Below are 144,179 nucleotides of genomic sequence, written 5' to 3'. Positions count from 1 at the left end.
TGGATCTGAAAAAGCACAACTGTCCTCGACAGGGATAGTGGTACGCTTTGCTAAAGTAGAAATTGGTCCCTCCACCTTAGGGACCGTCTGCCATAAGTCCCGTGTGGTGGCGTCTATTGGAAACATTTTTCTAAAAATAGGAGGGGGGGAAAACGGCACACCGGGTCTGTCCCACTCCTTAGTAATAATTTCTGTAAACCTTTTCGGTATTGGAAAAACGTCAGTACACACCAGCACCGCGTAGTATTTATCCAGTCTACACAATTTCTCTGGCACTGCAATTGTGTCACGGTCATTCAGAGCAGCTAAAACTTCACCAAGCAACACCTGGAGGTTCTCAAACTTAAATTTTCAAAGTAGACATATCTGAATCAGGTTTCCCCGAGTCAGAGATGTCACCCACAGACTGAAGCTCTTCCTCAGCTTCTGCATATTGTGACGCAGTATCAGACATGGGCCTTAAAACATCTGCGCGCTCTGTATTACGTCTAACCCCAGAGCTATCGCGCTTTCCTCTGAATTCAGGCAGTCTGGCTAATACCGCTGACAGGGTATTATCCATGATTGCCGCCATGTCCTGCAAAGTAATCGCTATGGGCGTCTTTGATGTACTTGGCGCCATTTTAGCGTGAGTCCCTTGAGCGTGAGTCAAAGGGAACGACACGTGGGGAGAGTTAGTCGGCATAACTTCCCCCTCGTCAGAATCCTCTGGTGATAATTCTTTTAAAGATAACAGCTGATCTTTATTGTTTAAAGTGAAATCAATACATTTAGTACAGATTCTCCTATGGGGTTCCACCATGGCTTTTAAACATAATGAACAAGGAGTTTCCTCTATGTCAGACATGTTTATACAGACTAGCAATGAGACTAGCAAGCTTGGAAAACACTTTAAATCAAGTTAACAAGCAATATAAAAAAAACGTTACTGTGCCTTTAAGAGAAACAAATTTTGCCAAAATTTGAAATAACAGTGAAAAAAGGCAGTTAAACTAACAAAATTTTTACAGTGTATGTAACAAGTTAGCAGAGCATTGCACCCACTTGCAAATGGATGATTAACACCTTAATACAAAAAACAGATAATCAAAAGCGAAAAATATGTTTTTTAAACAGTCATAACAACTGCCACAGCTCCTACTTTTGAAGCCTTTTGAGCCCTTCAGAGATGTCCTATAGCATGCAGGGGACTGCTGAGGGAAGCTGAATGTCACAGTTTGTAATTTTAACTGCACCAACTGTAACTTTTATACTATAACAGTGGAAAGCCTCAGGAAACTGTTTCTAGGCAAAAATAAAGCCAGCCATGTGGAAAAAACTAGGCCCCAATAAGTTTTATCACCAAAGCATATATAAAAATGATTAAACATGCCAGCAAACGTTTTATATTGCACATTAATCAGAGTATATACCTCTGATAGCAAGTCTGATACTAGTCGCTATTAAATCACTGTATTTAGGCTTTAACTTACATTAATCCGGTATCAGCAGCATTTTCTAGCAAATTCCATCCCTAGAAAAACTTAACTGCACATACCTTATTGCAGGATACCCTGCACGCCATTCTCCCTCTGAAGTTACCTCACTCCTCAGACATATGTGAGAATAGCAGTGGATCTTAGTTACTTCTGCTAAGATCATAGAAAAACGCAGGCAGATTCATCTTCTAAATGCTGCCTGAGATAAAATAGTACACTCCGGTACCATTTAAAAACAATAAACTTTTGATTGAAGAAAAAAAACTAACTATATTTTACCACTTTCCTCTTACTACCTCCAGCTATGTTGAGAGCTTGCAAGAGAATGACTGGATATGGCAGTTAGGGGAGGAGCTATATAGCAGCTCTGCTGTGGGTGATCCTCTTGCAACTTCCTGTTGGGAAGGAGAATATCCCACAAGTAATGGATGATCCGTGGACTGGATACACCTAACAAGAGAAATATAGTTCTCTTTTTATAGGTGTTTAAACCATCAACAATACTAGCCTAAATAAGTGAAGGAGAGAGATAAAAGGGAAACAAAATGAATAAGTAAACAAAATAAAGCAAGGAACCCTTACCAGTGGCGGCTCGTGGGTTATTCAAATGGGGGTTCATGGACCAGTTTTGTCAAATATATATATATATATATATATATATATATATATACACACATACAGTATATACATATAGATATATATATATATCTATTACACACACACTGTATATTAAAAAATAATATATATATTTTATATATATATATATATATATATATATTTTACACACACACTGTATATTAAAAATATATATATATATCTTACACACACACACTGTATATTACTAACATATTATATATATATATATATTTATTTTATATATATATATATATATATATATACACACAGTATATATATATATATATATATATGTATCACACCAAAAATTTATTAAATACCTATGTGGTAAAATATCAGCCTAGTTGTTTTCACAATTCACACACATATATATATATATATATATATATATATATATATATATATATATATATATATATATATATATTACCCTCACACACAATCATATTATAGTGCTTGCTATATTACTTGCAGCCAGCAGGTGGCAACTGAGAACCAAATAACTTACTACCTTGGAAAGAGATAGTAATCTAGACTTAGATACCATGTCAGCATTCCAATATTTAAGCCACAAAGCTCTTCTAGCTAAAATAGCTAAAGACATAGATTTAACATCAATTTTGATATAAAAAAATGGCATCACAAATAAAACGATTAGCATGTTGAAGCAAGCGAACAATGCTAAACAGATCAGGATCCGTTTCCTGTTGCGCTAAACTTTCCAACCAAAAAGTTGATGAAGCTGCATCATCAGCCACAGAAATGGCAGGCCTGAGGAGATGACAGAATATAAATAAGCTTTCCTTAGATAAGATTCAAGTTTCCTATCTAAAGGGTCTTTAAAAGAAGTACTATCTTCCATAGGAATAGTAGTACATTTAGCAAGAGTAGAAATAGCCCCATCAACTTTGGGGATCTTTTCCCAAAACTCCAATCTAACTGCTGGCAAAGGATATGATTTTTTTAAACCTTGAAGAAGGACTAAAAGAAGTACCAGGCCTATTCCATTTCTTAGAAATCTTTTCAGAAATAGCATCAGGAACCGGAAAAACATCTGGAGTAACCACAGGAGGTTTATAAACAGAATTTAAACATTTACTAGTTTTAATATCAAGAGGATTAGTTTCCTCAATATCCAATGTAATCAACACTTCTTTTAACAAGGAACAAATATACTCCATTTAAAATAAATAACAGAATTTATGCTTACCTGATAAATTACTTTCTCCAACGGTGTGTCCGGTCCACGGCGTCATCCTTACTTGTGGGATATTCTCTTCCCCAACAGGAAATGGCAAAGAGTCCCAGCAAAGCTGGTCACATGATCCCTCCTAGGCTCCGCCCACCCCAGTCATTCGACCGACGGACAGGAGGAAATATATATAGGAGAAATCATATGATACCGTGGTGACTGTAGTTAGAGAAAATAATTCATCAGACCTGATTAAAAAAAACAGGGCGGGCCGTGGACCGGACACACCGTTGGAGAAAGTAATTTATCAGGTAAGCATAAATTCTGTTTTCTCCAACATTGGTGTGTCCGGTCCACGGCGTCATCCTTACTTGTGGGAACCAATACCAAAGCTTTAGGACACGGATGAAGGGAGGGAGCAAATCAGGTCACCTAAACGGAAGGCACCACAGCTTGCAAAACCTTTCTCCCAAAAATAGCCTCCGAAGAAGCAAAAGTATCAAATTTGTAAAATTTGGCAAAAGTGTGCAGTGAAGACCAAGTCGCTGCCTTACATATCTGGTCAACAGAAGCCTCGTTCTTGAAGGCCCATGTGGAAGCCACAGCCCTAGTGGAGTGAGCTGTGATTCTTTCAGGAGGCTGCCATCCGGCAGTCTCATAAGCCAAACGGATAATGCTTTTAAGCCAAAAGGAAAGAGAGGTAGAAGTCGCTTTTTGACCTCTCCTTTTACCAGACAAGGATGATGTTTGTCTGAAATCTTTAGTAGCCTCTAAATAGAATTTTAGAGCATGGACAACGTCCAAATTGTGTAACAAACGCTCCTTCTTTGAAACTGGATTCGGACACAAAGAAGGTACAACTATCTCCTGGTTAATATTTTTGTTAGAAACAACTTTAGGAAGAAAACCAGGCTTAGTACGCAAAACCACCTTATCTGCATGGAACACCAGATAAGGAGGAGAACACTGCAGAGCAGATAACTCTGAAACTCTTCTAGCAGAAGAGATTGCAACCAAAAACAAAACTTTCCAAGATAGTAACTTAATATCTACGGAATGTAAGGGTTCAAACGGAACCCCTTGAAGAACTGAAAGAACTAGATTTAAACTCCAGGGAGGAGTCAAAGGTCTGTAAACAGGCTTGATTCTAACCAGAGCCTGAACAAATGCTTGAACATCTGGCATAGCTGCCAGTCGTTTGTGTAGTAAGACAGATAAAGCAGAAATCTGTCCCTTTAGAGAACTTGCAGATAATCCTTTCTCCAAACCTTCTTGTAGAAAGGATAGAATCTTAGGAATTTTTATCTTGTTCCATGGCAATCCTTTGGATTCACACCAACAGATATATTTATTCCATATTTTATGGTAAATTTTTCTAGTTACAGGCTTTCTAGCCTGAATCAGAGTATCTATTACAGAATCTGAAAACCCACGCTTTGATAAAATCAAGCGTTCAATCTCCAAGCCGTCAGTTGGAGGGAAACCAGATTCGGATGTTCGAATGGACCTTGAACAAGAAGGTCCTGTCTCAAAGGTAGCTTCCATGGTGGAGCCGATGACATATTCACCAGGTCTGCATACCAAGTCCTGCGTGGCCACGCAGGAGCTATCAAGATCACCGAGGCCCTCTCCTGATTGATCCTGGCTACCAGCCTGGGAATGAGAGGAAACGGTGGGAATACATAAGCTAGGTTGAAGGTCCAAGGTGCTACTAGTGCATCTACTAGAGTCGCCTTGGGATCCCTGGATCTGGACCCGTAGCAAGGAACCTTGAAGTTCTGACGAGACGCCATCAGATCCATGTCTGGAATGCCCCATAATTGAGTTATTTGGGCAAAGATTTCCGGATGGAGTTCCCACTCCCCCGGATGGAATGTCTGACGACTCAGAAAATCCGCTTCCCAATTTTCCACTCCTGGGATGTGGATCGCAGACAGGTGGCAGGAGTGATCCTCCGCCCATTGAATTTTCTTGGTCACTTCTTTCATCGCCAGGGAACTCCTTGTTCCCCCCTGATGATTGATATATGCAACAGTCGTCATGTTGTCTGATTGAAACCTTATGAATTTGGCCTTTGCTAGTTGAGGCCAAGCTTTGAGAGCATTGAATATCGCTCTCAGTTCCAGAATGTTTATCGGGAGAAGAGACTCTTCCCGAGACCATAAACCCTGAGCTTTCAGGGATTCCCAGACCGCGCCCCAGCCCACTAGACTGGCGTCGGTCGTGACAATGACCCACTCTGGTCTGCGGAAGCTCATTCCCTGTGACAGATTGTCCAGGGTCAGCCACCAACGGAGTGAATCTCTGGTCTTTTGATCTACTTGAATCATCGGAGACAAGTCTGTATAATCCCCATTCCACTGTTTGAGCATGCACAGTTGTAATGGTCTTAGATGAATTCTTGCAAAAGGAACTATGTCCATTGTTGCAACCATCAAACCTATTACCTCCATGCACTGCGCTATGGACGGACGAGGAACAGAGTGAAGTACTTGACAAGAGCTTAGAAGTTTTGATTTTCTGACCTCTGTCAGAAAAATCCTCATTTCTAAGGAATCTATTATTGTTCCCAAGAAGGGAACTCTTGTTGACGGGGACAGAGAACTTTTTTCTTTGTTCACCTTCCATCCGTGAGATCTGAGAAAGGCTAGGACGATGTCCGTATGAGCCTTTGCTTTTGACAGGGACGACGCTTGAATTAGGATGTCGTCCAAGTAAGGTACTACTGCAATGCCCCTTGGTCTTAGAACCGCTAGAAGGGACCCTAGTACCTTTGTGAAAATTCTCGGAGCAGTGGCTAATCCGAATGGAAGTGCCACAAACTGGTAATGCTTGTCCAGAAAAGAGAACCTTAGGAACTGATGATGTTCCTTGTGGATAGGAATATGTAGGTACGCATCCTTTAAATCCACGGTGGTCATAAATTGACTTTCCTGGATGGTGGGAAGGATCGTTCAAATGGTTTCCATTTTGAACGATGGAACCCTGAGAAATTTGTTTAGGATCTTCAGATCCAAAATTGGTCTGAATGTTCCCTCTTTTTTGGGAACTACGAACAGATTTGAGTAAAATCCCATTCCTTGTTCTTTTATTGGAACTGGATGTATCACTCCCATCTTTAACAGGTCTTCTACGCAATGTAAGAATGCCTGTCTCTTTATTTGGTTTGAGGATAATTGAGACCTGTGGAACCTTCCCCTTGGGGGTAGTTCCTTGAATTCCAGAAGATAACCTTGAGAAACTATTTCTAGCGCCCAAGGATCCTGAACATCTCTTGCCCAAGCCTGAGCAAAGAGAGAGAGTCTGCCCCCTACTAGATCCGGTTCCGGATCGGGGGCTATCCCTTCATGCTGTTTTGGTAGCAGTGGTAGGCTTCTTGGCCTGCTTACCCTTGTTCCAGCCTTGATTGGTTTCCAGGCTGGTTTGGGTTGTGAAGTATTACCCTCTTGCTTAGAGGATGCAGAATTAGAGGCTGGTCCGTTTCTGCGAAAGGGACGAAAATGAGGCTTATTTTTAGCCTTAAAAGACCTATCCTGTGGGAGGGCATGGCCCTTTCCTCCAGTGATGTCTGAAATAATCTCTTTCAAATCTGGTCCAAATAATGTTTTACCTTTGAAAGGAATGTTAAGCAATTTTGTCTTGGATGACACATCCGCTGACCAAGACTTTAGCCAAAGCGCTCTGCGCGCCACTATAGCAAACCCTGAATTTTTCGCCGCTAATCTAGCTAATTGCAAAGCGGCATCTAAAACAAAAGAGTTAGCCAATTTAAGTGCTTGAACTCTGTCCATAACCTCCTCATACGAAGATTCTCTACTGAGCGACTTTTCTAGTTCCTCGAACCAGAAGTATGCTGCCGTAGTGACAGGAACAATGCATGAAATTGGTTGTAGAAGGAACCCTTGCTGTACAAAAATCTTTTTAAGCAAACCCTCTAATTTTTTATCCATAGGATCTTTAAAAGCACAACTGTCTTCGATAGGAATAGTAGTGCGTTTGTTTAGAGTAGAAACCGTCCCCTCGACCTTGGGGACTGTCTGCCATAAGTCCTTTCTGGGGTCGACTATAGGAAATAATTTCTTAAATATAGGGGGGGGAACAAAAGGTATGCCGGGCCTTTCCCACTCTTTATTTACTATGTCCGCCACCCGCTTGGGTATAGGAAAAGCGTCAGGGGGCACCGGAACCTCTAGGAACTTGTCCATCTTACATAATTTCTCTGGAATTACCAAATTGTCACAATCATCCAGAGTAGATAACACCTCCTTAAGCAGTGCGCGGAGATGTTCTAATTTAAATTTAAATGTCACAACATCAGTTTCAGCTTGATGAGAATTTTTTCCTGAATCTGAGATTTCTCCATCAGACAAAACCTCCCTCATGGCCCCTTGAGATTGGTGTGAGGGTATGTCAGAACAAATATCATCAGCGCCCTCCTGCTCTTCAGTGTTTAAAACAGAGCAATCGCGCTTTCTCTGATAAGTAGGCATTTTGGATAAAAGATTTGCTACGGAGTTATCCATTACAGCCGTTAATTGTTGCATGGTAATAAGTATTGGCGCACTAGATGTACTAGGGGCCTCCTGTGTGGGCAAAACTGGTGTAGACACATTAGGGGATGATGTAGTATCATGTTTACTCCCCTCATTTGATGAATCATTTTGGGCAATATCATCATCTGTGGCATTACTGTCCTTACTTTGTTTGGACACTATGGCACACTTATCACATAAATTTAAATGGGGAGACACATTGGCTTTCATACATATAGAACATAGCTTATCTGATGGTACAGACATGTTAAACAGGCTTAAACTTGTCAATCAAGCACAAAAAACGTTTTAAAATAAAACCGTTACTGTTTCTTTAAATTTCAAACTGAAAACACTTTATTACTGAATATGTGAAAAAGTATGAAGGAATTGTTCAAAAATTACCAAAATTTCACCACAGTGTCCTAAAGCATTAAAAGTATTGCACACCAAATTTCAGAGCTTTAACCCTTAAAATAACCCTAACCCAACCAAGCCCAGAGGGGAATACGATACCAAATGACGCCTTCTATAAGCTTTTTCAGTGATTCTTAGCTCCTCACACATGCATCTGCATGCCTTGCTCTCCAAAAACAACTGCGCATTAATGTCGCGAAAATGAGGCTCTGCCTATAACTAGAAAAGGCCCCCATCTGAAAAAGGTGTCCAACACAGTGCCTGCCGTTTTTCTAAACGTTCCCCAAGATTATATATCAATTATTAGTTAGAATCTGCATAATATGCCTAGTAAAGCAATCGTTTTAGCCCAGAAAAATGTCTACCAGTTTTTAAGCCCTTTTTGAAGCCCTTTATTCTTTTATGTTTAACTAAGAAAATGGCTTACCGGTCCCCATGAGGGGAAATGACAGCCTTCCAGCATTACATGGTCTTGTTAGAAATATGGCTAGTCATACCTTAAGCAGAAAGGTCTGCTAACTGTTTCCCCCAACTGAAGTTACTTCATCTCAACAGTCCTGTGTGGAAACAGCAATCGATTTTAGTTACTGTCTGCTAAAATCATCTTCCTCTTACAAACAGAAATCTTCATCCTTTTTCTGTTTCAGAGTAAATAGTACATACCAGCACTATTTTAAAATAACAAACACTTGATAGAAGAATAAAAACTACATTTAAACACCAAAAAACTCTTAACCATCTCCGTGGAGATGTTGCCTGTGCAACGGCAAAGAGAATGACTGGGGTGGGCGGAGCCTAGGAGGGATCATGTGACCAGCTTTGCTGGGACTCTTTGCCATTTCCTGTTGGGGAAGAGAATATCCCACAAGTAAGGATGACGCCGTGGACCGGACACACCAATGTTGGAGAAAAGTAGATTTGTCAGTGTCAATATCTGAGGAAGGATCTTCTGAATCAGATAGATCCTCGTCAGATGACGATAATTCAGTATGTTGTCGGTCATTAGAAACTTCATCAACTTTATGAGAAGTTTTAAAAGACCTTTTACGTTTATTAGAAGGCGGGATGGCAGACAAAGCCGCCTGTATCGCATCAGCAATAAAATATTTTATATTCACAGGTATATCTTGTACATTAGATGTTGACGGAACAACAGGCATAGTACTATAACTGATGGACACATTCTCTGCATGTAAAAAGTAAATTTATGCTTACCTGATAATTAATTTCTTTTAGGATATGACGAGTCCATGGATTTCATCCTTGTGTGATATTAACCTCCTGCTAACAGGAAGTGGCAAAGAGCACCACAGCAGAGCTGTATATATAGCTCCTCCCTTCCCTCCACCCCAAGTCATTCGACCGAAGGTTTAGGGAGAGAAAGGAAAAGCTAAAGGTGCAGAGGTGACTAAACTTATAAAAATAAAATATAATCTAAATCTGTCTGAAAAATGACAGGGAGGGCCGTGGACTCGTCATATCGTAGAAGAAATTAATTTATCAGTTAAGCATAAATTTACTTTTCTTCTACAAGATACGACAAGTCCACGGATTTCATCCTTACTTGTGGGATACAATACCAAAGCTACAGGACACAGATGAAACGGGAGGGACAAGACAGGAACCTAAACGGAAGGCACCACTGCTTGAAGAACCTTTTCTCCCAAAAACAGCCTCAGAAGAAGCAAAAGTACAAAATTTGGAAAATTTGGAAAAAGTATGAAGAGACAACCAAGTCGCAGCTTTGCAAATCTGCTCAACAGAGGCATCATTTTTAAAAGCCCATGTGGAAGCCACAGCCCTAGTGGAATGAACCATAATTCTTTCAGGAGGCTGCTGTCCAGCAGTCTCATATGCCAGATGGATGATACTCATCAGCCAAAAAGAAAGAGGTAGCCGTAGCTTTCTGATCCCTACGCTTTCCAGAATAAACAATGAATAATGAAGATGATTGACGGAAATCCTTAGTTGCCTGCAAGTAAAACTTCAAGGCACGGACCACGTCCAGGTTATGTAACAGATGCTCCTTCTTAGAAAAAGGATTAGGACACAAGGAAGGAACAACAATTTCCTGATTAATATTCTTATTTGAAACAACCTTAGGAAGGAATCCAGGTTTGGTACGCAAAACCACCTTATCAGAATGAAATATAAGATAAGGCGAATCACATTGTAACGCTGAAAGCTCAGAAACTCTATGAGCCGAAGAAATAGCAACCAAAAACAAAACTTTCCAAGATAATTTAATATCTATGGAATGCATGGGTTCAAACAGAACCACTTGAAGAACTCGAAGAACTAAATTCAAACTCTAGGGAGGAGTAATTGGTCTAAATACAGGCTTAATTCTGGTTAGAGCCTGACAAAAAGACTGAACATCTAGAACATCTGCCAAACATTTGTGAAGGAAAATTGACAAAGCAGAAATCTGTCCCTTTAAGGAACTTGCTGATAATCCTTTCTCCAATACTTCTTGGAGAAAAGACAGAATCCTGGGAATCCTAACTTTACTCCATGAGTAGCCCTTGGATTCACACCAAAAAAGATATTTACGCCATATCTTATGATAGATCTTTCTAGTGACAGGCTTACGTGCCTGTATCAAAGTATCAATGACCGAATCTGAGAATCCCCGCTTAGATAAAATCAAGCGTTCAATCTGCATGCAGTCAGCTGCAGAGAATTTAGATTTGGATGTTGGAAAGGTCCTTGAATGAGAAGGTCCTGTCTCAAAGGAAGTTTTCCCAGTGGCAGAGAGGACAGGTCCACTAGATCTGCATACCATGTCCTGCGTGGCCACGCAGGCACGATCAAGATTACTGAAGCTCTCTCCTGTTTGATCCGAGCAATCACGCGTGGATGGAGAGGAAACGGTGGAAACGCATAAGCTAGACTGAACGACCAAGGCATCTATCAGTTTGGCCTGGGGATCCCTCGACCTGTATCCATATCTTGGAAGCTTGGCATTCTGACGAGATGCCATCAGATCTAATTCCGGTCTGCCCCATCGGAGAATCAGTGAGGCAAACACCTCCGGGTGGAGTTCCAATTCCCCTGGATGAAAAATCTGTCGACTTAGAAAATCCACTTCCCAGTTCTCTACTCCTGGGATGTAGATTGCCGACAGATAACAAGAGTGGGCCTCCGCCCATCAAATTATCTTGGATACTTCTATCATCGCTAAGGAACTCTGATGATTGATATAAGCTACAGTCGTGATATTGTCCGACTGGAATCTGAGGAATTTGGCCGAAGCCAACTGAAGCCATGCCTGAAGTGCATTGAATATTGCTCTCAATTCCAGAATATTGATTGGAAGTAGAGTCCATACACCCTGAGCCTTGAGGGAATTCCAGACTGCACCCCAGCCCAGGAGGCTGACGTCCGTTGTCACTATCACCCATGAGCGTCTGCGGAAACACATCCCCTGGGACAGATGATCCAGTGACAACCACCAAAGAAGAGAGTCTCTGGTCTCTTGATCCAGATTTATCTGAGGAGATAAATTTGCATAGTCCCCATTCCACTGCCTGAGCATGCACAGCTGCAGTGGTCTGAGATGAAAACGAGCAAATGGAATGATGTCCATTGCCGCTACCATTAATCCAATTACCTCCATACATTGAGCCACTGATGGCCGAGGAATGGCCTGAAGGGCTCGGCAAGTATTTAGAATCTTTGATTTTCTGATCTCCATCAGAAATATTTTCATGTCTACCAAGTCTATCAAGAGTTCCCAAGAAGGGAACCCTTGTCCGTGGAACTAGTGCACTCTTTTCTAGGTTCACCTTCCAACCGTGAGTTCTCAGAAAGGACAACACTGTGTCTGTATGAGATTTTGTCAGATGATAAATTGACGCCTGAATCAAAATATCGTCCAGATAAGGCGCCACTGCTATGCCCCGCGGTCTGAGAACTGCCAGTAGAACCTTTGTGAAGTTCCTGGGTGCTGTGGCCAACCTGAAGGGAAGGGCCACAAATTGAAAATGTTTGTCCAGGAAGGCAAAACCTTAGGAACTGATGATGATCCTTGTGAATAGGGATATGAAGGTATGCATCCTTCAAGTCCACGGTAGTCATATATTGACCCTCCTGGATCATTGGTAAAATTGTTCGGATAGTCTCCATCTTAAACAATGGGACTCTGAGAAACTTGTTTAGACACTTGAGATCTAAAATGGGTCTGAAAGTTCCCTCTTTTTTGGGAACCACGAAAAGATTTGAGTAAAACCCATGTCCCTGTTCCAGTTTTGGAATGGGACGAATTTCTCCCATGGTAGAGAGGTCCTTTACACAGCGTAAGAACGCCTCTCTTTTTATCTGGTCTACAGACAATCGTGAAAGAAGAAATCTCCCTCTTGGGAGAAAATCCTTGAACTCCAGTTGATACCCGTAGGTCACGATTTCCAATCCCCAGGGGTCATGAACATCTCTAGCCCAAGCCTGGGCAAAGAAAGAAAGTCTGCCCCCACTAGATCCGGTCCCGGATCGGGGGCCGCCCCTTCATGGTGTCTTTGTAGCAGCAGCGGGCTTCTTGGGTTGTTTACATTTGTTCCAAGCCTGGTTGGGTCTCCAGACGGATTTGGACTGAGAAAAATTCCCTTCCTGCTTTGTGGAGGAAGAGGAAGCAGAGGGTACTCCTTTAAAATTTTGAAAGGAACGAAAATTATTTTGTCTACCCCTCATCTTAACAGACTTATCCAGAGGTAGAGTGTGACCTTTACCTCCAGTAATGTCAGAAATTATTTCCTTCAACTCAGGCCCGAAAAGGGTCTTACCCTTGAAAGGAATAGCTAAAAGCTTAGATTTTGATGACACATCAGCAGACCATGATTTTAACCATAACGCTCTACGCGCTAAAATGGCAAATCCTGCATTTTTCGCCGCCAATTTAACAATTTGAAAGGCGGCATCTGTAATAAAAGTATTAGCTAGCTTGAGAGCCTTAATTCTATCCAAAATGTCCTCTAAAGGGGTCTCAACCTTCAGAGACTCTTCTAGAGCATCAAACCAAAAAGCTGCTGCAGTAGTAACTGGAACAATGCAAGCTGTTGGTTGTAAAAGAAAAACCTGATGAATAAATAATTTCTTTAGAAGACCCTCCAACTTCTTATCCATAGGGTCTTTAAAAGCACAACTGTCTTCAATAGGTATAGTTGTACGCTTAGCCAGGGTAGAAATAGCTCCCTCCACCTTAGGGACCGACTGCCAAGAGTCCCGAATGGTGTCTGATATGGGATACATTTTCTTGAAATTAGGAGGAGGAGAGAACGGTATACCCGGTCTATCCCATTCCTTTTTATAATTTCCTAAATTCTTTTAGGAACCGGAAAAAACATAATTTATGTAAGAACTTACCTGATAAATTCATTTCTTTCATATTAGCAAGAGTCCATGAGCTAGTGACGTATGGGATATACATTCCTACCAGGAGGGGCAAAGTTTCCCAAACCTCAAAATGCCTATAAATACACCCCTCACCACACCCACAATTCAGTTTAACGAATAGCCAAGAAGTGGGGTGATAAAAAAAGTGCGAAAGCATATAAAATAAGGAATTGGAATAATTGTGCTTTATACAAAATCATAACCACCACAAAAAAAGGGCGGGCCTCATGGACTCTTGCTAATATGAAAGAAATGAATTTATCAGGTAAGTTCTTACATAAATTATGTTTTCTTTCATGTAATTAGCAAGAGTCCATGAGCTAGTGACGTATGGGATAATGATTACCCAAGATGTGGATCTTTCCACACAAGAGTCACTAGAGAGGGAGGGATAAAATAAAGACAGCCAATTCCTGCTGAAAATAATCCACACCCAAAATAAAGTTTAATGAAAAACATAAGCAGAAGATTCAAACTGAAACCGCTGCCTGAAGTACTTTTCTACCAAAAACTGCTTCAGAAGAAGAAAATACATCAAAATGGTAGAATTTAGAAAAAGTATGCAAAGAGGACCAAGTTGCTGCTTTGCAAATCTGATCAACCGAAGCTTCATTCCTAAACGCCCAGGAAGTAGAAACTGATCTAGTAGAATGAGCTGTAATCCTCTGAGGCGGAGTTTTACCCGACTCAACATAGGCAAGATGAATTAAAGATTTCAACCAAGATGCCAAAGAAATGGCAGAAGCTTTCTGGCCTTTTCTAGCACCGGAAAAAATAACAAATAGACTAGAAGTCTTTCGGAAAGACTTAGTAGCTTCAACATAATATTTCAAAGCTCTAACAACATCCAAAGAATGCAACGATTTCTCCTTAGAATTCTTAGGATTAGGACATAATGAAGGAACCACAATTTCTCTACTAATGTTGTTGGAATTCACAACTTTAGGTAAAAATTCAAAAGAAGTTCGCAACACCGCCTTATCCTGATGAAAAATCAGAAAAGGAGACTCACAAGAAAGAGCAGATAATTCAGAAACTCTTCTGGCAGAAGAGATGGCCAAAAGGAACAAAACTTTCCAAGAAAGTAATTTAATGTCCAATGAATGCATAGGTTCAAACGGAGGAGCTTGAAGAGCTCCCAGAACCAAATTCAAACTCCAAGGAGGAGAAATTGACTTAATGACAGGTTTTATACGAACCAAAGCTTGTACAAAACAATGAATATCAGGAAGAATAGCAATCTTTCTGTGAAAAAGAACAGAAAGAGCAGAGATTTGACCTTTCAAGGAACTTGCGGACAAACCCTTATCTAAACCATCCTGAAGAAACTGTAAAATTCTCGGTATTCTAAAAGAATGCCAAGAAAAATGATGAGAAAGACACCAAGAAATATAAGTCTTCCAGACTCTATAATATATCTCTCTAGATACAGATTTACGAGCCTGTAACATAGTATTAATCACAGAGTCAGAGAAACCTCTTTGACCAAGAATCAAGCGTTCAATCTCCATACCTTTAAATTTAAGGATTTCAGATCCTGATGGAAAAAAGGACCTTGTGACAGAAGGTCTGGTCTTAACGGAAGAGTCCACGGTTGGCAAGAGGCCATCCGGACAAGATCCGCATACCAAAACCTGTGAGGCCATGCCGGAGCTACCAACAGAACAAACGAGCATTCCTTCAGAATCTTGGAGATTACTCTTGGAAGAAGAACTAGAGGCGGAAAGATATAAGCAGGATGATACTTCCAAGGAAGTGATAAAGCATCCACTGCTTCCGCCTGAGGATCCCGAGATCTGGACAGATACCTGGGAAGTTTCTTGTTTAGATGAGACGCCATCAGATCTATTTCTGGAAGTTCCCACATCTGAACAATCTGAAGAAATACCTCTAGGTGAAGAGACCATTCGCCCGGATGCAACGTTTGGCGACTGAGATAATCCGCTTCCCAATTGTCTATACCTGGGATATGAACCGCAGAGATTAGACAGGAGCTGGATTCCGCCCAAACCAAAATTCGAGATACTTCTTTCATAGCCAGAGGACTGTGAGTCCCTCCTTGATGATTGATGTATGCCACAGTTGTGACATTGTCTGTCTGAAAACAAATGAACGATTCTCTCTTCAGAAGAGGCCAAAACTGAAGAGCTCTGAAAATTGCACGGAGTTCCAAAATATTGATCGGTAATCTCACCTCCTGAGATTCCCAAACTCCTTGTGCCGTTAGAGATCCCCACACAGCTCCCCAACCTGTGAGACTTGCATCTGTTGAAATTACAGTCCAGGTCGGAAGCACAAAAGAAGCCCCCTGAATTAAACGATGGTGATCTGTCCACCACGTTAGAGAGTGTCGAACAATCGGTTTTAAAGATATTAAATTAGATATCTTTGTGTAATCCTTGCACCATTGATTCAGCATACAGAGCTGAAGAGGTCGCATGTGAAAACGAGCAAAGGGGATCGCGTCCGATGCAGCAGTCATAAGACCTAGAATTTCCATGCATAAGGCTACCGAAGGGAATGATTGTGACTGAAGGTTTCGACAAGCTGAAATCAATTTTAGACGTCTCTTGTCTGTTAAAGACAGAGTCATGGACACTGAATCTATCTGGAAACCCAGAAAAGTTACCCTTGTCTGAGGAATCAATGAACTTTTTGGTAAATTGATCCTCCAACCATGATCTTGAAGAAACAACACAAGTCGATTCGTATGAGATTCTGCTAAATGTAAAGACTGAGCAAGTACCAAGATATCGTCCAAATAAGGAAATACCACAATACCCTGTTCTCTGATTACAGACAGAAGGGCACCGAGAACCTTTGTAAAAATTCTTGGAGCTGTAGCTAGGCCAAACGGCAGAGCCACAAACTGGTAATGCTTGTCCAGAAAAGAGAATCTCAGGAACTGATAATGATCTGGATGAATCGGAATATGCAGATATGCATCCTGTAAATCTATTGTGGACATATAATGCCCTTGCTGAACAAAAGGCAAGATAGTCCTTACAGTTACCATCTTGAACGTTGGTATCCTTACATAACGATTCAATATTTTTAGATCCAGAACTGGTCTGAAGGAATTCTCCTTCTTTGGTACAATAAAGAGATTTGAATAAAACCCCATCCCCTGTTCCGGAACTGGAACTGGCATAATTACTCCAGCCAACTCTAGATCTGAAACACAATTCAGAAATGCTTGAGCTTTCACTGGATTTACTGGGACACGGGAAAGAAAAAATCTCTTTGCAGGAGGTCTCATCTTGAAACCAATTCTGTACCCTTCTGAAACAATGTTCTGAATCCAAAGATTGTGAACAGAATTGATCCAAATTTCTTTGAAAAAACGTAACCTGCCCCCTACCAGCTGAGCTGGAATGAGGGCCGCACCTTCATGTGGACTTAGAAGCAGGCTTTGCCTTTCTAGCAGGCTTGGATTTATTCCAGACCGGAGATGGTTTCCAAACTGAAACTGCTCCTGAGGATGAAGGATTAGGCTTTTGTTCTTTGTTGAAACGAAAGGAACGAAAACGATTATTAGCCCTGTTTTTACCCTTAGATTTTTTATCCTGTGGTAAAAAAGTTCCTTTCCCACCAGTAACAGTTGAGATAATATAATCCAACTGAGAACCAAATAATTTGTTACCCTGGAAAGAAATGGAAAGTAGAGTTGATTTAGAAGCCATATCAGCATTCCAAGTCTTAAGCCATAAAGCTCTTCTAGCTAAAATAGCTAGAGACATAAACCTGACATCAACTCTGATAATATCAAAAATGGCATCACAGATAAAATTATTAGCATGCTGAAGAAGAATAATAATATCATGAGAATCATGATCTGTTACTTGTTGCGCTAAAGTTTCCAACCAAAAAGTTGAAGCTGCAGCAACATCAGCCAATGATATAGCAGGTCTAAGAAGATTACCTGAACACAGATAAGCTTTTCTTAGAAAGGATTCAATTTTCCTATCTAAAGGATCCTTAAACGAAGTACCATCTGACGTAGGAATAGAAATTGAAGATTTATCAGCATCAATCTCTGAGACAGAATCCTCTGAACCAGAAGAGTCATCAGAATCAGAATGATGATGTTCATTTAAAAATTCATCTGTAGGGAGAGAAGTTTTAAAAGATTTTTTACGTTTACTAGAAGGAGAAATAACAGACATAGCCTTCTTTATGGATTCAGAAACAAAATCTCTTATGTTATCAGGAACATTCTGCACCTTAGATGTTGAAGGAACTGCAACAGGCAATGGTACTTTACTAAAGGAAATATTATCTGCATTAACAAGTTTGTCATGACAATTAATACAAACAACAGCCGGAGGAATAGCTACCAAAAGTTTACGGCAGATACACTTAGCTTTGGTAGATCCAGCACTAGACAGCGATTTTCCTGTAGTATCTTCTGACTCAGATGCAACGTGAGACATCTTGCAATATGTAAGAGAAAAAACAACATATAAAGCAAAATTGATCAAATTCCTTAAATGACAGTTTCAGGAATGGGAAAAAAATGCCAAAGAACAAGCTTCTAGCAACCAGAAGCAATGAAAAAATGAGACTGAAATAATGTGGAGACAAAAGCGACGCCCATATTTTTTAGCGCCAAATCAGACGCCCACATTATTTGGCGCCTAAATGCTTTTGGCGCCAAAAATGACGCCACATCCGGAACGCCGACATTTTTGGCGCAAAATAACGTAAAAAAATGACGCAACTTCCGGCGACACGTATGACGCCGGAAACGGAAAATAATTTTTTTTTGCGCCAAAAAAGTCCGCGCCAAGAATGACGCAATAAAATGAAGCATTTTCAGCCCCCGCGAGCCTAACAGCCCACAGGGAAAAAGAGTCAAATTTTTGAAGGTAAGAAAAAAATGATTAATTCAAGTGCATTATCCCAAATATGAAACTGACTGTCTGAAAAATAAGGAATGTTGAACATTCTGAGTCAAGGCAAATAAATGTTTGAATACATATATTTAGAACTTTATAAACAAAGTGCCCAACCATAGCTTAGAGTGTCACAGAAAATAAGATTTACTTACCCCAGGACACTCATCTACATGTTTGTAGAAAGCCAAACCAGTACTGAAACGAGAATCAGCAGAGGTAATGGTATATATAAGAGTATATCGTCGATCTGAAAAGGGAGGTAAGAGATGAATCTCTACGACCGATAACAGAGAACCTATGAAATAGACCCCGTAGAAGGAGATCACTGCATTCAAATAGGCAATACTCTCCTCACATCCCTCTGACATTCACTGCACGCTGAGAGGAAAACCGGGCTCCAACTTGCTGCGGAGCGCATATCAACGAAGAATCTAGCACAAACTTACTTCACCACCTCCATCGGAGGCAAAGTTTGTAAAACTGAATTGTGGGTGTGGTGAGGGGTGTATTTATAGGCATTTTGAGGTTTGGGAAACTTTGCCCCTCCTGGTAGGAATGTATATCCCATACGTCACTAGCTCATGGACTCTTGCTAATCACATGAAAGAAACATCAGTGTAAGTAGGTACCTCTAGATATTTGTCCATTTTACACAATTTTTCTGGAGGTATCACAATAGGGTCACAATCATCCAGAGTCGCTAAAACCTCCTGGAGTAACAGGCGGAGGTGTTCAAGCTTAAATTTAAAGGACATGACGTCCGAATCTGTCTGAGGTAACATACTTCCAGGGTCTGAAAGTTCTCCCTCAGACAACAATTCCCTGACCCCCAACTCAGAGCCCTGTGAGGGTATATCGGAAATAGCCAACAAAGCATCAGAGGATTTAGTATTCACATTAATACCTGACCTACTGCGTTTACCCTGTAACACTGGTAACTTAGATAATACCTCTGTAAGGGTAGTTGACATCACGAAAAAATGTAGGAAGGAAAAATGGATATACCAGAGCACTCAAAGTGAACTATTAAGAATTGATTCACAATGTGAGTTGGAGTGCAGGACCGGGTATTATAAATAAAACATAACTTTTAATAATGTCCAAGTAGTACTAGTTGACATCACTGCAGTAATATCCTGCAGAGTAAAAGAATTAGACGCACTTGGAGTACTTGGCGTCGCTTGTGTGGGCGTTAATGGATGTGACACTTGGGGAGAATTATATGGCATATCCTGATTCTCTTCAGACTGAGAATCATCCTTAGGCACACTTTCTTTACCTAAAATATGCTTTTTACATTGTAAGGCCCTTTCAGTACAAGAGGTACACAAAGTAAGAGGGGGTTCCACAATGGCTTCTAAACACATAGAACAATTAGTTTACTCAATGTCAGACATGTTGAACAGACTAGTACTAGCCACACTAGTCGTAAATCACCTCATATATTGATTCAAACCAACTTTTAGAAAAAAGAGTACTGCGCCTTTAAGAAATAAAAAGTGCAACAATTTTTCTCAGACTGCCTAAAACGATTGAAAACGCTAAAACAATCAAATATAATAATTTAATTGGCCCAAAAATGATTGCACCCTATAGGCAAATGATGCATTTACCCTCTAAGAAGCATTTTATAGATATTGAAGATATTTTAATGGAAAAAAATAACCCCTGCAGAGCTTTGGTGCCTACCTGCCCCAGGGTACTGCAAAAACGACTGGACAACGATCCGGTGAATCTCAAGTCTAGGCCCCACCGGAGCTAATGCCTGCTGCCTTCTCAGTCAGAGTAAACTGCGCGTCTGAGCGTGCGAAATAGGCCCCGCCCATCATGGACGTCGTCTGATTAGTTTAACCGCATGGGAAGTGGTTTGGAAAATAAGCCATGTGGTCCCCTGAACCTTTTATAATAAACTGCAGCCCTACTGACTCTTTTAATTAATAAATAAATGTCAAGCTGCTTCTCCCAGTGTCCAGCCCCATACAGATATAAGCAATATGTATGAAATATAAGGATTTTCAGTAACACCCTCAGTGATACAGGTCTACTGCTTACCCCTTCCCTCGCAGGGAAAAATGTAAGCCAATTCTGATATAACAAGTCTCCTCAGAAATAAAAGACTGAACATACCTCAATGCTACTTGTAGCATGACACCGTTCTCCACACTGAAGATTTCTCTTGCACTACCTTCAGAAGCTCTGTGGGAACCAAAATGGATCTTATTTACATCTGCTAAGATCATCAACCTCAGGGCAGAAATCTTCTTCCATATCTCCCTGAGGAAAATAGTACACACCAGTACCATTTAAAATAAAAAACTTTTCTCTTGCAAGGTGTATCCAGTCCACGGATCATCCATTACTTGTGGGATATTCTCCTTCCCAACAGGAAGCTGCAAGAGGATCACCCACAGCAGAGCTGTCTATATAGCTCCTCCTCTAACTGCCACTACCAGTCATTCTCTTGCAGCTCTCTACAAGAAAGGAAATAGCTAGAGAGATGTGGTGTTTTTATTTAGTTTATCTTCAATCAAAAGTTTGTTATTTTCAAATGGTACCGGAGTTGTACTATTTTAGCCTCAGGCAAAAAGTAGAAGAAGAGTCTGCCTGTGGTCTTTGATGATCTTAGCAGGTTGTAACTAAGATCCATTGCTGTTCTCCCACATAACTGAAGAGAGAGGTAACTTCAGCTGGTGGAATGGCGTGCAGGGTCTCCTGCTATGAGGTATGTGCAGTTTAAATTTTTCTAGAGAAATGAATATGCTAGAAAATGCTGTTAATACCGGATTTATTTAAGGTAAGCCTGATTACAGTGATTTAATAACGACTAGTATCATGCTTGCTGTAAAAGGTAATATTCTTATTACTTTCTCACATTACCGAAAAATAAAACGTTTGCTGGAAGTGTTTAAACTTTTTTTATACATATTGGTGATAAAACTTTATTGGGGCCCAGTTTTTTCCACATGGCTGGCTAGATTTTGCCTAGGGATAGTTTTGTTGGGCCCTCTCACTGTGAAATACAGGTTGGGAGGGGCCTATTTTCGCGCCTAAATGCGCATTAGATTTTGCAGCTTGAGACATCCAGTTTCCCTGGAGTCCTCTGAACACTTAGGACCTCTCTAAAGGGTTTTTGTGCCTTTCAAAGTCGTTATATGGGCAGGTAGGGCCACAGCAGAGCTGTGGCAGTTTGTTGTGACTGTTGAAAAACGTTTATATCGTTTTTTTAATCCGGTTTTGAAACTAAGGGGTTAATCATCCATTTGCAAGTGGGTGCAATGCTCTGTTAGTCTATTATACACACTGTAAAAATTTCGTAAGATTTACTGCTTTTTATCACTGTTTTTCAATTTCTGACAAAAATTTGTTTCTCTTAAAGGCACAGTACCGTTTTTATTTTTTGCTTGTTTACATTTATCAAAGTGTTTTCCAAGCTTGCTGGTCTCATTGCTAGTCTGTTTAAACATGTCTGACATAGAGGAAACTCCTTGTTCATTATGTTTAGAAGCCATTGTGGAACCCCCTCTTAGAATGTGTACCAAATGTACTGATTTTACTTTAAGTTATAAAGATCATATTCTGTCTTTAAAAGATTTATCACCAGAGGAAACTGACAAGGGGGAAGTTATGCCGACTAACTCACCCCACGTGTCAGAACCTTTGACTCCCGCTCAAGAGGCGCCAAGTACATCTTGCGCGCCCATGGCGTTTACTTTACAAGACATGGCGGCAGTTATGGATCATACCCTTACAGCGGTATTGTCCAAACTACCAGGGTTACACGGAAAGCGAGACAGCTCTCGGGCTAGAAAAAATACAGAGCACTCTGACGCTTTAGTAGCAATGTCTGATATCCCCTCACAATATGCAGAAGCAGAGGCAGGAGAGCTTCTTTCTGTGGGTGATTTTTCTGACTCAACCTGATTCTGATATGTCAACATTTAAATTTAAGCTTGAACACCTCCGCGTGTTGCTCAGGGAGGTTTTAGCTACTCTGGATGACTGTGACACCATTATAGTGCCAGAGAAATTGTATAGATTGGATAAATACTATGCAGTGCCTGTTTACACTGATGTTTTTCCAATACCTAAAAGGTTTTCAGAAATTATTACTAAGGAATGGGATAGACCAGGTGTACCATTCTCTCCCCCTGCTATTTTTAAGAAAATGTTTCCAATAGATGCCGCTACACGGGACTTATGGCAAACGGTCCCTAAGGTGGAGGGAGCAGTTTCTACCCTAGCTAAGCGTACTACTATCCCCGTAGAGGACAGTTGTGCTTTCCTAGATCCATTGGATAAAAAGTTAGAGGGTTACCTTAAGAAAATGTTTATTCAACAAGGTTTTATTCTCCAGCCTCTTGCATGCATTGCCCCAGTCACTGCTGCTGCGGCCTTCTGGTTTGAGTCTCTGGAAGAGGCCTTACAGGTAGAAACTCCATTGGATGATATACTTGACAAGCTTAAAGCGCTTAAGCTAGCCAATTCATTTGTTTCTGACGCCGTTGTTCATTTAACTAAACTAACGGCTAAGAACTCAGGTTTTGCTATACAGGCGCGTAGGGCGCTATGGCTTAAATCCTGGTCAGCTGACGTTACTTCAAAGTCTAAGCTTCTCAACATTCCCTTCAAGGGGCAGACCCTATTCGGGCCTGGACTGAAGGAGATCATTTCTGATATTACTGGAGGAAAAGGTCATGCCCTTCCTCAGGATAGGTCTAACAAATTAAGGACCAAACAAACTAATTTTCGTGCCTTTCGAAACATTAAGACGAGCGCGGCATCATCTTCCTCTAATACAAAACAAGAGGGAAATTTTGCCCAGTCCAAGCCGGTCTGGAGACCTAACCAGGCTTGGAACAAAGGTAAACAGGCCAAGAAGCCTGCTGCTGCCTCTAAGACAGCATGAAAGATTGGCCCCCGATCCGGTAACGGATCTAGTAGGGGGCAGACTTTCTCTCTTCGCCCAGGCTTGGGCAAGAGACATCCAGGATACCTGGGCATTGGAAATTGTGTCGCAGGGATATCTTCTGGACTTCAAAGCTTCTTCCCCAAAAGGAAGATTTCACCTTTCACAATTATCTGCAGACCAGATAAAAAGAGAGGCATTCTTACATTGTGTTCAAGACCTCCTAGTTATGGGAGTGATCCACCCAGTTCCAAAGGAGGAACAGGGGCAAGGCTTCTATTCAAATCTGTTTGTGGTTCCCAAGAAAGAGGGAACCTTCAGACCAATCTGAGATCTCAAGATCCTAAACAAATTTCTCAGGGTCCAATCTTTCAAGATGGAGACTATTCGAACCATCCTACCTATGATCCAGGAGGGTCAATACATGACTACCGTGGACTTCAAGAATGCTTATCTTCACATTTCAATACACAAAGATCATCATCGGTTTCTCAGGTTCGCCTTCCTAGACAGGCATTACCAGTTTGTGGCTCTTCCCTTTGGGTTAGCTACGGCACCAAGAATCTTTACGAAGGTTCTGGGGTCACTTCTGGCAGTCTTAAGGCGTGGGGCATAGCAGTAGCCCCTTACTTAGACGACATTCTGATACAGGCGTCGAATTTCCAAATTGTCAAGTCCCATACGGACATTGTTCTGGCATTCCTGAGGTCTCATGGGTGGAAAGTGAATGAAAAGAAGAGTTCTCTATCCCCTCTCACAAGAGTTTCCTTCCTGGGAACTCTGATAGATTCTGTAGAAATGAGGATTTACCTGACAGAGGCCAGGTTGTCAAAACTTCTAAATTCCTGCCGTGTTCTTTATTCTACTTCTCGCCCTTCAGTGGCTCAGTGTATGGAAGTAATTGGCAATGGACATAGTGCCGTTTGCCCGCCTACATCTCAGACCTCTGCAACTCTGCATGCTCAGTCAGTGGAATGGGGATTACACAGATTTGTCCCCTCTACTAAATCTGGATCAAGAGACCAGGGATTCTCTTCTCTGGTGGCTATCTCGAGACCATCTGTCCAAAGGTATGACCTTCCGAAGGCCAGATTGGACAATAGTAACAACAGATGCCAGCCTTCTGGGCTGGGGGGCAGTCTGGAACTCTCTGAAGGCTCAGGGGTCATGGACTCAGGAGGAGGCTCTCCTTCCGATAAACATTCTGGAACTAAGAGCTATATTCAATGCTCTTCAGGCTTGGCCTCAGCTAGCGGCAGTGAGGTTCATCAGATTTCAGTCGGACAACATCACGACTGTAGCTTACATCAACCATCAAGGGGGAACAAGGAGTTCCCTAGCGATGTTGGAGGTTTCAAATATAATTCGTTGGGCAGAGATTCACTCTTGCCACCTATCAGCTATCCATATCCCAGGAGTAGAGAACTGGGAGGCGGATTTTCTAAGTCGACAGACTTTTCATCCGGGGGAGTGGGAGCTCCATCGGGAGGTGTTTGCACAGTTGATTCAACGTTGGGGCAAACCAGAACTGGATCGCATGGCGTCTCGCCAGAACGCCAAGCTTTCTTGTTACGGATCCAGATCCAGGGATCCCAAGGCAGCGCTGATAGATGCTCTAGCAGCGCCTTGGTCCTTCAACCTGGCTTATGCGTTTCCGTTTCCTCTGCTCCCTCGTCTGATTGCCAAGGTCAAGCAGGAGAGAGCATCTGTGATTTTTATAGCACCCGTGTGGTCACGCAGGACTTGGTATGCAGATCTGGTGGACATGTCATCCTTTCCACCATGGACTCTGCCTCTGATGCAGGACCTTCTACTTCAGGGTCCTTTCAACCATCCAAATCTAATTTCTCTGCAATTGACTGCTTGGAGATTGAACGCTTGATTTTATCAAAGCGTGGTTTCTGTGAGTCGGTCATTGATACCTTAATACAGGCGTGAAAGCCTGTCTCCAGGAAAATCTATCATAAGATATGGTGTAAATATCTTCATTGGTGTGAATGCAAGAGTTACTCATGGAGTAAGGTCAGGATTCCTAGAATATTATCTTTTCTCCAAGATGGATTGGAAAAGGGTTTGTCAGCAAGTTCCTTAAAGGGACAGATTTCTGCTCTGTCTATTCTTTTGCACAAACGTTTGGCTGAGGTTCCAGACGTGCAGGCGTTTTGTCAGGCTTTAGTCAGAATTAAGCCTGTGTTTAAACCTGTTGCTCCGCCTTGGAGTTTAAATTTAGTTCTTAAGGTTCTTCAAGGGGTTCCGTTTGAACCTTTGCATTCCATAGATATTAAGCTCTTATCTTGGAAAGTTTCGTTTTTAGTAGCTATCTCCTCGGCTCGAAGAGTTTCGGAGTTATCTGCTTTACAATGTGATTCTCCTTATCTAATTTTTGATTCCGATAAGGTAGTGTTACGTACCAAACCTGGTTTTCTACCTAAGGTTGTATCTAATAAAAATATCAATCAGGAGATTGTTGTACCGTCATTGTGTCCTAATCCTTCTTCAAAGAAGGAACGTCTTTTACTTAATCTTGACTTGGTTCGTGCTTTAAAGTTTTATTTACAAGCTACTAAAGATTTTCGTCAAACATCTGCATTGTTTGTTGTCTACTCTGGACAGAGGAGAGGCCAAAAGGCTTCGGCAACTTCTCTTTCTTTTTGGCTAAGGAGTATAATACGCTTAGCTTATGAGACTGTTGGCCAGCAGCCTCCTGAAAGGATTACAGCTCATTCTACTAGAGCAGTAGCTTCCACATGGGCTTTTAAGAATGAGGCTTCTGTTGAACAGATTTGTAAGGCGACGACTTGGTCTTCGCTTCATACTTTTTCAAAATTCTATAAATTTGATACTTTTGCTTCTTCGGAGGCTATTTTTGGGAGAAAGGTTTTGCAGGCAGTGGTGCCTTCCGTTTAAGCACTTGCCTTGTCCCTCCCTTCATCCGTGTCCTATAGCTTTGGTATTGGTATCCCACAAGTAATGGATGAATCCGTGGACTGGATACACCTTACAAGAGAAAACAAAATTTATGCTTACCTGATAAATTTCTCTTGTGGTGTATCCAGTCCACGGCCCGCCCTGTCATTTTAAGGCAGGTGTGTTTTATTTTTAAACTACAGTCACCACTGCACCCTATGGTTTCTCCTTTCTCTTGTCTTCGGTCGAATGACTGGTAGTGGAAGTTAGAGGAGCTATATAGACAGCTCTGCTGTGGGTGATCATCTTGCAGCTTCCTGTTGGGAAGAATATCCCACAAGTAATGGATGATCCGTGGACTGGATACACCACAAGAGAAATAAATTTATCAGGTAAGCATAAATTTTGTTTTTGATTGAAGAATCTAAAACTAACACCTCACTTTACCTCTTCCTATTACTAACACAGGCAAAGAGAATGACTGAGGGTGGAGGGAAGGGAGGAGCTATATATACAGCTCTATATATACAGCTCTGCTGTGGTGCTCTTTGCCACTTCCTGTTAGCAGGAGGTTAATATCCCACAAGTAAGGATGAAATCCGTGGACTCATCGTATCTTGTAGAAGAAAGCTTATCATGACAACTATTACATCCCACAGCTGGAGATATAATCTCCACAAATTTACAACAAATGCACTTAGTTTTGGTAGAACTGTTATCATGCAGCAGGGTTCCAAGGGTTCTGAGAGAAAAAACAACATATAAAGCAAAATTATCAATTTCCTTATATGGCAGTTTCGGGAATGGGGAAAAAAATGCAAATGTCATAGCCCTCTAACATAGAAAAAGGCAAGAGGCACATTGGAATGGGGTTTTAAATCATGAAATTATTTGGCGCCAAGTATGACGCATAACGTAACTGAAATTTTTTTGGCGCTAGCAACATACGGAAATGACACACTTGCATCATTGATGACGTAACCATGTGTAAGGAACTCAGCGTCAACTAAGACGCCAGAAATTATGAATTTGTGTCATCGGATTAACTTGTGGTGAGGGATGTAATTTATAGGCATTTTGAGGTTTGGGAAACTTTGCCCCTCCTGGTAGGATTGTATATCCCATACGTCACTAGCTCATGGACTCTTGCCAATTACATGAAAGAAAGTTCACAAACTCAGTTTAATTTTACGGAGTTCTTCAGTATGACCCGTTGTACTCTCAAATTTTGTTTATGGTGATATCACAGCTATGTGCAGGATTATATGCACCTGATAGCAATGGGAGTGGCTGAAGCACCTAAACTCGATGAGTAGGGGTGTCCACATACTTTTGGCCATAATGTGTATATGTGTATTAGTTTGGGATTGGTTAGCAAGGGTCATTTTTATCCTGGGAGACAGGTAAATCCGTGAAAAGGAAACATAAAATTACACTTGTGAATAAAGCTGTATTATTCAGTGCACAATTCTCAGATATGAAGGTAAATTATAATTTGTGCTTAATGTCCCTTTAAGTTTCCTCAATTCTTAAAGGCCATTTCCATTGTAAAGACAATGCAGTTTTAGCAAGAATATAAATCAGCCAAGCAGTGCAGTCGCACTAAATCACTGCAGCCACACACTATAATTTAGCTGCCTAATAGAAAAAAATAATAATAATTTGCTCCAGCTTTTAAAGAAAGTGAATGAATTAAAGTTTTTGCATCACTTTCACCTTGACACAGTGCTGTGCTATTGTTAATTCCACTTAAAGGGACATAAAATCCAAATGTTTTATTTCATTATTCAGACACAACATACAATTTTAAACAACTTTCCAATTAACTTCCATGATCAAAATGTGCTGCATTCCCTTGGTATCCTTTTGTTGAAGGAGCAGCATTGCACTACTGAAAATTAGCTGAACACATCTAGTGAACCAATGACAAGAGGCATATATATATGTGCAGTCACCAGTAATCTTCCAGAAGTGCACTGCTGCTGAGCCTACCTATGTATGATTTTCAACAAAGGATAACAGGAGAACAAATCAAAATTAGAATACAGAAGTAAATGGTTTAAAATTCAATGCTCTGAATCGTGAAAGATTAAAAAAAGGACATGAAACCCAAATTTTTGCTTTTATGATTTAGGTAGAACATACAAATTTAAACAACTTTCCAGTTGACTTCTATTATCAAATTTGCTTCATTCCCTTGGTATCATTCATTGAAGGAGCCAACAATGCACTAATGGTTTCTTACTAAAACCATGAGTGACAATTTGTATATATAAGCAGCCACCAACCAGCAGCTAGAACCTAGATTCGTTGCTGCTCCTGAGCTTTCCTAGATAAAAAAAATGTATGCTTACCTGATAAAATTATTTCTCTTGTGGTGTATCCAGTCCACGGATTCATCCATTACTTGTGGGATATTCTCCTTCCCAACAGGAAGCTGCAAGATGATAACCCACAGCAGAGCTGTCTATATAGCTCCTCCCCTAACTGCCACCTCCAGTCATTCGACCGAAGACAAGCAAGAGAAAGGAGAAACTATAGGGTGCAGTGGTGACTGTAGTTTAAAAATAAAAAAACACCTGCCTTAAAATGACAGGGTGGGCCGTGGACTGGATACACCACAAGAGAAATACATTTATCAGGTAAGCATAAATTTTGTTTTCTCTTGTAAGGTGTATCCAGTCCACGGATTCATCCATTACTTGTGGGATACCAATACCAAAGCTATAGGACACGGATGAAGGGAGGGACAAGGGACCTTTCTCCCAAAAATAGCCTCCGAAGAAGCAAAAGTATCAAATTTGTAGAATTTAGAAAAAGTATGAAGCGAAGACCAAGTCGCCGCCTTACAAATCTGTTCAACAGAAGCCTCATTTTTAAAAGCCCATGTGGAAGCCACCGCTCTAGTGGAATGAGCTGTAATTCTTTCAGGAGGCTGCTGGCCAGCAGTCTCATAAGTTAAGCGAATTATACTTCTTAACCAAAAGGAAAGAGAAGTTGCTGAAGCCTTTTGGCCTTTCCTCTGTCCAGAGTAGATAACAAACAATGCAGATGTTTGACGAAAATCTTTAGTAGCTTGTAAATAAAACTTTAAAGCACGAACCACGTCCAGATTGTGTAATAGACGTTCCTTCTTTGAAGAAGGATTAGGACACAGTGACGGAACAACAATCTCCTGATTGATATTCTTATTAGATACCACCTTAGGAAGAAACCCAGGTTTGGTACGCAAAACTGCAAGGCAGATAACTCTGAAACTCTTCGAGCCGAAGAGATAGCTACCAAAAACAGAACTTTCCAAGATAAAAGCTTGATATCTATGGAATGCAGAGGTTCAAACGGAACCCCTTGAAGAATTTTAAGAACTAAATTTAAACTCCATGGCGGAGCAACAGGTTTAAACACAGGCTTGATTCTAACTAAAGCCTGACAAAACGCCTGAACGTCTGGAACATCCGCCAGACGCTTGTGCAAAAGAATAGACAGAGCAGAAATCTGTCCCTTTAAGGAACTAGCTGACAATCCCTTCTCCAATCATTCTTGGAGAAAAGATAATATCCTGGGAATCCTGACTTTACTCCATGAGTAACCCTTGGATTCACACCAATGAAGATATTTACACCATATCTTATGATAGATTTTCCTGGTGACAGGCTTTCGAGCCTGAATTAAGGTATCAATGACCGATTCGGAGAAACCACTTTTTGATAAAATCAAGCGTTCAATCTCCAAGCAGTCAGACGCAGAGAAATTAGATTTGGATGGTTGAAAGGACCCTGAAGTAGAAGGTCCTGCCTCAGCGGTCGGTCCATGGTGGAAGGGATGACATGTCCACCAGATCTGCATACCAAGTCCTGCGTGGCCACGCAGGTGCTATCAAAATCACCGAAGCTCTCTCCTGCTTGATCTTGGCAATCAGACGAGGGAGCAGAGGAAACGGTGGAAACACATAAGCCAGGTTGAAAGACCAAGGCGCTGCTAGAGCATTTATCAGCGCTGCCCTGGGATCCCTGGACCTGGATCCGTAACAAGGAAGCTTGGCGTTCTGACGAGACGCCATGAGATCCAGTTCCCCCAAAGTTGAATCAAATGTGCAAACACCTCCGGATGGAGTTCCCACTCCCCCGGATGAAAAGTCTGTCGACTTAGAAAATCCGCCTCCCAGTCCTCTACTCCTGGGATATGGATAGCTGAGAGATGGCAAGAGTGAACCTCTGCCCATAGAATTATTTTTGAAACCTCCAACATTGCTAGGGAACTCCTTGTTCCCCCTTGATGGTTGATGTAGGCTACAGTCGTGATGTTGTCCGACTGAAATCTGATGAACCTGACCGCAGCTAGCTGAGGCCAAGCCTTAAGAGCATTGAATATCGCTCTTAGCTCCAGAATGTTTATCGGAAGGAGTGTCTCCTCCTGAGTCCACAAGCCCTGAGCCTTCAGGGAGTTCCAGACTGCACCCCAGCCCAGAAGGCTGGCACCTGTCGTTACTATTGTCCAATCCGGCCTGCATAAGGTCATACCCTTAGACAGATGGACCCGAGATAACCACCAGAGAAGAGAATCCCTGGTCTCTTGATCCAGATTTAGTAGAGGGGACAAATCTGTGTAATCCCCATTCCACTGACTGAGCATGCAGAGTTGCAGCGGTCTGAGATGAAGGCGGGCAAACGGCAATATTTACATTGCCGCTACCATTAAGCCGATTACTTCCATACACTGAGCCACTGAAGGGCGAGAAGTAGAATAAAGAACACGGCAGGAATTTAGAAGTTTTGACAACCTGGCCTCTGTCAGGTAAATCTTCATTTCTACAGAATCTATCAGAGTTCCTAGGAAGGAAACTCTTGTGAGAAGGGATAGAGAACTTTTTTCTTCGTTCACTTTCCACCCATGCAACCTCAGAAATGCCAGAACAATGTCTGTATGGGACCTGGCGATTTGAAAATTCGACGCCTGTATTAGAATATCGTCTAGGTAAGGGGCTACTGCTATACCCCGCGGCCTTAGGACCACTAGGAGTGACCCCAGAACCTTCATAAAGATTCTTGGTGCCATAGCTAACCCAAAGGGAAGAGCAGCAAACTGGTAATGCCTGTCTAAGAAGGTGAACCTGAGAAACCGATGATGATCTCTGTGTATCGGAATGTGAAGATAAGCATCCTTTAAGTCAGGGGTGTCCAAACTTTGCTCTCCAGAGGTTTTGGAACTACATTTCCGATGATGCTCAGCCAGCATTTTATCTAGCTGAGCATCATGGGAAATGTAGTTCCAAAACCTCTGGAGAGCAAAGTTTGGACACCCCTGCTTTAAGTCCACGGTAGTCATATATTGACCCTCCTGGATCATAGGTAGGATGGTTTGAATAGTCTCCATCTTGAAGGATGGGACCCTGACAAATTTGTTTAGGATCTTGAGATCTCAGATTGGTCTGAAGGTTCCCTCTTTCTTGGGAACCACAAACAGATTTGAATAGAAGCCTTGCCCCTGTTCCTCCTTTGGAACTGGGTGGATCACTCCCATAACTAGGAGGTCTTGAACACAATGTAAGAATGCCTCTCTCTTTATCTGGTTTGCAGATAATTGTGAGAGATGAAATCTTCCTTTTGGGGAAGAAGCTTTGAAGTCCAGAAGATATCCCTGGGACACAATTTCCAACGCCCAGGGATCCTGGACATCTCTTGCCCAAGCTTGGGCGAAGAGAGAAAGTCTGCCCCCTACTAGATCAGTTACTGGATCGGGGACTGATCTTTCATGCTGTCTTAGAGGCAGCAGCAGGTTTTTTGGCTTGATTTCCTTTGTTCCAAGCCTGGTTAGGTCTCCAGACTGGCTTGGACTGGGCAAAATTTCCATCTTGTTTTGTATTAGAGGAAGTTGAAGCTGTGCCACTCTTGAAGTTTCGAAAGGCATGAAAATTAGGCTGTTTGGTCCTTAATTTGTTGAACCTATCCTGAGGAAGGGCGTGACCTTTTCCTCCAGTAATATCAGAAATGATCTCCTTCAGTCCAGGCCCGAATAGGGTCTGCCCCTTGAAGGGAATGTTGAGAAGCTTAGACTTTGAAGTAACGTCAGCTGACCAGGATTTAATCCATAGCGCCCTACGTGCCTGAATAGCAAAACCTGAGTTCTTAGCCGTTAGTTTGGTTAAATGAACAACAGCGTCAGAAACAAATGAATTGGCTAGCTTAAGAGCTTTAAGCTTGACAAGGATATCATCCAATGGGGTTTCTACCTGTAGAGCCTCTTCTAAAGACTCAAACCAGAAGGCCGCAGCAGCAGTGACAGGGGCAATGCATGCAAAGGGCTGGAGAATAAAACCTTGTTGAATAACAGGGATAGTTGTATGCTTCGCTAGAGTAGAGACTGCTCCCTCCACCTTAGGGACCATTTGCCACAAGTCCCGTGTAGCGGCATCTATGGGAAACATCTTTTTAAAAACAGGAGGGAGAGAGAGAACGGTACACCTGGTCTATCCCATTCCTTAGTAATAATTTCTGAAAACCTCTTAGGAATTGAAAAAACAGTGTAAACAGGCATTGCGTAGTATTTATCCAATTTACACAATTTCTCTGGGACTACAATGGCGTCACAGTCATCCAGAGTTGCTAAAACCTCCCTGAGCAACATGTGGAGGTGTTCAAGCTTAAATTTAAATGTAGACATATCAGAATCAGGTTGAAGTGTCTTCCCTGAGTCAGAAAAATCACCCACAGATAGAAGCTCTCCTTCGGCTTCTGCACATTGTGAGGGTATATCGGACATAGCTACTAAAGCGTCAGAGAGCTCTGTATTTTTTCTAGTCCCAGAGCTGTCTCGCTTTCCTTGTAACCCTGGCAGTTTGGACAATACTTCTGTAAGAGTATGATTCATAACTGCCGCCATGTATTGTAAAGTATACGCAATGGGCGCGCTAGATGTACTTGGCGCCTCTTGAGCGGGAGTTAAAGGCTCTGACACGTGGGGAGAGTTAGTCGGCATAACTTCCCCCTTGTCAATTTCCTCTGGTGATAAATCTTTTAAAGCCAGAATATGGTCTTTATAACTTATAGTAAGATCAGTGCATTTGGTACACATTCTAAGAGGGGGTTCCACAATGGCTTCTAAACATAATGAACAAGGAGTTTCCTCTATGTCAGACATGTTTAACAGACTAGTAATGAGACCAGCAAGCTTTGAAAACACTTTAATAAATGTGAAAAAGCAGAATATAAAAAACTTTACTGTGCCTTTAAGGGAGAAAAACAAACACAAAAACTGCAAAACAGTGAAAAAAGCAGTTAACTCTATGAAATTTTTACAGTGTATATAATAGACTAAAATAGCATTGCACCCACTTGCAAATGGATGATTAACCCCTCAGGTTCAAAAACGAAGCAAAAAAAACAGTAAAAACCGTTATAACAGTCACAAGCAAACTGCCAGAGCTCTACTGTGGCTCCTACCTTTCCATAAAACGACTTTTTTAGGCACAAAAACCCCTTACAGAGGTCCAATATGTCAGGGGACTCCTTCAGGGAAGCTGGATGTCTCAAATGTAAGAAACAACTGCGCAATTAGAGCGTGAAAATAGGCCCCTCCCACCATGCACTCAAAGTCAGAGGGCCTTAAAAAACTATTCCTAGGAGTAAAATAACAGCCATGTGGAAAACTAGGCCCCAAATAAAGATTTATCACCTCAGTAAAAAACGATCCTTATATATATAACGTTATACATTCTAAGCCATAATAGAAAGTAATATGAAAATTACCTTTTACTGCAAGCATGATGCCAGTCGTTATTAAATCACTGCAATCAGGCTTACCTTAACTATATCAGGCACTGTCAGCATTTTCTAGTTCTTATCCTCTAGAAAAAAATATACTGAACATACTTCAGGGCAGTTAATTCTGCAGGCCGTTCTCCCAGCTGAAGTTTCTCCCATACTCTTCAGTTATATGTGAGAACAGCAGTGGACCTTAGTTACAACCTGCTAAGATCATCAAAAACCTCAGGCAAATTCTTCTTCTAATTGCTGCCTGAGGTATAAAAACAGTACAACGCCGGCACCGTTTAAAAATAAACTTTTGATTGAAGATAAACTACACTAATTCACCACATCTCTCTAGCTACTTCCCTTGTCGAGAGCTGCAAGAGAATGACTGGAGGTGGCAGTTAGGGGAGGAGCTATATAGACAGCTCTGCTGTGGGTGATCCTCTTGCAGCTTCCTGTTGGGAAGGAGAATATCCCACAATTAATGGATGAATCCGTGGACTGGATACACCTTACAAGAGAAAAACCTTTCAGCAAAAGATAACAAGAGAAGGAAGCAAATTAAATAGAGAATACAATTTTAAACAACTTTCCAATTTAATTTTATCTGAATCATGAAAGAAACTAATTTGTGTTTCATGTCCCTTTTACTTTACGTTTAAATCTGAACCATGACATCAAGAAAGCTTCATATATAAAATGTTAAAAATAAAACAGATTTACAAAATGTGTTTACATAACATTGTACTTTATGTAATATACACACACAAAAAAAGCTGTGTGGTGCAGCAATGTCAGACAAAGTTTAATTAAAAAAAGCACATCTTTATTTTACAAATTTAAAAACATAAATAATAATATTTACAAGCGTCTCAAACTCCAGCATACATCAATGGATACATGGATTACAAAATGTGCTGGGTAAAACTGCAAGACTTTACTTCAGATTGTTTTTTTTTACATTTTCCCCCCAATACTTTCAGTTTCTTTTAAACATATATTTTATTTTTTTTTACAAGAAATTAATTCATAAAGGGCAATATATGTTCACATTTTAGTGGCTTTGTAGACAATAAAAATATATCAAGTACAATCTAGATAAAAAGGCCGGGAAGAAAGCTCTTTTCTTTTTTTTTTTTAAAATGACAGCTTGGAACTGTAAACTGCGAATTTCATTTACAAAATAAAATTCAGTTCCTAAACAGTTTGCCAGTTAGGCTACAAACAAATACAATTTATTAACTTTACATTTTTTGCCATGACTTTGAGATTGTTGCACAAGCACCACAGAGCTCAGTGATTGACCAACTCAAAGAAAGGCAGAATTTTAATAAATACCTTATTTAATATATCCATTTAAAATAGGAAAGAAAAATAAACATCAACTCCAATTAATGCTCCCTTAGGATCATTGTGCTTTAAATTTGATCTTCAAATTGAAATTTTGATGCATTAAAAAGGGACAATAAAAATGTCTTGTTTTTGTGTAAAAATTGTGCTTTGTTCCATGCTCCCTGGAGAGACCAAAAGGCACAATTTGTAACCTAGGTTTTCTAAATGCTGCATACATTTCAGCATTTGTTATTTGCAAGTGAAACAAATGCTGAAAATGATCTGCAGCAATTGACTCATTTCAGAGCCAGATTAGAGTAAAAGTGCAAAACACAAACATCTGTGCAAATACAGAAATTAGTGTGTGGCATAATAAATCGGGCGCCAAAGTAAGCCGAATGCCTCAGATCACAGCCATTTTCAGTATTCATTTTGCTTACTAAGAACAAATGCTGAAATAATGTGCATATCTACTTGAAACCGCCGATATCAGCTATTGATTTAGAGGAACTGCAGGTTGCAGAATCTGCTTTTTGGTCTCCCTAGGGAGAGAGTGTCACAAGCACAAATTTACACAGAATCAAAAGGTGTTTGATGTTATTTACATTCTACAAGAGCTAACCAACTGAAGGTTCTGTTAATATTAAGAAACACAAGAGCATTATTGGTATCAGTAATTTTTTAACCAAGGCTGTAAGAAAAATATATGGAACAGAGAATTCCATTAGCTTTGGTTCTTGCAGCCATAACTGCTCTGCTTTATTACAATCTTAAAGGTGCTTTGTGTAGAAGCAGCGAAAACAATGGGAACAAACACTACCCCCTTCCCAAGGCACTCTGGGATTTGTATTACTGCTTCTGAAATTGCCATGGATATCCCTTGATAAAAGGATAGTCTGAAAGCAAAGGAAAGTCTGCAACTGCACCTTAAGTTTCATGGAAGATGGAACTTAAAACTAATTCTGTGCAGGGTCATCATTCACAACAACAAATGGTTTGTGGTACAGTAACCAATGCAAATAGGCTCTTCTATGTGTACTGTGGTTGACATTTCAGGACGAATTCTGCAGTAAAACATTTAAAATAAAAAAAATTGGATAATTAAACAGAGTAATATATACACGTTACACGCTCAATGAATTTCATTTTGTATTTGTTTTAAAAATTGCACTGTGAGCGATTCCACGCACATGGGCGATTTTGAGGAAACACCTGTTATAACAGGAGCTAATGATGAATATTCCAAACTGTTTGTCAATTCATTGCTGTCCATTGTTGATTAGAGACATAATGCTCATTTTCTCTTCTGCCTCCTCATTGGATTTAGGAGCCACTCCTGTTCCTAGGCCATAAAGACGCCCGCAATATTTGGCATCATCAATGTGGTCCTCAAAAAATAACTGGTGAGAGAAAAAAAAAAGGAAAGTGGACAATTAGACTCGACTATAAAAACTTAAAGGGACATAAAAAGTGCAAAAAGAAAATGTTCTAATATGTTACAGCATTCTATTATTGTACTACTGCTTGCATATAACTGTGTTTAACTCCTGCAATGGGGTTAAACACAGATAAAAGGACATGAAACCCCACATTTTTATTTTAACCCTTTGAGTGCTAATGACGGCTCTGAGCCGTCACAGAGTTTCCTACTCTGGTGCGAATGAAGGCTCAGAGCCGTCGCTAGCACTCTCCCACCTTGAGGGAGATCTGGGGGCTCCCATCCGCTCCTACCCCGGCGATCGTGCCTGTAGAGTGACAGGCATCGCTGGGGCTACCCGTTTTGCTTGATGACGTCACCGCGCAACTTTATTTATACTTAACAATGCTAAGTATAGGAGCAGGGGGCATGCTGCTTAGAAGCCTGTATCTCAGGCATCTAAGCAGCTACAGACCCCCAAGACCCACCATTGGAAAGGTAATCGCGAAACCTTTCCAAAAAAAAGTAAAACATTTTGTTAAAAAAATAAAAAACTTTAAAAAAATCTTAGCACCCAGGAGGAAAGTGCTTAGCACGCAAAGGGTTAACATTAAGTTAGATAATTCCATTTTAAACAACTTTCCAATTTACTTATATTATCTAATTTGCTTTTATTCTCTTGGTATACTTTGTTGAAGAAATAGCAATGCACATGGGTGAGCCAATAACCACGAGGCATATATGTGCAGCCACCAATCAGCAGCTCCTAGGTAGGTATGCTTTTCAACAAAGGATAGTTAAAGAATGAAACATTAGATACGTTTTTTTAAATTGCATGCTCTATCTGAATCATTTAAGAAAACATTTGGGTTTATGTCTTTAAAGTCAGCTCCAGAGCAGCAATGCACTACTGGGAGCTAGCTCAGCACATCAGGTGAGCCAATGACAAGAGGTATATGTGTAGCCACCAATCACCAGCTAGCTACCAGTAGTGCATTGCTGCAGTACAGGATATGCTGAAGTGAAGCCCAAACATTCAGTTCAATAAAATGTCCCTTTAAGGATATTAAAAGGGATGTGAAACCCAAAATTTTTCCTTCATGATTCAGATAGAGCACACACTTTTTAAACAGCTTTCCTATTTATTTCTATTATAAATTTTGATAGAAGCTCTTGGTATCCTTTGATAAGGGGAGCAGAAATGCACTACTGGGAGTTAGCTGAACACATCTGAAAGCCAATGACAAGAGATATATGTACAACCACCAATAAGCAGCTAGCTCACAGCTCCTTAGTAGGATAACAAGAGAATGAAGCAAAGAAGATAGAAGTAAATTGGAAAGTTGTTTAAAATTGAATGCTCTTGGGGTTCTGGTTCCGGTGGAGGAGGAGCTACACAGGTGTTGCTCAGCTCGCACCTTCAGCCCTATACTCACTGGCGGTGGTTTTTTCGCGCCTCTCCCCAAGCTTTGGGGAAGTTTTTCTTGGGCAGTTATGGAAGACCTACTCGGGAACCTTATTCAGTGTTTTCCAGCTCACTGATTTTTTGCCTAACTATTGCTACCTGGATTTGCCTCTCTGCCTGTAGCTGTCCGCTCTACTTGGTTCAAATTTGCCATACCCACATTACCTGTGCCCCAGCCCTAGGACACTTATCTATCTCTCTCTCCGAGCCGTGCTTAGTTCCCTGGTGCTAACTCTCTCCCCCTTCCCTGTGTCTGCTGCCCCCACCAGATTAAATTGAAAGACCGAACTGCGCTTCTTTACTGCAGAGGAGGTACCTGTCGTTTCACCGTTTGGTGTTCACCTTCCTCCCTCCCCCACCGGTGCTGCGTGGGAGGGAGCCGAGCCGAGGTCTTGATCTGGGGGCCCGGTCTTGAGGTTGTTCCTTGTCCTGCCGCCTGGTATAGCGCTGCTCTCTCCCCTCCCACCGGTGCTGCGTAAGGGGAGCTGAGTGAGGTCATCATCCGAAGACACGGAGCGTGAGTTCCGGTGGCGGTTCCTACTCGCATCAGGCTGCATTGCAGTGTTCTGGAGACCGACGACGGGGTGCTGGACAGTCTAGGAAGGGGTGAGTCTCCTGTTGTTATCCTCTATTTTCGTTAAACTCTTTGGTAGCACCAGCCGGTAGCCTTTGAGGAGGATTATTAGAAGGAGAGAGTGGAGAAAACTCTGAGGGGGAAAACTGGCTTCAAAGGGCTGGAGGCAGACGCCTGAGGAGAGCTAACTGGATATGACTTTGTCAGAATAAATTCATATAACTTTTGTTCCTGGACATGGACAGTGAATATATCTCTACCCGTTGTTTATAGCATAAAGAAATCTTATTTACATGACGGGTTAATAACATCTGGAAAAAGAGTAAAATATCATCTACAGGACTTTTTTGGTTACTACATTCAAACTTAGGAGCCTTGGTTAAGACTGCTTATCTGTGTCTTCTTGCTATAGTGATATTATTCCTAGCTGATTATATAGTATTTTATATTGTTATACTTTCAGCTGATTTACTGATACTACTAATGTATATACTTTGACCCTGCAAAAGGAAAAAGAAGAAAGATTTTTTTTTTTTATCTTTTTTTTGTTTTTTCTTTTTCCCTTACAGTAATTAAGGTATAACTGGGTCCAGGTGTCCTAGCAGCGACTATAGATCCCAGGTCATTATATTAAGGTTGTGCCTTATGTGGTACAAGACCTTCTAGCTCAATTATTGAAAGTTAGACAACTTCCTGGGTACCTAATGATCATTTTTATCTTTAAGTAATCTCTTAGGCTTCATATGGTGCAAGATTAAGACACCTTAATGTTTTATTTATTTAGAAGCTGATAGCAGATAAGGCTGTTGTAACTGCATGTTCAATTTGTTTTATTTGATGACAAAAATGCCTATATTGTCGATGGAAACTCCTTCACTATAGGTTTCATACTTCTCTTTTTTTTTTTTTTTTTGAGTAAGGTGCTTTTGACCAGCTGGGAGGGTGTAGGAAACAAAGGGAAGATTAACAACTAGGCTATAAATATCATGCCTCAAGGTTATATTCCTCAATTATACATAGTTCATTAATAATTTACCTTTGGTATTTGGAAGAGGGAGGGAAGGAAGGGAAAAAGAAAAGGGAAATATATACTTGTGTTTGCTTTAAACCTTAGGATAATCTGCTGTAGAAGAGTTAAAAACTACATTTTGGGCCTCTCTAATTAGTATAACTCGTGGAAACCTAGAGGACTAGTGCATAATATTTAAATCCCTCTTTTTTCCAAAAAATTAGAGAATATATAAAACAGCTTGGGTAAGATTAAACCCCTCTCTTTCTCCTGTTTTCCTAAAAAGTATACTTGTTCTTCTCTAAGACCTCCCTAGTGGCTGTCTCTTTTTTTTTTTTAGATAAGCCCTAGCATTAATCCCTTTCCTTAAAGGATTCAGACTGCCCACTAAATCATTGTTCTTTTACATTCCCTCTTAACTAATATAGGAATAAGGAAAGAGAGTTTATTGGTTCTCTTCCTGTTGCCCAGTGTCTCCTCTCATAGCTGCTCAGGAGAATATATATCACTCACAATCACTATTTTCCCCATTACGTCATAAATTCACGGTGTAAATCACTTACACTTCCTTCTTTTTTTTCTTTTTTCTCCCCCCCTCACATTAAACATTATGGGTATACATTACTCCTTCCTTTTCTAATTAAAATCACGTATATTTCACTTTTTTTTTTTTCCCTCACGTCACTCCACAATTTGGAGAATCACTTTAGAAGTTTCCCCAATTCACTCTTTTTTGTAGATGGATAAATTTCTTCACGGGCACTCTAACACTTCTCCTGCGACTATGACGGGGAGACAAAGAGATAAGAGGAACAAAACTGTTCCTGAAACCTCAATGGAGGTACATTCACCTACTCCCTCAGTACTTGGTACATCTGAACCGCTGGACATACACATATTAGTTTCGAGAATTTCAGAGGCATTAACTCCTAAATTTGATCTATTAAAAGTAGAAATTAAACAAGATATTGCCTCTTTATCCAATGAAGTGAAGCAGTTTGCCTCTAGATTATCCGAGGCTGAACAGAGAATTTCTGATCTTGAGGATCTGACTGCAAACTATACAGCTAACTGTGATTCCACAAATAAGATTCTGTTGAAAATGCAAAACAAAATTGAAGATCTGGAGGACAGATCAAGGAGGAATAACCTCAGGATTATAGGGGTTCCGGAGGATAGGCAATTTGAGGACTTAGATAAGTTAATAACTGTCACACTTCCTCGTCTACTCCAGATTCCAGAAAGCTACCCATCTATTATTATTGAAAGAATTCATAGGATAGGTACAATTGACACATAGAACTAACACAAAAACAAGACCAATTATAGCAAAGTTTTTGAATTTTCAACAAAAAGTTACTTTTCTTCAGGCCTTCCGCAAGCATCAACCTATTTTTATAGGTGATGCAAAAATCTACCTGTTTCAAGACTATTCAGCTGGCACTGCCACTAAGAGGAGGGAGCTAGCCCCACACTGCACAAACTTTATCAAGAAAGGAGTCCAAGCAACCTTGCTGTATCCAGCCAGGTTGAAAATTATGATAGATGGACACGTACACTTATTTGATACAGCACGAGAGGCTACCAAATTTTACTCCGAATCTTTCCCCTCAGATTAAAAATTGAGAGAAGATAAAACAAGACAGGGAAAATATGTACTTGTTTTTGAAGGAATTGGTTATGTTTAGGGTTAAGATTGGAAGAGAGGATAAGGGGCTCTTAGATGCTTGCCATCCAGGGGCATATGGGATGGTAAACGGGGAACATGGTATTTATTTATTTATTTTATTTTTATTTATTTTATTTTTTTTCTTTTCGAGTTTCTTCTGAAAAATGGCTGGGGGGGGGGGGGGGTAACCTAAAGTTGACCTCCTGGAATATAGGTGGTTTAACCTCGCCTATAAAACGAAAGGCAATACTTTCTCAATTAAGAAAAAACAACACTGACATCGCCTTTTTACAAGAGACGCATCTGAAACCTGAAGAGGTATTAAAACTTAAGGCCTCTTGGGTTAAAGAAGTTCTATTCTCTTCCACCACAAAAAGAAAAAGCGGAGTGGCGATCCTCTTGGGGAAGAGGCTCTCTTACGAGGTTATCCAGGTAGATACGGATCAAGAGGGGAGATACTTGATGGCTAAAATCAAAGTTTTAAAAACGTTGTATACATTTTGTAACGTATATGCCCCCAACGTTTTTAGCCTCCCCTTTTGGGAAACGTTACAAAATAAGCTTCTCTTATTTTCAGAAGGGTAATACTTGGAGGTGACTTCAACATGGCCCCTCAGTATCCGGTCGATAGGCTTAGGCAAAGCTCTGTTCCTCATAAAACCAAAAGAGACAATCTAGAATCAAAGATGTTCATGAAATTGTTTAGCAACTTAAAACTTTGCGATATCTGGAGGATCCAAAACCCTGATCAAAGGGAGTTTACATGCCACTCCAGGGCACATAAAACTCTCTCAAGAATAGATCTAATTCTGCTGGATGAAAGAGCATGTAAAACGAAGATGGTGGCTGGAATTTTACCCATCACCATCTCAGATCACGCCCCGATCACTCTTGATATTCAATTAAATTCTCCAAGTATCAGGAACCCTGGTTTCTTTTTTCCACGTTTCCTAGCAACTGACCTCAAATTCAAAAATTGGCTTATGTATCTTTTAACCAAGAACACACTCCACAGCCCGCTTTATTTTGGGAGACTGCCAAGGCAGTTCTCCGTGGGGAAATTCTAGCCTATTCCATTTCCAGATCAAAAAAACTCAAAAGAAGGGAAAGTGAAGTATTAAAGGCAGTTATGAATGCATATAACCGTTATATTTTTCAAAAAACTTCTGGAAATTGGTCTAGATACATTAAGGCATTAGCTGTCAGGGACTCTCTTTTACTTTATAAATCGACCCAGAGAAATCTTAGGCTATGCGCCAAGCTATACCGCTATGGTAACAAAACTGGCAAGCTTTTGGCAAATTTGGTTAAGGCCGATAGATCTTCTTCCATAATAAAGCTTATCACCTCGGGTTCTAAATCTCTTACCTCCCCAGAAGAAATCTGCAAGGAATTTGAATAATATTATAAGACATTGTACTTTTGTAATTTCTGGAATAAAATAGTGGTACCAACTTTAACCCCCGACTTAATAGAAACATTACAATTCCCAATTTCTGAAACAGAAGTCTCTACAGCAATCCAAAGGCTAGCCCTTAACAAAGCTCCGGGACCGGATGCGCTCCCGAATGAATTTTACAAAATACTGGCACCAGAAATAACACGCTACTTAACTTCACTCTTTAACGATATTTATATCACTGGTAGTAGCCCTACTAAAGAGTTTGTCGCATCATATACAACTCTCATACTTAAGCAGGGGAAAGAACCAAACAAAAAGGAATCATACAGGCCCATTGCACTTCTAAACACAGATTACAAGCTATTCACAGCCATCCTTGCACATAGACTTCAATTATTCCTTCCCACCATCATACATAAGGATCAAGCTGGTTTTATTTTGAAGCGAAACTCTTCAGCTAAGATAAGAGAGGTTTTCTTGACTATAGAGTATTTTAAGAAGATGGAGGAGTCGGGAGGGCTGGGGGGGGAGGACACCCCTGACAGGGCAATCATTTCTATAGATGCTGAAAAGGCGTTTGATCAGGTACATCATGATCATTTGTCCTTTACACTACAGCAGTTTGGTATAGGAGGTAATATGCTTCGTTTATTTAATAACATATAGGAATGCCTCCACGAAAATCTTAGTAAATGGTGATATGACTCAGGATATAAGACTCGAGAGGGGAACCAGACAGGGGTGTCCTCTCTCTCCTCTTCGATATGGCCATTGAGCCTCTTGCCTTACAGATCCGACATCAACTGCAAGGGATTAAAATAAAAGATAAAGAACTGCAAATCGCATTATACTCAGATGACGTATTGGTATATATTTCGGACACAGCTAGGAACATCCCTAAACTTCTTGAAAAATTGTGGAGCAGTTTGGCTCATTTTCTGGCTATAAGGTGAACATCTTAAAGTCTGAACTATGTTGGCTTAAACAAACCAAAGACTCATGCGAAAATATTCCATTCTCCATAGTTCAGGAGGCATTTAGATACCTAGGTATCTGGATCTTTCCTAATCCCAAAGCGTGGTATGATTTAAATATTGTACCCGTTCTTAATAAAGTTAAGCAAGCCTTTAAAAACTGGCAGAATCTCCCTTTGTCTCTATCAGGACGAATAGCACTCTATAAAATGTCTTTGTTACCTAAAATTTTATATGTACTTCAGAACACTCCACTTGTCTTGAAAATGAAAGATATATTATCCTTTAACTCCGCTCTTTGCTCTTTCATCTGGCAGAATAGGAAACCAAGGATCTCATTGTCTAAGTTAGTGCTCCCCATAGAATATGGGGGACTCTCCTTACCAGATATTCGACTATATAACATAGTGTTCCAGGCCAGAGTAGCTATGGATTGGCTAGCTAATTCTAATTATGTAACAAGTTTTGAACTGGAAAGTAACATAGCCTCCCCATGCTCCCTGATAGCCTCATTACACTGCAAAAATAATATACTTCCGCCTGAAATAAAAAAGATAAAATCTATCTATAACCCAATTCAGATGTGGAAGAAGTTATGTTCTTTGTCACATACTGAATCTAGGACCTCGAAGTATTTACCACTTTTAAACAACCCACAATTTCAACCTGGGATACAATCTGCTCTCTTCACTAAGTGGAAATCGATGGGCCTTATAAATATTTCTCAGCTGTTAGACTTCGAAAGAAGGTGCATTAAAACATTCAATTCACTTTAAGAGGAATATCACCTCTCAAATAAAAAATTTTACGCTTACCTTCAAGCGAGACACTTTGCTCTTCAATTAACAAATGACTTTGGTTGGGATTGGTCTTTAGGCCTCCTTGAAAACTGGCTCACATTAGTTAAGAGTGGTATAACTTCGATTTCATATATTTATCAAAAACTGATCTCCCTTAAAGGCCCAGATATAATAGAAAAGTTGCAGACCAAGTGGGCAGGAGCTTTACTGGAAACTTCATTAGAGGCAACTGTAGTAACCTCATCATGTAAAGCAATCTCGCGCGCTACTCTCTCTGCCTCTTGGCGTGAGGCACATGTAAAACTAGTCCACATGACATATTTTACTCCAGAAAAAGGGACTAAATGCCGAAATGCCAGTTTTAATAAATGCCCAAAATGTTCATATATATCGGCTAGCCTTATTCACATGTTTTGGTATTGTCCAAAAATTAGAAACTTTTGGCTAAAGATACAGTATTGGTTAAGTAAAACGGTGGGTGTTCCTTATTTGATATTATCTCCTTCAAATATAATTTTCCCTCTTACAGATCTAGGCCTGCCTCAGGATAAACTTAAAACAGTTACCTTGGTAATACTGGCGGTTAGATATTTAATTCTGAAAAAATGGAAGCTGAAAGCAACCCCGAGTATCTCAGAGGTTAAAAACTGTCTAAAAAAGCAATGTATTATCGAACAATATGACACTGATCTACATAGTGACTTAGACGTGAAGAGTTTCTTCTCCAAGTGGTCGAACTTCATTAAAGCTTTATCTCCTAGCGAGATTGAATACTTAATATATCCATTTAAAGATACGGAACTGGTCCTTTTGGGAGTGTGGTGACCCTCCCCAGCCAAAATCCTAAATCTATAGTTATGGAACTTATTTTTCTATCTAATTTTTCTTCCTTTTTTTTTTTTTTTTTTTTATTTAATTTATCCATTTTTTTTTTATTTTTTTTTATTTTATTTTTTTAAAAAAAATCCCAACTAGGTGTACAAATATTTCATATAAGGGGATCAGTAATTTGATATGTAAAATGTGAAATTTTTTATTTATAATTGCTTTGTTTTGAACATTTTATGTTTTACTTGGCCCTGCGTGGCATAAAGAGGTTGAATTCATTTGATTGTACACTTTCTTGGTTATAAATAAACATTTAAAAAAAAAAAATTGCATGCTCTTTCTAAATCATAAAAGAAAATGTTTGGGTTTCATGTCCCTTTAAATACGAGTCATATCCTTATGTACAGTGGGAATTTATCATTCAACATATTAATAAACTAAGGCCCCATGCAATGTTGGCTACTAGTTTATCTAGTTCAGGGTCAAAATCTCTAAGGGAATTTCCTATGGCTATTGATTCTGCTGGGAGCTAATACATTTTCCCTCCAAACTATAATCTAGAAGTTATGGAGTTCTAGTTTCTCTAAGCTACTGCTTTAATATTACACTTTGATGCTGTAGGCAAGCAAGCGGATACAATATGTATGTTATAGATGAAGAGTACAAAGAAGCAAGCTGCATGCATTGTACTGGGCAAGCAAAAGTCACCTCTTTCATCCGGAAGAAAGCCATTCCAGTTAGCAGAGAGTCCGAACCTGCCTGATGTTGTCTGCCAATTCTCTGCAGGTCTAGCTGATCAGCAACTTCTTGCAGACCACCCTTTAAAAGAACAGGGAAATCATGAACACATACCGAATTAGTAGTAAAAGGCAGAAATTCATTTCAGTTACAGTTTATATTTAACTTAAAAGGTCAAGTCTAGCCCAAAAAATGTATTGTTTAAAAAAATAAAAAAAGTATGCTTAAAGGGACACTGAACCCAAATTTTTTCCTTCATGATTCTAATTTACTCCTAATATCAAAATTTCTTCATTCTCTTGGTATCTTTATTTGAAATGCAAGAATGTAAGTTTAGATGCCGGCCCATTTTTGGTGAACAACCTGGGTTGTTCTTGCTAATTGGTGGATAAATTCATCCACCAATAAAAAAGTGCTGTTCAGAGTTCTGAAGAAAAAAAAAAACAGAATTTATGTTTACCTGATAAATTACTTTCTCCAACGGTGTGTCCGGTCCACGGCGTCATCCTTACTTGTGGGATATTCTCTTCCCCAACAGGAAATGGCAAAGAGCCCAGCAAAGCTGGTCACATGATCCCTCCTAGGCTCCGCCTACCCCAGTCATTCGACCGACGTTAAGGAGGAATATTTGCATAGGAGAAACCATATGGTACCGTGGTGACTGTAGTTAAAGAAAATAAATTATCAGACCTGATTAAAAAAACCAGGGCGGGCCGTGGACCGGACACACCGTTGGAGAAAGTACTTTATCAGGTAAACATAAATTCTGTTTTCTCCAACATAGGTGTGTCCGGTCCACGGCGTCATCCTTACTTGTGGGAACCAATACCAAAGCTTTAGGACACGGATGAAGGGAGGGAGCAAATCAGGTCACGTAAATGGAAGGCACCACGGCTTGCAAAACCTTTCTCCCAAAAATAGCCTCAGAAGAAGCAAAAGTATCAAACTTGTAAAATTTGGTAAAAGTGTGCAGTGAAGACCAAGTCGCTGCCCTACATATCTGATCAACAGAAGCCTCGTTCTTGAAGGCCCATGTGGAAGCCACAGCCCTAGTGGAATGAGCCGTGATTCTTTCGGGAGGCTGCCGTCCGGCAGTCTCGTAAGCCAATCTGATGATGCTTTTAATCCAAAAAGAGAGAGAGGTAGAAGTTGCTTTTTGACCTCTCCTTTTACCGGAATAAACAACAAACAAGGAAGATGTTTGTCTAAAATCCTTTGTAGCATCTAAATAGAATTTTAGAGCGCGAACAACATCCAAATTGTGCAACAAACGTTCCTTCTTTGAAACTGGTTTCGGACACAGAGAAGGTACGATAATCTACTGGTTAATGTTTTTGTTAGAAACAACTTTTGGAAGAAAACCAGGTTTAGTACGTAAAACCACCTTATCTGCATGGAACACCAGATAAGGAGGAGAACACTGCAGAGCAGATAATTCTGAAACTCTTCTAGCAGAAGAAATTGCAACTAAAAACAAAACTTTCCAAGATAATAACTTAATATCAACGGAATGTAAGGGTTCAAACGGAACCCCCTGAAGAACTGAAAGAACTAAGTTGAGACTCCAAGGAGGAGTCAAAGGTTTGTAAACAGGCTTAATTCTAACCAGAGCCTGAACAAAGGCTTGAACATCTGGCACAGCTGCCAGCTTTTTGTGAAGTAACACAGACAAGGCAGAAATCTGTCCCTTCAGGGAACTAGCAGATAATCCTTTTTCCAATCCTTCTTGAAGGAAGGATAGAATCTTAGGAATCTTAACCTTGTCCCAAGGGAATCCTTTAGATTCACACCAACAGATATATTTTTTCCAAATTTTGTGGTAAATCTTTCTAGTTACAGGCTTTCTGGCCTGAACAAGAGTATCGATAACAGAATCTGAGAACCCTCGCTTCGATAAGATCAAGCGTTCAATCTCCAAGCAGTCAGCTGGAGTGAAACCAGATTCGGATGTTCGAACGGACCCTGAACAAGAAGGTCTCGTCTCAAAGGTAGCTTCCAAGGTGGAGCCGATGACATATTCACCAGATCTGCATACCAAGTCCTGCGTGGCCACGCAGGAGCTATCAAGATCACCGACGCCCTCTCCTGATTGATCCTGGCTACCAGCCTGGGGATGAGAGGAAACGGCGGGAACACATAAGCTAGTTTGAAGGTCCAAGGTGCTACTAGTGCATCCACTAGAGCCGCCTTGGGATCCCTGGATCTGGACCCGTAGCAAGGAACTTTGAAGTTCTGACGAGAGGCCATCAGATCCATGTCTGGAATGCCCCACAGCTGAGTGACTTGGGCAAAGATTTCCGGATGGAGTTCCCACTCCCCCGGATGCAATGTCTGACGACTCAGAAAATCCGCTTCCCAATTTTCCACTCCTGGGATGTGGATAGCAGACAGGTGGCAGGAGTGAGACTCCGCCCATAGAATGATTTTGGTCACTTCTTCCATCGCTAGGGAACTCCTTGTTCCCCCCTGATGGTTGATTTACGCAACAGTTGTCATGTTGTCTGATTGAAACCGTATGAACTTGGCCCTCGCTAGCTGAGGCCAAGCCTTGAGAGCATTGAATATCGCTCTCAGTTCCAGAATATTGCGAAAAAACATGAAGGAATTGTTCAAAATTCACCAACAGTGTCTTAAAGCCTTAAAAGTATTGCACACCAAATTTGGAAGCTTTAACCCTTAAAATAACGGAACCGGAGCCGTTTTTAACTTTAACCCCTTTACAGTCCCTGGTATCTGCTTTGCTGAGACCCAACCAAGCCCAAAGGGGAATACGATACCAAATGACGCCTTCAGAAAGTCTTTTCTAAGTATCAGAGCTCCTCTCACATGCGACTGCATGTCATGCCTCTCAAAAACAAGTGCGCAACACCGGCGCGAAAATGAGGCTCTGCCTATGATTTGGGAAAGCCCCTAAAGAATAAGGTGTCTAAAACAGTGCCTGCCGATATTATTATATCAAAATGCCCAGAATAAATGATTCCTCAAGGCTAAATATGTGTTAATAATGAATCGATTTAGCCCAGAAAAAGTCTACAGTCTTAATAAGCCCTTGTGAAGCCCTTATTTACGATCTTAATAAACATGGCTTACCGGATCCCATAGGGAAAATGACAGCTTCCAGCATTACATCGTCTTGTTAGAATGTGTCATACCTCAAGCAGCAAGAGACTGCTCACTGTTCCCCCAACTGAAGTTAATTGCTCTCAACAGTCCTGTGTGGAACAGCCATGGATTTTAGTGACGGTTGCTAAAATCATTTTCCTCATACAAACAGAAATCTTCATCTCTTTTCTGTTTCTGAGTAAATAGTACATACCAGCACTATTTCAAAATAACAAACTCTTGATTGAATAATAAAAACTACAGTTAAACACTAAAAAACTCTAAGCCATCTCCGTGGAGATGTTGCCTGTACAACGGCAAAGAGAATGACTGGGGTAGGCGGAGCCTAGGAGGGATCATGTGACCAGCTTTGCTGGGCTCTTTGCCATTTCCTGTTGGGGAAGAGAATATCCCACAAGTAAGGATGACGCCGTGGACCGGACACACCTATGTTGGAGAAAAAAGCTTAGATGCCTTCTTTTTCAAATAAAGATAGCAAGAAAACGAAGAAAAATTGATAATAGGAGTAAATGAGAAAATACAGGGAGTGCAGAATTATTAGGCAAGTTGTATTTTTGAGGATTAATTTTATTATTGAACAACAACCATGTTCTCAATGAACCCAAAAAACTCATTAATATCAAAGCTGAATATTTTTGTTAGTAGTTTTTAGTTTGTTTTTAGTTTTAGCTATTTTAGGGGGATATCTGTGTGTGCAGGTGACTATTACTGTGCATAATTATTAGGCAACTTAACAAAAACAAATATATACCCATTTCAATTATTTATTTTTACCAGTGAAACCAATATAACATCTCAACATTCACAAATATACATTTCTGACATTCAAAAACAAAACAAAAACAAATCAGTGACCAATATAGCCACCTTTCTTTGCAAGGACACTCAAAAGCCTGCCATCCATGGATTCTGTCAGTGTTTTGATCTGTTCACCATCAACATTGCGTGCAGCAGCAACCACAGCCTCCCAGACACTGTTCAGAGAGGTGTACTGTTTTCCCTCCTTGTAAATCTCACATTTGATGATGGACCACAGGTTCTCAATGGGGTTCAGATCAGGTGAACAAGGAGGCCATGTCATTAGATTTTCTTCTTTTATACCCTTTCTTGCCAGCCACGCTGTGGAGTACTTGGACGCGTGTGATGGAGCATTGTCCTGCATGAAAATCATGTTTTTCTTGAAGGATGCAGACTTCTTCCTGTACCACTGCTTGAAGAAGGTGTCTTCCAGAAACTGGCAGTAGGACTGGGAGTTGAGCTTGACTCCATCCTCAACCCGAAAAGGCCCCACAAGCTCATCTTTGATGATACCAGCCCAAACCAGTACTGCACCTCCACCTTGCTGGCATCTGAGTCGGACTGGAGCTCTCTGCCCTTTACCAATCCAGCCACGGGCCCATCCATCTGGCCCATCAAGACTCACTCTCATTTCATCAGTCCATAAAACCTTAGAAAAATCAGTCTTGAGATATTTCTTGGCCCAGTCTTGACGTTTCAGCTTGTGTGTCTTGTTCAGTGGTGGTCGTCTTTCAGCCTCTTACCTTGGCCATAAGAGTATTGCACACCTTGTGCTTTTGGGCACTCCAGTGATGTTGCAGCTCTGAAATATGGCCAAACTGGTGGCAAGTGGCATCTTGGCAGCTGCACGCTTGACTTTTCTTAGTTCATGGGCAGTTATTTTGCGCCTTGGTTTTTCCACACGCTTCTTGCGACCCTGTTGACTATTTTGAATGAAACGCTTGATTGTTCGATGATCACGCTTCAGAAGCTTTGCAATTTTAAGAGTGCTGCATCCCTCTGCAAGATATCTCACTATTTTTGACTTTTCTGAGCCTGTCAAGTCCTTCTTTTGACCCATTTTGCCAAAGGAAAGGAAGTTGCCTAATAATTATGCACACCTGATATAGGGTGTTGATGTCATTAGACCACACCCCTTCTCATTACAGAGATGCACATCACCTAATATGCTTAATTGGTAGTAGGCTTTCGAGCCTATACAGCTTGGAGTAAGACAACATGCATAAAGAGGATGATGTGGTCAAAATACTCATTTGCCTAATAATTCTGCACTCCCTGTAGCTTAAAATCGCATGCTCTATCTGAATCACATAAGAAAAAAATTTGGATTCAGTGTCCCTTTAACTGATAATTTAATTTCCTTCTTGGCAGTGATAGTTGAAGAACATTCATAACCTATTGGAAATACTATTCCTGGCCACCAGTAGGAGGCAAAGACAACGCAAACAAGACTATAAATATCCCTCCCACTTCCCCTACCCTCCAGTAGTTCAGCAGAGGATAAGGAAAAAAAGTCAAGAGATACAAGGGGTACAGAGGTGAAAATGCAACAACTGCCACCATTACCAAATAGTAATTGGGCGAGGGTCGTGGACTCTCACTGCCAAGAAGGAAATTAAATTATCAGGTAAGCATAATTTTTATTTTCCTTCAATTGGCAGTAAAGGTCCACAAGAACATTCATAACCTATGGGAAACCAATACCTAAGCTTTGGCGTTAACAAATGTTCATGAACCCTTCTCCCCAAAGATGCTTCCGCTGAAGCAAAAACATCAAACTAATAGAATTTTGTGAACGTGTTTAAAGACCACGTTGCAGCCTTACGGATCTGCTCAACTGAACCCTCATTTTTGAAGGCCGAGGTAGTAGAATGCACTGTGATTCTTGAAGGCCATACTGATCAGACTTCTCAGCCAAAAGGAAATAAAAACAGAGGAGGCCTTTTGCCCCTTGCGCTTACCGGTATACATAATGAATAAGGAAGAAGATTGACAAAACTCCTTAGTAGCGTGAAGGTAGAATTTCACGCTCTGATCACATCCAAATCGTGCAACAGTTTCTCCTTAGAGGAAGACGGGTTGGGACACAGAAAAGGAACCACAATCTCCTGATTGATGTTACGAGTATTCAAACACCTTAGGAAGAAAGCCTGGATGTGTCCTCAACACAGCCTTATCCTCATGGATCACCAGATACAAAGGATCACACATCAAAGTTGAAAGCTCTGACACTCTGCAAGCAGAGGAAACTGCCAATAAAAAAGGCATTCATCCTTACTTGTGGGATATTATCCTCCTGCTAACAGGAAGTGGCAAAGAGCACCACAGCAGAGCTGTCTATATAGCTCCTCCCTTGGCTCCACCTCCAGTCATTCGACCGAAGGTATAGGAAGAAAAAGGAGAAGCTAAAAAAGGGTGCAGAGGTGACTGAAGTTTAAAAACAAAGGCGCTATCAAGATTACCGAAGTCCTCTCCTGTTTGATTCTGACAATCAGACGAGGCAGGAGAGGAAAGGGAGGAAACACATAAGCCAGGTTGAACGACCAAGGTACTGCTAGAGCATCTATTAGTACTGCTTGGGGATCCCTTGATCTGGATCCGTAAAAAGGACGTTTGGCATTTTGACGAGATGCCATCAGATCCAATTCCGGTGTGCCCCATTGACGAATCAATGTCGCAAACACCTCCGGATGGAGCTCCCACTCCCCCGGATGAAAAATCTGACTTAGAAAATCCGCTTCCCAGTTCTCCACTCCTGGGATGTAGATTGCTGATAGATGGCAAGAGTGAGTCTCTGCCCATCGAATTATCTTGGAAACCTCTATCATCGCTAGAAAACTCTTTGTTCCCCCTTGATGATTGATATATGCTACAGTCGTGATATTGTCCGACTGGAATCTTATGAATTTGGCCAAAGCCAACTGAGGCCACGCTTGAAGCGCGTTGAATATTGCTCTCAGTTCCAGAATATTTATTGGTAGTAGGGACTACTCCTGAGTCCAAACACCCTGAGCCTTCAGGGAATTCCAGACTGCACCCCAGCCCAAGAGGCTGGCGCCCGTCGTCACTATAACCCATGCTGGCCTGCGGAAGCACATTCCCTGGGACAGATGATCCTGTGACAACCACCAAAGAAGAGAATCTCTGGCCTCTAGATCCAAATTTATCCGAGGAGATAAATCCGCATAATCCCAATTCCACTGTCTGAGCATGCACAGCTGCAGTGGTCTGAGATGTAAGCGAGCAAACGGAACAATGTCCATTGCCGCTACCATTAACCCAAATGACCTCCATACACTGTGCCACTGATGGCCGAGGAATGGAATGAATTGCTCGGCAAGTAGTTAGGATCTTTGACTTTCTGACCTCCGTCAGACAAATTTTCATGTCTACAGAGTCTATCAGAGTTCCTAGGAATGGAACTCTTGTCAGTGGAACTAGTGAACTTTTTTGTATGTTCCCCTTCCACCCGTGAGTTCTTAGAAAAGCCAACACAATGTCCATGTGATATTTGGCTAGATGGTAAGTTTTGATGCCTGAATCAAAATATCGTCCAGATAGGGCGCCACTGCTAAGCCCTGCGGCCTTAGAACCACCAGAAGGGACCCTAGCACCTTTGTGAAGATTCTGGGAGCTGTGGCCAACCCGAAAGGGAGGGCCACAAACTGGTATTTTCCAGGACAGCGAACCTGAGAAACTGGTGATGATCTTTGTGGATAGGAATGTGAAGATCCGCATCCTTCAAATCCACAGTGGTCATATATTGACCCTCCTGGATCATTGGTAAAATTGTTTGTATGGTCTCTATCTAACGCTGGGACTCTGAGAAATTTGTTTAGGCATTTGAGATCTAAAATAAGTCTGAAGGTTCCCTCTTTTTTGGGAACCACAAACAGATTTGAGTAAAATCCCTGCCCCTGTTCTAGTTTTGGAACTGGGCAGATTACACCCATGGTATATAGGTCTTCTACACAGCGTAAGAACGCCTCTCTTTTCGTGTGGTCTACAGACAAACGTGAAAGATGAAATCTTTCTCTTGGGAGAAAATCCTTGAATTCTAGTCAATACCCCTGGGTCACGATTTCTAATGACCAGGGATCCTGAACATCCCTTGCCCAAGCCTGAGCGAAGAGATAAAGTCTGCCCCCTACTAGATCCAGTCCCGGATCGGGGGCTGCCCCTTCATGCTATCTTGGTAGCAGCAGCGGGCTTCTTGGCCTGTTTACCTTTATTCCAGGTCTGGTTAGGTCTCCAGACTGACTTGGATTGTGCAAAATTCCCCTCCTGCTTTGTGGCAGAGGAGGAAGTAGAGGGAAGTAGAGGGTCCACCTCTAAAGTTTCGAAAGGAACGAAAATTATTCTGTTTAGCCCTCATTTTAACCGTCTTGTATGACCTTAACCTCCAGTAATGTCGGAAATGATCTCCTTTAGTTCAGGCCCGAATAGGGTCTTACCTTTAAAAGAAATAGCTAAAAGCTTAGATTTTGATGACACATCAGCAGACCAAGACTTAAGCCATAACGCTCTACGTGCTAGAATGGCAAAGCCTGCATTCTTTGCCGCTAATATAGCCATTTGAAAAGCGGCATCTGTAATAAAAGAATTAGCTAGCTTGAGAGCCTTAATTCTATTCAAAATATTGTCTAATGGGGTCTCAACCTTAAGAGACTCCTCTAGAGCCTCAAACCAAAAAGCTGCTGCAGTAGTTACTGGAACAATGCACACTATAGGTTGTAGAAGAAAACCCTGATGAATAAACAATTTCTTTAGGAGACCCTCTAATTTTTTATCCATAGGATCTTTGAAAGCACAACTGTCCTCAATAGGTATAGTTGTACGCTTAGCCAGGGTAGAAATAGCTCCCTCCACCTTAGGGACCGTCTGCCAAGAATCCCGAATGGTGTCAGATATGGGAAACATTTTCTTAAAAGTAGGAGGGGGGAGAACGGAATGCCTGGTCTATCCCATTCCTTATTAACAAATGTCCGAAATTCTTCTAGGGACTGGAAAAACATTTGTGTAAGTAGGGACCTCCAGATATTTATCCATTTTACACAATTTCTCTGGTGGGATGACAATAGGGTCACAATCATCCAGAGTCGCTAAAACCTCCCGGAATAACAAGCGGAGGTGTTCAAGCTTAAACTTAAAGGCCGTCACATCTGAGTCTGTTTGAGGGAACATCTTTTCTGAGTCTGAAAGCTCTCCCTCAGAAAGCAATTCCCCTACCCCCAAATCAGAACACTGTGAGGGTACATCGGAGATGGCCAATAAAGCATCAGAGGGCTCAGTATTTACTCTAACACCTGACCTGCTGCGCTTACCCTGTAAACCTGGCAGTTTAGATAATACCTCTGTAAGGGTAGTAGACATAACTGCAGCCATATCTTGCAGGCTGAAAGAATTAGACGCGCTGGAAGTACTAGGCGTCGCTTGAGCGGGCGTTAAAGGTTGTGACACTTGGGGAGAAATGGATGGCATAACCCAATTCTCTTCTGAGTATCATCCTGAGACATACTTTTATCACCTAAAATATGTTCTTTGCAATGTAAGGCCCTTTCAGTACATGAGGGACACATTTTAAGTGGGGGTTCCACAATGGCTTCTAAACACATAGAACATTGACTTCCCTCAATGTCAGACATGTTGAAACAGGCTAGTAATGACCACAAACAGACTTGAAAACACTTTATTTAGTGAAAAAAACAACAATCTGAAAAACGGTACTGCGCCTTTAAGAGTAAAAAAGCGTACAATTTTTCCAAAACTGCTCTAAAATGTTATAATCCTCACAATTTTAGTATATATGTGTCTTATCTTGCCAGCTAAGATTGCACCACAAGTAAGGTAGGCTTAACCCTTAATGGAAAAAAAAACGTTACTCAAAAACGTTATGAAATTAAACAATCAACCCCCTGCACTCTATCACTTTGTTTAGGCCAAATCTTTCAGTTTAGGCCCACCGGAGCTGGAGCTTGCTGCTTGCATGGGAAATTCAACTGCGCAACTGAGACGCAAAATTAGGCCCCGCCCATCTACATCGATGTCGCACTGCCTAGTAAAAACCGCTGTAAAGCGGTCCAGAACCTAGCCATGTGGGTTTCCATATACCCAACTATTATTGAAAGCCATGTGAACCCTCCAGTGCCATCAAAAGTCAAAAACGTTTGCACCAAAAAACGTTAAATTGCCCTCCAAACATAAAATCGTTTTGTCACAAAAAACATTATGTTATCAGTGTCAACCATTTTTCAGCCCATAACATACAGGTCCCAGTAATACCCTTCTATCATATGTAGGATTACTGCTTACCCCTTCCCTTATGGGAATACTGTCAGCCAGTTCTGAAATAAGTCTCTTAAAAAAAAAAAAAAATGACTGAACATACCTCAATGCTTGTAGCATGAAAAACGTTCCTCACACTGAAGCTTCTCAAGTACTCCTCAGCCATTCTGTGGGAACTACTCTGGATCTTAGTGACAACTGCTAAGATCATCAGTCTCCAGGCAAAAATCTTCATCCATCTGCTGCCTGGGAAAAAATAGCACTCACTGGTACCATTTAAAATAAAAAAGTCTTGCTTGAAGAAAATAAAAAACATAATTTATGTAAGAACTTACCTGATAAATTCATTTCTTTCATATTAGCAAGAGTCCATGAGCTAGTGACGTATGGGATATACATTCCTACCAGGAGGGGCAAAGTTTCCCAAACCTCAAAATGCCTATAAATACACCCCTCACCACACCCACAAATCAGTTTAACGAATAGCCAAGAAGTGGGGTGATAAGAAAAAAGTGCGAAAGCATAAAAAAATAAGGAATTGGAATAATTGTGCTTTATACAAAAAAATCATAACCACCACAAAAAAGGGTGGGCCTCATGGGACCCTTGCTAATATGAAAGAAATGAATTTATCAGGTAAGTTCTTACATAAATTATGTTTTCTTTCATGTAATTAGCAAGAGTCCATGAGCTAGTGACGTATGGGATAATGACTACCCAAGATGTGGATCTTTCCACGCAAGAGTCACTAGAGAGAGGGAGGGATAAAATAAAGACAGCCAATTCCGCTGAAAAATAATCCACACCCAAAATAAAGTTTAAATTATAAGCAGAAGATTCAAACTGAAACAGCTGCCTGAAGTACTTTTCTACCAAAAACAGCTTCAGAAGAAGAAAACACATCAAAATGGTAGAATTTAGTAAAAGTATGCAAAGAAGACCAAGTTGCTGCTTTGCAAATCTGATCAACCGAAGCTTCATTCCTAAACGCCCAGGAAATATAAACTGACCTAGTAGAATGAGCTATAATCCTTTGAGGCGGAGTTTTACCCGACTCGACATAAGCATGATGAATTAAAGATTTCAACCAAAATGCCAAAGAAATGGCAGAGGCCTTCTGACCTTTCCTAGAACCAGAAAAGATAACAAATAGACTAGAAGTCTTTCGAAAATTCTTAGTAGCTTCAACATAATATTTCAAAACTCTAACAACATCCAAAGAATGCAATGATCTCTCCTTAGAATTCTTAGGATTAGGACACAATGAAGGAACCACAATTTCTCTACTAATGTTGTTAGAATTCACAACCTTAGGTAAAAATTTAAAAGAAGTTTGCAACACCGCCTTATCCTGATGAAAAATCAGAAAAGGAGACTCGCAAGAAAGAGCAGATAATTCAGAAACTCTTCTGGCAGAAGAGATTGCCAAAAGGAACAAAACTTTCCAAGAAAGTAATTTGATGTCCAACGAATGCATAGGTTCAAACGGAGGAGCTTGAAGAGCCCCCAGAACCAAATTCAAACTCCAAGGAGGAGAAATTGACTTAATGACAGGTTTTATACGAACCAAAGCTTGTACAAAACAATGAATATCAGGAAGATTAGCAATCTTTCTGTGAAAAAGAACAGAAAGAGCAGAGATTTGTCCTTTCAAGGAACTTGCAGACAAACCTTTATCCAAACCATCCTGAAGAAATTGTAAAATTCTCGGAATTCTAAAAGAATGCCAGAAAAAATGATGAGAAAGACACCAAGAAATATAAGTCTTCCAGACTCTATAATATATCTCCCTAGATACAGATTTACGAGCCTGTAACATAGTATTAATCACAGAGTCAGAGAAACCTCTTTGACTAAGAATCAAGCGTTCAATCTCCATACCTTTAAATTTAAGGATTTGAGATCCTGATGGAAAAAAGGACCTTGCGACAAAAGGTCTGGTCTTAACGGAAGAGTCCACGGTTGGCAAGAGGCCATCCGGACAAGATCCGCATACCAAAACCTGTGAGGCCATGCTGGAGCTACCAGCAGAACAAACGAGCATTCCTTCAGAATCTTGGAGATTACTCTTGGAAGAAGAACTAGAGGAGGAAAGATATAGGCAGGATGATACTTCCAAGGAAGTGACAATGCATCCACTGCTTCCGCTTGAGGATCCCTGGATCTGGACAGATACCTGGGAAGTTTCTTGTTTAGATGAGAGGCCATCAGATCTATTTCTGGAAGTCCCCACATTTGAAACAAATTAAGAAATACCTCTGGGTGAAGAGACCATTCGCCCGGATGTAACGTTTGGCGGCTGAGATAATCCGCTTCCCAATTGTCTATACCTGGGATATGAACCGCAGAAATTAGACAGGAGCTGGATTCCGCCCATACCAGAATTCGAGATACTTCCTTCATAGCCAGAGGACTGTGAGTCCCTCCTTGATGATTGATGTATGCCACAGTTGTGACATTGTCTGTCTGAAAACAAATGAACGATTCTCTCTTTAGAAGAGGCCATGACTGAAGAGCTCTGAAAATTGCACGGAGTTCCAAAATATTGATCGGTAATCTCACCTCCTGAGATTCCCAAAACTCTAATGCTGTCAGAGACCCCCAAACAGCTCCCCAACCTGTCAGACTTGCATCTGTTGAAATTACAGTCCAGGTCGGAAGAACAAAAGAAGCCCCCTGAACTAAACGATGGTGATCTGTCCACCACATCAGAGAGTGTCGTACAATCGGTGTTAAAGATATTAATTGAGATATCTTTGTGTAATCCCTGCACCACTGGTTCAGCATACAGAGCTGAAGAGGTTGCATGTGAAAACGAGCAAAGGGGATTGCGTCCGATGCTGCAGTCATAAGACCTAGAATTTCCATGCATAAAGCTACCGAAGGGAATGATTGTGACTGAAGGTTTCGACAAGGTGATATCAACTTTAGACGTCTCTTGTCTGTCAAAGACAGAGTCATGGACACTGAATCTATCTGAAAACCTAAAAAGGTTACCCTTGTCTGAGGAATCAATGAACTTTTTGGTAAATTGATCCTCCAACCATGATCTTGAAGAAACAACACAAGTCGATTCGTATGAGATTCTGCTAAATGTGAAGACTGAGCAAGTACCAAAATATCGTCCAAATAAGGAAATACCACAATACCCTGTTCTCTGATTACAGACAGAAGGGCAACTGGTAATGCTTGTCTAGGAAAGAGAATCTCAGAAACTGATAGTGAACTGGATGAATCGGAATATGCAGATATGCATCTTGTAAATCTATTGTGGACATATAATGCTCTTGCTGAACAAAAGGCAGGATAGTCCTTACAGTTACCATTTTGAATGTTGGTATCCTTACATAACGATTCAATATTTTTAGATCCAGAACTGGTCTGAAGGAATTCTCCTTCTTTGGTACAATGAAGAGATTTGAATAAAACCCCAGCCCCTGTTCCAAAACTGCAACTGGTATAATTACTCCAGCCAACTCTAGATCTGAAACACATTTCAGAAATGCTTGAGCCTTCGCTAGGTTTACTGGGACACGGGAAAGAAAAAATCTCTTTGCAGGAGGCCTTATCTTGAAGCCAATTCTGTACCCTTTTGAAACAATGTTCTGAATCCAGAGATTGTGAACGGAATTGAACCAAATTTCTTTGAAAAAACGTAATCTGCCCCCTACCAGCTGAGCTGGAATGAGGGCCGCACCTTCATGTGGACTTGGGAGCTGGCTTTGGTTTTCTAAAAGGCTTGGATTTATTCCAGACTGGAGATGGTTTACAAACTGATACCGCTCCTGTGGATGAAGGATCAGGCTTTTGTTCCTTGTTGTGACGAAAGGAACGAAAACGATTATTAGACCTAAATTTACATTTAGATTTTTTATCCTGTGGTAAAAAAGTTCCTTTCCCTCCAGTAACAGTTGAGATAATAGAATCCAACTGAGAACCAAATAATTTATTACCCTGGAAAGAAAGGGAAAGCAGAGTAGACTTAGAAGACATATCAGCATTCCAAGTTTTAAGCCATAAAGCTCTTCTAGCTAACATAGCTAGAGACATATACCCGACATCAACTCTAATGATATCAAAGATGGCATCACAAATACAATTATTAGCATGTTGTAGAAGAATAATAATGCTATGAGAATTATGATCTGTTACTTGTTGCGCTAAAGCTTCTAACCAAAAAGTTGAAGCTGCAGCAACATCTGCTAAAGATATAGCAGGTCTAAGAAGATTACCTGAACACAAGTAAGCTTTTCTTAGAAAGGATTCAATTTTCCTATCTAAAGGATCCTTAAAGGAAGTACCATCTGCCGTAGGAATAGTAGTACGCTTAGCAAGAGTAGAGACAGCCCCATCAACCTTAGGGATTGTGTCCCAAAATTCTAATCTGTCAGATGGCACAGGATATAATTGCTTAAAACGTTTAGAAGGAGTAAAAGAATTACCCAAATAATTCCATTCCCTGGAAATTACTTCAGAAATAGCACCAGGGACAGGAAAAACTTCTGGAATAACTACAGGAGATTTAAAAACCTTATCTAAACGTTTAGATTTAGTATCAAGAGGACTAGAATCCTCAATTTCTAATGCAATTAAGACTTAAGTAAAGAACGAATAAATTCCATTTTAAATAAATATGAAGATTTATCAGCATCAACCTCTGAGACAGAATCCTCTGAACCAGAGGAACCATTATCAGAATGATGATGTTCATTTAAAAATTCATCTGAAAAATGAGAAGTTTTAAAAGATTTTTTACGTTTACTAGAAGGAGGAATAACAGACATAGCCTTCTTAATGGATTTAGAAACAAAATCTCTTATGTTATCAGGAACACTCTGAGTATTAGATGTTGACGGAACAGCAACAGGTAATGTAACAGTACTAAAGGAAATATTATCTGCATTAGCAAGTTTGACATGATAAACAGCACAAACAACAGCTGGAGGAACAGATACCAAAAGTTTACAGCAGATACACTTAGCTTTGGTAGCTCCAGCACCAGGCAGGGATTTTCCAGAAGTATCTTCTGACTCAGCTTCAACGTGGGACATCTTGCAATATGTAATAGAAAAAACAACATATAAAGCAAAATTGATCAAATTCCTTAAATGACAGTTTCAGGAATGGGAAAAAAATGCCAGTGAATAAGCTTCTAGCAACCAGAAGCACAAAATAATGAGACTTAAATAATGTGGAGACAATAGTGACGCCCATATTTTTTTAGCGCCAAAAAAGACGCCCACATTATTTGGCGCCTAAATGCTTTTGGCGCCAAAATGACGCCACATCCGGAACGCCGACACCTTTGGCGCAAAAAAAAGTAAAAAATAACGCAACTTCCGGCGACACGTATGACGCCGGAAACAGAAAAAAATTTTGCGCCAAAAAAGTCCGCGCCAAGAATGACGCAATAAAATGAAGCATTTTCAGCCCCCGCGAGCCTAACAGCCCACAGGGAAAAGTCAAATTTTTAAGGTAAGAAAAAATGATTTATTCATATGCATTATCCCAAATATGAAACTGACTGTCTGAAATAAGGAACGTTGAACATCCTGAGTCAAGGCAAATAAATGTTTGAATACATATATTTAGAACTTTATATAAAAGTGCCCAACCATAGCTTAGAGTGTCACAGAAAATAAGACTTACTTACCCCAGGACACTCATCTACATGTAGTAGAAAGCCAAACCAGTACTGAAACGAGAATCAGTAGAGGAAATGGTATATATAAGAGTATATCGTCGATCTGAAAAGGGAGGTAAGAGATGAATCTCTACGACCGATAACAGAGAACCTATGAAATAGACCCCGTAGAAGGAGATCACTGCATTCAAATAGGCAATACTCTCCTCACATCCCTCTGACATTCACTGCACGCTGAGAGGAAAACCGGGCTCCAACCTGCTGCGGAGCGCATATCAACGTAGAATCTAGCACAAACTTACTTCACCACCTCCATAGGAGGCAAAGTTTGTAAAACTGATTTGTGGGTGTGGTGAGGGGTGTATTTATAGGCATTTTGAGGTTTGGGAAACTTTGCCCCTCCTGGAAGGAATGTATATCCCATACGTCACTAGCTCATGGACTCTTGCTAATTACATGAAAGAAACTATCATTTTATCACCTCTTTCACTTTACCTCTTCCTATTACTTAGTATAGGCAAAGAGAATGACTGGGGGTGGAGTCAAGGGAGGAGCTATATAGACAGCTCTGCTGTGGTGATCTTTGCCACTTCCTGTTAGCAGGAGGATAATATCCCACAAGGATGAATCCGTGGACTCGTCGTATCTAGTAGAAGAAATACTAATTTCCAAGTGAGCAACTTGATATCAACAGAATGCAAAGGCTCGAACGGAGCACTCTGAAGAACCTCAAGAACTAAATGTAAGCTCCACAGGGGAGCAACAATTTTGAAAACAGGTCTAATTCAGGCCAAAGCCTGAATGAATTCTTGAACATCTGGCAAACTAGACAACTTCTTGCAAAACAGAAAGGGCAGATACCTGACCCTTGATAGAACGGGCCGACAGGCCTTTCTCCAGACCCTCCTGGAGAAACTGAAGGATATGCCGAGTCTTTACTCTACACCAAGAAAAACCCAGCTGGTCACACCAGTGAAGATAACTTCTACATACCTCCTAGTAGATGTGTCTGGTTACTGGCTTGCAAGTCTGAATAAGATTATCAATCACATTGTCAGAGAAGCCCCTCTGAGCTAAAATCAACCATTCAATCTCCAGCCAGTCAGCCTCAGAGTATCAAGATTTTGGTAAAAGAACAGTCCTCGAGTCAACAGATCCTATGGCAACCACCAAGGAGGAGCAGACTATAATCTCACAAAATCTGATAACAGGTCCTGCGTGGCCACGCAGGTGCTATCAGAATAGTCATAACTCTGTCCTGTTTGATCCAGAAAAACACCCGGGGCAGAAGAACAATCAGAGGGAACAGGTAAACTAGGTTGAAGTTAGAGCATCCACCAGCTCCGCCCGAGGATCTCTGGACCTCGATCCGTACCTCGGAAGCTTAGTAATTAAGTGGGAAACCATCAGATCTATATCTGGAACACCCCATATGTGGGATATCTCCAAAAAACTCCTGATTCAGAGACCACTCCGCTGAGTTAAAAGAGTCTGCCTGCTAGGAAATCCGCTTCCCAATTCTCCACACCTGGAATGTGGATAGCTGAGACCTAGCATTGATGTCTCTATGCCACTGAAGAATTCGGAACACCTCCTGCATTGTGCAGAGAGCTTCGAGAGCCACCCTGATGGTTGATGTATGCCACCGTTGTGATGTTGTCCAACTGAAATTGAATATACCGGGAGGAACCCAATTGAGGCCAAGCTAGAAGCACGTTGTATATAGCCCTCAACTCGAGAATGTTGATCGGGAGATATACCTCCTCCAGACGAAAGGTTCCCTGAGCTCTCAAGAGAACCCCATACGGCCCCCCACCCGACAGATTTGTGTCTGTGGTGATTACCAAGGTGGGGGCGACAAACTCATTCCTAGTAAAATGGAGCTGTCGATTGCCACCAGTCAAGACTCTCCCTTGTCTGAGCGTCCAGATGGATGTCCCGAGATAGATCTGAATGATCTCTATTCCACAAGTGGTCTAGCATCTGATGCCTCAACCATGAGACCTACCACCTCAATGCATTGTGCTACCGAAGGATGGAAGCAGATGACACTTGCTTGTGGTGTCTTTGCCTCCTCCTGATGGCAAGGAATAGTATTTCCCATAGGTTATGAATGTTCTCGTTGTCTCTCACTGCCAATTGAAGGAAAATCCCTTTATTACCCATTCCCCAGTTTTGCATAACCAACAGTTATATTGATATACTTTTTTACCTCTCTGATTACCTTGTATCCTCTGTAGACTGCCCCTTATATTATCTTAGCTATTTACAAATTTGCATTTTAGCCAATTAGTGCTGCTTCATAAATAATGCCATGGGATCGAGGACAATGTTATCTATATGGCACACAACTAGCACTGTCTTACTGTGAAAAGCTAGTAAAAGCAGAGATATTAATATAATTAAAAAAAAAGTTGGTTGTGCAAAGCTGGGGAATGGGTAGTTAAGGTATTTTACACAATAACAAAAATCAAGTAGACTGCCTCTTTAAACATTGATGGAGTTCTGAACAGGAAATCGGTTAAAACAGGAAATCGGTTAAATTTACGAACAAACGAGCAAAAATGTTACTGCAAACAAACATTTTTGTAAAGAGGAAACATTGCAATAAGAGTTCATTTTGAAGTTGGACAGTACAAATAAATAGTAATTGTTTATACTCATTGTTAAAGGGATACTGAATCCATTTTTTTTCTTCTTTCATGATTCAGATAGAGCATGCAATTAAGCAAATTTCTAATTTACTCCTAATATTTTCTTCATTCTCTTGGTATCTTTATTTGAAAAAGCAGGAATGTAAGCTTACACGCCAGCCCATCTTTGGTTCAGCACCTGTGTACAGCTTGCTGATTGGTGACTAAATGTACCCACCAACGAGCAAGCGCTATCCAGGGCCTGAACCAAAAATGGTCCGGCTCGTAAACTTACATTCCTGCTTTTTCAAATAAAGATACCAAGAGAATGAAGAAAAAAAATGATAATAGGAGTAAATAAGAAAGTTGCTTAAAATTGCATGCTCTATCTGAATCATGAAAGAAAAAAATTTGGGTTTAGAATCCCTTTAAGATCAAATCCTTTACGAACGTTAAGGCCACACCTTAAGATTTTTGCAGCTTTTCATCAGGTACTTGACATCATAAATAGAAGGAAAGAAGAGGTTCAATATGTGAAAAAACTCATGCTCTTCTTCAGGCAGCCGAGAGTCTGTAAGGAGTTTCACCATATACCCAAAATCATAGCCACTGCAAAAGAAACATTTTTTTTTTTAGAATAAATTACTAACAAGATGAAACGGGTGCCAAAGTGTATATCCTTGTAATAAAGTTTTTTGTTTTTTTTAACTTCTGTGTATATCTATGACAAAAAATCTAGAAATATCAGTGATTGGTGGTCTAGTTCCTAGTGCAAAGGTAAGGGGGCATAGAAAACCTAAAACCTTTCCGAGAGTCCTGCAGAGACTGTATGCAGTAAAATTGGGGCTGAAAAATGATGATGGGTAAAAGGACGAGGTAAAGAGCAGGTTCCGTAGAGCGGACATGCAGGACAAAGTTTGTTAACCACTTTATTACAAAGCCCAACCTTTATCTTAGAATCAAGTTTAAAGTGTGTGTGTGTGTGTGTATGTGTATGTATGTATGTATGTGTGTGTGTGTGTGTATGTGTGTGTGTATGTGTGTGTGTATGTGTAAGTACCTGAAGAGAGAATATTTCTGGGCATTGATGATATTGTAGCTTACCTGTGGAATGAAAGCCACTTCACATTATCACACAAAACCACCCCAGAGGTCATTAGGAGCTCAGCAAATGTGAGTGTGTCAATGCCCTCTTCCTCGTGCTTCTGAAACTGAAGACCAGAATTTGCCAAAAGGTCAATTGAATCTTGAGAATACATATCTTCCCTGTATACAAAGAAAAGAAAGTGTAAGCAGCAGGAAACTGGGTAGGCTTTAAGAATCATGCAAATGGATAGAGTATAATGTTTTAAATGCTAAATGTTAGGTTAGTTTTAACAATTTGATGATAAAGTAAAAAATAAGTTATTGCAATGGTACTAGATTGTATCACTATCTAAAAGGAATAAACTTGTGCACACATGTTCAAAATTATAAAAAAAAAAAAAAGAAGAAGTCATCCATTAAGGGCGTTAATAGAAACAAATTACACTGTTTGCAAACCAAAAGGTGCTGTACTTTGCAAAGCACAGGTAGAGTAGTGATGTCACAATTCTGCACATGCACTATAAGAACCTTTATAAATGGTGCATTAGAACAGAAGTGTGAAAGTGCTACTTGTCTTTCCCCCCCAATATTTACAATGTTTTTTTCAGTGATATTTATGTTCTTTTGCATACACAAGTTTAAAGTAGAAAATGCACAATTTAAAATACTTTTATATACTTATGAATAGCACTTTAAGAGGACATACTTTTTAGAAAGCTATTTCAATATGAAAAGCATAACACTAGCAAGCATTATACATTATAATAAGTGGCTCAACCTATAGAGATCACTGCCTAGTGCACGGCATGTCAGGTACATACAGTTTCACATGCATTCAATATACATTTGTCAAGCCCCATTCACTTATGAAAACTGTGCAACATTAAAAAAAAATACAGCTGAATTACTGAAAATACATTATTACATTGATGTGAGGGGCTCTGAATCAGAAATGTTAGGTCTCTATTAAAGGGACATAATACTCATATGCTAAATCACTTGAAACCGATGCAGTATAACTGTAAAAAGCTGACAGGACAATATCACCTGAGCATCTCTATGTAAAAAAGGAAGATATTTTACCTCACAATCTCCTCAGATCAGCAGTGTAAGTTCTGTGTAAAAAGTTATACTCAGCTGCAGCCCAGCTGCAGGTAATAAAAAATAAAAAAATGAAAAGCAGCAGTGCAGAGGTCATGAACTCTTTTACTGTGATCTCATGAGATTTGACTTAACTCTCATGAGATTTCATTGTAAACTTCCTTACACCGAATAGAGAAATAACATGAGAGTGCATAAGGCTCATCCCTTCGGCTGTCCCGGGACAGATATACTGATATGCTGCTTAGAAGTCCTTTACAATGGGATGTGGCTACTGAGGAACTTTTGAGGTAAAATATCTTTCTTTTTTACATAGAGATGTTCAGGTGATATTTTCTAGTCAGCTTTTTACAGCTATACTGCATCACTTTCAAGTGTTTAAACATTTGGGTATTATGTTCCTTTAAATATTCCAAAAGATGAAAGCCAATTCAAAAATCTCTTGTCACTAAGTAATACAGTTGACAAGTCTGGTAATACTAGTAGAAGGGAGATGTAATCACTTATAAATCAACAGATAATATAACACCAAAACGCACAAATGTTTAGATATGTACAGGTCAGTTCTAGAACATATTCTTAAAGGGACAGTCTAGTTCAAAACAAACTTTCATGATTCAGATAGGGCATGTAATATTAAACAATTTTCCAATTTACTTTTATCGCTAATTTTGCTTTGTTCTCTTGGTATTCTTAGTTGAAAGCTTACCTAGGAGGTTCATATGCTAATTTCTTAGACCTTGAAGGCCGCCTCTTAAGAATGCATTTTAACAGGTTTTTCACCACTAGAGGGTGTTAGTTCATGTTTTTCATATATATAACACTGTGCTCATGCACATGAAGTTACCTGGGAGCTATCACTGATTGGCTAAACTGCAAGTCTGTCAAAAGAACTGAAATAAAGGGGCAGTTTGCAGAGGCTTAGATATAAGATAATCACAGATGTAAAAAATATATAAATATAACTGTGTTGGTTATGCAAAACTGGGGAATGGGTAAACAAATGGATTATCTATCTTTTAAAACAATAACAATTCTGGTGTATACTGTCCCTTTAAATAAAAATATTTCCCACCATAAGGTGTTACCTGGCATTCTAATTTACTCCTACTATCACATTTTCTTGACCCTAGTGGTATGTTGTAATAACGCTTATGTAACAGGGAGTGCACATGCCTTTCTACAGCACCAGTGGTTGAAGCAATGTTATACATTGTTGCAAACACTGCTGCCATAAAGTACACATCCCTAACCCTACCTAAGTTCACTCTTCAACAATAGATACCAAGAAAATTAAGAAATCTGGTAAAAAAAAATGAAAACATTTTATAATAAAAGCATATAGTTTTTTATTTTATAAATGGAATGCTCTATCTTAATCATGAAGGTTTAATTTTGACTTTACCATCCATTTAAATTAAATAAGAAACTATTTGAATTTATACTCCTATATAAAGACAGAAACTTATGGTTTAACCCCTTAGTGACCAGACCATTTTTCAATTTTCTTACCATTAAAGGACCAGGGCGATTTTTACATTTCTGCTGTGTCTGTGTTCAGCTGTAATTTTCCTCTTACTCATTTACTGTACCCACGCATATTATATACCATTTTTCTCGCCATTAAATGGATTTTCTAAAGATACCATTATTTTCATCATATCAACTTATAATTTACTATAATTGTTTTTATAAAATATGAAAAAATTGAAAAGAAAAAAACAAAAAACAAAACAAAAAAACACACACACTTTTTCTAACTTTGACCCCCAAAATCGATTAGACATCTACAACCACCAAAAAACACCCATGCTAAATAGTTTCTAAATTTGGTCCCGAGTTTAGAAATACCCAATGTTTACATGTTCTTTGTTTTTTTGGCAAGTTATAGGGAAATAAGTACAAGTAGCACTTTGCGATTTCCAAACCATAATTTTCTCTCCAAAATTAGCGATAGCTACATTGTAACACTGATATCTGTCACGAATCCCTGAAAAACCCTTCACAAGTATATATTTTGTTTTAGTAGACAACCCAAAGTATTGATCTAGGCCCATTTTGGTATATTTCACGCGACTAGTTCACCGCCAAATGTGATCAAATTTAAAAAAAAAAAAAATTAAAAAAATAAAATAAAAAAACTCACTATTTTAGGTTTCTCACTAAAATTATTTACAAACAGCATGTGCAATCGTGGCACAAATGGTTGTAAATGCTTCTCTGGGATCCCCTTTGTTCAGAAATAGCAGACATATGGCTTTGGCGTTACTTTTTGGTAATTAGAAGGCCGCTAATTTTCTTTCATGATTCAGATAGAGCATGCACTTTTAAGCAACTTTCTAATTTACTCCTATTATTAATTTTTCTTCGTGCTCTTGCTATCTTTATTTAAAAAGCAGGAATGTGATGCATAGGAGCCGGCCCATTTTTGGTTGAGAACCTGGGTTATGCTTACTTATTGGTGGATAAATGTAAGCCTCCAATAAGCAAGCACTATCCATGGTGCTGAACCTAATATGGGCTGGCTGCTAAGATTAACATTTCTGCTTTTAAAATAAAGATAGCAAGAGAACGAAGAAAAATTGATAATAGGAGTAAATTGGAAAGTTGTTTAAAAATGTATGTTCTATCTGAATTATGAAAGAAAAATTTGGGGTTTCATGTCCCTTTAAGCAAATTAACTCTACTCAGCATATCAACCACAGAAGGAAATGACTGCCTTGCCAAGATTTGAACCTGTGACCCATGTAGTGCACATGATAGTTACTAATGAACTAATGAAAATATCCTTGTGACAGGTAACTCAGAAAGCATACATTTGATAGTGCATCTTTAGAAATAAAAGTGGATAATCTGTTTGCATTATTGTATTTGCTATCCGATGACAGCCATGGCACGACTGATGACATCACACAATAGCCATAATTAAAAGGGACATTAAACCGCTGGACACAGCTACCCTAGAATGGTTACTACTCAGTATGTTATAGCATTTCATCAGGTTCCTGCAGCTATTTTCAAATCAGTTATCCTGTTTTAAATAGTAAAATGGTGCCAGATACTGAAGCTCTGCCTATTTGTACTGGGGGCTGCTATCTTGGAGCTCAGGTGTTCTATCAGCCTATGACAGAAGCTGTGCACACTCAATATTGCCTATTTTTATTTTTCGCAGCTGTATAATGTGCTACAAGTTAGTGTGAATGATACAGAGCACAAGCTTTACATTTTTGTTGCAGCTGCATTGCTTTATATTATTAAAGGGACAGTAAACCTACAATCTAATAGTGCCGAATTTTATAACATTAGCTTAGCACCAAGCTTCTATAGCAAAGGACTATTTTACTAAGAAAATTGACTGTTACAGAACGCCATGGGTCTGTTTTTTTCTTTTAAGCGCATTGCGGGCATACTGTCTAGTCACAGCGTGCATGATTGTGTTATTAAACTCCATGTAGCTTGCTCCCGCTCTGATAAGACCCGGGCTATTATAGCAAAACAATCACTTAACGACCAGTTACATACAGGGTACGTTGCGGTAATTAAGCTATTAAAATTGATTTGAAAAGAGCTGCAGGAGCAGGATGAAATGCAATAACAGTGAGTTGGTTACTAGTATTTTGAAGCTGTGCACAACAGTTTAATGTACCTTTAATCATGATCTAGTAACCCAACACAGAGTAGGTTAATAAAGCATAGGTGTAATGGTAAACTGTACTGTGTTTTATGGGATCTAGTTGGTTGCTTTTATGGATTACATAGATCTGAATGTCTGTTATGTCAAGGCTAATGTCATTCAATCTTGCCTAGCCCACCACTGAAGCCAAGTGAGGCCACCCAAAGCAAAACTTCAATGGATTGGATAGAGCTTGAAATTTCAACTTTTCAATTTACTTTGGTTATCAATTTTGCTAAGTTCTCTTGGCATTTGTTGTTAAAAAGTAATTTTAGGTAAACTCAGAAGCGTGCATGTCTAGTCATCAGCAGCGTTTGCAACATTGTTTATAGCAATGTTATACATAGATACAAACACTGCTGTCACAAACTGCTAGACACGTGCACGCTCCTGAGGTCCTATCGGCCTGCCTAGCTTTACTCTTAACATGTAAACTGGAAAGTGGTTTTAAAACTAAAATTTTATCAGAACCATAAAAGTTTAAAAAGGGATAGTAAAGTCCAAATTAAACTTACATGATTCAGATAAGGCATGTCATTTTAAACAACTTTCTAACTTACTTTTAACAAATTTGTTTTTTTCTCTTGGTATTTTTAGTTGAAAGCTACACCTAGGTAGGCTCATGTGCTCATTTCTAAGCCCTTGAAGGCCGCCTCTTATCTGAATGCATTTGACAGTTTTTCACAGCTAGAGGACATTCGTTCATGTGTTTCATATAAATAACAATGTGCTCATGCATGTGGAGTTAAGAGTCAGCACTAATTGCCTGAAATGCAAGTTTGTCAAAAGAACTGAGATAAGGGGCAGTCTGCAGAAGCTTAGATACAAGGTAATAACAGAGGTAAAAAGTATATTTCTATAAACAGTGTTGATATGGTTTACTATCCCTATAATTTTGACTGTATTGCCCCTTTAAAATCCATCTCACTCATTGTTTTTCAATTGCCAAAATGATCACACTGGAATACAAACTGCAACATGTATAAAATAGTATTCAGCTGAAGTCTACACATCCAGTTTGTAAAAAATAATAAAGAATGTGGCAAAATTCAGGCTCGAATGCATCAGTTGCTAAGTCTATAGCCTGCTAAATATGAATAGATTATTGTAGCAGGATAAGCTTCCAGTCCCACAGTTACTTTATCACACACTGAAAAATGTATCTGGCAGTAATGGTTCCATATTAAAGATATCTTTGTAGAATGATACAATAGTCATAGTATGGGACAAGCTCATCTTCAGAGTGCATTAAAATGATGTACCTACCAACTTCTGAGAAACGCTGCAACTGTTTTAAAACATTGTTTTATATACTTTGGGTTGCTGCTACACCCTCAGTTTTTATTGTTGAGATTTTATTAAAGTTTTATATCCGAGTTTATTATGTCCTGAGCTACAACCAGTAGCCACAAAGAGGAGCATTATCCTGTTCCAGGGGCCAGTGAGCTGGGACACAGATATCCCAGTCTGTTCCACTCAGCACAATTGGGTGCTGCCACCTTTGTGAGTATGGTTCTTCTGTAAGAATTGTGTATCCCATTTCGCCCTCTTTTTGTGATCTTTTGTTCACAGAATTTAGTTTGAAGGAGATAAAATAAAAGAGGAGCAGCCAGTACTAGAGGGATTCCACACACGCAGCGTTTTTGGATCCACTCATTTTTGGATTGAACTCATGGACTGTGACAACATAGATAAGGATAATATTCTTGACTTGTCCTTAATTGTATTTTCCATTGTACATTTCATTGCTTAATATAATATTGCAATATCACAAATAGCTTGTATATTAGATATGTTTTAGTAGTACATATTTTTGTGCCCCCTAAGGTGGAAACTAAGTATATTCGCCACAGAAGTAGCTTGATATACAAGGTTTGCTGGGCACGTGCACATGGTCTGGCCTACAGCCGATGCATCTGGTGTTGTCTGTTTGGGTATATAGATAATATGCAGGGTTGCTAGTGCATGCACTTCTATTACAGGCTGATTGCTAGCCATAAAGCAGACAAATTGCTGGGGACGTGCTTCTGGCATCTGGGATTATAGCTGTCATAATGGGCTTACTAAGGGCATGAACCTGGTGTGAGGGCTAATGTTTGAACACATAACTGGCATGCAGTTTCTCATCTGAGGGCGGAGTATTATAAGCATATAGCTAGTATAAAGGGGTTGCGGGAAACAGCCGGCCAGATAGCTAATCGTTGTGGGCATACAGATGGGGACATGCACTTGGGCTATTATTGTTAATATTTATTTGTAGAGCTCCAGTATATTCTGCAGCAATACAACATGCATTACCATGTTACAAGAGACATAAAGGCAACTCAAAAAATGAAGGGGCAGGGGGCCTTGAACTTGAGCCACAACCTTTTGTAGGTCACCAGGAGCTAATGTTTGTGAGCCCATAGGTAGCACCCAGGCATGCATGACGGCTAACCTCTGAGTACACAGCGAATGCTGGTGTCATGCACCTGGTCTAAAAGCTAATATCATACAAGGGTTGCTTGGGATGTGAATTTGGATTGAGAGTTGATGTTTGGACATAAAGAAGTCAATTTGAGATTGATGGGGGAATGCACATGGTGCCTTGGAATACAACTGGCATACAGGGCTTGCTTGGACATGCATCTATTCTAAGGGCTAATATTTTGGCATACACCTGGCCCATAAAAGTCGTTCTTAACATGCATCTGGCTTGAGGGCACACTGTGCTTATTGGAGACACACACTTGATCTAAATGTGAATCTTCATGGCATACTGCTAGAATTCAGGGGTTGCTGTGGACATGCACCTACTGAAGGATGTTTTGGTGCACTGCTTGCACAGTGAGGTTGCAAAGGTTTGCCTTAATTCTGACATTTAATTCTTGGCCATGAAGCTGGTGCTGGGGGATGAGCACCTAATCTAAAAGCGGACTTCTAACAGTTTGTATATCGACCCACCACCCTTTATAAATGTATTGGATGCAGTAAGCAAGTTTAAGGACCACTCAGTGCAGTAGAATTACATAATTAACAAGTGCATAATAAAAAAGGCAATAACACCTACTCTGAATTTTAAATAAGCAGTAGATTTATTTTGTGACAAATTTATTTTCGCTCCCATTTTCTGACCCCTGTATCATGCGACAGATCATCAAAGACTAGTATACGTATACCCTGTGAGCTTGTGCACATGCTCGGTAGGATCTCGTTCCACCAAAAGTGTGTATATAACAAGATTGTTCAAAATTTGATAATGGAAGTACAGTGGAAAATGTCTTAAAACGGCATGCGCTTTCTGAATCAAAAAAAGTTTCTTTTGACCTGAGTGTCCCTTTAAGAGTAAAATGTTAGAGTCCATGAAGCAGTAGGTGTTGCCATGTTGTATCCAAGGTATCCTCTACTGAGGACAATTAGGAAGAGTGATAACTGGGTTGCTAGACTACAAAATGACTATGCACATCTAACAAATTGGAAGCCCCACATTTTCAGAATTAAATTTACAAGAAAAAGGAACAAAATAAACTATATCGCAAACTTTTTTTTACTACAGATAAACAGAACTTTTCACTTTCTGCGATTTTTTTTTTTTTTTTTTATTAAATATATCTTTTTTTGCAGGTAATTTAGAAATGAAATTTAATTTGAAATTAGGCATACACTAGAGCACCAGCTCAGTTGCAATGTGTTCTCCATCAGTGCTTTGAACTTGCTGTACTGTGTTTACAAAAAATTACACAATGCAGCCAGAGCACAATGCTGTTTGAAGAGAACAGCCTGATGTGGAACAGCACTGCAAACAAAAGCGCTAATAGTTCCTGAATTCGTCCCATTCTTTCTGCAGACATGCTGCCTTTTCTGCAATTACATCTTAGGTCACAGCATGTTCTGTATTGGGGCAGGAGTACACACCCCTGTGCAATATCAGTTAAATCTCAAATGATTATACAATTGTATGACCTTACAATAACTGCATTATTTCTACTTTTTACAGTAGGGTATTTGCTCTTACATAAAATAAAAAACGGAGTTTAGATTTACTATATTAAAATACCACCTTTACAGTACGAACTGAATGCAACAAATTTCAGTACCTTTCATTATTGGGATTCAAATCTTTTTTTTTTTTTATTAAAAACATAATTTATGTAAGAACTTACCTGATAAATTCATTTCTTTCATATTAGCAAGAGTCCATGAGCTAGTGACGTATGGGATATACATTCCTACCAGGAGGGGCAAAGTTTCCCAAACCTTAAAATGCCTATAAATACACCCCTCACCACACCCACAATTCAGTTTAACGAATAGCCAAGAAGTGGGGTGATAAGAAAAAAGTGCGAAAGCATATAAAATAAGGAATTGGAATAATTGTGCTTTATACAAAAAAATCATAACCACCACAAAAAAGGGCGGGCCTCATGGACTCTTGCTAATATGAAAGAAATGAATTTATCAGGTAAGTTCTTACATAAATTATGTTTTCTTTCATGTAATTAGCAAGAGTCCATGAGCTAGTGACGTATGGGATAATGACTACCCAAGATGTGGATCTTTCCACACAAGAGTCACTAGAGAGGGAGGGATAAAATAAAGACAGCCAATTCCTGCTGAAAATAATCCACACCCAAAATAAAGTTTAATGAAAAACATAAGCAGAAGATTCAAACTGAAACCGCTGCCTGAAATACTTTTCTACCAAAAACTGCTTCAGAAGAAGAAAATACAACAAAATGGTAGAATTTGGTAAAAGTATGCAAAGAGAACCAAGTTGCCACTTTGCAAATCTGATCAACCGAAACTTCATTCCTAAACGCCCAGGAAGTAGAAACTGACCTAGTAGAATGAGCTGTAATCCTATGAGGCGGAGTCTTACCCAACTCAATATAGGCAAGTTGAAAATAAAGATTTCAACCAAGATGCCAAAGAAATGGCAGAAGTTTTCTGGCCTTTCTAAAACCGGAAAAGATAACAAATAAACCAGAAGTCTTTCGGAAAGACTTAGTAGCTTCAACATAATATTTCAAAGCTCTAATAACATCCAAAGAATGCAACGATTTCTCCTTAGAATTCTTAGGATTAGGACATAATGAAAGAACCACAATGTCTCTACTAATGTTGTTGGAATTCACAACTTAGGTAAAAATTCAAAAGAAGTTCGCAACACCGCCTTATCCTGATGAAAAATCAGAAAAGGAGACTCACAAGAAAGAGCAGATAATTCAGAAACTCTTCTGGCAGAAGAGATGGCCAAAAGGAACAAAACTTTCCAAGAAAGTAATTTAATATCCAATGAATGCATAGGTTCAAATGGAGGAGCTTGAAGAGCCCCCAGAACCAAATTCAAACTCCAAGGAGGAGAAATTGACTTAATGACAGGCTTTATACGAACCAAAGCTTGTACAAAACAATGAATATCAGGAAGAATAGCAATCTTTCTGTGAAAAAGAACAGAAAGAGCAGAGATTTGACCTTTCAAGGAACTTGCGGACAAACCCTTATCTAAACCATCCTGAAGAAATTGTAATATTCTCGGTATTCTAAAAGAGTGCCAAGAAAAATGATGAAAGACACCAAGAAATATAAGTCTTCCAGACTCTATAATATATCTCTCTGGATACAGATTTACGAGCCTGTAACATAGTATTAATCACAGAGTCAGAGAAACCTCTTTGACCAAGAATCAAGCGTTCAATCTCCATACCTTTAAATTTAAGGATTTCAGATCCTGATGGAAAAAAGGACCTTGAGACAAAAGGTCTGGTCTTAACGGAAGAGTCCACGGTTGGCAAGAGGCCATCCGGACAAGATCCGCATACCAAAACCTGTGAGGCCATGCCGGAGCTACCAGCAGAACAAACGAGCATTCCTTCAGAATCTTGGAGATTACTCTTGGAAGAAGAACTAGAGGCGGAAAGATATAGGCAGGATGATACTTCCAAGGAAGTGAAAATGCATCCACTGCCTCCGCCTGAGGATCCCGGGATCTGGACAGATACCTGGGAAGTTTCTTGTTTAGATGAGAAGCCATCAGATCTATTTCTGGAAGTTCCCCCATTTGAACAATCTGAAGAAATACCTCTGGGTGAAGAGACCATTCGCCCGGATGCAACGTTTGGCGACTGAGATAATCCGCTTTCCAATTGTCCATACCTGGGATATAAACCGCAGAGATTAGACAGGAGCTGGATTCCGCCCAAACCAAAATTCGAGATACTTCTTTCATAGCCAGAGGACTGTGAGTCCTTGATGATTGATGTATGCCACAGTTGTGACATTGTCTTAACTGAAAACAAATGAACAACTCTCTCTTCGGAAGAGGCCAAGACTGAAGAGCTCTGAAAATTGCACGGAGTTCCAAAATATTGATCGGAAATCTCACCTCCTGAGATTCCCAAACCCCTTGTGCCGTCAGATACCCCCACACAGCTCCCCAACCTGTAAAACTAGCATCTGTTGAGATTATAGTCCAGGTCGGAAGAACAAAGAAGCCCCCTGAACTAAACGATGGTGATCTGTCCACCATGTCAGAGAGTGTCGTAAAATCGGTTTAAAGATATTAATTGAGATATCTTTGAGTAATCCCTGCACCATTGGTTCAGCATACAGAGCTGAAGAGGTCGCATGTGAAAACGAGCAAAGGAGATCGCATCTGATGCGGCAGTCCTAAGACCCAACATTTCCATGCATAAGGCTACCAAAGGGAATGATTGTGACTGAAGGTTTTGACAAGCTGATATCAATGTTAAACTTCTCTTGTCTGACAAGGACAGAGTCATAGACACTGAATTTATCTAGAAACCTAAAAAGGTTACCCTTGTCTGAGGAATCAATGAACTGATTGGTAAATTGATCCTCCAACCATGAACTTGAAGAAACAACACAAGTCGATTCGTATGAGATTCTACGAAAATGAGAAGACTGAGCAAGTACCAAGATATCGTCCAAATAAGGAAATACCAAAACCCTATTCTCTGATTACAGAAAGAAGGGCACCGAGAACCTTTGAAAAAAATTCTTGGAACTGAGGCTAGGCCAAACGGTAGAGCCACAAAACTGGTAATGCTTGTCTAAAAAGAGAATCTCAGACACTAAAAGTGATCTGGATGAATCGGAATATGCAGATACACATCCTGTAAATCTATTGTAGACATATAATGCCCTTGCTAAACAAAAGGCAGGATAGTCCTACAGTAACCATCTTGAATGTTGGTATCCTAACATAACGATTCAATAATGATAGATCCAGAACTGGTCTGAAGGAATTGACCTTCTTTGGTACAATGAAGAGATAAAATAAAACCCCAGCCCCTGTTCCAGAACTGGAACTGGCATAAATACTCCAGCCAACTCTAGATCTGAAACACATTTCAGAAATGCTGAGCCTTGCTGTGTTAACTGGGACACGGGAAAGAAAAGAATCTCTTAGCAGGAGGCCTTAACTTGAAGCCAATTCTGTACCTTTCTGAAACAATGTTTCTGAAACCAGAGATTAAGAACGGAATTGATCCAAATTTCTTTGAAGAAAACGTAATCTGCCCCATACCAGCTGAGCTGGAATAAGGGCCGCACCTTCATAGGTACCTAGGAGCTGGCTATAGGTTTCTATAAGGCTCGGATATATTCCAAACTGGAAATAGTTTCCAAACTGATACCGCTCCTGAGGATGAAGGATCAGGCTTTTGTTCCTTGTTGTGAGGAAAGGAACGAAATGAATATTTACCCTGGAAAGAAAGGGAAAGCAAAGTTGACTTAGAAGACATGTCAGCATTCCAAGTTTAATCCATAAAGCTTTTCTAGCTAAAATAGCTAGAGACATATACCTGACATCAACTCTAATGATATCAAAAGATGGTATCACCAATAAAATTATTAGCATGTTATAGAATAATAATAATGCTATAAAATTATGATCTGTTACTTGTTGCGCTAAAGCTTCTAACCAAAAAGTTGAAGCTGCAGCAACATCCGCTAAAAATATAGCAGGTCTAAGAAGATTACCTGAACATAAGTAAGCTTTTCTTAGAAAGGATTCAATTTTCCTATCTAAAGGATCCTTAAATGAAGTACTATCTGCCATAGGAATAGTAGTACATTAGCAGGAGTAGAGACAGCCCCATAACCTTAGGGATTTTTGTCCCAAAAAACTCTAATCTGTCAGATGGCACAGGATATAATTTGCTTAAACGTCTAGAAGGAGTAAATAAATTACCCAAATTATTCCATTCCCTGGAAATTACTTCAGAAATAGCATCAGGGAGATAAAACACTTCTGGAATAACTACAGGAGATTTAAAAACCTTATTTAAACGTTTACATTTAGTATCAAGAGGACCAGAATCCTCTATTTCTAATGCAAATAACACTTCTTTAAGTAAAGAACGAATAAATTCCATCTTGAACAAATACAAAGATTTATCAGCATCAACCTCTGAGACAGAAACCTCTGAACCAGAAGAACCATTATCAGTATCAGAATGATGATGTTCATTTAAAAATTCATCTGAAAAAAAGAGAAGTTTTAAAAGACTTTTAAGTATACTAGAAGGAGAAATAACAGACATAGCCTTCTTAATGGATTTAAAATAAATAAAATCTCTTATGTTATCAGGAACACTCTGAAAATTAGATGTTGACGGAACAGCAACAGGTAATGTAACAGTACTAAAGGAAATTTTATCTGCATTAATAAGTTTGACATGACATGCAATACAAATAACAGCTGGAGAAACAGATACCAAAAGTTTATAGCAGACTTAGCTTGGTAGCTCCAGCACTGTGCAGTGATTTTCCTGTAGTAACTTCTGACTCAGTTGCAACGTGGAACATCTTGCAATATGTAAAAGAAAAAAACAACATATAAAGCAAAATTGATCAAATTCCTTAAATGACAGTTTCAGGAATGGGAAAAAAATGCCAGTGAACAAGCTTCTAGCAACCAGAAGCAATAAATAATGAGACTTAAATAATGTGGAGACAAAAATGACGCCCATATTTTTTAGCGCCAAAAAAGACGCCCACATTATTTGGCGCCTAAATGCTTTTGGCGCCAAAAATGACGCCACATCCGGAACGCCGACATTTTTGGCGCAAAATAACGTCAAAGAATGACGCAACTTCCGGCGACACGTATGACGCCGGAAACGGAAATAGAATTTTTGCGCCAAAAAAGTCCGCGCCAAGAATGACGCAATAAAATGAAGCATTTTCAGCCCCCGCGAGCCTAACAGCCCACAGGGAAAAAGTCAAATTTTAAGGTAAAATATGTTAAATTAAAATGCATTATCCCAAATATGAAACTGACTGTCTGAAAATAAGGAAAGTTGAACATTCTGAGTCAAGGCAAATAAATGTTTGAATACATATATTTAGAACTTTATAAACAAAGTGCCCAACCATAGCTAGGAGTGTCACAGAAAATAAGACTTACTTACCCCAGGACACTCATCTACATATAGCAGATAGCCAAACCAGTACTGAAACGAGAATCAGCAGAGGTAATGGTATATATAAGAGTATATCGTCGATCTGAAAAGGGAGGTAAGAGATGAATCTCTACGACCGATAACAGAGAACCTATGAAATAGACCCCTTAGAAGGAGATCACTGCATTCAAATAGGCAATACTCTCCTCACATCCCTCTGACATTCACTGCACGCTGAGAGGAAAACCGGGCTCCAACTTGCTGCGGAGCGCATATCAACGTAGAATCTAGCACAAACTTACTTCACCACCTCCATCGGAGGCAAAGTTTGTAAAACTGAATTGTGGGTGTGGTGAGGGGTGTATTTATAGGCATTTTAAGGTTTGGGAAACTTTGCCCCTCCTGGTAGGAATGTATATCCCATACGTCACTAGCTCATGGACTCTTGCTAATTACATGAAAGAAATACTAAATATGTCCTCCTTTATTTTTGATGACAGACTCAATCCTCCTCAGCAAGGAGGATAACAGTATAGCACAAATTTCTGGAGAGATGTTCTGTCATTCTTCAGAGATCTTTTCAGCTGGTATCAGCTGGAGGGGTTGTGCTGCTCTACCTTTCTCTTTAAAATACCCCAAAAGGTGTTCTATAAGATTCAAGTCAGGCAACTTACTTAGCCAGGTCATAGTTTTCACTTTTTTTTTTCTTTAGAAACTCTTGCGATATTGGCAGTGTGCTTTGGATCATTGTCATGCTGGAATATCCCTTTTCTGCCAAGCTTCTGGAGACTGGGAGTCATCTTGTCAGCCAGTAGTTTGGTATATCCAAAGGCATTCATGGTGCCATCTATAAATGTCATCTCCCCAACACCTTTTGCACTCATGCAGCCCCATATCATCACCCTTCCACCTCTATGCTTTCACTGTAATAATCCTAGCCAGGTTGACCCAAACATGCTGGACCCCATCTGAGCCAAACAAAATTATCTTGGTCTCATTTGACCAAAATATCTGCTCCCAATACTCATCTAGCTTATTGTCATGCAGTTTAGCAAAGTTTAATCTTGCAGTTTTGTGTCAGAGTAAGCAAGGTTTTTTTAACGTTCATATAGGTTGATATTACGAAATGTCTGAGCTGTCAAAGAAACTCAAATTTCCATAGATAACCCCTGAGTTAAGTCTAAAGCACTTGCGCCATCAGCGTTTCAGAACTAGATTGCGCAAGTAATGAACTGTCCATGGAGTCATTTTAGTACAGCCACTGATTAGTGGTACTATAGCTTGTTTTATACCTCCTGATTATTGCTGCAACTGTTATTTGACTGATCATTAGTTGGTCACCAATCTTCCTGTATACTTTTCAATCCTTTTTTTCAAATGCTCTGGCAATTAGTTTCAATGTGGAGCCATAATGCAGATAAACACAGCCCATAGGTCCAAAATTTAGAACGTTCAAAAGTATTTTATAAACATGTTCATGCAATAAGGATAATTAAAAATCATAGATTTACTCAATTTTGTTTCAATTACCTAATTTGCATGTCAGTAGTCACAGGTGTATTCCGTTTTGTTGCATTGAGTTCTACTTCGGGACCTTTATTTTCGATATAGTCTTTCTAAAGTATTTGTTTTTGATTGTTCACAGGAGGAAATACACTACATATCAACTTAGAGATAATGCAATTATCGAGAAGCGATACAATTTCGAATCATTGCACAGTGGCATACTCACTTCTGTTGTATACTGTACATATATGGGTTATAATGTGCTATCCTCTCTATTAAAATTTAAGGTAAACTCTTAGTTTTAAAATATTGTGAATGTATTTAATACATTCCACTTATCCAATAAAGCTCAGTATCAAGTGCGATAGAAAACCACATAGTTAATGTATCCAAAGCAAAATTTTAGCCTGGAAATAAGATGTATTTTTAATTATATTAGTTTAAAGATATGAGGAAAAAAAAAAAAAGTGTAAAATTTTAGTGATCATAAAGCAATGGGCACCACCATGTTGTAACCTAGGTTTTCTTCTAGGTTGAGGCCACCTAGTGATCACTAAATTGTGCAACTAACAATTGTGTTTAATATAGCAGTGTTAAGTCTAGAGTTTTCACAAAGCAATTAAAAGCACACAATTACTAAAATAAAAAAAATTACAGAAAAAAGGAAAAGTAATAAATAATGAAATTATAATACACATTTGTTTAGATATAACAGGTTATATTACAATATCATATTAACAATAAAAGACAAGTTTGAGATTATATGTATGTGATCTTTGACAGTTAAGTATATAAAATTAAATATTGAAACAAACGGGAATCTTCATTATTCATGCAGAAAATGAACAAGCTCAGACAATTGACCTAGATAGGTTGCTGCTACTTTATTTGAAAGTGGAACAAAATTATTCTTTTAATGAGAACTACAAAACAATTATTTTTTTCTGCTATGTAACCAAAAGTGTCAAAATATCACATGCAAAAACTATAAGTAAGCAATATTTTATTCTGTATAGTAGTATAAAATACATTTTTAACCAATTGCACATTTTCAGTCTTATCCGGTCGACTTGTGTACAACAAAAGTCCTAAGGCTCTCACGGGCTATAGTCCAGGAGGGAATATTATATAATAACATAGGTAATGAGATAGATATTTATATTTACTTACACACATACATATACTTTAGCTACTCTTGGGTGGGCGGGTGTGCAGGTGAAAACCGAAAATCATCAAAGTTGTACCTTAAAGCCCAGCAGCATTATGAGCATCACCTTTACATAGAAAGGGGCTTCAGTAAGAATCCATAAAGTAATATTAAGTATTTAATAGGTGGGAAAAGCGCACACACACACAATATGAACTTAGATGATATTGTGACCTCTATTCCTTGGAAACTGACAACTCTAAAAAGGACAGGTCTTGATAAATATAGATCTTACTACAAGCCAAAAAAAAAAAAAAAATGTACGGAGAAGCCTGACAGGACATTTGTATGTAGGGGGAAAAAGAAAAAAAATTGTAAGATCTGTGCCTCCCTGGGCAGGTTAAAAGTAATCAAATTATCTCCATAAAATGTATGTTTGCTACAACACTGGAACAAGGCTTTGAACACTTCATATATTTGAGAACTAACCATGTCTTCTATGCAACTTTATAACTTACATTTCTGCTTAAAAGGAATACAATAATGTAATAAAAAACACACAACAGGAATGTGCGCTAAGCTAAACATATATCAAACTCCTCACTAGTCCTAAAACCCTCTGATTTAGAATTAAAAAAAACACAATAAAAGTAGGAGAGCTAGTGTAAGCTAAAAGATATAAAATATGGAAATACAATGTCATAAAAATATAACTTACAGTTTATTGGTCATATAACAATGTCTAACATAGAGCAAATGACTTAGTAAAATCAGACATCTCCGATATAGAAACAAAAGTTCAAATATCATAAAAAATACCAGTGTATACAATGTGTGTGCATATGCTTAATAAGTAAAATAGGGGATATTTAAACTAACAGAGTCCAGTATATTATCCAGACCAGCACTTGCGGGGTGCTCAACTCAAACCAAAAGTCAATTATGTAAGAGGATGGGCCGGTATAAGCCAGTCTAATTCACAACTATGTTACAGCGTAAACCGCAAGAGTGTAATGGCGGTTATATCCTCAGAGTGATTTACCAATATGCTCCAACTTAGAAGCGTATGCACAGTACCTTGCTACTAAACAGAGGTAATGGAGATCTATTCCGGAACACGCCTGTCTGTCCTCAAGGGTGCCCTCTACTACAGCCTGAGAGGGCAAATGTAAAGAATAAGGGCAAGTACATCATAAGACAAAAAAAAATTTTAACACTAAAACAGTGATATCTTTTTTCTAGAATCATTTTTTCTAATACATGCATATCGCAAATATGTTCCTATTCAAAAGATATTGACCGGAATGTCCCCTTAAATATGCACTGCAGTCTCTCTTCAGGAAGTGGAGAAAGCCCAAATTTTAGAGCTAAATTTAAAATGGTTATGCAAAATATCCATTGCAATTTTTTTTTATTACATTTGCACATTTTATAGTGGGTTTTGCTTTAAGTTTAATGTCCCTTTAATAAATCCTTATCAGCATTGTTTAAATATAGCAATTTGTTTTGATTAAGTGTTAATGGGGAGGTTGCAACCCTCAGCTTCTAAACATGAGATGAATACACATTTATGCTTTATAAAATTGTGACCCCACAACATCATAATAAAACACCATTAACAGTTACCCCCCCACACACACCTTCACCCCCTCCCGAGAGTATATGTTAGAGCAACATACGTGAGGTTAAATTTGAAGTTGAATTGCCACGTATTGGTCCCTGGAGGGTACTCTCCCTTCTCATTCATGAAAGTGAGCCCCAACTGGATAATCTTCAATAAGTCCACATTACACCGCAATAGTTGATACTGATAATCTATGGTGCTTCGGAATTCCCCAATCGGCCTTACAACCACTCCAGGGAACTCTGTATCCTAAAGATGCCCCAGAAAAAAAAGAAAGATCAAGATTAAAAAGATTACCAAGCTATGTTTTTCTCTCAAAATCCACTAACTTAAAAAGGGAGGTCCAGGTTAAGAGATAAATATAGAGCAAACTGGGATAAGAGAAGTGGATTAAATCATGTTGTGGAATCCAGCCCTCAAGTGGCAAAAAAAAAATAATTGAAAGTGCTAAGAGTAAAACGATGCAAAATTGTTTACATAGTAGCTTTCTTTGCTTATGAAGTCTTTGGAAAGATATTTTGTGATGTTTGTTACACAACTTGGAGGTTGTGCGTGCTGTAAAATTCTATTTACAGGCGACTAAGGATTTTCGCTAGTCTTCTGCCCTGTTTTGTTCGTTTCTCTCGGAAACGTAAAGGTCAGAAAGCTTCTGCTACTTCTCTTGCTCTCTGGTTGAGAAGTACTGTATATGGATTTACCCATGCTTCTCTCTGGAGGTTTATGCTGTTACCATAACAAGCAATACTACTTCACTGAGCTACTGAGGGAAAGGGTTCAATAATCTTGCAGGGGTATTTTCATTACAAAGAACATCTTATACTATATATTTCCCTTCAAATTTGATGGAAGCTAGTTGGCAGCTCCCTTTTTTTTTATAATTCATATTGATGTTGCAGTTTAAATAAAAGTTTAGTCCCTATTGAATTTATGCTGTTTATATGGAGTATTGAAGTGGATTAATACCTGTAATTTTTCTTTCTAGGGGATTAATGAGCATAGGGAAACAAGATGACTTTTTAGTCTATAGAGGGTTATTGTTGGAGTGGATTCAAACATTTCCTATATTACAATATACTTCAGTAACATTTTATCCATTTGTATCATGGTGGGGCGTAGTTCTATAGTAGTAAATCTTTTTTATAGCATTATTTAAAGTGCCATAAATCATTTTGAGTTATGTGCATATTATAGAAGTCAACTGATTTATACTGAATTATTTTAATAAAATTTCCAAAGATTTGCAAAATTACTTACACTTTAGTGTTGCCAAGGGTAGCCCCCCACCCCCCCTTATTAGTGTCCTACTCCATACCATGTGGTTTCATGTATCAAAAGTGTGCACAAGAGGATAATTGCTTATGCAAGCAAGGGGGGTTGAGGAGGGACAGACCTACTATCTAGTCATCTACTGGGGGGGAAGAAGAAAGAAAAAAGATAAACAACATTGTCAAAATATATGGAAACATATTTATATCCACTATATGACAAGTTCCAATAGACAAAAAATGAATATGAATGAAAATGTACCTCAGCTTCAGAAAACACTCTCTCTCTCCATATTTTGATCAGAAATTTACAAAAAAGTACATTAATATAAAGTTAATATTATTGCCTTATGCATGCTCTGCTCAAGAGTATTATATTGCAGATTAATAGGATTACAATTTTATTCCATGTTTAAAATCCTATATCAATTATAGTTGAGGTACTGCTATTGTTAATATGCTTGCTTGTTTCCATGGGGATGATCTCACATGCTTTGTGAATGCTTCTGAATTATACTGTGCACTGCTTCAAGGGACAGTCAACACCAGAATTTTTATTGTTTTAAAAGATAGATAATCCCTTTATTACCCATTCCCCAGTTTTGCATAACCAACACTGTTATATTAATATACTTTTTACCTCTGTAATGAACTTGTATCTAAGCGTCTTCTAACAGCCCCCTGATCACATGACATTTTATTTATTATCTATTGACTTGCATTTTAGCCAATTAGTGCAGTGCCACAAACCACAGGCGTGATCACAACATTATCTATATGATTTACATGAACTAGCACTCCCCTGTTGTGAAAAGCAAATAAAAAAGCATGTGATAAGAGGCAGCCTTCAAAGGCTTAGAAATTATATGAGCCTTCCTAGGTTTAGCTTTCAACTAAGAATACCAAGAGAACAAAGCAAAATTGGTGATAAAAGTAAATTGGAAAGTTGTTTAAAATTACATGCCCTTTTTGAAACATGATTTTTTTTGGACTTGACTGTCCCTTTCAGTAAGGTGTCATGTGACTCTGCCCCCTACCTTGCACATGTACAAGTGTATTCTGCTGAAGCTATGGCCTGGATAGCACCTTCCATATATGGAAATGTTGGAGGAGCAAAAGAAACTATGCCTAAATTAAAGGGGTTATAGGGGATTAAAACAGAAACTGTTTTGCATGCAAGTTGCATTATATATTTAGAAACTTATGTTAGTTCATACTGTTATGTACCTTTAAGATTCTAGATTGCTAGCCTTCAATTTTACATGGCTCAGTTCTTGTCCTGCGGTCAGTGGCCAGGACATGGTATCTTTAGGTCTTATTGCTTAGTGTGTGCTACCATAAATAGCATAGACACCCCCTATTTTTTCTCAAATAAAATTTCACCCTTTTTAGAATAACCTATTTTGGTTTATAGTAACTAGTTCACTCTCGTCTGTAAGCTCTGTTAAGCCATTGAACTACTAAATTTCCTGGTTTTGTTTTACATTTAAATAATATGCTGGTTCTAAAAAAAAAAATAGTGCTTCTGCAGTAACATCGTTAACATCCGAAAAAATTTAGTATTACGCTCCCAAAAAAATAGTGCGTCAGCGGACATCACTAACATCCGGAAGGTAGAATTTTGCTACAAAAAAATAAATAAAAAATAGTGCATCTGCCATGACAAAGCTAAATTAAAGGGACAGTCAACCCAAATAGCGTTTTCATTTATACATATAAACTTGCCATGGATCATCATTTCTCAATGTAGCCCAGTTTTCAAATATATAGTGTTTGTCAGTAAAATCACTTACTGTTCGCGCAGCAGCCGTTTCAAAATGTCCCTCCCCTTTTTCATCATCAGCAGGTTCTTGTTACTTGTGTAAATTTTCTATCCTACTCGTAACTTGATTTTTGCGCATGCACAATGTGCCTCTGGTATTGGATTCTTAGCAGCATTGTGACTTATATGGTATGTCACTGGTGTTGGTGTATACGTTTCATGCGTGTGTCTATACAAGTTGGAAGTGTAATGTTTGCCCATCAGCTTGTTATGTCCGGTTATAGAGATAGCTAGAAATACATTCAGTATAGAGTGCAGCAGTTAATACAAGTAGCTTGTATCTGAAGAGTTAAAAAGGACATGACCAGTGTTCCCTGTAAAGCCAGTTTTGTGAGCAGCCCAGAATTGAAACAGTTAATTAGGGAACCACACCTTGCCTTATTGATTGTGTAGTGTTTGCCAATTGCTCTAATTAACTGTTTCACTGCTGGGCCTCTCACAAAACTGGCCTTAGAGGGAACACTGGACATGACAATTTAAAAGAATATTAAAAAGACACTTTGCAAATATACATTGTATGTATTAGCAATTAAGAATTTGCATTACAAAAGATTTGCATACTAAAGCAATGTTTTAAAAACATTTAAATGCAGGTACAAACCCCCAAATCCAGAATTCCATTTTATATATATATATATATATATATATATATATATATATATATATATATATATATATATATATATATATATATATATACACACACACACACATACAGGTGGCCCTCGTTTTACAACGGTTCAATTTACACCGTTTCAGAACAACAACCTTTCTTTCCAGTCATGTGACTGCTATTGAAAAGCAATGAGAAGCAGTGCATTTATTAAAATAGCCAGTAGGTGGAGCTGTCCCCTTGTGTTGCAGCAAAGTCAAGCAAGCTGAAATTAATCAGATTAACCAGACCTGAGCTATCGAGCAGATTTCAAAGGAACGAGATCTTCCTGTCTATAAATCAGTCCAGATTGGAATGCATAGAAAGAACTGTTTGCAGAAAAATGCAAGTGAAATCTGTGTTGTGTGATTATTTTATTAGGTTTATAATGCTGTTTAGCATTTAAAGTCTTCATTTCAAAACTTTAAAAAGAATGTATTAGGTTCCATGCCCCTCTCAAAATTGACATAAGTAACACCTATCTCCTTCACTTCCCAAACAGGAGATAGAGATAGAGATAGAGATATATATATATAGAGATATATATATATATATATATATATATATATATATATATATATATATATATATATATATATATATATATATATATATATATATATATATATATATATATAAATTCAGCCGCAGAAAGTTTCGGCCGAAAATGGCATTTTTGGCTATTTCGGTTTTCTTGCCTGTTATTTTCGGTACAATTGTGTAGCATGTTTCAAATTTGATGCTAGCCTAGAGCTGCTGTTTAAGTTTATTACTTGACTTACTGTTCTGTATATAATGAGTTTTCTAGGACTATACTTTATTTGGATAATTGGTAAAAAAAAACAAAAACAAAAAAACTGATAAATATGATTCTGTTACATAGAACTAAATGAAGAATAATACAGTATATTGATATTTATAATTGTTTTAAGTAAGGATGCACCAAAAATTTGGCCACAGAAACATTTTGGCCGAAAATGGCATTTGCCTGTTTTTTTTTTTTCTTGGTAAAATTACTGTGTAGCATATTATTGTTTTAAGATATTTTTGTCCAATTTTAGTGTGTTACTTTCAATAAAAGTGTGGGCTTTTTTATTGGCTCTAATTATGGAAAAAAAAAAAAGAAAATGTATTTGAAAAAAAAATACATTTTCGGCCAAGTGCATCCCGGACTTTCGGATTAAATAAATATATATATATATATTTATTTATTTTTCGGTTTGATTTGCGTATTCTAAAAGACAAATGGTCTGTTTAAAACAAAAATTCCTTGATTACAGTAGTGTACTCTCTTTGTGAGGTCACTATGTAGTATACAAAAGTATTAAACATTACTGTTAGGTTACATGCATAAGCTGTATTACGGCATATAAATATTGCCTAAATTAAAAAGATATGGTTGTTTACACTTAGTTCCTTCCCCTCCCCAAGCTGTCCCATTTTACAAATGCAAATATTCCAAAATCCAAACCTTTTTCAGTCCCAAGCAGTTTGCATAAAGGGTTTTCTACCTGCATACCCTTTTGTTACCAAGATATGCATTGTTTTGTAGAAGCTTTATGCGACGACCAAGGTTAACCAACCCTGCACCAGTCACTTATTTGGCACAGAAAGTGTTATCAGACCCCTTCTACTGTCACTAATAAGTCACAATCTAGCCACGCCAGGCAAGCTTGTCATTTAGTTCAGTGGGTGCAAGGGTTAACAACACTCTTTAGTCTGTACTAGACATAAAAGAAATGCACAAAACTCCCCTTTAAAGCCACCCACACTAAACTAACTATAATATCTAGCTGCCGCCACTTAAGATTTGATATGGGAAATCTTAAGGAAACCCCAGATTTACACATTAACTCTTAGAATACAATTTAGCCAAAATAACCTAAAATATACAGTTCTAATACTCCAGTCCATTCAGTAACGTGGTTCAATTATTAGACAAAGGCCAAAGCTTATTAAAAGAATTATTTATTATGCCAAAAATATTATGCACAATGCATTATTAATAAAAAGTTGTTACAAATAAAATTAGACACAAGCAAACAGGTTAAAATAAAATGAAGAAAATAACAGACCTAATACTTTCCTAGCTTAAAAGTCTGCCCCAGGGAGATGGGCCAAAGATGTTCACTCACGCTGTAGCAGCCTCCCATGTAGAATGAACAATCTTATTGTTAAAACACAAGAGATTCTTATACATATTTTCCAGAGATCAAGTTGCCTGACGACACACCCCTGGGCCAGGGCTAAGAAACCCCTTATCTTTTATGTCCTTCAATAAACTAAGTCTTTGCCTGAAATTATAGAACACACTATAATTTCTCCTAGGTAAATCTATTTTCATATAAGCAGGAAGGCACTCTTAGTTTCATTGGGAGAATCAATTTGATATCAAATAGGACATGGCTTTCATATTTCCCTTCATTTAACGTCATAACAGTTTTAAACACATATATACATTATACCAATGTCCTTTTATTGACCATATCAGTTTCTGTGACTGAGGCACTGTTTTGCATCATGCCCTCTGCCGACAGCCTGACTGGCTTTATGACTCAATGCATACACAATAATATTAGGTGGAATGGGCATTAGAAACAATTTATGAGGCTCCTGGCACTTCAAAGAAAACACGAACAGTTCTTCTTGAAAAACAAATCTTTTTTAGCTCACAGGCTAAAGAGAATTAACCCATTAGCAGCTAAATCCTGAGGTTTTCGTGACACTTTAGTATAGTTATTGTGTTTCCTTTACTATAGCGCCTACACTGAACAAGCAATCACTGTGTAGAACGTTGGAGATCAGGAGCAGAATCCTGTAAAATCCCCCATTTTCCCAACTAAATTTACAAGAAAAGCAGACAAAATAAGTAATTTAAAATACAAAATTGATTTTGATATGCATAATTGAACATCATTTTATGGTGAGTTAAACTCTGTGTTTAATGCCCCTTTATAAATTAAACTTTAACAGCTAAGAATTTTAAAAAGGGACACTAAAAAAGTAAAAAAACTTTTAAGTCATAGAGCATGCAATTTTAAGCTTACTTTACTTTCTATTATCAAACTTGCTTTGTTCACTTGGTATCCTTTGCTGAAGAGAATATCTATGCAAGCTCAGGACAACTGCTGAGAGGTAGCTGCTGATTGGTTGCTGTACATTTATGCTTCTTGTCATTGGCTCACCAGATGTATTCAGCTAGCTCCCAGTATTGCATTACTGCCCGAGACTACTCTTCAAAATATACCAAGAGAAAAAAAAAAAATCTAATTTAATAGTAAGTAAATTGGAAAGTCGTTTAAAACTGCATGCTCTATCTGAATCAATAAAGTTTAAATTTGACCTACCAGTAAATACATTAGATTTGCATAATCAACATGTGCAAGATAACAAGATAATGCAATCGCACTTAGTCTTAACTTCGAGAGTAGATTTTGTTCTGACAAATTTCAGTTATGTCTATTTCCACTCCTCCTGTATCATGTGACAACCATCAGCCAATCACAAACGCATAAACATTCTGTGAATTCTTACACATGCTCAGTAGGAGCTGGTGACTCAAAAATTGCAGATATAAGAAGACTTAACACTTTGTTAATGGAAGTAATTGCAAAGTTGTTTAAAATTGCATGCTCTAGCTAAATAATAAAAGTTTAATTTGACTTGAATGTCCCTTTAACTGTCCATTTTATTTTTTTAATCATCAAAGGAGTAGCATTTCATTAAAGGTATATATTGAATACACCAACATGTCCCTTTAAAGTGACGCAAAACTTCCATCTTTTCCATTGTGCACCTAAAAGACATAACTATGTTTAACCACTGCAAAGGGCTTAAAAACATAGTTAAAGTTACCTCCAGAGCAGCAACGCACATCTGGGAATTAGCTGAACACATCTGATGAGCCAATGACAAGAGGCAAATGTGGGTACACTCCAATCATTGGCTAACTCCAGTAGTGTGGTATATGTACAAATACTTTTTAACAAAGGATATAAAAGGAACAAAGTAAATTTGATAACAGAAGTTAATTTAAAAGTGTCTTAAAATGATATGCTCCTTCTGAATCAAGTTAAATTTTGACATTCCTATTCCTTTAAGGAAGTCATTAAGCAGTTCAGCAACAAAGTATGCTTTTGAAATTAGACAGTGTAAAATGCTGGAGGCAGCTGTGCCGTAAGTGTGATAGATAGATCTCAATAAGATCGCACTCTATGGTCTTTTGAAGAACACATGATTTTATTTCAGTGTAACGTTTCGAGATGTGGCTTATAAAATACATTTGCTAAATAAATTGTAAAATGTCTCTTGAATAAATTTGTTTTTTCCTTTTCTCTAGGTCTAACATAGAAGTGTAGTAATAAAAAAGGTGCATTGCTCATAAGAACATTTTAAATTAAAAAAATCACAGCTCTGCAGACTGGGAAAGGCTAGGGGGTAGGTTGGAACAATAAATGCACTGCTGCTTTGCAGCGTTGCTCCATATTAGACAGTTCTCTTCAAATAGCACTTTGCTCTAGACGCACTGTGTTAAGGAAAACTTACACAGTGCAGTAAGAGCACAGCTCTTTTTGAAGAGAACTGTCTAATATGGAACAGCGCCGCAAATTCAAAACGCTAACAGTTTCTGCATGTGTCCCATTCTTTCTGCAGACATGCTGCATTTTCTGCAATGACATCTCAAATCAAAGCATGTTCTGCCTTGCGGGATAACACCTAAGGCTCTGTGCCTCAGGTGGTTCCTGCAGCTGTCTGTATGTGCACCTAGGTATCAGCCCAGAGGCAGAACTTTTTTTCATTTTCTGCGATAAGTTTTTTTTTTAGTGAAAAATTTTCTGCAGGTTATTTTTAAATAAAATAATTTTAAATTAGGTGGTTGCACTAAAACACCAGCACCAGTTCAGTTGCAGTGCATTTTCTGCGATGACATCTCAGATCACTGCATGTTCTGCCTTGGGGGGTATCAGAACTGGATTAGTTTTGGAGAGCAGTGTAAAATGCTGAATGCAGCTGAACATGCATTCGGCTATATTATAATTAAAATATCAAACTCAAATTGTAATCTGAAGCTCATAAAATACATATGCCAACTGCCTCAGTTCCACAATACATACACATTTTTTTTATCATTATTATTTTTAAAATAAATTTATGTTTCCAGCCAATAAAAACCCATAAATAGGTATACAGTGAAAAAGCCAATCCCATGGCTTGATAAATATGTATCAAACCTGGGAGACAACCAAAATATTTCTTAAAATAGGTGAGCCTTTTCAGATTGATGTGCTGTAGTGAAAAACATAACCGCATTTTCCCAATTAAACATGGCATCTTTTTTTGTTTTGTTTTTTTTAATACCGAATGTCATATAGAATTTTCCCATAGTTAAAAGGGAAAGTCTAGACTCTATTCAAAATTAAACGTTCATGCTTAAGCAACTTTCTAATGTACTCCTATTATAAATTTGTCTTCGTTCTCTTGGTATCTTTATTTGATTGTAAGCTTAGGAGCCTGTCCATTTTTGGTTCAGCACATGGGTAGCGCTTGCCGATTGGTGTCTAAATGTACCCACCAATCATCAAGCACTACCCAGGTTCTGAACCAAAAATGAGCCGGCTCCTAAGCTTACATTCTTGCTTTTTCAAATAAAGATAAAAGAACGAAGATAAATTGATAATTGGAGTAAATTAGAAAGTTGCATTCTCTCTCTGAATAATGAACGTTTAATTTTGACAAGACTATCCCTTTAATGCTTCTTGTTTTGTTTTATGGTGATTAAATACAGAATGATTGTACAACTGACTTACCATTGCTATGTAACCATAGGTACGCACAAGTTCCCTTATTTTTCGCATTTCCTCTTCCAGGTTGACAGCCCACACTTCACATATTACCTGGCTGTTATCCACCACAGCCGCCGGCATTTCGAACAGGATGAGATGCACAGTGATAGGACTAGTGTAGAGATAGCTGCAAGGCCAACTACCCCCAGACAGATGTAATTCTTACTCTGAACAAATCAAAGCCATAAAAAGAATAGTCAATATAAAAACAACAACTGTCAAACAGTATTTGTAGTTGAGTCAGTACCAGATATTACAGACCCCTTCCTATAGTGCAGATACTTCTATTCATATAAAATATGGGGGCAAAACAAATTCAAGGTAATTAACTACTCACTCCAGTGTAACAATATTTTTAAATATTGCTAGATGTAAACGACCAGAAATATAAAAATGTAAAAGTGCATGGTTAAATATAAGTATTGTTGCAATTATCTTTACCATTAGCAAAACTGCTTTTAGTAAAAATTAATTATAATCGGTTTATCGTCATACACACAAGCATCAGAATTTAAACACCATGTCTGCTCAGAAAGCTGTCAGTGTTATGTATTGTGCTAGTAAAGAAAATGTGTGTCATACTAGCCACTGCTGACCCTCTGAGTTGTGGTGTTTTAATGTGGTGCACAAGGCACAGAGCATGTGTGTATGCCGCTGAAAACAGTCATTTTACTGGAAGCATTTTTAATGATGTAAATATATTGCAAAAAAGGTTTCTATTAAAAAATTTGAGTGTGGAGTGTATTAAGGATTTGTTTTTAACCAGAAGCATCTTTTATCATTTGTGTAAAGTACATTAAGTGTGATTCTACAACTTCAGAGTATGTTCGTCAATAGCCTCAATATTTATCTTTTTTATTCAAGGGATACTAAACCCATATTTTTTTATTTCACGATTCAGACAGAGCATGCAATTTTAAGCAAATTTTTAAGTTACTCCTATTGTCAATTTTTCTTCGTTAACGTGGTATCTTTATTTGAAAAAGCAGGAATGTAAGCTTAGAAGCCGGCACATTTTTGGTTCAGCACCTGGGTAGCGATGGCTGATTGGTGTGTAAATGTAGCCAATCAGCTCTTGCTACCCAGGGTTCTGAACCAAAAATTGGTCAGCTTCAAAGCTTATGTTTCAGCTTTTTCAAATAAAGATAGCAAGAGAACAAATAAAAATAGGAGTAAAGTAGAAAGTTGCTTAAAATTGCATGCCCTGTCTGAATCATGAAAGAAAAAAAAATGTGGGTTTAGTATCCCTTTAAAAAGGGTTCTTCCACAAAAACGTATGCACCTGGCGTTCCTCTTATTCTTGCTGATTATGGTAATAAAGGGATAAATCAGTTGGGTATTACAAAAACAAATGAACAGATCATCTCATAAATTTACAGATCCTGAATAATCTTTTAAATGGAAACATAATAAACTTTAAAGTAAGTAAATGACTTATTCCTGTCAATAACCCACTGTTACCAAACAGTGGATTCCACAAAAGCAATTAAACAACCCATTATAATATAAAATGTCAATATATATATATATATATATATATATATATATATACACACACATACCAGTAACTCTCATACTAGCACGTAAACATATAATGAACAGTCAAAACATATTTAAAAACCGTTGGAACATTGTCATATCAGCACAATCTGAGTAATGAGGTACGTGCGGTGGACCAACCAAGCTAACCCCATTTCTGTCCTTCCCTTACTTACCTCTTCACCTCCCGGGGCTCTGTCCAATGAACCAGGGGGAAAAAAAAGGCCTCAGATACGTCTCTATAGTAATGGCGGATACGTACTCTCTCTATGGCTGACTCCTCTATGGTAACAAAAAAGTACTGTGGGGATTCTCTAGCCTTCAAACTCTATGGTGGAGGACCAAAGAGACGCGCTGTGCAAGTGAATCGCATTATTGGATCAGCTGTCCAAACGAAAACAACTACGTAATAAAATGCGCGTGCACAACAGCGTTACTGCGCAAACTCGCTTTATAATATAATACGGTTCTGCGACTGCGCAATGTAAAGTTACACAGTGTTTGTTTAAAAGCTGAAATTTATTTAATTTGTTAAAAAAAAAAAAATTCCTTTGCAAATTACTTCCACTAAATTACGAACTAATAATCTTCAAAGGGACGTAAAGGTAGTCCTTTCACTGGTTAGCAATTTATTACTTTTTAGTTTATTTTTAAATCTACCTTTAGCCACCAATCAGCAAGTGCAACCCAGGTAGGGTTGCCACCTTTTGCCCAGAAAATTCCTGGAACTTTTTAAGTGGGTGTGGAGAGCGTGTGGCTTCTCGCGGCCTCAAATTCATTATGAAATCAATTTATATATATATATATATATATATATATATACTGTATATATATATATATATATATATATATATAATAATATAGATATACACTGTGTGTATATATATATATATATATATATATATTATATATATATATATATATATTTAACAAATTCCAGTTCAGCCCTCCAGATCGACAGCAGCCTGGGTGCAAGGATACAAATGCATACACAAACCAGAGATGCACTCACAGGTCTTTTTCACACAGAAAATTTAATGGAATGTTTTCGGGGTTCACAACCCCTTCATCAGCATGCAACAGTGCAAAAAATCATCTCTTTTATAGTGTACTAGTCCTAAAGCCCGTTTACACAGGCCATTTTTTGCAGTACAGCGGTCCCACCCCTTGCTCTCTCTCTATCCCCCCTCTCTTTTTCTCTCTTTCTCCCCTCTCTTTTGCTTTCTCTCCCCTCTCTTTTGTGCTCTCTCTCTCCCCCCTCTCTTTTGCTCTCTCTCTCTCCCCCTCTCTTTTGCTCTCTCTCTCCCTCTTTTGCTCTCTCTCTTCCCCCTCTCTTTTGTTCTCTCTCCCCCCTCTCTTTTGTTCTCTCTCCCCCTCTCTTTTGTGCTCTCTCCCCCTCTCTTTTGTGCTCTCACCTCCCTCTCTTTTGTGCTCTCTCCCCCTCTCTTTTGTGCTCTCTCCCCCTCTCTTTTGTGCTCTCTCCCCCTCTCTTTTGTGCTCTCTCCCCCTCTCTTTTGTGCTCTCTCCCCCTCTCTTTTGTGCTCTCCCCCCTCTCTTTTGTGCTCTCCCCCCCTCTTTTGTGTTCTTCCCCCTCTCTTTTGTGCTCTCTCCCCCTCTCTTTTGTGCTCTCTCCCCCCTCTCTTTTGTGCTCTCCCCCTCTCTTTTGTGCTCTCTCCCCCTCTCTTTTGTGCTCTCTCTCCCCTCTCTTTTGTGCTCTCTCCCCCTCTCTTTTGTGCTCTCTCCCCCCGCTCTTTTGTGTTCTCACCCTCTCTTTTGTGCTCTCTCCCCCTCTCTTTTGTGCTCTCCCCCTCTCTTTTGTGCTCTCTCCCCCCTCTCTTTTGTGCTCTCCCCCCCCTCTTTTGTGCTCTCTCCCCCCTCTCTTTTGTGCTCTCTCCCCCCCTCTCTTTTGTGTTCTCCCCCCTCTCTTTTGTGCTCTCTCTCCCTCTCTTTATCCCTCCTCTTCTGCTGCTCTCTCTATCCCCCCTTGTTAGAGCTCTGCCTCTCAGTCTCACACTGACTGCCGTCGGCAATGGCCTCTGGCCGCACCTGGCCCCGCCCGCGTCACGCCCGGCCCCGTCCACACACCGGCCGGCCACGCCCACTCCACCACACGCGACACAGAAGCCAGGAGGAGGTCAGTTGGAAGGCCAGGTGTGTTTGTCCTCGCGCGCAGTCTCTACTGCGCATGACAGCTTCAGACAAACACACTTGGCCTTTTATAGTATAGGATATTACAAACAAAAAAGTATACAAACCTAGTGCTCTCCAAAAGTGTGCCAAATGTTTCGAGTTTGGAACGCAAATTGCGTTCCACAGTGAATGCCGAAACCGGAAGTTCAACTACATCACTTCCGGTTTTCGCCAGAGGTAGTGAAATTTCAAATAGCATTAACATAAGCTTGTCAAATGCAATGTAAACATAATAACATACAGTGACAAATTAAATGTAAGTGACAACACGTAAAGAATGATCAGTGGGACTTAAAAAAATAATGATCAATACGAAAATATTATATGTGTACAATCCTCACCATGGCAACAGCCACCATGGTAACCATAGTAAACACTCAGTGGAATGTGAGAATTAAATGGAATTGAATTACTTGTCACAGTTAGGATAACATGTGCTGTTATATTAAAATGAATCACACAAGTTATATACTTATGTACAAACAGATAAGGATAGGATCTATGAAACAGGGGTATGTTTTCATAAATACTAATATTAGTTATGACTCTTCATAACAAGTTAAAAAACATATATTGGGCTATAACGTAGTGCTGGTAATAGCAATCAGGTTGCACATAAAGTGAAAATAGAGAACTAAATGATAGAAAGTAATATCAGAAGTAAGACACCTAGACTCATCGGCATATTACTGTAAACAAGGGGAAATTTGAATAATGGCCATTATGTTTCTATATTGAAAATGTAAATCCAGGTTACACAATTAGAGAAATATATACATGTGTATGAGGGACATCAACCTTAAAGGGACAGTTCACCCAAAAACTTTCTCCCCTTTAAATTATTCCCAATGATCCTTTTTACCTGCTAGAGTGTATTAAATTGGTTGCAAGTAGCTCCATTACTCATATTTCAGCATTGGAAATAGCTGATTTAGCTTGTGGTTTCCCAACCTATACTGAAAGTTTTGATACTGGCGTATACGCTATTGACAAGCCTAAGTAAACACAGCCAGCAGAAGAGATTAGACTCCCAGTGGGATGCAGGATAGTTAAGTAATAAAATTATAATTTTCCATTGTTCTCTCTATGTATTGAGCTTTGGTGTTCCAGACAAATATAAGATAAGGAAGCAAGTCTGTGTACATAAAAGTGATAACATAATGAGATCTGATATTACCTGAAGCTCAACCCATTGTAATAGGCTGTGGTTTCAAAGCACAAAACCAGCTACTTCAGATACATATATAACCTGAAAATGCAATTTCTCAAATATTTTATACTCTGCAGTTGGTATAACAAGTCATTTAAAATACATTTATGGAAAAACAATTTTACAGTGTACTATCCCTTTAATAAGGCCAATAGGAAGGTGTATCCTAGTGAATTGCAAAATACAAAGATGTATACAGTAATGTCCCCAGCTTCAATAGGCTGTAGATAAAATGTGTGACCTATATTACCAGAGGTAATAAAACCTTGAGTGCATGGAAAGCAGAGTAACTCATCAAGAAATAATAAATACACTACGTGAGTAGTAGTGCACGTAATCGAGTGTCTGATGGTAAATGTCCGGTTTGTATGTGGGTGATGAAATATTTTAGTGCCAATTAGGCCATTGCAGGTCGTGCAGCCTAGGCAGCGATAGGAACCTTTGATATTGCTTCTTATGCCAGATGTGTATCTCAGTTTAGGGTCTGTCTTCATCAGGAGATCCTTGAGGTTAGTACCCCTTTTGAAACCCACCATGGGTCGTAAGTTACTCATGAATGGCAATTTCGGGTCAGAGGACATAATGGGCCAATGTTGGCAGAGAATTTGACCAGTATTCTTAGTTGCTGGAGTAAAGGTAGTGGACATGATTAGCTTGTCCGATGTGTCCCTTTTAGGCTGAATTAATTCTGATTGTGTTAATGTAGACACAGATTCCATAGTTTCCTGAATCACAGATGTTTTATAACCCCTGACTCGGAATCTCTCACCCACTCCTACCAATTGGGAGACCCCAGTCGCAATGTCATAGTTGTTGCGCATAGTTCTGATGAACTGCGATTTTATAATGCCCTTCAATAAGGAAGGGGGATGGCAGCTATCCGCCCTGAGTATGGAGTTACAGTTGGTCGGTTTGTGATATAGTGTGGTGCCAAGACTGCCTGAATTCTTAAAGACTGTCAGGTCAAGAAAATTGATAGACTGATCATCCACTGTCATTTTAAACCTGACATTACATTCAGTGTTGTTGTAGAAATCAAACCACCTCTGGAGTTCCTCCAGGCCCCCACGCCACACCAAAAAGATGTCATCTATGTATCTGTAGTAACAGATGATGGATGCATTATGGTTATTCCACAGGTACATGTTTTCAAACTGTGACATGTAAATGTTGGCGTATGAGGGGGCCATGGAGGAACCCATGGCCGTACCAGCAATTTGTAAATAAAACTTTCTTTCGGATCACCAAGGCTCACTGGTTTCCGGTGAGAAGGCGGAGCTCTGACACAGGTGCTCCAGGTCGGCGTTCAGGCCGATGGTTGCTATCCCTGCCTTCACTCTTTGCCCCTTGTCTCCCTGAGGACCGGGGCGTACGGCTTGGCAAGATATCGTCAGCGGAAGGGAAACCAAAGTGGCTGTTTATGCCGCAGTGTTACCGCATCTATGCTATAGCAGCGGGGAAGGAAGAAAATCCCCAAGGAGATTAAAGTAACTCTCACATTGCTGAGCGCACAGCTTCGAATCACCCGGCTCCCTGTTATCTCGCCAGTTCGGTGGAGTAGCCGGAGAGGAAGTCCAGATTTGGCGGAGTGGTGCTGCTGGTGTGACAGGAGTGGTGGCTCTGTGTGATCGCTCTCCCGGAGGTGCTGCTTTAGGTGTGCGTATCCATGCACAGAGGAAGTGGCAGTGCACGTTGATCAGGAGGCGGGCTTACTGTCGGATGCGGGAGCGCCGCGGAGGTGAGAGAGAAGGGTCCCGAGCGTTTTGCTTCTGCAGGGCAGTAGAGCTGCAGATACAGTCTCAAGTGGTCCAGCGGCAGCTTTCGACGATGCTGGGAAGAGCTACAAGGCACCGGGGACTGGCAGATTGAGTGATCCCTATTCCAGCCTTAAGATCCTCCGGGTCAGAAATCCTTCAGCTGGGTGCAAATATTTCCAGGGTTTGCTCTGCTCTTGTCCTTTCCTGTGGTTATCGAATTATAAAGACTCCCTCTACGAGTCCTGTCCTCTGCTCTTGGCTTTGCAGGGTAAAGAGGTGACATTTTCAAGTTACTTATCTGCAATTTTGACTGCGATCTGAAACCTTTGCTTTCTTGAAGCCCAATTGTATCCTTAAATTGCATAATGGTGGCCATAAATTTCAGGAGGCTTCTGAACTTTCAATGTACAAATCTATGTGTTTAACCAGCCTATGGGTCAGTGCCTCAGGGCTTGTCTATGCTTGATTTTGCATTTATTCTCTTTTCAGGTTTAATGGGACAAAGATCTTGTGTAAATTGTTTGTTTATGGCAATTGTATATGGGATTATAACCTGTTGTGCTTGGTCCTGACTCCAATTTATTTTTCTTTCTGGTCGCTTTGTCAGTAGTTTCCAGGCATTTTTCTTTGGGCCTAGGCCCTTAGCACTTCACGCTTACAGAGTGCATTACCATTGCACCTGGTTTAGCCTTCCTTACTGTAACGCACAGTTATTATATTTTTTGTGTATTTTGAACTAATGTAATATATTAGCCCACACTCACTTACAAAGGCAAAAAAAAAAGGGGGTCTTTTTTTTTTTTTATTGCACATTTTGATATCACTGCTTTTGTTTCCCCCTCCACAGGGGATCCGTATTTTGTATTGTGGCACACAGTGTTTTTTTCTTTCACCATTTATGGAAAAATTTGTAACGCACGGCAATAATAATTCACCCAAAATGCCTGTGAAGTCTAGGGACAAAAGAAATACTAAGTTGGGTGACATGAGTACTGACGCATCATCTGAGAGTGTATCAACAGTGATAGATACCCAGGTCCTGATTGGTCAACTCACAGCCATTTTTTCTCCCCAATTTGAGGGTATTAAGAAAGAACTGGGAGCTATCTCTACAGAGATTGCGACACTCTCGGCTGAGGTTAAACATTTCTCCCACAGAATTGGGGAAGTGGAAAATAGAATCTCCGCTGCAGAAGATAGGTTGATAGCACAAGAGGCTATTATTCAGGCCCAAGAGGTTAAATTAAATAGTATACAGCTGCGCCTGGAAGATCTCGAGGACCGCTCCAGGCGCAACAACATTAGGGTTATAGGCCTACCCGAATCCCCGGAGTTTGACGACTTAATCAAATTCACCTCCATAAGTCTCCCCCAGGCCATTGGTATAGCAGCACATTCTCTCCCTTTAGCAATCGAGAGGGCCCACAGAGTAGGTCCTAGAAGAGAGTCAGCTAGTGGCCCGGTTAAACCTAGAATGTGTATTTTCAAGCTTCTCAAGTTTCAGGATAAGCTTGAGGTTTTGAAGTTAGCCAAGAAAGCTGGTACATTAGAATTTGGGAACAGCAAGATTTTGCTGTTCCAGGACTTCTCGGCGGAAACTTCCGCTCGGAGAAGACTTATGGCCCCGTATTGCTCACAGCTGATTAGCAAAGGCATAAAAGCTAGTTTATTTTATCCTGCCAAAATTATAGTGGAAAATAAGGGAGCTAAATTTATTTTCAATGAAGTAACTGAGATTAAAGAGTTTATGAGGACCCTAGAATCTTAACATAATTTTTGCTCGTGAGCAGGATAATGGGTAGCAGGATGCCTGGTATTTTAGGTCCGGATTATAGAATTTCCTTGGTTTGTTTGATTTTTTCCTTGTCAAGTTTTTTTTTATATGTTTTTGTGCAAAGATTTGCTTAGTATTGGTATCTTGTTATTGTGTGAGACATGTACAGTCTATGATTATGCCCACTAAAATTTTGGGTATATGTTTTTTTTTTTTCCTTTCTTCTCGCGTGCCTCCCCTCCCCCCCGGCTGGTACTTCTCGCCTCAGGTTCGACCATGGCGGCGATATCTAAGCAGACTGGATAATGGCAGTGGGATTTAAAATTCTTTCGTGGAATTCTCCGGGCAAGCGCAAATTAGTTATTAAAACATTGGCCTTAGAAAAACCAGATTTGGTTTTCTTACAGGAAACCCATTTAGACGGAATCGAAGCTGCAAAGCTTAAAATAAATTGGGCTGGCGAAGTAATTTCTTCCTCCTCTCCTTCTAAAAAACAAGGAGTGGCAGTCTTATTTCATAAAGATCTGGATTATAAAGTTATTAAAGTCGAGTTAGATCCTTCTGCCCGTTATATGTTACTACAGGTGATGATTAAAACTGTTAAATATATTTTTTGCAATATTTATGCCCCTAATAAATTTTTAATGACATTTTGGGACCAGATCCAAAACAAAATATTTCCTTATCAAAGGGAAAATTTGATTATCTGTGGGGATTTTAACATGACTATGTGTCCAGAATTAGATAGTTTTTCAAAAAAGAATTCTCCGAAATATAAGTATAACGCCTAATATTTTAAAAGATTCTGTAGTAAATTGGGTTTGATTGATATATGGCGCATTCAGAACACCTTAGTCAGAGCTTTCACGTGCGAGGCAAAGGTCCATAGGACTTTTTCCAGGATTGACCTCTTTTTAATTTCCGAGTTATTAGCAGTCTGTCAATTTAAAGCGGGAATTGGTGAATTCGTAATATCTGATCATGCCATAATTTCTTTGTCCCTTGTCAACACTCACGTGGCACGGCCACTAGCCCCGGTCTTTGGTTTTCCTCGTTTCCTATACACTAATGCAAGATTTATATCTTGGATTAAGAATGTTTGGGATGAGTATGTATCATTTAATTCGAATTATAGACATAAGGTGGAGGTCTTCTGGGAGGCCACCAAAGCTGTGGTTCGGGGAGCAATCGTTGCTTACATGAGTACTCGTTCGAAAAAAATTAAGGAACAGGAGAATTCATTTGCTTTTAAAGTCAGGGAGGCCTATAGGAATATTCAGTCCGATCCCTCTCCAACTAATTGGTCAGTATATCTCGAGACCAGAAAGGAAAGAGAGATCTTCTTAAAGCAGAAATCTATGGATGAAGAGGTATGATTGAACCTTAAATATAAGAGTTTTCATGGGTGTTCGGCGAAATATTTGGCTCGCCTCACCAAGAACAGAAAGAAGAAAAATTACATTGCAGTAATAAAAAAGGGCGAGGACAGGCTTTTCAAACCAGCGGAGATCTCTCAGGCATTTTATAGCTATTATCAGTTGCTGTACTCTCCGGTTAGTACGGATCAAGACAGTCAAAATGTTTTCTGGTCTGAAATTAATATCCCTAAGATTCAAGTCGATGAGCTAGCAGTGCTGAACCAGCCGATAACGCAAGAAGAGATCAGCATCGCTATTGATAAACTTAAGCTCAATAAAGCATCTGGCCCAGATGGGCTCCCTGCCGAATTTTACAAATCTTTAAAGGGAGAACTGCTGTCATCATTGGAGGGCCTATTTAATAATTATTACCTTTCTGAAAATGGTATTTCAGCGGGTTTTGCAGCGGCTAATATTTCACTCATAGTAAAAAAAAAAAAAAACCCGGAGGATATGGCCTCATACAGGCCAATATCAGTGCTCAACACTGACTATAAAATAATGGTAGGTATTATTGCAGCCAGATTTAATCTCTGTTTACAGAATCTGATTCACCAGGACCAGACTGGTTTTATGACATCTAGGAACTCGTCGAGAAATATACGTAAGGTCACCGTGTTTCTGGACTATATGTGGAGTTTGGAATCGGAGTCTAATAAGGCTGCAATCTCTGATTCAGCTGTGTTAACTTTGGACGCAGTCAAGGCCTTCGATTCCATTGTCTGGGAGCATTTATTTCGTTCATTGCAAAATTTTGGCTTTACCGGTAATTTTATTCGTTATATCCATAAGATATATTCCAATCCCATTTCTTATCTACTGGTTAATGGAATCCGTTCCCCTGAGATAGTCCTACAACGTGGTACCAGGCAGGGGTGCCCACTATCTCCTCTTCTGTTTAATGTGGCTGTAGAACCATTAGCGGTTAGATTTTGAGAGGTTTTGACGGGTATTTCACTTGGTTCTTATCGTCTAAAAACTCTCCTTTATGCAGATGATATTCTTTTATTTGTAGAAAAGGCGTACCAATCTATTCCAGTAATTGTACAACTTTTGGCTCAGTTTAGTTCCTTTTCTGGCTACGTGGTGAATCTGGAGAAAAGCAAACTTATGTATGTGGGTAATAGTCTGCCACATCCAGGAAAGACTCCATTTAAAGTGGTTAATACAATTAAATACCTGGGGCTAGAGTTACATAAAAACCCCAAGTTATGGTATTCCGCAAATTATGCCCCACTGTTTGAAAAAATTAAAACCGATCTTCAGCTTTGGGTATCTTACCTGTTGTCAATTTCTGGGAAGGTGAATTTAATAAAAACGATCATTTTTCCTCGTCTTCTCTATGTGCTACAGAATCTACCTATCTTTATAATTAATTCAGATATAAAAAAATTATACGGGTATTTTTCTAAATTTATCTGGAAAGATAAAAAACCTAGGATTGCACTAGCTAAGCTTATGCAGAAACCAAACCGCGCAGGTCTGTCATTGCCTGATGTTAGGTTATACAATATAGCGGCTATGGTGAAATTTGCCTTAGATTGGGTGGTGGAAACCAATTTGTTAGCGGTTAGTCAAGAAGAAGCATTTTATATACGCCCTTTCTCGCTTAAAGCCATTTTACACTGCAACCCCAGACAGCTTCCGTCTAATATCTGCAGAATGTTATCATTCAAAAATATTGTCATAGCATGGCATAGGTTTTGCATTGGCTTAGGAATAGAACCTTCTTTCTCGGAATATCTTCCTATCCAGGGAAATCCTAACTTCATACCTGGTATTTATCATAAGGTATTTAAATCGTGGGGAAACAAGGGGTTAACTTTAGTTAAGCAGTTGTTGGGGACTGATAATTTGATGCATACAGCAGAATTTCTGTTCCAATCTTATGATCTCCCTAGATCTGATTTGTTTGCCTATTTCCAAATTCGTCATTTTGTGCATGAGCAGAAATGGGTACGTGGTAGGTTGGCAGAGTGGTCTGATATCAGAATTCTAATCAAAAAGTTCAGTGCTGGAATTTCTTCTATTTCCCTAATGTATGACATCATGCTCTCTAAACTAAGTGATAAGTATCTGCAGAATATTAGTAATTGGTTGTATCCAGTTATTCCTGTAAGCACTGGTGAGAGGATAATCCAGAGTTTTAATATGTTGCATAAATGTAGGGTATCGATGACTTGGAAGGAATCGCACGTGAAGCTCTTGAATAATTTTTATATGCATCCGCTTAAAGTTCAAAAATGTTCTGCTTCTGGACTAAGTAATTGTCCTAGATGTTCCATTCAAAGGGCTGACTTATTCCACATGTTTTGGTTCTGTCCCAAAATCAATCAGTTATGGCGTAAAATTTGTTTCTGGTTCAACACTCTTTATGATGTAAAAGTCTCTCTATCATTACAGGATGTGATTCTATTAGTCACATCATCGGATAGGAGCCATATGCGTGTGATTCGTATTTTGAATACGATCATATTGGCAGTGCGTCACCTCGTCCTTTTAAGTTGGAAGGCGAATTCAGCACCGAGCCTTGTGAGGACTCTTAAAGAAATCCAAGGTCAAGTTATCTTCGAGTCATATCATCTACAGGATGCCTCTGAGAAGAGAATCGATAATTTTCTTCAGGGGTGGTTGCCAATCATTATGTCCTACTCCATTCAGTTACAAAGGCAGATCCTCTCCCCGGTTCGATCTACTTCTAGTTTCGCAGAACTTGTATTGCTGGGGAAATTTCCGGCATCCTGGATAAATGCAGGTCCGTGATTTATTGGGTATGCGGGTCAGAGCCTGGGGGGGGGAGTCGGTCGGGGGTTGATGGGCGGGCGGGGAGGTGCGCGAGAGGTGGACCAGGATTCTGTTTTTTTTTTTTTCCCCTCTCTTATTAATTTGTTTTATGTTATGTCGGAAAATTCAGTAAGACATAGCGAGTATTTATCATGCAAATGTACGTTTCCATTTTGTTTCTGAAGACTTTTTGTACGTTTGCTTTTTTTTTTGTTCATGAGAAAGTATACAAATGTCTTATATGGATCAATAAAAAAAAGAATTATAAAAAAAAAACAAAAAAAAACTTTCTTTCGAAACGGAAGTAGTTTTTAAATAGACAGTACTCAATGAGGGAGATCATATACTCCACCGGGGGACCCTCATAAAGGGGGTTACTGGAGAGGTCTTCATGCACGGCCCTTAGACCATCGTGATGGGGTATAATAGTATACAGGCTGTTGACATCCAGACTCACAAGTAAATCATGTTGCTGGATGTCTACAGTCCGTATCTTTCTGATGAAATCATTCGTATCCATGATATACGAGCATATCTCCCTTACCACTGGTTGAAGTAACACGTCCACAAATTGTGCTATTGGCTGTGTTAGCGAATGCCTTGCCGACACAATTGGGCGGCCTGGTGGACGGTTCAACCTCTTGTGGATTTTGGGGATCGAATATAGAATGGGTGTCTTTGGATATTTGGTTATGCAAAAGTCACGTATGTGTTTGGACAGACTGTGATGAGACCATCTAATTGTAATTTGTATACTCCTGTAGGGTCAGAAGGCAACTGTGTGTATGTAGGGGTGTCAGCCAATTGTTCCAGGATGTCTGCTCTATAATCACTGTAATTTAAAAGAACAATGGTTCCGCCCTTATCGGCGGGCCTGATGACAATGGAGGAGTCATCCTGGAGAGTTCGAATGGCACTTTGTTCTTCCCCAGATAAGTTGTGTTTCTACAAAGTTTCAGTTCTTTCTGTGTCTAAATCCTGAGTAACCAATCTAAGGAATGTTTTTGTGCTGGGGCTGCTATTGGCAGGTACGAACGATCTTGGAAGCTTACATTTAAGTTCAACCTGAGATTTCACTATTGTGGATTCTTTGTTTTGAAAGAACTCCCTGATCTTTAATGATCTGTTAAGTTTGTAGATGTCTAGTTTTAAATCAAATTCAGATACGGGAACACTAGGCACAAACGATAATACTCTGTTTAGAACTTTACGTTCACTCTCAGTAAGGGTATGTGTGCTTAAATTGATAATTATGTCCTCTGTCGTGGTCGTCTGGGGGGTCTGTGTCTGATACCCCGCCCTCCTAATATGGGGCATTTACCATCAGACACTTGATTACGTGCACTACTACTCACGTAGTGTATTTATTATTTTGTCCATGATCCAGTTTCTATGTAGGCAAGACGTCGTGAGCCCATGGCCAATCATCGGCACGCCATAAGGACTGCCTTAAAACAAGGTGACTCAGAACAACCAGTGGCGCGACACTGCGCCAACAAGGGACATTCAATCTCCTCCATTCGCTATATTTTGATTGATAATATACCTGCATTGGAGAGGGGCGGTGATCGCAATAAACAACTCCTCAGATGTGAGGCTCAATGGATGTTCAGATTGGGCACCATACAACCCGGTGGCTTAAACACTATGCCAGACTTCAACAGCCTCCTGTGATCCTGACCAAATGTGCTACATACTTGGGGTACTGTAAGGGGGCATGGTGGCTCTGTGTCTGTTTCACGCAATACTCCTCCCTTCATTGGGTTAGGTTTGCATGTTACTCGCAGCACTGGGGATTGGGATCCTCTTGCTTCCATATCCTTCAGTGGAAGCCTGACTCTGCTTTCCATGCACTCAAGGTTTTATTACCTCTGGTAATATAGGTCACACATTTTATCTACAGCCTATTGAAGCTGGGGACATTACTGTATACATCTTTGTATTTTGCAATTCACTAGGATACACCTTCCTATTGGCCTTATTAAGGTTGATGTCCCTCATACACATGTATATATTTCTCTAATTGTGTAACCTGGATTTACATTTTCAATATCATGCACAGGATAAGGCATGATCGGCTTATAGAAACATAATGGCCATTATTCAAATTTCCCCTTGTTTACAGTAATATGCCGATGAGTCTAGGTGTCTTACTTCTGATATTACTTTCTATCATTTAGTTCTCTATTTTCACTTTATGTGCAACATGATTGCTATTACCAGCACTACGTTATAGCCCAATATATGTTTTTTAACTTGTTATGAAGAGTCATAACTAATATTAGTATTTATGAAAACATACCCCTGTTTCATAGATCCTATCCTTATCTGTTTGTACATAAGTGTATAACTTGTGTGATTCATTTTAATATAACAGCACATGTTATCCTAACTGTGACAAGTAATTCAATTCCATTTAATTCTCACATTCCACTGAGTCAGTGATGTGCGGTGACGTCAGAGGCTGGTGAGGCAGTGGCTAGGAATCGGACACGCCTTCATTCTTTAGATATCCTTTGTTGAAGAAATAGCAATGCACATGGGTGAGCCAATCGCATGAGGTATCTATATGCAGCCACCAATCAGTAGCTACTGAGCATATTAAGATATGATTTTAAACAAAGGATATCTGATTTTCTTCATTCTTTTGATATCCTTTGTTGAAAATCATATCTAAATATGTTCAGTAGCTACTAGGCATATTTAGATATGATTTTCAACAAAGGATATCAAAAGAATGAAGAAAATCAGATATTAGATGTAAATTGTAAAGTTATTTAAAATTGCATGCTCTTTCTAAATCATGAAAGAAACAACTGTACGTTTTAACCAAAAACTAAAACTTTTAACCAAAGGAGGGAGGACCAATGGCAATACAAAAATTTCAAAATTAAGTTACTGTTACCCTTGTAATACCAATCTTACCCACTAATAATATAGTGGATTGGTGTGGTGCTATGTAGTTAATATTAATTGTGAACAAGACTTTGAGAGAAGGTTAAGAGAACCTAATCTTCAAAGGAAGGACTACATTAACAGCACTCATGGGATTAAGTAAAAGATGAGTAGGTCTCAAAATTGCAAATATACCTTGAATATGTGTGGGAACAAGGTGACCTTATTAACACTATATGAAAGGGGGGGGGGATAAATTAAAACATAACTTTTAATATGCAGATAAAGATTAAAACTGGAATCACTTTATTAAAAACACACTTAGGATTTCTCATTAGGTATGTAGTACTGTTGCATAGTAAAAGGTAATAGTGTGCTTTAGGTGCTTGGTTAAATCACATAAAACTGACGTATTACCATTTGGGTATAGCACGTTAATGTAAATAACCTGTATAAATAACCTGAGAATGTCTAAATAGCAGAAATGTCAATTCTGCTATTTAGACATTCTCAGGTTATTTAACCAAGCACCTAAAGCACACTATTACCTTTTACTATGCAACAGTACTACATACCTAATGAGAAATCCTAAGTGTGTTTTTAATAAAGTGATTCCAGTTTTAATCTTTATCTGTATATTAAAAGTTATGTTTTCATTTATTTCCCCCCCTTTCATATAGTGTCAATAAGGTCACCTTGTTGTTCCCACACATATTCAAGGTATATTTGCAATTTTGAGACCTCCTCATTTTTTACTAATCCCATGAGTGCTGTTAATGTAGTCCTTCCTTTGAAGATTAGGTTCTGTTAACCTTCTCTCAAAGTCTTGTTCACAATTAATATTCACTATAGCACCTGACCACACCAATCCACTATATTAAGTGGGTAAGATTGGTATTACAAGGGTAACAGTAACTTAATTTTGAAATTTTTGTAGTGCCATTGGTCCTCCCTCCTTTGGTTAAAACACACATTGGGTGGGCCTGCACTCTGCTGCTCTGCTTTTTGTGACATTTTATTCTTCAGTTCAAGAAGCTCCATCCACCATTCTACCGCTACTTATTTCCCTTCACACCAGCCCTTTTCATCTGCATGCATTGCACTCAGTCAGTTGTGATGACTGACGCACGTGACGCAGCGCTATTAAAACAGTTTCCCCCTGCGTACTAACTCAAAAAAGTATTATTCCAGAATCCATTTCCTTCTCCCAGTGCCCAAGTGAGACTGAACTTCACCGAAGTACCAAATCAACCTGAAGTTCCCAATCCATAATATTAATTTATTCCCCAATGAACCTCATGGGCATTAAATGGGGCTGGGCACTGTGACTGCAGTAGTAGTTGGGCTGCTTGGACACGAAACCACTTGTCAGTGTCAAATTGTCAATTACATGTTCTGGTGCTAGATATATATATATATATATATATATATATATATATATATATAATTTATTTTTGTATTGAAGATATGGCCAATACAATATACAATTGTGAAGTATTTAATGGATAACCAAAGAAACAATGCAACTTCCAAGGTCATTTGTTCAAGCAAATATGTTTACAAAATAAACAAACCAGTCATCCAGTTTCAGCTAAAAACAAATAGAAGAAAGCAGCAAAATGTATTGTGTACTCTTTAAAAAGACTAATATATGTTCTCAGTTTGCATATAAAGTTTCAGATTGCAAAACATTATTTTAGAAAAGCGAATATATTGAAATCAATTTATATGTATAAGTATACTGTGACTGTGAGGCGTCCTGAGTCGAGGGCAGTCAGTCAAAGTGACACTGAGTTGTGTGGTCTGGCTGCCGCTGCGGGCCTGGCACGCCACACTTCAGTCACACTCAGGCTGAGTAGCAGCTCCTCTTGTCTGCTTTACCTGATTCTGAGTGACTCGAGTCCTCGGCTCTGTCCTCCTACTTTGTCACTTCAGTCAGTCCTGGGCAGTGGGCAGTTGAGCACTGGACAGCTCAGCCGTCACATTAGTCGGACTGGGGGAGGGGGGGCCGGGGGGGACAGCATGGCAGCTGCAGCTCTCACTGAACTGGGCTTCTCCACTAGTCCGTTCCGACACGTGACCGTCCGCGTCTAGATGTGGGATCTCCTCTCAAAGTCATCACTGACACTGAGTGCGTGGCTGGCTCAGCCTCAGGGGCTCACTGTGGGAGACAGTGTCACAACCTTTCTCTTCACTGACAGCGCGCTGCATCTTCTAGTCTCTGCGCCTGGATGATCTCCCGCCTGCCGCACCAGTCCCACCCCCACTGACTAAGTCAGTCAGTGAGACTGGGACCGCTGATTGGCTGATGGGGCAGGCAGGGCTCCCGAGGCTGCTATAGACTAGCCTCTATTGGGAGTGGTATGGGCCGCGCGAAGAGGAGACAAAGCTAATATTCGCCACTGGGTGGCAGTCTCTGCCGGCCCATACAAACAAATACAAACATATTGCGCAACGGAAGGGCTCACAGCCTCTACCTAATTGCGCAATGTGTTTGTATTTGAGATTAAATATGCACTGCAGTGATACGAAAAATGAATCAAAATAGGAGCTGAGCGGGTGGTGGGGGGGGTGCTTAGGGGGGGGTCACCGCTGCCTCACCTGCCTCCTATGACTGCACATCACTGCACTGAGTGTTTACTACGGTTACCATGGTGGCTGTTGCCATGGAGAGGATTGTACACATAATATTTTCGTATTGATCATTATTTTTTTAAGTCACACTGATCATTCTTTATGTGTTGTCACTTTCATTTAATTTGTCACTGTATGTTATTATGTTTACATTGCATTTGACAAGCTTATGTTAATGCTATTTGAAATTTCACTACCTCTGGCGAAAACTGGAAGTGATGTAGTTGAACTTCCGGTTTCGGCATTCACTGTGGAACACAATTTGCATTCCAAACTCGAAACATTTTGCGCACTTTTGGAGAACACTAGGTTTGTGTACTTTTTTGTTTGTAATATACACTATAAAAGAGATGATTTGTTGCACTGTTGCATGCTGATGAAGGGGTTGTGAACCCCGAAAACGTTCCATTAAATTTTCTGTGTGAAAAAGACCTGTGAGTGCATCTCTGGTTTGTGTATATATATATATATATATATATATACGTATATAATATATATATATTATATATTTACACATAATTAATTAATGGCCATACCAATTTGAAAAAACAGCAGACACAGCCAAGTATTACTCACAGTTTCTCTGTGGCTGCACTGTTCTGCACTTGTTGGCTTAGGGCTGGCTGGGGCAAGGGCTCCAGGAAGCTGCTGCTGCACAGGACCTACAGTCGACGGGAGGTGGTGGAACCACGAAGGTAACAACTGGCCATGTTTTGGCACTTGGCAGGCAGACAACCCGCCGTGCGGCCACCGCACCAACACCTGCCTCTCTCTGCCGCTAGTACTGACACATGATAATATCTAATTTGCTTTATCAAAAACACCCCTGTTTCTATGGCAACTGTATAATATGATTTTTAACTAATCTACTTTGTTTATATATATATATATATATATATATATATATACACACACACATACACATCTTACTAACAAAATAAGTCATTGCTTTTCTGATTGTTTACCTGTAAACAGCGAAGTTTATGTTTTGAACCTGGTATAGTTATCCATTAACCAGTGGAAGACAGGCAGAAATATTGGGCTGCATGTCAACAGGTGTGAACTAGCAAATCACTTGAAGGTAAACAACTTTATAGCGCGCAAACAAAATAATTTAACAGCACTTGATGTTAATAATATATGCTCCTTGCACTTTGCAGCTAAATCAGATAAGCATGAATTAACATTGTAACAACTTGTTGTCATGGATAGTTGCAAGATTTCACTTCATTCTCTCTCTTGTGGACATGATAGGATCTACTGCTAATCGAGTTTATAAATAATAAAATACTGTTCCCAGCACTATAATGAATCTGTTGTTTCTGCTGCATACTGTAGCTCCTACAGTAAGTTTTACCACCCGCTGTGTGACAGTGCTGCCCTGTATGGCGCACACAATCACATCACTGTCCCTACATACATAAGTCTCCCCTCACCTGAGCACACACTGTTAGAAGACCTGTTGCTTACCGCTCGCTCCTACTCATCAACAGTGAATCAGAATAAAGTGCCCCAGCACCGGCTAACGCCGCTCCTCCAATTCAGATAGCTCCATAAACAAAGTTTTTGGGGCTTCAGCTGCAGCCAGATGAGACGACTCCCCTCCTCGACCCTCTCCCCCTCTCCCACTTTCTGTCCCAGACTCCCACACCAATCTCCGTCTCACTCTCTCCTGCAGACTCCACCTACCCGTTGTAACCCCAGGCTAAGCGGCAGCGCTCCTCTGGCCAGCTAATGCTTTGTAAAGTCTGCTCACTGCTGCTTGCTGCGCCAGGGGAGCACTTAGCCCGGGGCATTTGAGGCTAGTTCTGGGATACGGGACACAGAGCCTAAGACCGGGACTGTCCCGGTGAAACCGGGGGGCAACCCTAACCCAGGTGCTGAACCAAAAATGTGCCAGCTCCAAAGCTTTTCATTCCTGCTTTTCAAATAAAGATAGCAAGAGAACAAAGAACATTTGATAATAGGAGTCAATTAGAAAATTGCTTAAAATTGCATGTTATATCTGAATCAGGGTTTAGTATCCCGTTAAACTGAATAGAAAAATAACATGACTGTATACACATTCCAGTTGCATGCTCCCTTGCAAATCCTGGTACTAGCATCCTAATTGGCTGCTTAAAGTGCCTTTAAAATTGGATGTGGCTAATAAGGAAATTTTTAGGTCAAATATCTTCCTTTTTTCCTTTATCTTTTTTTATTAGATTTTAACATATGATCATAAAAATCATTAATTCCAGTACAGCATGTTTCATTTACATCACTTGTACAATATTCATTTAAGAAAAAAAATTAATTCTAAAAAAAAAAAACAGAATAAAAATAAAACAAAAAAATAACGGCTAGATTTAGAGTTTTGTTGGTAACGACCCGCGTAGCTAGCGCTGGCTATTTTTTTCCCTGCACCTTTTAAATACCGCTGGTATTTAGAGTTCACAGAAGGGCTGCGTTAGGCTCCAAAAAAGGAGCGTAGAGCATAATTTACCGCCACTGCAACTCTCAATACCAGCGGTGCTTACGGACGCGGCCAGCTTAAAAAACGTGCTCGTGCACGATTCCCCCATAGGAAACAATGGAGCAGTTTGAGCTGAAAAAAAAACCTAACACCTGCAAAAAAGCAGCGTTCAGCTCCTAACGCAGCCCCATTGTTTCCTATGGGGAAACAGTTTCTAAGTCTACACCTAACACCCTAACATGAACCCCCCGAGTCTAAACACCCCTAACCTTACACTTATTAACCTCTAATCTGCCGCCCCCGCTATCGCTGACACCTGCATATTTTTTTTAACCCCTAATCTGCCACTCCGTACACCGCCGCAACCTACATTATCCCTATGTACCCCTAATCTGCTGCCCCTAACACCGCCGACCCCTATATTATATTTATTAACCCATAATCTGCCGCCCCCAACATCGCCTCCACCTACCTACTATTATTAACCCCTAATCTGCCGACCGGACCTCACCGCTACTCTAATAAATGTATTAACCCCTAAAGCTAGTCTAACCCTAACACTAACACCCCCCTAAGTTAAATATAATTTAAATCTAACAAAATAAATTAACTCTTATTAAATAAATTATTCCTATTTAAAGCTAAATACTTACCTGTAAAATAAATCCTAATATAGCTACAATATAAATTATAATTATATTGTAGCTATTTTAGGATTAATATTTATTTTACAGGCAACTTTGTATTTATTTTAACCAGGTACAATAGCTATTAAATAGTTAATAACTATTTAATGGTTACCTAGTTAAAATAATTACAAAATTACCTGTAAAATAAATCCTAACCTAAGTTACAATTAAACCTAACACTACACTATCAATAAATTAATTAAATAAAATACCTACAATTATCTACAATTAAACCTAACACTACACTATCAATAAATTAATTAAATACAATACCTACAAATAAATACAATTAAATAAACTAACTAAAGTACAAAAAATAAAAAAAGAACTAAGTTACAAAAAATAAAAAAATATTTACAAACATTATAAAAATATTACAACAATTTTAAGCTAATTATACCTACTCAAAGCCTCCTAATAAAATAACAAAGCCCCCCAAAATAAAAAAAATGCCCTACCCTATTCTAGAATACAAATAGAAAAGCTCTTTTACCTTACCAGCCCTTAAAAGGGCCTTTTGCGGGGCATGCCCCAAAGAATTCAGCTCTTTTGCCTGTAAAAAAAAACATACAATACCCCCCCAACATTACAACCCACCACCCACATACCCCTAATCTAACCCAAACCCCCTTAAATAAACCTAACACTAAGCCCCTGAAGATCTTCCTACCTTATCTTCACCACGCCGGGTATCACCGATCGGTCCAGGCTCCGAAGTCTTCATCCAAGCCCAAGCGGGGGCTGAAGACGTCCATCCTCCGGCTGAAGTCTTGATCCAAGTGGCGGCTGAAGAGGTCCATCATTGGGGCTGAAGTCTTCATCCTATCCGGGCAGAAGAGGAGATCCGGACCGGTAGACATCTTCATCCAAGCGGCATCTTCTATCTTCTTCCATCCGTCGACGAGCGGCTCCATCTTCAAAACCTCCGGCGCGGATCCATCCTCTTCTTCCGACGTCCTAACACAGAATGACGGTTCCTTTAAGGGACGTCATCCAAGATGGCGTCCCTCGAATTCCGATTGGCTGATAGGATTCTATCAGCCAATCGGAATTAAGGTAGGAAAATTCTGATTGGCTGATGGAATCAGCCAATCAGATTCAAGTTCAATCCGATTGGCTGATCCAATCAGCCAATCAGATTGAGCTTGCATTCTATTGGTTGTTCCGATCAGCCAATAGAATGTGAGCTCAATCTGATTGGCTGATCCAATCAGATTGAACTTGAATCTGATTGGCTGATTCCATCAGCCAATCAGAATTTTCCTACCGTAATTCCGATTCCAATCGGAATTCGAGGGACACCATCTTGGATGACGTCCCTTAAAGCAGTGTTTTGCAACCTTTTTTTTGCCGTGGCACACTTTTTTACATAAAAAAATCCTGTGGCACACCACCATCCCAAATTTTACAAAATCATACATTGTAGCCTAATACAGGCTATATATACAATATATATATATATATACACATACACACTGTACTGTGCTGTCATGCCATGCCTCCTACAAACTATACATGACATATTGACATTCATTCCCAAACAATCATAATGATTGTCTGTGAATGAATGTCAATGTCATGGTTGTAAATGATGCCTGATGAGCCTGTCATATACCTCCCAATATTTCAAAATTTGAAAGAGGGACTACCCCGCACTGTTGTCAGTCTGCCGCGGCACACCTGAGGATCTCTCACGGCACACTAGTGTGCCACGGCACACTGGTTGAAAAACACTGCCTTAAAGGAACCGTCATTCTGTGTTAGGATGTCGGAAGAAGAGGATGGATCCGCGCCGGAGGTCTTGAAGATGGAGCCGCTCTTCGACGGATGGAAGAAGATAGAAGATGCCGCTTGGATGAAGATGTCTACCGGTCCGGATCTCCTCTTCTGCCCGGATAGGATGAAGACTTTAGCCCCAATGATGGACCTCTTCAGCCGCCGCTTGGATCAAGACTTCAGCCGGAGGACGGACGTCTTCAGCCCCCGCTTGGGCTTGGATGAAGACTTCATAGCCTGGACCGATCGGTGATACCCGGCATGGTGAAGATAAGGTAGGAAGATCTTCAGGGGCTTAGTGTTAGGTTTATTTAAGGGGGGTTTGGGTTAGATTAGGGGTATGTGGGTGGTGGGTTGTAATGTTGGGGGGGTATTGTATGGCACGCATGCGCATTCAAAGGAAGTGACACGGTTCTCTGTTTTGTCCAAACACTAGGACACTAAGGGCAGAAGCTGCATCACATCCCTCCTCCCTCACAGCCTACCACATTTGTCCATATAACCAGATGTTTTCATTATTTCTAAGGGGGAGTAATTTTTAGCCGGTTTGCCCCTTTCGGCTGAAAATTTCAGTTGCCGAAATTTCGGTGGATCCCTAACAGAGATCATGTAATTTTAAACAACTTTCCAGTTTACTTCTGTCATCAAATTTCCTTCTTTCTCTTGATATCTTTTATTGAAGAGTAAAACTATGTATGGCTCTTAAGAGCTTAGGAGTGTGCACGTGACTTTATACAATGTTGCAAAACACTGCTGCCATAGAGTACTAAAGACATGTGCACACTCCTGAGCTCTTATGAGCCTACCTAGTTTTACTCTTCAATAAAATAAACCAAGAGAACAAAGCAAATTTGATAAAAGTAAATTGGAACGTTGTTTAAAATAGCATGCTCTATCTGAATCATGAGAGTTTAATGCTGACTTTACTGTCCCTTTAAGTATTGGCTAAATTGGCCTTTTTCTGGCATTCAGCATTTCTGAATTTTTTAAAGGGTGCAGGATTTGTCTCTGGATAGTTAATTCTAATGATTTTATATAGATGCCCCATTTATATAAAAAAAATCTAAAGATATTCCTATCCAATATGACTTCACTTCCAAATTGCATGTAAATTTTGTAAATTTTTGTAGGAGCATCTTTAGACTTGGGATTTTTTTTATTCCAAAGAGTCAAAATTCTGTTTCTACCTAGCAACATCACTGTATTTAAAACATCTAATATTATTCTGATGTAGTGAACCATCTAGCAGGAATATTATGTCGAACAATGTACATTATCTGCCTATATGGGAAGGATCATGTCCGCCCGACATCACTAAATGCCGACAGCATACGCTGTTGCAAGTTTAATGACTTGGACTTAGTGCACTGCATAGGATTTAGACTTCATTCTTTTACCTAGTGATTTAGCACATATTCTCCAAATGTTAATAGTGGGAGATAAGCCAGCCAGAAGCTACCTACCATTTAATACTGACATTCATATAGCATGTATGCTGTGCTTTCTAAAAAAAAAAGTCCCTTTTCTGAAATTGCTTGTACCCAACTGCCATGACTTATATTAACTAAATATTATATTATTTTCAAACATATTTCCAAAGTCATATACTAATGAGAACTCTTATCTAAAAACAAAGTAGGTACCAGAATGTTCCAGAGTAATTAACTGAGAGAAATTAACTGACCATAAAACTAAATAGATCACACCACAGATATAAGACACATAGCAGATAATGAACTGAGCATGTCTCAAAATCAAGGGAATCTATTTAACTTGAAATGAACAGCTTAATTCCTGGGGTTTTCATGTCCAACTTTTGTGAATATAGTAAGAATTTTAGGAGATTTATCAGGTACTAAATCTCCAGACGATCAGGAGATCCTTTTGGCCTACCGGAGATCAGACTGAGTGTTGTTTTGAGGATCAGAAGAGAGGGGATCCAGGGTGGCAGGAACGGCCACCATCTTACCTGTGATTATGGGGGTCTCTATAACCACTGCGGCCCGCATACCAAGTATGTCATATTTTTAAGAACCCTCTGCCTAGCCTTACCTGCCTGGAGTTCAAAGCCCTGCTTCACTGTTGGTGGGCACATTAAGCAAGCTTATCGTGTCAGTATATTGGGGAGGACAAGTTGACAACTGCTATAATTCGGGTGAGACCTTTCTGATTACTCATAGTAGTCACATCATATGTCATTTGCTCACCTAGTCTATCTCTCAAACATATTTACACCTCTGCCTGATTGTCAAGCTCTAACATTTAAAGTGGCCCCAAATCCTGTTTACACCTTACTGCCTGTGTAACTATCATATTCGTATCCCTTACGGGTATTCAACACTAAGGTTACTACGGACCTGGACTTGCAGACTCTAATACTTCTTACTGCCCTACTAAGTGGAACTTTTACTTACACTGAACTACTACACATTCTTTAAGATATTGCTCCCATTATCTGTACACACCTTACTGACTATTTAAGTGGATCTTCCCATTACCCAGACCTACTAAATACTGCACAACTTGTATCTTGAGTACATTCATAGTCCAACTGATCCATATACAGGAACATATTTTAATGGGACTTTTGTAGTGTTATTTTTCCAAACTATTGCCTACATAGACTGTTTGTAAAACCTACCCCTCACCTCCCCACTCCTACCCAGCTTGTCTGGGTAGGTCACTTCCCATCTCATTTTCCCCTTCCTTTGGGTCGTATCCTTTCTTTCCCTGAGGTGGGGGACAGGTCCTAGGAAATCTATGCGGATGTATATGCATTATTTATGTCTAATAACTAACTGTCTTGTTATATAATGCTTTATTACAATACCTGTTTTATTAGCCTGCTTGGTTTAAAACTTAAGTGAAGTTTGCGATCATGCACAATGGTGTGATGTGTGATCGGATAGTTAACTGACACCAACTAGCTATAATACGCTTGATATATGAGTGACTTGATAGACAATAAAAATGGACATCCGAAAGTGGCTTTCTGCCAAAAAGCCAACCGAAAGTCTCCCATTGAAAGAGGAAGAAGATGAGGTTGGACATTTTTCCAGAGCATCAACATCGCTGAGCCTGAACAATGAAAGCGGAGGTGCACCTGCTAACCAGGAAGCTGTAGCTAGCTCAGCGCCAACTAACACTACGGTTGATCTTGTCCTGGAACAAATACCCCGGGCCCCAGGTGAACTCAGGATAAACCATCCAAACCAAGTTTTGTTGCAGCAATACCCAAACTGTATTTACCAGGGCAAAAAGCGGTCATTTGTAAGTGGATGGTATCAAAACCGAGATTGGTTGGAATACAGTGTCAAGGCAGACGCAGCTTACTGCTTTCCTTGCCTCCATTTCAGTAATACTGCAAGGGGAACAGAAGACTTGGCTTTCCTGGTCTGGGGCTAGAATGATTGGAAACATGCAGTTGAAAAAGATAAGGGTTTTCATAGACATGCAAACTCCAAAAAGCATATCACCTGCCAGGCATTGTGGTATGAGCGAGAGAAGTGTGAGATGCAAGGCAAAGAAATCTCAATACTGGGAAAAAACAGGTATTATGTTTCCTCCCTGATTGATGTAATAGCATTTCTGTCTGAGAGCCAATTGCCTTGGTAAACACAAGGCTTTTGATGACATGTCAGAGGGAGGCAGTGGCCTTTTCCTCTCACTACTAGACTACACATTTAAGAAGGACCCACAATTATTCCGCAAACTATCCTGCAAAATGCTACATATACATGTCACAGCATACAGAGCAAACTCATTGGTATACTCAGTGGTGTGGTGACGGAAGCTATAGTGGGTGAAGTAGGCAATTCATGGTATACCATAAAGGTTGATGGCACCCGGGACCCATGTGGCTGCGAAAACAACATAATTTGCTATGTCTCTGAAGAAAACCAAGCTACAGAGCGCCTTCTTACTATAGCAACTGCCAGTGCAGGAGATGCTAAAACACTTGCAGATACTATAATAGCAGAGCTAACAAAAACTGTCCTGAAAACCTCCAAGATCTTAAGCCAAGTGTATGATGGAGCCTCACTCATGTCTGGAAGTTATAGTGGAGTGCAGAAAATCTTACAAGAAAAACTAGAGCGAGAAATACCATACAGGTGAAACTCGAAAAATTAGAATATCGTGCAACTTAAAAGGTGAAACTAATATATGAGATAGACTCATTACATGCAAAGCAAGATAGTTCAAGCCGTGATTTGTCATAATTGTGATGATTATGGCATACAGCTCATGAAAACCCCAAATCCACAATCTCAGAAAATTAAAATATTACATGCAATCAATAAAACAAGGATTGTTCATAAAACAATATCGGACCTCTGAAAAGTATAAGCATGCATACTGTATGTACTCAGTACTTGGTTTGGGCCCCTTTTGCAGCAATTACTGCCTCAATGCGGCGTGGCATGGAAGCTATCAGCCTGTGGCACTGCTGAAGTGTTATGGAAGACCAGGATGCTTCAATAGTGGCCTTCAGCTCTTCTGCATTGTTAGGTCTGACATCTTTCTCTTGGCAATGCCCCATAGATTCTCTATGGGGTTCAGGTCAGGCGAGTTTGCTGGCCAATCAAGCATAGCAATCTCACGGTCATTGAACCAGGTTTTGGTGCTTTTGGCAGTGTGGGCAGGTTCCAAGTCCTGCTGGAAAATGAAGTCAGCATCCATATAGAGCTCGTCTCATAAGAAAAGAGGACTTTGGACCACTGAGCAACAGACCAGGTCTGTTTTTCTTTAGCCCAGGTAACGGATAACCTAACTGTCCAACCAAAAAGTTGAAACAGCAGCAACATTAGCCATAGAAATTGCAGGTTAAAAAATATGGCCAATATGTAAATATGCTTCTCTTAAGATAGGAAACAAACTTCCTATCTAAAAGAAGAAATATCTTCCATAGGATAGAAGTACGTTTGGCAAGAGAAGAAATAACTTTAGGGACTTTTACCTAAAAACACTAAATTAGCCATAAGTAAAGGATATAGCTTTTTAAACCTATAAGAAAGGTAAAAAGAAGCACTAAGTTTAGATTCCTTACTAAACATATGATAGATAGCATCTGGAATAAGAAAAACTTCAAGAGTTACCTCGGAAGTTAAAAAAACTGAATTCAAACATTTGCTATTCTTGTTATCCTTAATTTCCTTAATACTCAAAGTAAACAATACTTCCTTAATAAAGAATTAATACATTCAATTGAAAGTTTGATTTATCAAAATCAGTCTCTGAAATAGGATCCTCTGAGTTAGAGAAAACCACATCAGCAAAAATACTACAGTATGCTATCGATCAATACAAACTTCATAGGTTTATGAGAAGTTAGAAGAGATTGTTTACGTTAATTTGACGGTGGAATAGCAGTCATAGCTAATGCAGAGAAAAAACTTAGGGCACCAAAGTTAACAAGAAATGACACAATTCGCGTCATAACAAGTGCGACTTGTTTGTGTCACCAAAGACGCAAGAAATTACGTGACTCGCGGCACAACAAACATAAAATAAAAATATTTGTGGAAAAAATGGCGCAATAAATAGAAGTATTTTGCGCCATCGCGAGCCAAATTTGCCCAAGAAAATTTGAAAAAAGAAGTCCGAAGTTACAACTAGCTGGAACCTAAGGTAAGAAAAATATTACTAAATTACTCCCAAAAACATAATTTCCATGCTGAAACTATTAGGCTGTAAAGAGAAATAAACATAGACCTGACTCATGGCAAATATATGCAATATATATTAAAACTTAAAAATATAAAGTGCCAAACATAGCTGAGAGTGTCTTAAAAAATAATATATACTTACCTGAAGACACCCATTCACATATAGCAGATAGCCAAACCAGTACTGAAACATATAAGCAGAGGTAATTGTAGAGGAGTATAATGTCGATCTGTAAAGGGAGGTGGCAGATGAATCCCCACAACCAAATTTACAGATAGCCTTAGAATAGATTTCCCATAGGTGAAAATATGGCATCATCAGGCAATACTCCCTTCACATCCCTCAGACAAACACTGTACTTTGAGAGGAATTGGGCTTCAAAATGCTTAGAAGCACCTTTCACAGAAGAAAATCAAGCACAACTTGCTTCACCATCCTCCAATAGATATTTGTAAAACTGAAGTATGATGTCAGGAATTCCACCTTAGCAGACATCAGCGCCACCATCTCTACAATACCACCTTTAGTTTCTATGTCCAACCCACCTACTCTATATCACCTGTGCTGAGAGATCAGACAGGTGTTTAGTTATTAAGTTAGTACCTGAGCTACACAGTCTATGTGGATTTGTTCCTTACTGGAAATTTGTTTCCTAACTTCATATTTTTCTAAATCCTGCCTGGATTTCTTCTATCTCTCCCTTTGGATTACAAGCTTACTCAGCCTTCCACCTTAATCCGAATACAAGCTGTTACAAGCTTTTACCTAAGAAGCCTTCAGTAACATTCTTGTTACCTACACCACCCTGCATGGAGTATCTAACAGCCTGACTCATTCCACACTGAGTCGAGTGACGTCACTCGCGATTGAGCGGAACAGCGCTCCTGACCTGTCAATCACTGCAGTGCTTCAGACCGCACACGCTGTTTGCTCCTCACAGAGACTGTATACGCTGCCTGAATCCCACACGCTGTTCAGAGGTAAACACAGCCTTTGCATTTGCAGAGCGCCTGCTCATAATTATCCTCCTGCTACAGTGTGAGTGTTGTGTCCATTGTTAATAATAAGGAGCCAGATTATATTGTTTCCATTCCTGATTCTCCTAGGATAAGGAATATTGTTGTGCCTTGCATTCTACTATAAGAATCCATCCTGAACTGCATATACGTGTAAATAGTATTTTGAATTAATTTAGATTAACTGATACCGGAGATAACAGGTCTCTACCTGCATACCTCAATGAAGGGATTCACTAATTCACTGCAAGCTTAACTGGGTGTCTTGTCACATAGGATACTCCTGGCTGAGTGAGACAAATACCAAATCCGCAGCTGCAGATCCTCATCTTCCTCCTATACATTACAGAATAACTAAGCCTAAAATGGATCCGGCGGATTTGTCTCAAGTGGTTTACAGTCTTACTCAAAGGGTAGATCAAATGGGTCAGGCCCTTAGCAACCTACAGGTAGAAAATGAGACTTTAAGAAAAATAATTAAAGACACAGTAGCACCTAAACCATCACGTCCTGACAGTTCACCAGAACCACACATTTCTCCTCCAGATCTCTTCTCTGGGGACAGACGTTCATACCGCCAGTTCAGAAATGCTTGCCTCCTTACCTTTTCATTAAAGCCAAAAACCTTCCCTACTGATAGGGTTAAGGTTTTAACTATGATCTCTTATCTACGTGGGGAGCCAAGGATCTGGGCTGATTCTTTCTTTGAAATGAATAACCCTATCATTTCCTCCCTAGACCATTTTTTGGCAGCGATGGATGAGCTGTATTCTGACACCAACTCCCAGCTCACTTCCGAAACCAAGATGACAGCTTTGAAACAGGGATCCAGATCTGCAGAGGTATACATAACAGAGTTCAAACAGTTTGCTACAGACTCTCAGTGGAACAGTATCGCTCTCAAGAATCAATTCCATCTAGGACTCTCAGATCCTGTAAAAGATGAACTAGCAAGAGTAGAACTCCCTGATACCTTGGAAGCATTGATGAGGCTTTCTATACAAATAGACCGTTGGATTAAAGAGAGGAGAAGTGAACGGCATAGCACTGAACAGACTTATAGAAAACCTTCCTCACCCTCACAACACTCTAACACTGCTGGAGCCACCCCGGAACCTATGGATATAGGACTCTTGAGAGGACCATTGTCACAGGAAGAAAAGCAGAGAAGGAAGACGTTGGCCTTATGTTTATACTGTGCTAATCCCGGACACACGGTGAAGGAATGCCCCATTCTGCAGAAGAATAAGAGGAGTAAGTTTATACTGAATAATATCTCTGTTTACTTGAAAAACAAGCCTATTTACTGTACCATCTCTCTCTCTTTGCAGTGGGACCGTAAGCGCTTCGCCACTGAGGCTATAGTTGACACAGGTGCCTACGGCAACTACATTGATTTAGAATTTGTTAAAAGCAATAAAGTTCCTCTTGAGAAAAAATTGCAGCCTGTGTCTATTCATGTAGTAGATGGGATTTACATATCCAGTGGTCCTATAACGCACCATACGATTCCTTTACTGGTTAGTACCCAAGATTGCCATCACGAATTCATCAGATTTGATGTGCTTCCTTCGCCGCTTTTCCCCATTGTGTTAGGCATTCAGTGGATAAAATTATACGAGCCTTCCATAAACTGGAAGACTTTACAAGTAACTTTTAACTCCCCATACTGTCACAATGTTTGTCATGATACACCACATACAATTAATTTATCTGAAGAAACTCCTCAAATTCCTTTAGAGTACTCCAAATATAAAGAAGTTTTTAGCAAACGGGAGGCAGAGTCTCTTCCACCTCACCGCAGTTATGACTGCCCTATTGACCTAAAACTTGGTTCTGCTATACCCTACGGTCATTTATACCCTCTTAGCCAAACTGAGTTGGCACATTTGAAGCCATACCTTGACGAAAATTTTAAAAAAGGTTTCATTAGACCTTCTGTTTCGCCTGCTGGTGCGGGCATATTCTTTGTCACAAATAAGGATCAGACTTTGCACCCCATAATAGATTATAGGGAGCTAAACAAAATTACTGTGAAAAACAAATATCCTCTCCCCCTGATTCCCGAGCTTATTGAGCATTTACGTCAAGCTAAAATATTCACTAAACTAGACTTAAGGGGTGCTTACAACCTCATACGCATACGAGAGGGAAATGAGTGGCTAACAGCATTTAGAACCAGATACGGCTCTATGAGTATCTGGTTATGCCGTTTGGGTTATGCAATGCCCCGGCTACGTTTCAACACTATATCAATGACGTATTCAGAGATTTGTTAGATATCTGTGTTGTTGTCTATTTAGACAATATTCTGGTATATTCCCAGAACTTAGAGGACCACAGAAAACACGTTAGTTGGGTCCTATCAAGGTTACAAGTACACCAATTGTATGCCAAGGCAGAAAAAATTATTTTTCATACAAACAAGATTTCCTTTCTGGGATATAACATCTCACCAGAAGGAATTGAGATGCAACCTAACAAAGTAGAAGCTGTTAGAAACTTGCCAACACCTACCAATAGAAAAGAACTTCAGCGGTTTCTTGGTTTTAGCAATTACTACAGGAAATTCATCAAAGGTTATTCAGTAATTGCTAAACCCTTAACAGTTCTTACAGGCACAAGTACTACATTATCTTGGAATTCAAGAGCTAATGAAGCTTTTGAGTATCTGAAGTTAGCTTTCACTTCTGCTCCGAACTTACATCATCCAAATCCCGAACATCAGTTCTTCCTGGAAGTCGATGCCTCGGAATATGCATTAGGCGCAGTTCTCTCCCAGAGAGAAAGTTTAACCCAACCTTTACATCCTGTGGCTTTTTATTCAAAAGTGTTAACTTCACCTGAGAGGAATTACCCTATAGGTGAAAAAGAATTGTTGTCCATCAAGAGGTCATTTGAGAACTGGAGACACCTGCTGGAAGGTACAATCCTACCTGTTATTGTATATACAGATCACAAGAATTTGGAGTATTTACAACGCAATAAGACCTTGTCTGCAAGGCAAGTTCAGTGGAGTCTTTTCTTCAGCATATTCCACTTTCAGATAGTGTACAGACCAGCCTCTAAGAATGGAAAGGCTGATGCTCTATCCTATACCGAGCTACAACCACAACCAATGAGAAATAATACCTCACGACAACTTCCTTGGCTTAACCTCTACATTTAAAACCAAATATCAAAATGCTTTACTTACTGATCTGAATACTCCAAAGGACCTTCTTAAAGGTGCCAATGGATTAAGCTACAAGAGTAATAAGCTACAAGAGTAATAAGCTACGACAGGAATTGATAAGTTATCATCATGACCCCCCACTTTGTGGACATCCTGGGATGACGAGAACTAAAGAGTTGTTAAGCAGGACTTATTGGTGGCCGAACATGGCAAACAACATAAAAACGTTTGTACACCACTGTACTATTTGCACTACATCGAAGTCAGAAAAGAAACCCCCCTATGGGTTGTTAATGCCTATACAGGTGCCAGAGAGACCATGGACCCATTTGGGCATGGATTTCATCGTCGAATTACCCATGTCTTCAGGCATGAATACTGTATTGGTGGTTATCGATTTGTTCACTAAAATGGCACATTTTGTACCACATCATAAACTACCGAACTCCTCTGAAACAGCTCAATTGTTTATCGATCATATAGTAAAGCTTCATGGGATACCCTCTATCTTGACCACGGATAGAGGTACCCAGTTCACCTCCCGGTTTTGGAGGAACCTGTGTCAAAAACTCCAGATTGATCATCGCTACACCACTGCTTACCACCCTCAGACCAATGGTCAATCTGAATGTTTGAACCAGTGGCTTGAACAATATATAAGATGTTACTGCGCATACCATCAAAATAACTGGAAAACCTTCCTATCCATGGCTGAATTTGCCTACAACAACTCTGTCAATTCTTCATCTAAGAGTTCACCGTTTTTGGCTAACTATGCTTTTCATCCCAAAATGTCTTTGACCACAACTGAATCTTCACCTAACCCAAGTGTGGATGACATTGCAGATAAACTATCAGAAAACTTCCAGATGTTACATAATACACTGAAAACCTCCCAAGAGGTTCAGAAAAGTACTATGACCTCAGAAGAAGACCCCCTCCGAATTACTAAGTAACTAAGGAGTAGACGGGTTGTTAATCGGAATGCTGTTACCCTCCAATTACCCGCATCTTTGGCCATTCATCCGACGTTTCACGTTTCTTTGCTAAAACCAGCCTCTGCTAGCAGTAACCAAGTCTTACCTTCAGCAGCTCAAATTCTCGATCCCGAAGAGTATGAGGTAAAGGAAATATTGGACTCAAGGATACATAGAGGGGTACTCCAGTATCTTGTGCGATGGAAAGGGTACCTACCAGATGAGGATACTTGGGAACCCATGTCACGTGACTGCTCCAAGACTCCTCGCTCAGTTCCATAGGAGACGGATTGCTTGACGGGGGGGGGGGGGTTCTGTCAGGAGTTCCACCTTTATTTCTTCATATGGGGTCTTTAGACAAACATACAACGTTTCAGACCTGCTATAGGTCCTTAGTCATGTATACATGACTAAGGACCTATAGCAGGTCTGAAACGTTGTATGTTTGTCTAAAGACCCCATATGAAGAAATAAAGGTTTTTTAACTATTGGTGGCTGGAACAAATCCTTTTTGCTACTTGGAGTATTTGCAGGATAAGGCAGATCCTGGGTTCCGTGCCCCACAAGCCACATATCTGTTGGTGCTGTTTTCCACACTTTGCTTTGAGGAGTTCCACCTTATCAGACATCAGCACCACCATCTCTACAATACCACCTTTAGTTTCTATGTCCAACCTACCTACTCTATATCACCTGTGCTGAGAGATCAGACAGGTGCTTAGTTGTTAAGTTAGTACCTGAGCTACACAGTCTATGTGGATTTGTTCCTTACTGGAAATTCGTTTCCTAACTTCATATTTTTCTAAATCCTGCCTGGATTTCTTCTATCTCTCCCTTTGGATTACAAGCTTACTCAGCCTTTCACCTTAATCCGGATACAAGCTGTTACCAGCTTTTACTTAAGAAGCCTTCAGTAACATTCTTGTTACCTACACCACCCTGCAAGGAGTATCTAACAGCCTGACTCATTCCACACTGAGTCGAGTGACGTCACTCGCAATTGAGCGGAACAGCGCTCCTGACCTGTCAATCACTGCAGTGCTTCAGACCGCACACGCTGTTTGCTCCTCACAGAGACTGTAACTACTATACTATAAGAATCCATCCTGCACTGTATATATGTGTAAATAGTATTTTGAATTAATTTAAATTAACTGATACCGGAGATAACAGGTCTCTACCTGCATACCTCAACAAAGGGAATCACTAATTCACTGCAAGCTTAACTGGGTGTCTTGTCACATAGGATACTCCTGGCTGAGTGAGACAAATACCAAACCCGCAGCTGCAGATCCTCATCTTCCTCCTATACATTACATATGAGTTAGGTGGGAGGTGTATTTATAGGCATTTTGAGGTTTAGGAAACTTTGCCTCCTTCTGGTAGGAATGTATATCCCATATGTCACTAGTTCATGGGCATTTGCCACTTACATGAAAGAAAACAAAATTTATGTATATCCCATATGTCACTAGTTCATGGACATTTGCCACTTATTAATTAGAATATTCTAATTACTAGTGGGATATTCACTCCTGGCCAGCAGTAGTAGGCAAAGAGCACCCCAGCAGAGCTGTTAAGTATCACTTCCCTTACCCATAACCCCCAGTCATTCGGCCAAAGGGAAACGGAAAAAGAAGATAACACAAGAGTAAAAAGGTGCCTGAGAACTAGACAAAAAATCTGCGGTCTTAATTTGAATAAGGGTCGGTCGTGGACTGTCCATGCCTGGAAAGAAATACATTTATGAGGTAAGCATACATTTTGTTTTCTTTCCTATGGCATGGAGAGTCCATAAAACATTCTAATTACTAGTGGGAACGAATACCCAAGCTAGAGGACACAGAATGAATAGGGAGGGAGAACAAGACAGACGGAACTAAACGAAAGGTACCACCGCTTGAAGAACCTTTCTCCCAAAAGAAGCCTCAGCTGAGGCAAAAGTATCAAATTTGTAGAGTTTGGAAAAAGTATGAATAGAGGACCAAGTGGCCGCCTTACAGATTTGCTCTACAGAAGCTTCCTTTTTTGAAAGCCCATGAAGATGAAACAGCTCTATGGAGGCTGCTGTTCCGGCTATCTCATAAGCTAAACGGATAACACTTCTCAACCAGAGAGAAAGAGTGGTAGAAGTGGCCTTCTGACCCCTATGCTTACCAGAGAAAACAATAAACAGGACAGAAGTCTGACGAAAATCTTTAGTTACTTGAAGCTAAAATTTAAGAGCATGCACATTATCCAAGTTATGCAAAAGATGTTCCTTCTGGGAAGAAGGGTTAGGACAAAAAGTAGGAACAACAATTTCCTGATTAATATTGCAAGCCAAAACTACCTTAGGGAGAAACCCCAGCTTAGTATGAAGGACCGCTTTATCAGCATGAAAAATAAGGTAAGGGGAATCACACTGCAGAGCCAAAAGTTCAGAAACTCTGCGAGCAGAAGAAATAGCAAGAAGAAACCAAACCTTCCAAGATAGTAATTTAATACTAACAGAATGCATCGGCTCAAACGGAGCCTGCTGCAAATCTCTAAGAACAAGGTTAAGACTCTAAGGAGCAGCAACAGATTTAAACACAGGCCTAATTCTGACCAAGGCCTGAACAAAAGACTGAAAATCTGGTAGAACTGCCAGACGTTTATGCAGAAGAATAGACAGAGCAGAAATCTGACCCTTCAAAGTACTGACTGACAAACCAAAATTCGAGGAACCCTTATTTTGTTCAAAGAAAAATCTTTTGAATCACACCAATGAATGTATTTACACCATACCCCATGGTAAATTCTGCGAGTAACCGGTTTACGAGCCTGAAGCATAGTATCTATGACTTTCTCAGAGAAGCCACATCTAGCCAAACTTAGACGTTCACTCTCCAAGCAGTCAGCTTCAGAAAAAACAGATTTGGATGAAGAAAGGGACTGGCGGAAGAGATGACATCGTCACCAGATCCGCAAACCAGATCCTGCGAGGCCATGCAGGAGCTATTAGAATCACAGAAGCTCTCTCCTGTTTGATGCAAGCAATTACTCATGACAGCAACGCAAACGGAGGAAACAGGTATGCTAGATTGAAGCTCCAAAGAACCGCTAGAGCATCTACCAGAAAGGCTTGCGGATCTCTTGACCTTGAACCATACTTTGGAAGCTTGGCGTTTTGACGAGACGCCATCAGAAGAAGCAAAAGTATCAAATTTGTAAAATTTGGATAATGTATCAAGGGACGACCAAGTAGCAGCCTTACAAATCTGTTCAACAGATGCATCGTTTTTAAAAGCCCATGTGGAAGCCACAGCCCTAGTAGAATGAGCTGTAATTCTTTCAGGAGGCTGCTGTCCAGTAGTCTCATAAGCCAGGTGGATGATACTTCTCAGCCAAAAAGAAAGAGAGGTAGCCGTAGCTTTCTGACCCCTACGCTTTCCAGAATAAACAATGAATAATGAAGATGATTGACAGAAATCCTTAGTTGCCTGTAAGTAGAACTTTAAGGCACGGACCACGTCCAGGTTATGTAACAGACGCTCCTTCTTAGAAGAAGGGTTAGGACACAATGAAGGAACAACAATTTCCTGATTAATATTCTTATTTGAAACAACCTTAGGAAGAAAACCAGGTTTGGTACGTAACACCACCTTATCAGAATGAAATATGAGATAAGGCGAATCACACTGTAACACTGAAAGCTCAGAAACTCTTCGAGCAGAAGAAATAGCAACCAAAAACAGAACTTTCCAAGACAACAATTTAATATCTATGGAATGCATAGGTTCAAACAGAATTAAATTTAAACTCCAGGGAGGAGTAATTGGTCTAAATACAGGCTTAATTCTAGATAGAGCCTGACAAAAAGACTGAACATCTGGCACATCTGCCAAATGCTTGTGAAACAAAACTGACAAAGCAGAAATTTGTCCCTTTAAAGAACTGGCTGATAACCCCTTCTCCAATCCTTCTTGGAGAAAAGATAGAATCCTGGGAATCCTAACTTTACTCCAAGAGTAACCCTTGGATTCACACCAATAAAGATATTTATGCCACATCTTATGATAGATTTTTCTAGTGACAGGCTTTCTAGCCTGTATCAAAGTATTGATGACCGAATCAGAGAATCCTCGCTTAGATAAAATCAAGCGTTCAATCTCCATGCAGTCAGCTGCAGAGAAATTAGATTTGGATGTTGGAAAGGACCTTGAATGAGAAGGTCCTGTCTCAAAGGAAGTTTCCACGGTGGCAGAGAGGACATGTCCACTAAATCCGCATACCAAGTCCTGCGTGGCCATGCAGGCGCTATCAGGATTACTAAAGCTCTCTCCTGTTTGATTCGAGCAATCACGCGTGGAAGGAGAGGAAATGGTGGAAACACATAAGCTAGGCTGAATGACCAAGGCACTGCCAAGGCATCTATCAGTTCGGTCTGAGGATCCCTCGACCTGGATCCGTATCTTGGAAGCTGGGCATTCTATCGAGATGCCATCAGATCCAATTCCGGTCTGCCCCATTGGAGAATCAGTGAGGCAAACACCTCCGGGTGGAGTTTCCACTCCCCCGGATGAAAGGTCTGCCGACTTAGAAAATCCACCTCCCAGTTCTCTACTCCTGGGATGTAGATTGCCGACAGATAACAAGAGTGGGCCTCCGCCCATCGGATTATCTTGGATACTTCTATCATCGCTAAGGAACTCCTTGTTCCCCCCTGATGAAAAATGTCAATTTTCACAAAAATACCCCCTGCACCAGAGCTGTGGCGCCTACCTGCCCCCAGGGTACTTCAAAATGACTCGCCAACAATCCGGACCAGAGAATCACTGTCCAGGAGCAACCGGAGTTACTGCTTGCTGCTTCTCAGCCAGAAGGAAGTACGCATCTGAGCGTGCGAAATTAAGCCCCACCCATCATGGCCAATGTTTGAGTAGGCCTCAAACAACCGCATGGAGAAGCGGTTTTTTAAGCAAACTAAGTGGAACATAAAAAACCCCAACAACATATCCAGTATAGCCATACCTTTTATTTAGTGCCAACAAAAAAACGATCAACAGTTTATGCCTCTCCCAGTGTCTAATGTAATGCCCATTATATGATTGTCAACAGAAATAAAACATAGATCTCCAGTAACACCCCTCTGTTTAACAGGTCTACTGCTTACCCCATTCCCTACAGGGAAATAAATGCCAGCCAGTTCTGATATATCAAGTCTCCTCAGAAATAAAGGGCTGCACATACCTCAATGCTGCTTGTAGCATGAAACCATTCTCCACACTGAAGATGTCTCTTGTGTTACCTTCAGAAGTCCTGTGGGAACTAACATGGATCTTAGTTACAGCTGCTAAGATCATCAACCTCAGGGCAGAAATCTTCTTCCATATCCCCCTGAAGGAAATAGTACTCACCGGTACCATTTAAAATAAAAAACTTCTTGATTGAAGAAACTAAAAATAACACCTCACTTTACCTCTTCCTAGTATAACACAGGCAAAGAGAATGACTAGAGGTGGAGGGGAAGGGAGGAGCTATATATACAGCTCTGCTGTGGTGCTCTTTGCCACTTCCTGTTAGCAGGAGGATAATATCCCACAAGTAAGGATGAAATCCGTGGACTTGTCGTATCTTGTAGAAGAAACATAAATAAGCATTTAAAACCCTTAGCTCTGCTGAGGTCTTATCCCTCCAGAAGTTAATATCCCACTAGCACAGAAAACTGGACACACCCGGAACAGCCCAAATCCACTTGCCACTGTAGATAGAAGAAAATGCAGCCTCCACACTCGCCGCAGGCAAACTCCGATCTAAACAGAGAAAAAATTTTTTTTAATTGCGCCAAACAAAAACAGCGTGAAAACCAACAGCAGCACAGCAAAAAGTGATTGGGCCAATAAGCTGAACTGAAAAGTGATTGCAACAAGTAATAAGTAAAACAAACACCTGTCAAACACTTCATACACTCTTCCATCTCTGAGCCCCCTCATAAAAAATGATGCCTCTTTTCACATAAAAGCAGTGCCCCTAAAACAGATTTAAATACATTCCACAAGGATTTAACCCTTATAGTGCCGGTAACTTCAAACCTAGAAGGGAAAGCACTTACCTGCGGATCCTGCTCTGTCAGACAGGAGCTGTTTTTTGAGGTGTGGCAGCTTCACCATATTTACCAGGGACCTATAAAAAAGAAAGAACAGAGTAACCAACTGTGGCTTTCTATAATAGGGGTAGAAATAATGTTAGAAGTTTAAGCACAGACTACCTCGCCGTCTTCTAACTGCTAATAGCCACCATTACTCTTACTAAAGAGATTGACATGGAAACAGCATGGCCCCAATTCTGGCTTGCAGGGAAAAGTACCCATTAAAAGGATTACAATCTTCAGACACCATCTTCGCCATCCTCCCGTGATCAAGGCAAAGAGAATGGGGGGGGGGGGGGTTATGGGTAAGGGAAGTGATACTTAAAAGCTCTGCTGGGGTGCTCTTTGCTTCCTCCTGCTGGCCAGGAGTGAATATCCCACTAGTAATTAGAATGTTTTGTGGACTCTCCATGCCATAGGAAAGAAAATAATTAACTGGGTACTGGCAGACAGCTGCCAGTACCTAAGATGGCTACCTCTAGCAGGAGGGGGAGAGTTAAAGAGCTTTTTGGGAGGTATCACTACACTGCAAGAGAAAATTTTTATAATAAAAAAATCCTTAAACTGCATACTGGCAGACCTTCTGCCAGTACCTAAGATGGTGGTGACCAGTGGGGGTTGAGGGAGGGAAGATAGCTGTTTGGGAGGGATCAGGTAGGTATGAGGAAGTCAGAAGTGCCTGATGGGAGGGTAATCTCTACTCTGCATTAAAAATGTACTTTACAAGCTAATTGATTAAACCCCTTCACTGCCAGAAATTGCAAGTAAGGTGTGCAGCTGCAATTAGCAGCTTTCTAATTGCCAAACAGCAATGGCAAAGCCATGCAAGTTTGCTACTTCTAAATAAAGGGGATCACATAGAAGCTTTTATAACCATTTGTCATTTAACTGCAGTAGTGTAAATAAATTCAGTGAGAAATTAGTTTGCAAAAAAGTTTACAATGTTTTTCTTTACTTTACAGCAGCGAACATCTCATTAAAGGGACACTGAACCCAATGTTTTTCTTTCGTGATTCAGATAGAGCATGAAATTTTAAGCAACTTTCTAATTTACTCCTATTATCAAATTTTCTTCATTCTCTTGGTATCTTTATTTGAAATGCAAGAATGTAAGTTTAAATGCCGGCCCATTTTTGGTGAACAACCTGGGTTGTTCTTGCTGATTGGTGGATACATTCATCCACCAATAAAAAAGTGATGTCCAGAGTTCTAAACCAAAAATAAGCTTTCTTTTTCAAATATAGATAGCAAGAGAACGGAAAAAAAAATGATAATAGGAGTAAATTAGAAAGTTGCTTAAAATTGCATGATCTATCTGAATCACAAAAGAAAAAAGTTGGGTTCAGTGTCCCTTTAATTCTTAAAAAAAGATAAAAACCCAGAAGATTTTTGTTCATATAGACCTATCTCTGTTCTAATGCAGACTACAAATGTCTATTCTAGCTAATAGACTTAATAACTGTTTAACCCCATAGGGACTGGGCATTTCAGACAAAAACTTCCCCAAAAGACCAGAGCATTTTTAGCATTTTTGCCATAACTACATTTAAACATAAATAGAGCCTTTTTTATATTTACCTATCAAAACTACATATTTTTTTTGTAGACAACCCAAAGTATTGATCTAGACCCATTTTGGTATATTTCATGCCACGATTTTGTAAATGCTTCTCTGTGATCCCCTTTGTTCAGAAATAGCAGAGATATATGGCTTTGGCATTGCTTTTTGGTAATTAGAAGACGGCTGTGCACCACATTGGTATTATGCCCAGCAGTGAAGGGGTTAATTAGGTAGCTTGTAGGGTTAATTCTGGCTTTAGTGTAGAGATCAGCCTCCTACCTGACGCATCCCACACCCTGATCCTTCCCTGACCGCCCCTCAAACAGCTCTCTTCCATCCCCACCTCACAATTGTCACAGCCATCTTAAGTACTGGCAGAAAGTCTGCCAGTATGAAAATAAAAGCCTTTTGTTTTTAATATATATATATATATATTTGCTGCAGTGTAGGTTCCCCTTAACCCCCCAACCTCCCTGATCCCCCCAAAAGCTCTCTAACCCTCCCCCTCTGCCTATTTGCCGCCATCTTAGGTACCCAGTTTGCTGCAAATTTACAAACAGAGTGGCACTCTCTGCATCGGCAACTCTGGAAATCTATTTCTGCAGTGCCCCACCAGAAATAGTGTGATCTAGCTATTTTGAGCGAGATTGCGGCAGAGAGAAGCTCAGGACTGCAGCGACGTACAGGGTACCAATCTGGGTTAATGCGTGTTAGGAACTTATCAAAAAATACAGATAAAGTGGTCTGTATGTTGGATCACTACTGGAATAAGGTACAGTCAAATAAGGGGAAAAAGGGTCAAGATGTAGCTATTCTTACTGTGGACGCAGGAAAGGCTTTTGACTCGATCAGTTGGGAATATCTTTTTAATGCACTATCTAGGTTTAGTTTTAGAGACCAGATTCTGCCCTTTATACACAGTATCTATAATAAATCGATCTCTTTTCTTCTTATCAACGGAGCTTTGTCTCCTGGAGTGCTTCTTAAAAGAGGCACTAGACACGTTTTTAATATCGCACTCAAACCCCTAGCGATTTGGCTGAGACAAGAACTAAAAGGGATCAGTATAGATTTGCATCTTTTGAAGATTATCTGGTATGAAGATGACTTATTTATCTTCTTAAGTGATACTATTCCTTTAATTCTTCAAATATTCTCCCATTTTAGTTTTCTCAGGATACAAAAAAGTGAATAGCTGTGGGTAGTCAAGTCTAAAGGTAGCTTTTTATGTCATTCGTTCAAGGTAGTTCAAACAATAAAGTACTTAGGGTTTTGCTTTAATAAGAACCCTAGAAATTGGTATAGCTTAAATTACTCCATCTTTTTCAAGAAAATAACCCCGGATCTTAAACTTTGGGTGGCTTTCCCATTAACTCTTTTGGCGCAAATTAATTTGATCAAGACAATAATATTTCCCAGATTATTATATCCGCTCCAAAACCTGCCCAGATTTATCTTTAAAAGGGATATTAAAGGGGGGGCGGAGCTAGCCAGCAACAAGAGCAGAAGTAGTTTGCAGCAGCTCTGCTCAAAAATTACAAATCAGTGGCTAAAAAGGCGATATTTTCGGTGGCAACTGCCCACATCTCAGCCTTTGGACACTTGTATGGTGAGGGGGATCGCTTTGTACAAAAATTTGCAAGTTTGGAGGTAGATCGTAGCAGGCCGGTTCACAGAACCAGGGAAAAGGAAGAAAGTTGGATTGTCTTAGATCTAAGGACAGCACCGGACATACGCCTGAGGATTGGGGTAAGAGCCCACTACTTTTATTCCCCAACTAATGCTTAAATGAGATTTAACAACCCAGAAACCACAAAGTCACGCTGTGGTCATTTAATAGCAGCCGGAGGTGAAATACAGTTTGGATATATATGTGGAGATTGCTGGCTTGTCTTGGGGTCTTGCAATTCATAACCATTTCATAGACTGTGTGGCAAGAGACAACAGGAGAGGGGCTTGTGGCGGGAAAGTCGCCATTTTCACTCTACCCTGCACATATTACTCCAACTTCAAAACTTACATAGTCTGCAAGAATATCTGTAGTGTCTGGGGTGTTTACCTACCGAAACTCTCTATATTTTCACTAAAAAAGACTGCTACTTTGATTGCTTGTGCAATATTAAAACGTACCACAGTGCTGCAGCTTGGAATATTTGAGACTTTGCAACTCACTAGATTTCTATCTCTCTCCCTCCCCCTTTCCTGCCATCCTTTGTGGTGGTAGGTCATACCCCTAATTCCTTACTCCGTGATTGTCCTGTGAGGACAAAGCTCCTGGGGAGAGAGACTAAATGGGAGGAAAAGCCTAAGTAATTTACAATACCTGAGAGGAGTGTTTGCTGCAGTTACCGGATATTAAAGACACTGGTTGCTCTCTCCCTAGCCCTGCAGGAGTTAGTGGGGTCTGGGACACCAAAGGAGTAGCATTTACTAAGCCTCAAGAACTGGCACCCTCTAGGTACATGCTGATTCATATGCTGCAACTTATTAAACACTGTGACATGGAGCTGAATTAAAAGCATATTTTACAAGCGGACTGAGTGGGAACCCTTTCCCATGTATTTCTAATAACTGCCCCAAAGGTTGTAGCTGGCTGGTGCTTTGTTAATAATTACTGATTTCCAATTTTTGCTATCTATTGTGATCTATCTAGTCTGACATGATGAAAGGAAGAAACCAGTCAGTCAAAGAATGTCTCTCTAGATCTCAGCTTAAAAAGAAGCAAAGTGCTGGGGAACTATCTGTAGATGTAGATTCCCAACCTTCCTCCCCAAAAAGCCCCCATACAGCTGCTGAGGGGGACTCTCGTAGTGGTGATCTCCTATTACAGATTAAGCAAATGTTTAAAGAAGAGATGAGGGCAGCTCTCTCAGAATTAAAACAGGACATGTCAGAAATTGGAGACAGGACGGCAACTTTGGAGGATAAAATGGATGACATTGCAGAAGAAATACCTAATTTGCAAAATGTTATACAAACACAGCAGGAACAAATACAAAGGCTGGAGGATGCATTGGAAGATCTGGAAAACAGATCTAGAAGATCTAACATTCGAATTCGAAACCTGCCAGAATCATATAATAACCTGCCGGATACTTTACTAAAGCTATTCCAACAATTAGTACCGGATACAGACGCTTCATTGTTTCTGATGGACAGAGCACACAGAGCACTGGCCAGACCACCTACAACAGCGACAGCAAGAGATGTGATCATTAAGTTACATTATTATCATATCAAAGACCAAATCATGCAAGCAGTACGCAATGTTTCTAGAGTAACATTTGAAGGTCATGCCTTGCAGCTATTCACAGATCTTTCACCAACTACCCTCAGGAGGAGAAGAGAGCTTAAGCCAGTGGTTTCAGCATTGGTCAAGGCACAGATCAAATACCGCTGGGGTTTCCCATTCAAGCTCACTTTCATGTATGAGAAGTCATCTTACTCTTGTTCATCTCTGTCAGAAGGACAAAGAATCTTGGAAAAACTGAAGCTAGAGAAAATGAACGAAGCAGAGTCCTCTTCCCCAAAGCCTCAACGTAAAGGGATCACGAAAGAATGGACATCTGTGGGCAAAAACGGCAAAAATGCTCGGCCTAGTAGAAGTCAGGAGAGCCCTACTTGAGGAGAGCAGTTGGGGACATTTCCAATAGTCAGAGTGGATCATTCCACTCAAATTCCTTCTGAATGGAGAGCCCAATAAAGAATGACTAATGTTATTATTTTTCACCCAGTTCACTGGTTCTGCTGGGAATCCCTGGCGGACTGTATTGCATGACAACCCTCTTGCTGGACCTTTCCCTTGTCTTCCCTTTCCCCTTCCCTTTCCCACTGAATCCGCTAACAGTTTTCTTACAGGTTTTTTCCTGGTTGTTTGGTGTTATCATTTTGTTATGTTCTCAATCCCGGATGTCGGTGTACAAATGATGATGGTGGTGTATTCAGTTCTACTGTTCTATGTTTTTGTTGGCAATGTTTATTGTTTTCTTCTCGGCAGGTCAAGGTTTGCTAGGTCGCTGGTCTCCAGGTACCGTATGTATCAGAATATGTTCAGGGTCCAATCCTTATCTTGTTTATGGTATACAGGTTTACATCTCTTGGTAGAGAGAGGTGCACAATGGTTATTTAAAGAAATGTATAGCAATGTACACTTGTTGAAAGCAGATATTAACCGTTACACTCATGTCACTTAAGGTGCTTACGCATAATGTTAAAGGTCTTCATTCCAATGTAAAAAGGCGCAAAGCCATCAGCATGTATAAATCCCTAGGGGCCCACATTATTTGTATGCAAGAGACACATTTTACCAAGACAGTAACCCCTAAATATTGGGACAGAGCGTATCCATTGCCGTATCATGCCACTTGTAGTAAGAAAAAATGTGGTGTCTCGATACTTATGCACAGTAGTATCAATTTTCAGGAAGAGGAGTCTTTTATAGATACACAGGGTAGATACATCATTCTTAGAGGTAAAATCCATGACACCCCAGTTGTAATAGGTAACATTTATGCTCCTAATGAGTCTCAAGCCCCTTTTCTAGCTAAAATCAGCAAATTGCTAACGTACTGGAAACAGTATAGGCTAATCATTGGGGGAGATTTTAACACGGTGGTAGATCCTGAAATGGACAGATCGGGGACGAGATCAGCATCTCAGTCACAGAAACTCAGAAAAGTACTATATGACTTTTTGTTAGATCACAACCTGTTAGATAGCTGGAGAGTCCAGAATGGAAACACTAGGGACTATACCTTTTTTTCCACGGCCCATAAGGTTTATTCGCGAATTGATCATATTCTTGTGAGTCAAATCTTGACACCATTAATTATGAAATCAGACATAATAGTTAGCACATGGTCGGACCATAATGTGGTTCTAACGACACTTTCAGGCTTAATAGACCCGCTTAGAAACAAGAGTTGGCATCTGAACCCTACCCTATTTAAAGATAAATTGTTCCTAGAGTCTCTTAGAAGGGAAATAGGAGTCTTTATTAGCTCTAATCAACAGTCAGTGGACAATCCTTCTTATGTTTGGGGAGCGCTTAAGGCCTTTACGAGAGGCTTATTAATTAGAGAATCTAGCTCCAAATTAAAAGCGGCACAAGCTTACGGTGAGAGGTTAAAGGAAGAGATTAAGCAATTACACAATCATCACTGCGCCACACAGAGCACCAGCACACTTAAAAGGCTAAATAGGAAAAGGGAGGAATTGGATAAATTGGTGTCCCAGGACGCGTCTAGATCCTTAAAACTTATTGACACACAATATTTCATACACGCTAATAAGCCTAGATAACTAGTACTCTAGTGACAAATAATGTCACTACAGTACCTGTAAGAGGCGCCTAGGGATGATAAAACAGGCACTTAGTAGTGGATGAGATAAACAGATAAATTATCTATAAATACCAATGAACAATGGGGGCAATGTGTACAATAAATATGATCTATAATATACAGACTAATAGTCCAATGGGTTGTAACATATGGTGAAATAGTCCCCAAAAACTGTGATAAATGGTCCCAGTAGATATGTCTTCAATACGATAGGCAGCTCCTCTGGGGTGTCACGCCACGACACAACAAGAAGGAATCTAAACAAATCAGAGTAGAGGGCGCCACATAGTGCAGATCATAAGGTAAATGGTAAAACAGACACAGATGACATAAGAATCCTACTCACGAGATGTAAAGCACAGATGTGCAATAACAGCAGTCCGGAACCACTCGTTGTCTGGTAGACCGATGGATGATGTCACAGGAATGGATCCTCGTCTCACCAGGGAGAGTCCAGAGGTACCACAGACAGGAATCAATCGGTAACGATCAGTCCAACAGAGATCATCCCTCAGCACCAGCGCCTGTAATAGCTATAACAGCTCCAAACAGGTCATCCAATAATATGGTGGAAAGGTCGGCAGCAAGTAAGGAGATGAGATAAAACTTAAAAAGTTTATTAAAATAGTAAAAACAACAGCAACGCGTTTCTCAGTGTAAAACCACTGTTTCATCAGGCCTGATGAAACAGTGGTTTTACACTGAGAAACGCGTTGCTGTTGTTTTTACTGTTTTAATAAACTTTTTAAGTTTTATCTCATCTCCTTACTTGCTGCCGACCTTTCCACCATATTATTGGATGACCTGTTTGGAGCTGTTATAGCTATTACAGGCGCTGGTGCTGAGGGACAATCTCTGTTGGACTGATCGTTACCGATTGATTCCTGTCTGTGGTATCTCTGGACTCTCCCTGGTGAGACGAGGATCCGTTCCTGTGACATCATCCATCGGTCTACCGGACAATGAGTGGTTCCGGACTGCTGTTATTGCACATCTGTGCTTTACATCTCGTGAGTAGGATTCTTATGTCATCTGTGTCTGTTTTACCATTTACCTTATGATCTGCACTATGTGGCGCCCTCTACTCTGATTTGTTTAGACGCTAATAAGCCTGACAGAATGTTAGCTTGCAGGCTGAAAGATATGACAAGGCTTATAACGGTCCCCCAGCTGCAGAAACCGGATGGCTCCACCACTAACCATCCTCGGACAATAGCAGACACCTTTGCATCATATTACCAGTCACTGTATGCACTTCCCAGGGGAGATAGGAATCCCAGGCAATCTGAAATCTACCAGGAGTTTTTGGGCCATGATGATATGCCTAAGCTAGATACAGAAGATGTAGACGGGCTAAACGCACCTATCACATAAGCTGAAATTAGGCAGACAATCAAAAACCTTAAAATTAATAAAGCACCTGGTCCGGATGGATACACCGGTATTTTTTATAAGACATTCTTAGACGAATTAGGCCACTTATTGGTGGTCACCTTTAACCATATGTTAAAAGGGAGACATATCCCAAAAGAATTCTTACTAGCTCGAATTTCAGTGATTCCGAAGCCAGGCAAAAATAAGCAGCATTGCAAAAATTATCGTCCTATATCTCTAATTAATCAAGACATAAAGATTTTTTCTAAAATTTTAGCTACCAGACTCAACAAATTAATGCCTAAATTAGTCCATCCAGACCAGGTGGGGTTCATAGCGAACAGGGAGGCTCCGGATAATGTGAGAAAGGTGATTGATCTGATCAACCTTGCGTCGGTTAACAGGATGCCTTCTCTGTCCCTTTCTTTGGATGCAGAGAAGGCATTCGACCGCATTTACTGGGATTATCTTGATGGGGTGTTGGATGCATTTGGCATATCGGGAAACTTTAGAAAAGCGATCTCTGTGATTTATTCTCATCCCTCAGCTTTTGTTAAAATTGCGGGGTATAAGTCAGGGCCCATCGAAATTGCAAATGGTACTAGACAGGGATGCCCTCTCTCCCTGCTTTTATTTGCCCTGTGTATCGAACCCCTTGCGGCCAGCATTAGACGAAATGTAGATATTACAGGCATACATATAAAAGCAAAAGAATATAAAATTAGTCTTTTTGCAGATGATATTATCCTATCGATTACAAGGCCACTTATTTCTCTCCCAGTGTTGTATTCAACTATAGATATGTTTGCGGCAATATCAGGCTATAAAATTAATAAGGATAAGTGTGAGGCTATTAGTGTAAACTTACCAACACACACTAAAAAGCTCATAGATCTTAATTTCTCTTTCTCATGGGCTGAGAAGGGAATGAGGTACTTGGGAGTGACGCTCACAAATAGGACTGAGGATCTGCTTCAGTTAAACTACACACCTTTGATATTGCAAGTTAAAAATTTGTTACTGAAGTGGGAAAATGGCAGAATAATTGGTATCAAAATGACAATTCTCCCAAAGATTTTATATCTATTCAGATGCTTACCAGTCTCTGTACCATCCAAAACACTAACACAACTCCAGAAATATGTAATTTCATTTATTTGGCAAGGAAAAAGAGCAAGAACTAATAGACAAACATTCTGTAGAAGTAGAAGAAGAGGAGGGATGGGATTGCCGGATTTTCTAGCTTATTACCACGCGGCCCGTATGGCCCAGACTGCGTTATGGCACAACAAGGTTGACAATATTCAGTTGGTGCAATTAGAATCTGATATGGTGGGGGTGGAGCCAGTCTATAAACTTTTGTGGACTGGGAGATCTCACAGGCCTAATATATGGAAAACATTTGCAGCAGTAGCACACTCTGTCTCGTTGTGGGACTCTTTATCTACCAAATTTAAGCTAATCTCAGACGCTTCTAAGGCAACACCACTAATAACACTTTCTACTACACTGGACGTGGGGCTCCAGAATAAGTGGGCAAATAGGGGGTTGTACAGAATTGCTGACACCTTGAGGGGACAGAACTTTATGGACTTTAACACATATGCTAGCCTTAGCGACCAGGATAGGCCCAGTTGGTATCAATATCTTCAGTTGAAGGCAAGAGTTTGTGAGGTGATAGGTACCTCATATAAAGGGAACACCACATACCTAGAACAAATCTGCTTAGCTAGACAGACAATGAGAGGGACCATTACTGGACTATATGCCATTTTTAACTCTCCACCAACGACTCATAAGCTTCCTTTTATGCAAAAATGGGAAGAAGAGTTTCAATTTACGTGGTCTTTAGATAAATGGAATGATGTTTTGTTTAGGGGACCTTCCTTTTCTATATGTGCTCATTTAAAATAAA

At 39.8% G+C, this 144,179-nt stretch overlaps 1 protein-coding gene across 3 annotated transcripts; it reads right to left on the bottom strand.

Annotated features, from left to right (window-relative positions):
* Positions 1-34,906: 34,906 nt before the first annotated feature.
* CNOT8 (CCR4-NOT transcription complex subunit 8) lies at positions 34,907-95,767 on the bottom strand. 3 transcript variants are annotated; one of them, XM_053718710.1, is made up of 7 exons: positions 95,635-95,767; positions 93,884-94,086; positions 84,393-84,586; positions 65,898-66,059; positions 65,258-65,402; positions 46,281-46,391; positions 34,907-36,834 (listed from the first exon to the last, which is right to left on the bottom strand). In XM_053718710.1, exons 2-7 carry the CDS (start codon positions 93,998-94,000, stop codon positions 36,694-36,696), a joined length of 870 nt encoding a protein of 289 aa, XP_053574685.1. In that variant the 5' UTR covers positions 94,001-94,086; positions 95,635-95,767; the 3' UTR covers positions 34,907-36,693. The 3 variants fall into 3 exon arrangements, with proteins under 3 accessions (XP_053574685.1, XP_053574684.1, XP_053574686.1); XM_053718709.1 differs by having other exon boundaries at positions 95,643-95,767; XM_053718711.1 differs by lacking the exons at positions 84,393-84,586; positions 95,635-95,767 and having other exon boundaries at positions 93,884-93,988.
* Between the last annotated feature and the right edge of the window lie 48,412 nt (positions 95,768-144,179).

The sequence above is a fragment of the Bombina bombina genome, chromosome 6 (assembly GCF_027579735.1).
Source record: "Bombina bombina isolate aBomBom1 chromosome 6, aBomBom1.pri, whole genome shotgun sequence".
Classification (NCBI taxonomy): Eukaryota; Metazoa; Chordata; class Amphibia; order Anura; family Bombinatoridae; genus Bombina; species Bombina bombina.
This window is presented reverse-complemented; position numbering and strand designations above follow the sequence as displayed.

Coding starts and splice junctions, on each gene's coding strand:
- CNOT8 (XM_053718710.1), bottom strand. CDS start 94,000: ATGCCGGCGGCTGTGGTGGATAACAGCCAGGTAATATGTGAAGTGTGG. Junction 66,060..84,392: donor AACTTCAAATTTAACCTCAC/GTATGTTGCTCT, acceptor CTTTGTATACAG/GGAAGATATGTATTCTCAAG. Junction 46,392..65,257: donor AAAGCTGCAAAAATCTTAAG/GTGTGGCCTTAA, acceptor GTTCTTTTAAAG/GGTGGTCTGCAAGAAGTTGC.